This window comes from Lepidochelys olivacea, assembly GCF_965140295.1.
Source record: "Lepidochelys olivacea isolate rLepOli2 genome assembly, chromosome: 5".
NCBI classification, from domain to species: domain Eukaryota; kingdom Metazoa; phylum Chordata; order Testudines; family Cheloniidae; genus Lepidochelys; species Lepidochelys olivacea.
The window spans coordinates 29,267,094-29,379,402 of record NC_140415.1 but is presented as its reverse complement, the minus strand read 5'-3'; the positions used below and the strand labels follow the sequence as shown (position 1 = coordinate 29,379,402).

At 43.2% G+C, this 112,309-nt stretch overlaps 3 protein-coding genes and 2 long non-coding RNA genes across 8 annotated transcripts; 3 read left to right on the top strand and 2 right to left on the bottom strand.

Annotated features, from left to right (window-relative positions):
• The first annotated feature begins 4,924 nt into the window (after window positions 1-4,924).
• LOC311521322 lies at window positions 4,925-23,338 on the top strand. 4 transcript variants are annotated; one of them, XR_014711857.1, is made up of 9 exons: window positions 4,925-5,042; window positions 6,500-6,560; window positions 12,155-12,293; window positions 13,401-13,558; window positions 14,354-14,399; window positions 14,514-14,629; window positions 14,705-14,864; window positions 18,599-20,269; window positions 21,643-23,336. It is a non-coding gene; the product is annotated as an uncharacterized lncRNA (long non-coding RNA). The 4 variants fall into 4 exon arrangements; XR_014711855.1 differs by lacking the exon at window positions 4,925-5,042 and adding an exon at window positions 5,076-5,181 and having other exon boundaries at window positions 21,643-23,337; XR_014711854.1 differs by lacking the exon at window positions 13,401-13,558 and having other exon boundaries at window positions 21,643-23,338.
• Window positions 23,339-29,740: 6,402 nt separating this feature from the next.
• On the bottom strand, window positions 29,741-66,558 carry C7 (complement C7). The gene is made up of 18 exons (XM_084627679.1): window positions 66,360-66,558; window positions 65,987-66,042; window positions 65,221-65,296; window positions 64,087-64,228; window positions 61,292-61,433; window positions 59,025-59,163; window positions 57,325-57,459; window positions 50,599-50,842; window positions 49,730-49,843; window positions 46,434-46,600; window positions 45,360-45,588; window positions 43,661-43,832; window positions 43,143-43,230; window positions 41,928-42,060; window positions 39,628-39,819; window positions 38,479-38,575; window positions 32,964-33,148; window positions 29,741-31,267 (listed from the first exon to the last, which is right to left on the bottom strand). Exons 1-18 carry the CDS (start codon window positions 66,363-66,365, stop codon window positions 31,080-31,082), a joined length of 2,505 nt encoding a protein of 834 aa, XP_084483805.1. The 5' UTR covers window positions 66,366-66,558; the 3' UTR covers window positions 29,741-31,079.
• LOC311520315 lies at window positions 40,191-41,278 on the top strand. Its single transcript, XR_014711552.1, has 3 exons — window positions 40,191-40,722; window positions 41,055-41,101; window positions 41,227-41,278. It is a non-coding gene; the product is annotated as an uncharacterized lncRNA (long non-coding RNA).
• An 18,843-nt stretch (window positions 66,559-85,401) lies between the features above and the next one.
• On the bottom strand, window positions 85,402-87,110 carry LOC311520377 (uncharacterized protein). Its single transcript, XM_084627776.1, has 2 exons — window positions 86,460-87,110; window positions 85,402-85,871 (listed from the first exon to the last, which is right to left on the bottom strand). Exons 1-2 carry the CDS (start codon window positions 87,040-87,042, stop codon window positions 85,690-85,692), a joined length of 765 nt encoding a protein of 254 aa, XP_084483902.1. The 5' UTR covers window positions 87,043-87,110; the 3' UTR covers window positions 85,402-85,689.
• Window positions 87,111-99,716: 12,606 nt separating this feature from the next.
• Window positions 99,717-103,932, top strand: RPL37 (ribosomal protein L37). Its single transcript, XM_084628688.1, has 4 exons — window positions 99,717-99,843; window positions 100,872-101,007; window positions 101,480-101,564; window positions 103,817-103,932. Exons 1-4 carry the CDS (start codon window positions 99,841-99,843, stop codon window positions 103,884-103,886), a joined length of 294 nt encoding a protein of 97 aa, XP_084484814.1. The 5' UTR covers window positions 99,717-99,840; the 3' UTR covers window positions 103,887-103,932.
• The last annotated feature ends 8,377 nt before the right edge of the window (window positions 103,933-112,309 follow it).

The following is a 112,309-nucleotide window of genomic DNA, read 5'->3' as shown; positions in this document are numbered from 1 at the left end:
TAACAATGGATTCTAAGACCTAGAGATTGGCAAAAGGGTAGCTGTCCCGGTACAGAAGTTTCACTGTTGCACAGAGAAAACCTACCTGAGCATCACTAATGTAGGAAAGAAGGGTAAAGTATTTTCCAAACGAAGTGTAAGAGCCTACAGTGAATGCAGTAGCTTCACCAGAACATCTTTTTGTTTGTTCCTAAATTTGTATTATGAAAATACAGGTATAACACATGGAATACAGTTAGTATCACAACTTGATTGCTTAAAACAAGAGGAATTCACTGGGAAATTTGTCACGGTCCGTCACATTTTTGAGTTCTACATAAATGATAGATTCCTCTAGTAGGACATAGGAAAGAACTGAATAATGTTTATTTTTTTCCAGGAAGCGGTCCCCCAAATAAGTTACAATCTTGTATGGAATGAGGATGCAATGGTCATGTTAGTGGTTAGTGATTTTTCCCTGTGCCTAGAATAGCAAACTAAGGTATCTCAGATTGTGTAGTAACCTTGTGAATGCTGACTTTTTAATCTCAACCACTGCATATGGGACAATGAAGGTGGGTGTTTTCAATGTAAGAATATCAGAGAGAACAGGAATTGTGACCAATGGTTGTATGGCTACAATATATGTGCAGACGTGCAAGGTTATCTTTTGCAGCAGGTGCAGTAGACCCATTCTGTGGCTGTAATGGAGGGCTGATTTTTACCGGCGTGTGATAAATCTGTTGCTGTAGTAGACATTAGTCCTAACTTGATTCCCTTTGAGCCTACTCAGTTTCTAATGTAAAGCTACAAGCTGCACTCAAGAATCTCCGTCATTATTTTTTTCCATACGAGGTCTATGGCATTTAAACTTGCGGCAGTGCCGGACAAGCTAAAGATTTACATATTCAGTTGACTTGAATGGTTCCTTAAATGCTCCAGTTCAGCAAGAATGGTTTTTATATCCTTCCATAGATTTCTGTCCAGCAACTTCTGCTCGTGGCCTGAATAATAATATGGGCTTAAAACTCATCTCACTTAGTGCTGACCGTTGACATTGCTTATGGAGTTAAATTGACGAAGAAAGTTACAAAATGATATTTTGTGTTCCGTTAAAACTTAACTAAAACAAACCCTCTGATATGAGGGGTCAGTTATAGTTCTTGATTTGAAGGGCTGTTTTCAAACTGCTCCCAAAGCTGTGTAGGGTTATGTATGCCTGTGAAACTGCATTCCAGTTACTTGGCAGGCAGCCATCGCCTTTTGTAAATTGTAAGCAGACTTGCTGTTCCATGACTTCCCACAATCTCTGTGTCAAACACCAGAGGAAATCTGCATCTTTTAAATGGGATCATTCATACGCATTGTGCATGTGGTGGACAATGGAGCCCAAGGGAGTTAGGTGCCCAAATTCCATCCCTTAGTCCAGCATAGAATCATAGAATATCAGGGTTGGAAGGGACCTCAGGAGGTCATCTAGTCCAACCCCCTGCTCAAAGCAGGACCAATCCCCAATTAAATCATCCCAGCCAGGGCTTTGTCAAGCCTGACCTTAAAAACTTCTAAGGAAGGAGATTCTACCACCTCCCTAAGTAACGCATTCCAGTGTTTCACCACCCTCCTAGTGAAAAAGTTTCTCCTAATATCCAACCTAAACCTCCCCACTATAAACCTTACCCCCACCCTATAAACCTCCACCGCACACAGGACTCGAAGGGGTTAAAATGGCCAATCAGGCCAATTAACTCCACCGGCTGCATGTGGAGGAGAAGTCAGGGAGCAGGGAATTGATTGGAAGCAGACTCAGCTGGAGGGGCCTAAATAAGCCAGGAAGTTGCCACAGAAGGGGCTGGAGGGAAGGAATCTCCAGTCACTACCTGGGAGAAGGGAAGTGTGTCGGGGGCAGGAGGCACAAAGCCTACAGTTACTCCCTGGGAGGGGAGGGATTGTGGCTGGGAGAGCCAGAGAAGTAGACAAGACTGAGGGGAAAAGCAGCAAGGTATGGGGTAGGTCAAACCTTGGCTGCCAATGGGAGGGCCCCTGAACCTGGGCCTGGGTCTCCCTACCAGCCACTGACGAAGTGGCACCGGCAGGGCAGTGAGTAGGAAGACTGCCTCAGCCTGTTTGTGAAGAGAGACTTTCCCACCCCGGAAGGGGGAACTCTGGAGAGACCTGGCCAGAGGGCTAAGTCACAAAGAGGAAGCTGCAGTTCCTAGAGCAAGAGGGGGTCAGCAGAAAGAGAGGACGATAGAAGAAACACCAGAAGGGGAGAGTGCAACACGTGGCCAGAGCTAATCCCAAGGATTGCCAGGAGAAGGTGCCACAAGCAGTGAATGAACCCGAGACAGGCACTTTGCAGCTTCTAGATGTTTGTTTACAGCCTCATCCAATGTAGGCTGGACTGACACTAATGATAGGGGCTGCATTTACAGATCTTACTCGTCCAAAATGCCCACTGATTTCAATGGGAGTTATGCATGAGTAAAGTCTTCAGGATGGGGCTCCTTTAAAGAAGTGGAAGAGGAACCCTTTAAAGAATAAGAGTGCAAGACCTGGGAGATCCACATTTCCTCCCAGGCTGATTTTTGAAGTTGGGTGAATAAAACCTGAATAGATTCATAGATCCATAGATCTGTGCATCACACAGATGAGCGTTTCACCCAGTAATTCCTGCAACAATTTTGATTGAGCTAGAACATATCCTTTGGAACATTGCCAATCTTGATTTACAGATCTCAAGCAATGGAGAATCTACTACTCATATCCCAAGGTCAGTTGTTCCAATGGTTACTTACCTTCTCTGTTTAAAAAAACTGTACTTGGTTTCTCGTCTGAATTCTTCTAGCTTTACCTTCAAGCCACTGGATCTTGTTTAGCCTCGTGTTTGCTAGACTGAAAAGTAAAGCTGGGCATAACATTTCTAGCAAAACAGGATTTAATCAGAAAATGCTGATGCATCAAACCCACCATGTTTTGCAGAAGCATGTATCAGCTTTGACAAGCTACAAGCAAAGTTCCCTTAGAAACCTGCCTGGTTTCCTGCTAGCTCACCTGCTGGGCTGCTGGTAAGCCCCAGGTTCCCAGGGTCTGCATCTCCAGAGCAGCCTCGCTATGTGGGCAGTCCCACGGTTGGGATTCCAGAGCTTAAATGCTCCCTGCCTCAGAGCTAGCAGCCTGGAAACCCTGGGGGTTCTCAGCGCTTCTAGGGTCCTTGGCACAGAGCTGGGAGCCCCAACTCCCAAGCTAAAAGGCTCCTGACTACCAGGGCTTCTAAGGTCCTGTCAACCCTAGTGGACTGACAGGGAGCTGGGAGCCATGGCTGAGCCAGAAGCCTCACAGCTTCAGCTCCCAGGGTCAATTTCATTTTGAAATGAAACCTTTTGATTAGTTCAAAATGAATTTATTATGGATTTTCCTTTCCACAAAAAAATCTACTTTTTGTTCTGAAATGGAACTAATTTTTTTCAGAATTTCAAATTTTCCTGCAGGATGGAAATTCTGACTTTCAGCCGGCTAAGAGCCATCTATTATAAGAAATCTTCCTCTGTTGGTACTGTTAGACGAAGACAGTAATACAGTTTAGAATGAAAACGCTGATTAAACTGTAACCTTCTCAACAAGCTGAAATATCCACGGTTCCATTTATGACAATTCACTATTTCTCTCCTGAAGAGGACCTGACAGACCCAACACAACCCCAACACTTTTGAATGTTTGTTCACTCACATGTGCATGAATGTGGCTCCTTTCCCAGCCAGTGTGAGCCCCTGAGGCAGGTATTTGGTGAGTGGGCCGACGGGCTGTGAGTGGAGGCCACTGCCACTAGACTTCCCTATTTATGGTGAGAAAGAGATAAAAGAAATGCCACTGGCATGGCCACTCAGACAAACATGGGGAGGAACAAGAAAGCTAGCTAGTTAGCTAGTGGTCCCCTCAATAGAGGATAAGTAGGCAAGAAAAAAGCAACTATCCTTGAAACAAGGAACTAAACCTGCTATGCTGCTTTCCGAAACTATTCCGTTAGTAGCAGGACTGGCAACCCGACCTCTCTCCAACCCCAACAAAGGGAAAAGGTTTATTGTCACTGCGTTCCAAGGAGCATAAAAGAACCACAGAGAACACCCACCTGTTGGGCAAGTGACCCATCCTATTGCACCTTGGAGACCAGATCTACAGTGAAAAGAACAAGCCTTCTCCAAGTCTGTTCTTGTTGGTGGTGGGGAGGGAGATCACAGAGCCTACTTTAGGAATACTACTGTATTACTACTCCCGTATTACTGTAATAATACTCCTTCTCCTACTGTCGAGGAGGAGAACAACAGAGGCTCTACCTGCAGAGATATTTGCTATGTATTTGTATCTCAAACATGTGTTTGTTCTTGGGTGACGACCACAAGATAGTTTTGCATCCAGTCTAGCCAGCCCAGTTGTGATGAACCATTCAGTTGTTCATGGACTATTGAAGCTTGATGGGCCATTAAGAAAAATCAGCTATCCAGATGTCTCTTCCTGGAGATGCTTCAGACAGCAAGGAGCCACTCTTGTGAATCAGCAACACATGTAAGGGCATGTGATATGGAGATGTGACCTAGGATTCCATCTTTGTCAGTAACTTTCCATCACACAGGGGCTGAGGGCTTTGTTTGGGACAGTAAATTTCTATGCACATGGCAGAAGATGTAAAAGACACCTGAGACAGCTCCATGTTGCTTCATTCCTGCTCCAGTCAGGGCTGGCTCTACAGTTTTTGCCACCACAAACAGTGAAAAAAACTGCCTCTGCGGATGGCAAAAGGAAGAAGCTGTTGCCGATTTGCCACCTCGGCAGGCAGAGGAACTGTCGCCCCTTTCGAACTGCAGCCCAAGCACCTGCTTGGAACGCTAGTGCCTGGAGCCGGCCCTGGCTCCAATTCTCTGGACTGTGGATTTACAACTAAAAGGAGTATTTTGAACTATGGACTGAGGACTTTGCAATCTTTTGGAAGTTAGCAGAGAGACTTTTGCAAGCCAGCAGTCTATTCCATCACTGCTCTGATCCTGACCTATGAACACTGAAAATCACTTGTATGTATATGATTCTTTAACCATTCAATAAATCTCTTCTTTTCTTTTATTAGTAAAGTCTTTAGTTAACTACAATGAACTAAGAACTGGCTGCCAGCATGCTATTTGGGTAAGATCTGAAATACATATTGACCTGGGGGTAAGTGTCTGATCTTTTGGAATTAATAGAACCTCATATATGGTGAATTGAGTTTTCAGTAACCTCTCACTCTATTAGACCAGTTTGTCTGGATGGGAGCCAAGGGCTGGAATGCCTTAAGGGGACAGTTTGGGTTCTTGTTAACCAGTGTGGTGCTACAGAAGCTCTTTTGATACTGGCTTGGTGAATCTAACTATAGAATAAACCGCCAGTTTGCGGGGGATTGTCTACCCTGTTTCTTGTAATCTGCCCTGAGTGTGGCATTTTCAGTATGGTCCATCCCAGGCACCCGCTCACACTACTCACCACAGATAAGGACCACAAAATTGGGCCAAGAGACCATAGGAAATGGTGGACTTGTAGTAATAATTTTATTCGCACTGTCATAATTCCCATATCAAATAAATGTTCTTATGTCTCTGAATAGATAAAAGCATTCCAGTTCTATCAGGCACCAGGCACTCTTCCCTTAGGAAAGAGTGCACATCCCCTTCCAGAGGAGTTCAGGGCATAATGAGAGAAGCAAATCTCTCAATTTGCCCTCTTTGTCCATATAATAATTTTTAGCAGTTGCAGCATTGGATAAAGAGAAAGGAATATGGCAACATTTCATTTTCAGCTGTTGTTAACAAGCAAAAATGAAGTTAAAAAGCCTGTTTGTGTTTTTAACTTGACTGTGTCTCAAGTGATTTGGGGGGACATTTGACATGTTTAACAGCTTCTGAATATCAGAATACAGTGAATAACATATATTCATATTCTGTAGTTGGATACCTTCAAACCTTTGGACAAGGTTATGTTAGTATACTTCATCCTGCTGAGGGGTCCTACTGTGACATTACCCATGGAGTTCATGGGTCAAGCTGTTCAAAACCCTGCAGTAATGGAGCTGAGAGCAGAGAGAGATGGGTGTGCGCTGCTTCATTGCTTTTATGTATTCAGACATAATGGGCCTCTAGAAAAATGAAGTTAACAGTCAGGGAAGTAATTGTTCTGGCATAGGAAAGCCTAAAAGAACCAGAGGTCTGTGCTAAAAATCTCATTTTCCCTTTGGCAATTGTTGCTTCCATAACCTTCCTGATAAAACAGAACTGTTCATTTATCAGAATACTTAGATGGCAAATAAATTTCAGACCCGTCCCAAAGCATATAAGACATTTACAAATTCTCATGAGAAAGAATTAAGAGTTAGAGTGGGACATAATTAGTAATTGTGTTGGCAAATGCAGACTTGTTAATGATTGATTAAATATTAATCTGTGCATTGACCTAAATGTGATCACCAAGAACTCCTTATATTTCTCTTTCTCTCCCTTAGAAGCTGCTGAACAATGAAGCTGGTTTACAAGACATAGCTCTTTTTAATCTTGGATCCCACTGTGAGCAAAGCACATATATTGTACTTGATGATAATGCCATAACTAACTACCCTTTTGCTTTTCAGACAAATAAGAAATGATACCTACTACATACAAAAGTCTTGTGGCCAACTGTGTGCAATGTGGGACTCTCAGGCATGCAACTATCAGGCTTGTCTTATCAATTACCAGCTTGGAGACATTGGTCTTTGGTCAGAATGTGACCCGTGTGTCAAAAAACAATTAGGTAGAGAATAAAATGGGTGGGTGGTTGTAGAGAAATGGTGACTATTAATGGTCACCTTTATGTCAAGCAAGTATTTTGATACTGGACAACATGTAGTTTATTTGCTTGGTAAGGCATATGTATAAGTTAGAACATAAGAACGGCCATACTTGATCAAACCAAAGGTCCATTTAGTCCAGTATCCTGTCTTCCAACAGTGAACAATGCCAGGTGTTTCAGAGGAAATGAACAGCACAGGTAATCAAGTGATCCATCTCCTGTTGCCCATTCTCAGCTTCTGGCAAACTGAGGCTAGGGACACCATCCCTACCCATCCTGGCTAATGGCCATTGATGGACCTATCCTCCATGAATTTATCTAGTTCTTTTTTTAACCCTGTTGTAGTCTTGGCCTTTGCAATATCCTCTGGCAAAGAGTTCCACAGGTTGACTCTATGTTGTGTGAAGAAATACTTCCTTTTGTTTGTTTTAAACCTGCTGCCTATTGATTTCATTTGGTGACCCCTAGTTCTTGTGTTATGAGAAGGAGTAAATAATACTTCCTTCTTTGCTTTCTCCACATCAGTCATGATTTTATAGACCTCTATCATATCCCCCCTCAGTCATCTCTTTTCCAAGCTAAAAGTCCCAGTCTTATTAATCTCTCCTCATATGGAAGCTGTTCCATAACCCTAAACATTTTGGTTGCCCTTTTCTGAACCTTTTCCATTTCTAATATAGCTTTTTTTGAGATGGGGTGACCACATCAGCACCCAATATTCAAGATGTGGGTGTACCATGTATTTATAGAGAGGCAATATGATATTTTCTATTTTGTTATCTATCCCTTTTTAAATGATTCCCAACATTCTGTTTGCTTTTTTGACTGCCACTGAGTTTTTGACTGCTGCTGCACATTAAGTGGATGATCCACAATGACTCCAATATCTTTCTTGAGTGGTAACAGCTAATATAGACCCCATCATTTTATATGTATAGTTGGGATTGTTTTCCAATGTGCATTACTTTGCATTTAAGACCATAACGTAATAAGCCTACAAGCCTCAAGACCTTGAAAACAATAACTTAGCTAAACTAATTGAGGCATAAGGCCTCAAAAGCCTTAGCATAAGCAGCTAACCAGGAGTAACCTTGGATCATAAGATATCACAAGATATCCGCTGCCAGGACCCCCAGGCCCTTTAAATCGCCGGCCTGGGAAAGTCGGTCTGGTACAGCACACTGGCTTTTGCCAGTACGCCGTACTGATCCATACCGGCTTACTTTCACCTCTGGACTAAATACACAGATAAAGTTTCCACACTATCTGGATTCTCTTATGGGGAAAGACTCAAGACAAATTTGAGAGGCAACAAGCTTCTTTGTGTTGCCATGAAAAAGCTGATATTTGTCAAAACACCAGAAAGTTAGTTGGTGACATGCTAAGATTTCAGTATTCTCAGAAGAAAGAAGAGAAGAGGAAGATCCTAATGAAAAGAGTAAGTAGCATGTGAAAATACTAAATAGAATGTGCTATCTTACGAAAGACTTGCCATTATACTGAACAAGTTGAAAATATGCCCTTCAATGGAGAATTTGACTGTAACTTTATTCAACCGCTCTGTTTTGAAGGCAGAATATGATCCTGATATTCCAAAATGGCTGAAAAGAGTCAAGACAAATTCACTAGTCCAGTTATTCAAAAATGAGATACTAGAAATCACAGCTCTTAGAAATGTGAGGGATGTTTGAGGAAATTTCTGGAAGATGAAATACAATGGTGGTAAATGAAACAACAGACTTCTCCAACAGAGAGCAAATGGTTTTATGCCTGTGATATGTAGATGATGACATGAATATTCATGAAGAATTAATTGGATTGTATAATATAGCCTATATATCAGCGGAGGAAATAGTATCAGTAATTAAAGATAAATTATTGTCCAAATCTGAGGATCAACAACTGTGGCAGACAAAGCTATCTTGGTGTCACTAACATGGCAGCCTTAGTATCAGGTGTTAGCAGATTGCCACAGGAGAACCAATGAGCTGCTTATTTTCATTGCTGTGAGCATGTTTTGAATTTGGCATGCTCAGAACATTATTAAAAATATTATCCTAAGAGATCATTTTGAAATGGCTTATGAAATTAAAGAAATCACCCAAATGAGCTGCTATATTTCAGAACATAAAATATGAAGTGTTAAGTGCGTCTCCAGGCATCCGTGTCCTCTGCCCAATGAGATGGACTCTCCATGCAAAAGCATTGGCTTCCATTTCAGAGAAGGACCTGGCACTGTGTACAACTTTGGGAGGATGCAAAGGATACAATGAGAGATTGTGAAATGGGAGCTTGAATTGGTGGCACAGCAGCTCAAATGGAAAAGTTTTAACTTCCTCTTTGGTGTTGACCTAGGTTGACTGCCATGTTTAGGACTTTTCATTCTGTCCAAAACTCTGAAAGGACTGGACATCTCAGCAACAAAAGGCCAATCTCTTATTAAAACAACACTTAATTCACTTCACTCCATCCAATCAGATGAAAGCTACATATTTTAAAGTTGGAGATAGTTGGAATGCTTGAGCTTACAAAGAGGAGATAAGTTTCCAAGAAAATGCAAATAGGAACAGGTGACCCATCTACCCAAATTCAGCAAAAGAATTTTACAAGTGCATCTACCGTGAAGTAATTGACTTTACAATGTCCAGTATTCAATCAAAATTAGGACAGAAAGGCTACAAAATTATTCAAAATGTTGAAACTCCTACAATTCAAACACAAGTTGAAATGTGCTTCGGGTGTACGGTTCCAATTTCAACCATGATCAACTGATTACCCAGCTTCATCTGTTGCAAGCCGACAGTCAGAAAGATTATTGAAGTCAGGTCAGAAATATCTCAGTTCATTTGGTCAAGTCAAATGTCAGCTGTTTACCAGAGTCACGAAGTTGATGAAAATAATTTTGGTGTAAATGCTATAAGTGAATGCTTTGAATTTCAGTGCTCAGCATTGTATTAAAAGATTACTTTGATCCACAATGGAATAATCACGGCTGAACTGGTGCATGACTTTGCATGTGTATGAGGACAAAACTGATAGCTTACAGTTTACAGAAAAATGTTGCAGAATAATTCATTTAAAAAACACAGGGTGAAGATAACTGTTTGGAACCTTTTTAGCTGTGCCATTCTCTTTACTCATGTTTGAAAAAGTAATGCTTTTAATAAGTAGTTCTGCACCATGACTAAATCTGTCCATTTTTAATAAGGTGAGATAATTGAGCGTCTGTTCCAAATTCAGTGTTTTGTTTATTTATTAATTGTTAGCCGACGGCCAAGGATGTTTGGTGAGGTGCCAGCTATGCCCGTTTATACCATCCGTGACTTTAACTGCTAGGACGCACTGTCCCTTCACGGCAGGCAGCCCGGGCTAGGCTGACGGATGCCCCAAGGTCCTAACCACCCATGACTTTAACTGCTAGAGCTCAGAGCTCCTTCGCAGTGGGCAGCCAGGATTGACTGACAGGTGCCCCAAGAGTTTGCCCCGTGGAGGCGGCACAGCTCAATGCTAGGCTCTTAGTACTCTCACCTAATGACCAGGTTTTAGAGCCAAAACGGCTGAGGTTCTTTAATTGTGTTGGCTGCTTTACAGTAAACCAGAGAAAACAAGTCAGGCTTATGCATAAATGGTTACCAAAATTTATTAAGCTAGATTCTAATCATGTGGTTACAAAATTGCTAGTGCCTACTTATTTAAATGTAGAGATGTTACACACACAAACAAGTTACAAAACTGAAGCCACAATCCCAAAGAAAGAAAACAAAGTATAGAGCTCTATTTCAAAATATGTGTACACTAAAGATAGGCAATCAGGTGTGGGTGCTTCTTACCCTCCTTGCATCTCTCGATTCCAGCGGTGCCAAGCCAGGATCGGTCACTCAATTCCGCGGAAAGACGAATAAGGGACAAGGCTTAGGGACCCTCTTAGCTGCAGAAGTCTTGGGAGGCTGTCACTTATCTGACCAGCAGATAGATAGTGAAAAGCACTCAAAAATCATGGTGCTGTAGGTCCCCTACTTATACCTCTGTACTCCTTTATTCTCTTTCTCCTTTCTTATGCCAAATTGAGGCTGGTCTGTCTGGGTGACACCAGCTTTCGCAAGAGTAGTTTACACTTGCAAGGGAGAGAAACAATAAGTTTCGACTACTGGACATTTCTTTTATCAGGGTAAATATTTTCCCACCTAGGATGTTGGTGTGTGTGCATCACGCTATTTAGTAGGGGCTAAGAGCCATGTCTGTCACAGGGCCTCTGCCTGCTGTGAGCTTAATCGTTGTATCTGTTCCCAGAGGCACATTGTAGCAGCACACCTGTGCTTTTCACAGCTTCAAAGGCTGTGCTGGAATATATGTTAAGTGCCCTGTTCCGGCTTCCTCCTGTGTTTCCAGCAATGCTGGTCTGAGGGGTCGGGGGTGGGGGTTCTGGCTGTCTGGCTACATTAATGCAATCCCTAATTTTTGAAATAGACTAAAGATCCCCCAAATCCCAAATTGTCTACATCCATGAACTAAAAACACTGTATAGATATGTAGAGGGATGGTTACCCTGCTCCTGAAATAAGAGGAGTGTGAACAGCTGAGGGAACAGCTGGGAGAACACAGGTGTGGCCAGCACAGTCAGGGCCCAGCTGGCCCTGATAAGAGGGCTGAAAGGCAAGAGGAGATGGGGAGCTCCAGTCTGGCAAACTCCCAGGCTGCAGGTCTTGTTAAAGGCCAAAGCAGGTACTGGGGTTGCAGAGGTACAGCCTGGGGTTAGGCTGAGGCAGCTGGTTCAACCCCTTTGCTGATGTTGAGTGGCCATTACAGACTGCAGTCTGCCCCAGTGAAAGGGGGCTAGATGATGACTGGCAGTAGCCACTGAGGCAAGGTGGACTTAGAAGCTTGGGGGTTCCCCTGGGAGGGGAGACCTAGAGCATGGAGACTGCTGTAGGGCAGAACCTCTAGGGTAAAGGGGCACTGGGGTCCAGGAGGGACATGGGGTCTGGGGCAAGCGAGACTTTGGCCAGCAGAGGGCACTCCAGAGCTGGAGCTGAGCTAATTCACAGGATGACCAGCAGGAGGCACCGTGCCGGTGAGTGTCGGCTTTGCGACAAGGTACAATCTGCCTCTCCAGAACTGTGAATGTCTTCTACTTATGTGTATGTACAGCTACTAGCAAAATGGGGCTTTGGTCACAGCTGGGACCTGTATGCGTTACAGCAATAAAAATGAGTACATTCCTGGTATTTGAGCTTTGTGAGTTGGAAATTCTTATCAGTAGTTCTTTCACAGTGCTGTAAAATTTTTTTACTCTTCTGTATCTAATTCCAGTAAATTACTTTCCCTCTAGATTTAAACTTCTGGTGGGAGAAAGCTGTGGTGAAATCCTTTATAATGTGTTCAATGGAGGAAAATGCACAACAATAAAAAACAATGACACAAGGAAAACATGTCATGTTCCTGCAAATCTTGAGACCGTCAGCTTTCAGGTATTGTATGAGGATTTTAAAATATCCAACAACACTTACCTGAAGGACTCTTATAATAATCTTATGGCTCACAATGTACATGACTATATTAATCAGTGATTTACGTTACCTTTTAGATACACTTTTGATTATGACTCATATAGAAAACTCTTCTTAAATACTTGTGCACTCTGGTCATGTTGCACATCAATTTAGTGCAATATGTTTTGGTTTTTAAGCATTCAGGTATGATTTTACCTACTGTAGACCACATCTAAAGGTCCTGTTTGAATAGATTCACTGGATGTGCACTGTACATATCATATACTGTAGGTCCAGCGATTGCACCAATGGCTAATGCAGGAATATATATATATATATAATTTCTTAATGGAGGAAATAAATTTAAGTTTGCTCAGTTGCCCTGATAATAGAAACATTTTTCCATGATGACTTGGTCACCCATAAAAAGTATCAGTAATGGGTGCACTTCAGAAAGTTTGGCAGAGTTTAAGCAAATAAACATCAACACTTTTTGGAATTTTTAATCAAGCCTCTTTGATCTAGAAACCTTGCTGGAAATTTCACAAGAACAGGCTTTCTTTAGAGAGTTTGGGTTCCAGATGGATTGACAATGCTGTGAGAATTGCCTTTCACTAAGAGAGAGTCTGCTGAAAATGAAGTATATAAAATATTCAGAGAAGTCATGATAGCCTCTGCATATCATAGAAATGTCGGGCTGGAAGGGACCTCAAGAGGTCATCCAGCCCAGCTCCCCCTATGCTGATGCAGGACCAAGTATACCTAGACCATTTATGCCAGGTATTAAAAACCTCTGATGATGGGGATTCCAGAACCTCTCTTGAAAGCCTACTGCAGTGATTAACTATCCTTATACAGTAGAACCAGAGTTACAAACACCTCAGAAATGGAGGTTGTTTGTAACTCTGAAATGTTCGTAACTCTGAATAAAAGTTATGGGTGTTCTTTCAAAAGTTTACAACTGAACATGGACTTAATATAGGTTTGAATCTTTACCATGAGGAAGAAAAATGCTGCTTTCCCTGTATTTTTTTAGTAGTCTACGTTTAACACAGTACTGTACTGTATTTTTTTTGTTGTTCATAGAATCATAGAACATCAGGGTTGGAAGGGACCTCAGGAGGTCATCTAGTCCAACCCCCTGCTCAAAGCAGGACCGATCCCCAATTAAATCATCCCAGCCAGTGCTTTGTCAAGCCTGACCTTGAAAACTTCTAAGGAAGGAGATTCCACCACCTCCCTAGGTAACGCATTCAAGTGTTTCACCACCCTCCTAGTGAAAAAGTTTTTCCTAATATCCAACCTAAATCTCCCGCACTGCAACTTGAGACCATTACTCCTTGTTCTGTTGTTGTTTTTGTCTCTGCTGCTGCCTGATTGTGTACTTCAGGTTCCAAATGAGGTGTATAGTTGACTGGTCCGTTCGTGATTCTGGTGTTTGTAACTCTGAGGTTCTCCTGTAGATAAAATGTTTTTCCTAATATCTAACCTAAATCTCCCTTGCTGCAAATTAGGCATATTGCTTCTTCCCCTACCTTCAGTGGACATGGGAAAACAATGACAACAACCTTTAAAATATTTGAAGATTGTTATCAGGTCCTCTATCAGTCTTCTTTTCTCAAAATTAAACATGTCCAATTTTTTAAACCTTTCCTCATAGGTCAGGTTTTCTAAACTTTTTATCATTTCTATTGCTCTCCTCTGACTCTCTCCAATTTATGCACATCTTTCTTAAAGTGTGGCACCCAGAACTGGACACAGTACTCCAGCTGAGGCCTAACCTGTGCCAAGTAAAGTAGAAGATTTACTTCTGGTATCCTGTATCTGACATGTACATGATGGTCCTATGCAATGGTTTTCTTTCTTCTAAGAGGAAATAAGGATATCATGAAGATTACTGATATAGAGTAGTTTTATTAATGGCTGTGGTTTTGCTCCTTTCCAGTGAACATGAAACTGTATTGACTGTATAATTTGAAAAATAGATATAGATTAAAAGAATAGCTTTTCTTGTGGTATATCTTCACTTTTGTTTCCAGTCCTCCTGACTGAAACCAGGAAGCACAGAAGTGTGCAAACTTCAAGGTAAGACTGTTTTCTCAAATGCTAAGGTTTCAGTTCAAGTTTTGGATGATGGAGGAGGCTATTTTTATATCCGTGTACCTTAATCTGTGTATCCATTGTTACTCTGTATGGAAGCGGCACGACTGCGGATGGTGGGAAACACAAACAACTTGGCCCTGATCCTGCAAACTGATCTACATGAGCGGACTCCCACACATCCCCATTGAGATTATTGGGGCGTGACATCTAAGGTATTTATAATGCCCCTTATTACCAGGGTAACCGATTGCCTCACAGCCTTTGTATTTATTATCTGTATTTTACAGGGAAGGAAATGAGGCACAGAGAGGCTAAGTGATTTGCCCAGGGAACCACAGCAAATCTCTTGCGGAGTACAGCATGAAGCCAGCTTTCCCAAGTCCCAGACTAGTGATCTAATCATTGGACAGACACACATGCCCCTTCCTCTCATACACGAGAACAAAGGTTTGCTTGCCTAGATCAACTTTTAAAGTTGTGGCCTTAAGAGACTAGTTTTGTGGTTCTGTTTCTTTGGGTGGAAAATCAAGAGGGTGATTTTCAAACATTTTTATAGAAATACAATTTCAAATTCAAAATCATAATAATTCCTGGGAAAGTCCGCCCTCTCTAGTGATGGTTCTTCTGGGATCTCATATCTGTGGTCTACAGGTACAAGCATAAGAGTCTAATCATCCTCCACCATAAGGGAAGCCACTGATTCCTCTCCTATAAAGGTAAAATAATACAGCCCTCACTTTGTTACTTTTCTAATATCAATCTGCTTTCATCACAGTATGACAGATTGACTGAAGGAAATTTTTCTTCCTGAATATGGCCATCAAGTTGTCTCTCTGCTAAATGAAAATGGGCAGGTTGAGTTGGGTTGACTTTTATTTTTCTCTGGGGGTGCTCCACCCCCACTCCACGCCAAGACCTTGCCCTCGCTCCACCTCTTCCTGCTCTGCCTCCTCCCCCAAAGCCCCGCCCCCACTCCACCTCTTCCCATGCCCACTCTGCCTCCTTCTCCGAGGTCCCCACCCACCGCTCCCTGCTCTGCGCCCTCTCCAAGTGTCTCCCCCAGCTGCCGAACAGCGAACAGCTGTGGCTGGTGGGTGCTGAGAACTCACTATTTTTTTCCATGGGTGCTTGAGCCCCAGAGCACCCACGGAGTCGGTGCCTATGTGTTAAATCCATGTTTGTTTGCTAGGTACAGTGCACACAGAATTAGGTTGTTTTGTCTTCAAAATTCCTAAGAGTTAGTATGTCAACATTCATCGTGCAACTCTGCTATTTACCGTGTAACAGGGTGATAACAGCAGTGAATTTTCCTGTAAACTTGCAAAATTTTCTTGGCTGACACCGTGCAAAAAGTAGTTCTGCCAGGAAAAAGGGTAGCTGGCAAACACTTCCTTCACATGTGGCGGGCAGGGAAGGGGGGGAATGTTTGCACTCACAGATGAGAGAGACACTTCATCAAAAGGTGCCCCTCAGAGTGTGCAAAAATTCAGAGACATTGCTTAACTGACATTGCATCCTCATAACATATGCCCCATATTTCCAGAAAATAAGGGGATATGTGAAAATCAAGAATCCTGTATGTAATCCAACAATGCAAGTGTGCAGAGCAAGTTCCTACATCTCCTTGCAAGATTCAGTTCCAAATCCCCCTCCCTCTCTTTTCTACTTTGTTTCATCAGTGCTGACACCTGCTTCCTTTCTTCTAAGTACATCTCTAAGCATACCCAAATCATTATACCTTTTTGAGTAACATAGAATCATAGAATATCAGGGTTGGAAGGGACCCCAGAAGGTCATCTAGTCCAACCCCCTGCTCGAAGCAGGACCAATTCCCAGTTAAATCATCCCAGCCAGGGCTTTGTCAAGCCTGACCTTAAAAACCACTAAGGAAGGAGATTCTACCACCTCCCTAGGTAACGCATTCCAGTGTTTCACCACCCTCTTAGTGAAAAAGTTTTTCCTAATATCCAATCTAAACCTCCCCCACTGCAACTTGAGACCATTACTCCTCGTTCTGTCATCTGCTACCATTGAGAACAGTCTAGAGCCATCCTCTTTGGAACCCCCCTTTCAGGTAGTTGAAAGCAGCTATCTAATCCCCCCTCATTCTTCTCTTCTGCAGGCTAAACAATCCCAGCTCCCTCATAAGTCATGTGTTCCAGACCCCTAATAATTTTTGTTGCCCTTCGCTGGACTCTCTCCAATTTATCCACATCCTTCTTGTAGTGTGGGGCCCAAAACTGGACACAGTACTCCAGATGAGGCCTCACCATGTCGAATAGAGGGGAACGATCACGTCCCTCGATCTGCTCGCTATGCCCCTACTTATACATCCCAAAATGCCATTGGCCTTCTTGGCAACAAGGGCACACTGCTGACTCATATCCAGCTTCTTGTCCACTGTCACCCCTAGGTCCTTTTCTGCAGAACTGCTGCCTAGCCATTCGGTCCCTAGTCTGTAGCGGTGCATTGGATTCTTCCATCCTAAGTGCAGGACCCTGCACTTATCCTTATTGAACCTCATCAGATTTCTTTTGGCCCAATCCTCCAATTGGTCTAGGTCCTTCTGTATCCTATCCCTCCCCTCCAGCGTATCTACCACTCCTCCCAGTTTAGTATCATCCGCAAATTTGCTGAGAGTGCAATCCACACTATCCTCCAGATCATTTATGAAGATATTGAACAAAACCGGCCCCAAGACCGACCCTTGGGGCACTCCACTTGATACCGGCTGCCAACTAGACATGGAGCCATTGATCACTACCCGTTGAGCCCGACAATCTAGCCAGCTTTCTACCCACCTTGTAGTGCATTCATCCAGCCCATACTTCCTTCACTTGCTGACAAGAATACTGTGGGAGACCGTGTCAAAAGCTTTGCTAAAGTCAAGAAACAATACATCCACTGCTTTCCCTTCATCCACAGAACCAGTAATCTCATCATAAAAGGCAATTAGATTAGTCAGGCATGACCTTCCCTTGGTGAATCCATGCTGGCTGTTCCTGATCACTTTCCTCTCATGCAAGTGCTTCAGGATTGATTCTTTGAGGACCTGCTCCATGATTTTTCCAGGGACTGAGGTGAGGCTGACTGGCCTGTAGTTCCCAGGATCCTCCTTCTTCCCTTTTTTAAAGATTGGCACTACATTAGCCTTTTTCCAGTCATCCGGGACTTCCCCGGTTCGCCACGAGTTTTCAAAGATAATGGCCAATGGCTCTGCAATCACAGCCGCCAATTCCTTAAGCACTCTCGGATACAACTCATCCAGCCCCATGGACTTGTGCACGTCCAGCTTTTCTAAATAGTCCCTAACCACCTCTATCTCCACAGAGGGCTGGCCATGTCTTCCCCATTTTGTGATGCCCAGCGCAGCAGTCTGGGAGCTGACCTTGTTAGTGAAAACAGAGGCAAAAAAAGCATTGAGTACATTAGCTTTTTCCACATCCTCTGTCACTAGGTTGCCTCCCTCATTCAGTAAGGGGCCCACACTTTCCTTGGCTTTCTTCTTGTTGCCAACATACCTGAAGAAACCCTTCTTGTTACTCTTGACATCTCTTGCTAGCTGCAGCTCCAGGTGCGATTTGGCCCTCCTGATATCATTCCTACATGCCCGAGCAATATTTTTATACTCTTCCCTGGTCATATGTCCAACCTTCCACTTCTTGTAAGCTTCTTTTTTATGTTTAAGATCCGCTAGGATTTCACCATTAAGCCAAGCTGGTCGCCTGCCATATTTACTATTCTTTCGACACATCGGGATGGTTTGTCCCTGTAACCTCAACAGGGATTCCTTGAAATACAGCCAGCTCTCCTGGACTCCTTTCCCCTTCAAGTTAGTCCCCCAGGGGATCCTGGCCATCCGTTCCAGGTGCATCTGAGTAGGTGCATCTGAAAAACATTGAAAGGGTTGCTGTGCACATCATGGGCATTTACAGGGTTGAACTTAAATACCTAGGCCCTTTTACAACCACTTCTCCATATGTTAGTGCTCACGCATGTATTTTCTCAATTTACACAGAGAATGCCACTAACAGTAGTGACAGCTTTTGTATCTTATCTTTTTGCTCTTGCCTTAATGCCAGCCCCAGGGATTAATTGCTGTATAACCCAGCAAAGAAAGCTGAGACAAACCCTTTTGCAAAACTGGTTTGCATATAACCCCCAAACTCTTCCATTCACAGAGTCAAAGTGCCTCTGCCTCATGCATTACCGGCGTCCAACGGATGAGAACCAGCCTATCAGAATGGGATTTGCGTGCAGAAAGAAGAAATCCAACCTGTGTGCAGTGGGAGCAAGGAAACGTGCTAAAATGAAATCTGAAACATTGCATCCTGGGAAATGTTTGACTTAACACGTCATGCAAGATAATAAAGAATAAGTCATCCTCATTGAAGAAATTCTGGCCTTCACTTATAAGGATGTTACTTTACTTAGAAATATTGTCTTCAGAAATATCAATGAATGCTTGTAGAGGGCCTAATCCTGGAACCTTCACTGAAGTGACTAAGTAGGTGTTACCCATGTGCCAGTGGGACTTCTTGCATGAGTAAAGACTACTCTATCTGTTTCTCCATTTAGGTACTTATATGGCCCTCATCAACTTAATACTTGAGCATATAAGTAAGGTTGCAATATAAAGCCCTAAAAATGTAGGAATATTGCATGTTAGCCTGCATGGAGTTTATGTATACACAAATAAAGGCCAATGGTAGAAGCATATTGAGACATAGGAGTATTTATAACTTGTGTGTAGTTATTCAAGATCATAATATTAGAAAGAGCTCTAGTATAACCTCTACCTACAGCATACTGCAGAAATGTTATTTTATCACAGAAGCTGGCCACGTAGTCATGGAAATTATCTCCATGCTCCCAGGCTGCTTGCCTCTTGCTAAAATTAATTCTGTACATTTAATTGTAACTAATTTTTTTCAAACCAGTGAATAGAACAAAAATAATTTTAAGCAAACATTACCAGTGCTAAAATGAGTGAGTCAACAGTTCTGTCTGCTCCTGTCAGGGCAGAATTCGGCCCCATGACTTTACAAAACCTAAACAATAAATGGGGAAAAAAATCCCTAAGGAATACACAGAGAACGAGTTCCTGAAATAGAAATCTGAACCCTAAATGAGCTAATACTTCTCAAGAATTCTGTCAGAAAAGAACCCCATATGCCTCATCCCTCCATAGGGCCAGAATCCATCCTTTCTGGTGTTAAGCCAAATCAATCCCATCTCTAATAGTACAGAGAGAAAAAAAATCAATAACATTTTATTTTACTTGGCCAATAGCCATGGGCAGTAATTACTCCATAATTAATTGCGAGAGTGGAGCATCAAATTGCATGGAGAAGTAAATGCACAGTCTGAGAGAAGTGGAGCTGATATATAATGTTATGAATAGTGAGATGTAACAATTTTAGGAGCACGGTATGTGCCCGGGTCAGTGAGGGGGAGTAGTGTATTCGATTATAAGGACTTCCTTCCTAACTGCATTAATTTAATTTAGATTGGGGGCTGTGAGGAGAATGAACAGGGAGGCAACACAATGGCTACCCAGTTAAGAATACCCAGTCTCACACTTGAAAGACAATGTGTAAAAGTATCCTCTTCAAGGACTTGCACCTGTCTTGAAGGAAAATGCAAGTTTCTTTTGCCAGGCTGGGAACTTGGAGCTCAAAAGAATGCTAAATAGTTAAAAGCCCTCTGAGAAGAGATGGGCAGTCACTTGTCAGAAGCTGACTAGAGAGACAAGCTAACAGAGTGTGAGAGAGAGAGAGACTCTGCGGAGGGCATCTAAGCAGAAGGGCCTTTCCAGATCCAGAGAGTGATACACCTTAGGGATAAACTAGGTATGTGTACGGTCCATTATATTGGTTTTGATATGTTGTCTCTGAAATGTGTTTGTTCTAAATGTAACCCCTCAGGAATTATTTGTCCCTGACATATTATGCTAAGATTCAAGGGTTTGTCCCTGACATATTATGCTAAGATTCCATTGCCCCTGGACAATGGAGGCTCAGAACTCCAGTTCCCGGATTGCCTGAAGTCCTGGATGCAGATAGAACAAGCTTGTTGGGGACACTGGGCACTACACTAGGTAACTCAGGAGGGTGGAAGACCACGAGTTTTGAGGAAGCCCTCTTGCTCTAGGCCCAGATAAACCAAGGCCCCTTTGTTCCTTGAATCCTCTGTGATCCTGCATAACTCTGAGGAAGCTAGCACACAAACAGAGAGGTTTGCACACGGCTTGCCAGCCAAGGCCAGCTTCGGCTTGGGAAACCGATAGATAAGGCAGAAATGTTTAGCAAAAACCAGTAACAAATAGGACCAAATAAGGCAAGGCTCGGGCAAGGCTACTGAGGAAAAACACAACTGGCTGCTTTAGCTGATTGGCTACGGTATTGTACGGGGCAACAGGTAATTGGTTGCATAAGCTTGTGTAGTGAAGTAGGAAAAGGTATAAAATGTATACTGGACTCTGCTGCACTGCTGCAGGATTTGAGACAGCTCAGTCCCCCTGCGCCCTATTTGGAGCTCCAAATAAATCTCTCTGCTTCTCCACCCCGTTGTGGTAATTGGCGCGATGCATACTGGGCAACGAACCCAGCTGTTGCTTGCCTCGGGCACTCTGTGCCAGCAACAAGCTGGAAGCTACTACCAGATCCAATCACAATCCAGAATTCAGGGACAAAGGGGTTGGTTTTACTTTTATTTTTGGCTGTTGCTGGAGAGTGGGGAGAGAAACATCACAACCTGGGGGCTGGGAAGGTGTCCCCATTAAACTGCCCAAAGAATAACTTTGAACGCTGTCAGTGGTTGGTGGGTCATTGAAGGGTTATTATACTCAGATGCACCCCAAAACTGTAATCCCAAACTACCAAAAAAATGAAGCAAGACACACAGGTAGGTCGTCAGTCCAAACATGTAATAACCATGAACCAGGTACATCATCAACAGTCTGAACAAAACAAAACAGTCCAAAAGGCTGGTGTGTAGCAGCAGACCCTGAGTAGCTGCACACGTTTTTTGTTGAGCTGTCTGTGATGATGACTCCTGGGTCTCTGTCCTCAGAGTATCCTGTGAACTCAGAGCCCATCAACATATTCAAGAAGTTTATTTTGTCTTTGTCAGCATTAAATTTGATCTACCACAGTATTGCCGAATTCCCCAATGAGATTAAGTTTTGCTGCAATATCTCATAGTCGTCTTGTTTTTTTTACAGTTTGAACAGCTTAATGTCCTCTGCAAACTTCCCCACCATTCTGTGAACCTCCCCTTCACAATGACTGCTTAATATATGAAAATGTACATCCCCAAACCAATCCCTGAAGATCCTCGCCAGCAAAACGAAAACTTTTTCTTCTGTGGATGTCACAAGTCATTATCTAGATTATTCAGCCATCTAGCTGCTGCATCTTCAGGGGTAGCAAACAGTTGCAGATGACCCTCCAGTTATGTTTCACCATCTGTATTGCTGCCCTGCAGTCACATTGTGAAGATTGAACTAAGCCAAAATTCTGCATTTTGGAAGCTATTCTGACCATTCCAGTCAGTAGTCTGTTGAGCCAATTCAGGATCAGCATCCCAGATTGAAAACAGGTGGCTGTAAATTGGGGCTTCTATCCCACAGTTGCTGCTACTCTGTGAGGACATAGCTATTGGCCCTGGTATGCCATTGTTCACCCCACATTAGCACTGGACTGGCAGCACTGGATGGGCAGTTCTGGGCATGAATGCATGACAAGCTGATGAAAAAGGATGTTGCAAAGTCAGTCATGACAAGTCAGCAGGAACTGCAGTGGTAGATGTTTTCTTCTGGAGATGGGCAGATCTTCTTGTGAGATATGTGTGTTGCTTATTGGAACCATTGTCAGCCTTGTGTGCAGCAGCTTTTTTTCATAGTCCTCCGTGCAGTTTTAAGGGTGATGGCCTCTTGTTGATGCTCTGGAGGAGCTATCTGAGCCAGCACATATAAATTAGGTCTGACTGTGTGACTAAGGCAACCACTAATGAGATGGGTGGCTGTATTCAGTTCTGAATCAACGAGATGAGTACACCAGCATCTGCCCCAAACTGCTGTACAATATTCCCCTGGAGCAAATAACAGCACCAAGACTGAGAACAGGCTTGACTCCCCAGAAGGTTCCTGATAGCTTCTGCCCTGATGTGTGGCCAGCAGAGACACATTGTGAAGGGATGAATGAACTGACCCGATCAGTCCAATCCCCAGTAAAAAAATCTCAAATGAACCCAACATTTTTGTTGTTGCTGTTAACAGGTTGAACTGATTTTGGATAAACTTCCCACCTCCTTGCTCACTTCTTAACTTTGCTGATTCTTTATTGTGGTCTCAGCTGGTCTAACAATTTTTAAATGGAAGTTGATTCCTTCAAATCTCATGGGTTCCATGGGTTCCCCAGAGTTTCGATCAGGAGGAACAGCATTCAGTACATTCTGAGCACTTCTGAGCTGGAGACACGCAGAGTATGTGAGATTTGAAAAGAACATGTGACCAGAGTCCCGTGGAAAAATTTCTGAACTGACATTGCACTAAACGGAATATCATCAAAGACAGGGAACTCCTGGAGTCAGGTAGAGGGAACAGAAATATGAAACCAGAGGAAGCATCTGGTTGGGGTGAGAGGAAAGGAGGGGAGACAGAGAGGATGGGGTATGGGGTGGAGAGACGGGAAGAGAAAGGAAGGACAAGAGCACTCTCAGAAGGTTCAGATGAGGCAGATAAGTATCCAGACTTAAAGGGATTAGCCAGAGTGAACTGTTTGAAGTTCACCCAGCCACAATATTTTGTCTGTCTTATCTCAGTCAGGCAGTAGTTTATTTTGTAAATGTGGAGATCTCTGTGTGCTGGAATATAATTATAAAGCACCATAATTTGGTTTCTTTGAACTGTTTCTTAAGCAAGTATTTCCAAGCTTTCTTAAGGTACCATGCTATTTTCTATGGACATTTTCCTATTTTTAAGGCATAGATCACTGGGTTTCTATCATCTGTGTGCTATTTATCAGAAATTTTCCACTAAATATGGTTTTCTTTTTGCCTCCAGCAGTGTAAGGAGGCTGCTTCTACCCAGAGCAATAAAATCTTTGTCAATTCACATTTCATGCTCATAGGAAAAGGGTAGTGACTGCAGCTCTGTAACCTAGGAATAACACTCTGTGCACTGAGGGGCTAATATTCTGCAGCCCTCCAAAAACGTTAGAGCAGATCAAATATTTCAGCAAATAATCTATTGGATTCACTGTACCTGGGTGTGGGGCTGTTTCTCCTCTCTGGGAGAAGATTATTCAGGTTATGCTGATTGGTTTTCAAAGAACATATGTGTTGCATGTTCCTTACTCGAAGTATTTGAATCAAGTTTCAGTGCAAATACTCATGTTTATAAGTTCAAAATTAATCTCTCTTAATATTTTATTGCTTAAAATTCACTATGTCCATGAACAATCCTGTCAATTAGGGGAAGGTGATGGGAGGTGGGGGTGGGTCTCTTGTGTTTTAAGGCATTGATGGGGAGTCAGGAATGTAATGGAATGCTAAGCTGTGTGTAAAATACTTTATTAAAGCTAACCTCAGCGCATTACCTGGTGGAGCATTAAAAGATCTTGAACACATTTGGTGTGCATAAGCAAGCTCTATAGCCAGTCCAAATCTGGTACAGAAACATGAGATGGAAGCCTGGGTTTAATTCCCAATTTTGCTCCAGACTGCTGTGGGACACTGGGCATTAATCATGCAATGATTTGGAAGTATAAAAGGCAGGCCCTGTAGCCCAGCTGGGGGGAAGCCACTGAGGGAGGCAGATGCTTGGACCCTGCTGCTGGAGCCCGAGGCTGCTGAGGACTTCTTCTGCCTAGGGTTGCCAACTTTCTACTGGCACAAAACTGAACACCCTTGCCCTGCCTCCTGCCCCACCCCTCCTCTGGGGCCCTGTCCCTTCTCTGAGGCCCCACCCCTGCTCACTCCAGCCCCCTCTCCCTCTGTCGCTCACTCTCCCCAACCTCACTCGCACATTTTCACTGGGCTGACTCAGAGGGTTGGGATGTGGGAGGGGGTGAGGGCTCTGGCTGGGGGTGTGGGCACTGGGGTGGGGCCAGAGATGAGGGATTTGGGGTGCAGGAGGTGGTGAAGGCTGAGGGGTTTGGAGGGTAGGAGGGGGATCAGGGCTGGGGCAGGGGGTTGGGGCACAGATGCAGGTGAGGGCTCCAGCTGGGGGTGTGGGCTCTGGGGTAGGGCTGGGGATGAGGGGTTTAGGGTGCAGGAGGGTGCTCTGAGCTGGGACCAAGGGGTTCAGAAGGCAGGAGGGGGATCAGGGAAGGGGTAGGAGGTTGGGGCACAGGAGGAGGGCAGGGGGGCAGGCTCCAGGAGGCACTTAGCTTAAGCAGCTCCCGGCAGCAGTGGCATGTTCCCCCTTCAGTTCCTATGTGGAGGCACGGCCAGACATCTCTGCGCCCTGCCCTCTCCACAGATGCCACCCCTACAGGTCCCATTGGCCACGATTCCCAGCCAATGGGAGCTGCAGAACCAGCGCCTGAGGTAGGGGCAATGTGCAGAGCCTCTTGGCTGCCCCTATGTGTGGCAGCCATTCCACCTTCAGCCAGGAGGCTTGTGGGAGTCTACTGTCTTCTTGGGCCCCCAGACTGCATTGGGTGCATGCCCCTTGCCTGCCCCCAGACTGTGTTGGGTGCTTGCCTCTGCCTGGGGGCTGGAGCCCTAGGCTGCTGGTACCCCACCCTGCTTGAGGTTCGGGGTCCAGATTATTCAATGCTCTGTCCTGCCTGAGGGCTGGAGCCCTAGACAGCTGGTATCCCACCCTGCGTGCTGGTTGAAGTCCCTGGATTATTCACTGGTCTGCCCTGCCAGAGAGTTGCGGCCCTAGACAGCTGGTACCGTGCCCTGCATGCAGGCCGGGGGTCCTTGGATTATTCACTGGTCTGCCCTGCCAGAGGGTTGGGGCCCTAGACTGTGCTTGGTTCCCCACCCTGCCTGAGGGTTGGGCTTAAGACTGTTGGTGCCCTGTCCTGTCTGAGGGCTTGTGCCCCTGAACCACTTGCTGCTTGACCCCACCGAAATGATTGAGCCCCAAGACTGATAACTTCCCCCTTGTCTAAAACTGGTATTCCAGGGGAGTGACAACCAAGAGGCGTGGCCTCCCTCGGAGATAGACAGCGAGGGAGGGCCACACACACCTACACGTTTACAATCTGCATACATAACAGTTTGTGTTGTGACTCCCTAGATATAATAATCTAAACTGCAATAGACCACATCATGGAGGATTGGTCCATCAATGGCTTTAGCCTAGATGGTCAGGGCTGTAAACTCATACTCTGAATGTTGCTAGCCTCTGTTTGCCAGAATCTGGGAGAAGACTACAGGGGATGGATTGCTCAATGATTGTCTGTTCTGTTCATTCCCTCTAAAGCATCTGGCATTGACCACTGTAGGAAGACAGGACATGGGGCTTGCTGGACCATTGGTCTGACTCACGATGGATGTTCTTACGTACATCAGTACTTGGATTGGAGACCACAAGGAAATTATTACTCTTTAATAAGTGGATTGCATCGAGATGTCCCACCCAGATTGCAGTCCCCTTGAGCTAAGTGCAAACACATGGTAACAGACAAGGAAGGATGGGTTAACAGTATGACAAGCTGTGGTTTGGTAATTCAGTAAATGAACTCTTCTTTCTGATTTGGTACTGAATCATTGCCACGGTATGATGTTAGGGGCACAATGCCGGTGGAGGGGGCCTGATTCTAAAGCAGGTAACAACATTCTGCAAACCCAAAATCCCCCCTGCAATTTCTGTTGAATATGAAATTCACTCCCTGCCCTACAATGCTGTGCAATGTAGCTGTGAGCTGTTAAACAGCTTTCTTGTTCCATCACAGTTTCTGCTCCATTTCAGTGGTGCCAGCAGGTAAAGTGATCCTTTCACATAGGGACATTGTGAATGGAGAGTGGCTCAAGATGTAAATTTTGAACATTACTAAGTTTGTGGTTTTTCTAATCTGGAGGTTTAGGTTGGCGCCTGGTAGAAATAGGGGCCAGCTGCAAAACTTGGATCCAGTTCTAAATTTTATTTCCAAATACACACATCCAGTTTGGGAGTGTTCAGATCCAGGGTTTGCATTCAGGCAGTGAGGTTTAATTGACCGGTGTTTGTACATTGTTTTAAGATCTTGGATAAAAAGGCAATACAGAGGTGCAACATATTGCTATTATTATTATCTGCTGGCCTCATTGGCAATCAAAAATAAAATTATTTGGAAATGGAAATGGAAAATTTTTTGTACATAAATGATCATTACAGGGCAGTGGAATCTTTCTAGTATCCATATTTCCCTTAATACCAGAACTCCTGTACCAGCCTTGAGCAGTTTGCTTGCCCTTGTATGACAGACTGAAATCTAGTTATGCAGTAAAGCTTGGAGCTGTTATACCCCAAAGAATGTTCTGTCTGGAGAAATCCAGTGACACTTTCCATCGCATTAGTTCTGCTCTGATGGCGCTTTCTTCCCTCATCAAGGGAAAGGCAAAATTTAGGGATTTATCATTTTTACCAGTCCTCCTGTGGAAAGCTCCCCGATAGCAAAACTTGGTAAACAGGATTTCTAACTAGGAAAACTGGCAAAGCAATCAATGAGACTGATTAAAGTCTTTTATTATGGATAACAGGAAAGCCAAAACCCAACAACTGAGATTCATATCCTACCTTATCCTGACAGAGCATCCCAAAGCCTTTTACTAAACAGAACAGCTGAGACATTCTGCAACCAAATTAAACTTCCAGACAAAATAATAAAATCTGCTTTGAAGCTTGGACCTAATATATTCGGGAGGAGCAGTACTCGAGCTGATTTGGTTTTAGTTAGAGAGAAGCCTTAGTTGCAAAGTCCAGAGAGCTGCTCCTGCACCACTCCAGTCCATGAGAGATTATTCATTGATTTCAATGGCATCAGGAAGAAGCCATAGATCTGGATGCAAATTTTCCAAAGTCCGCAGCTGCGGATTGATTTGGACCTAACCCAGGTTTGGTTTGCAAAACCTAAACAAGGACTGGTTCAAATGTGGGTCCCATTTTACCTAAGCAGGTGCAGCTAGTCAGTAGTTGCTTATGGGGTTTCAGAGCTGAAGACGTTGTTCAGGGTACGTCCTACCAGCGTATCTGACCTCACCTCAGTTCAGGAGTGCAGATCAGCAAAATGGTACTGGTGTCAGGCCAGAAATTCAAACAGAAAAACTAACTCAGGACTAAAAATGAGCAAATAATTTAACAAATCATTTAGTTTTGCCTCTTTTTCTCTTGGTGATAAGACTGTGAGCAAATCATGATTTTCTCATGGTTTGTCATTGTTCAGTACATTTCAGTGAATTTAATGGAATAAGTTTGTTTAGCATCTGACTTGCTGCGTTGAATTTCCAAATCTGAAACTGAAGTTGTGCTGCTTCCTTGTGCTTGGATACTGACTGACTGAGCATAACTCTTCCAATCAGATTTCTGGTGCAACTGATTGCAGCAAATGAATACAGAGTTTGTTTCCTGACCCCATCTGAGCGTCTGAGCTCAGAAGTCTCATTCAGAGAGCATTTGTTTTGATAAAACTCTTTTATTTTATAGTTTGAAGAGAGTAAACACAAAAGTCACTCACACATGGTCTGGAAAATTTGTTTAAAAATTGAGACAATGATTTGCTGAATTGGTTTATATTAGTTTCCCTGTTCTACTCAGCACCCACACAAGAGAAACCAAATGTTCTGGTTTATTCTGAATATCTGTGAGCTGGAAAGACATGGTGAGTGTAGCTATGCAAATGAGCATGCACAGAATCCTGCTTTGTCTCTAGAATTCAGGAGAGCCACAATCCATAGATCTTTAGGTCTCCTCTAGCCTGGTCTTTAAACTCATGTTTAAAAATTGAGTTTAAGCATGGTTCCATCTAAATCAGTTCCTAATACAGTTTGGCTAAGCAATGCTGGTGGGGAAAATCTGTGTAATAACCATGCTTTAAAAACATGTTCTAGCTTCTTTCCTATGGTCTGACCACACGGTTTTGGTGATATACAGCCAATCCATGTGATAATCTATTCAAACAACAAACAAACAGGCATCATAGTTCAGTAACATGGCTATAGCATGGATAGTTCCTGTCTAAAACTGGTCAGGGGACCTTAATACACCTTAATAGACCTTGACAAGGACTTAAATTCTCATAGACTATTTCCCAGAGCCCACCAGGCTCCCCCGACCCCGGGGGAATGCGGGGGCTCAGGGCTTCAGCTCTGCGGAGAGGGGGGGCTCTCAGGGCTTCAGCACCTGGGGGGGGCATTGACGCTGTGAAACCGACTCACAGCCCCCTAGTGGGCTGCAGACTCCCCGGTTCAGAACCATAACAGCATCAGGCTGGAGACAATGTTTGAAAATATTTACCAGAGCTCTGCTCCAGAGAGCTCTAGCTGAATTTAAGCCCTGCCCTTGGCTTAGTAAAATGTTCTGTGTAGACATGCCTTTTAATTGTTCCAGGGATTCTCTTTGGGCCTGTTTACGCTACAAAAGGTACCATGCTATGATACCTTATTATGACACAGTTGTGCTTTAGAGCCTGTGTGGAAGGAAAAAAACTTGTCATAACACTGTGCTCTGACACAGGACATTTGCAAGTTGGTCAGGTCCTTATTGTTGCACACTGGCCAGCACAGGTTGGAGCATCAGATTCATAGATTTTACGGCCAGAAGGGACTATGAGACTGATCTCCTGCAATACACAGGCCATAGAATTTGATCCAGTTAAAGGCTAGAACATGGTTGTTAAATGTGGTTCAAACTCAAACAGATCAAATAACTAATTTAAAGAGAGGGCTCATGTGAGTAAGCAATACTCAGCTTGAGTGAGGACTGCCGAATCTGGCTCTTTATGCTTGGGATGCGGAAACGTGACAACACTTTGCTAGCCAACAAAATAAGTTATTGTGTAAGAGCAGCTTTAGTGGTGAGCCAGGATGTCCAAGGGTCAAATGATAAATGTAGGAGAATCGTTCCAGGGGAAAGAAACCTCACTGCACAAATAAGCATGTCCAGAGCTTTAAGTTTGCTTCTGAAGCTAGGGCACTTCTGTGAAAATATGTGAGCTGGCCAAGTATTGAGAGGCCTAATATGCAAATAAGTGCCAGAGGAAGATTTCAGAATTCTCATTTCCAGTACTACCACAGAATGGACCTTTTCAGGCTGAGTTAGGGTTTATGCAGGTCAATCATACAAATAAGTCAATAGTCATTATATGGAGAAATGACGGGACCTGTTATCTTTGATAGGCATTTAATGATACATATAAATCCATTGCTTTAAAAATGTACAAGTTTCACAGTTTTATCCCACTCATTTTATCATCCATTCTGCTACTCGGCCCCCTGCCCATGTCCTTGTTTTGATCTAAGAGTAACCACGAGGGAAGAAAAGAGGGGGATTTTCAAACACAGGTACCTAAATTGCACTTGCAGCATATGTGTGTATACCTGCAAACATGCCATTGCATGCATAAAACAGGTAGGTGCGTGTTGCCTGTTTGCAGAGTTTAGGTTCACAAGCTGTGGTGTGCAAGACACCACCTTTATTGGACAGCCTCCTTCCTTAAGAAGTTGCCCCAAAGTACCTCCAAGGAGACTGAGTGCAGTTTTTCTCCATTTCTATTAGAAGACACCTCCCCAAAGCAAACTACCTTGAGAAAATTTTCCTTTGAAAACAGATTTTGCTAGATACTTTTCCATACGTAAATTCATATTTTGCAAATATACAAATGCATTTTGGCAAGTTCCATTTAGCTGCCTATGTTTGAAAGTTTAGCTCTCAATGAAAGTTAGGATAATGTGCAATATATGGTTATATTTCTATTAAGCAGAATTGAGTACAAGAAGCTACAGTATATTAATTCTTTTCATTATTTTAAGCTGTCTTCATTATTAGTGCACATTGCTTTGACTTATAAATGCTTCAGGCTCAGTGATAGGTACAGTACTGTGCATGCAGTGTGCTTAATTGAATAAGGCAAAATGGTAATAAAGTTACTTCATTAAAAGGGAATAATCATATCTCTTATTGCATTAATAGGACATTCTTTCCCCTGGTTTCTACACAGGGAAGCTATCCAGTCCAATCAGTGTATGTGTGCACTTGTGGGTTGTTGGGTTTTTTTTCAAATTAATTTACATGCTTTAGATACTTAAATCAATCACTCTTTATAAATAGCATCTTGGTATTTGCAGATTTAGACTGAGTCTACAATTGTTCCATGCGCCTGCAGGATGTAGGATCAAGGCCGATTCTGGAACATTTTTAACCCAGAGGGAAATGTAAAGCAGACTTGCCAATTCCATGTAGACCTATAGCCCTTATTTTAGCTTCAATGGAACTGTTCAAGCTGAGTAAGGACTGTGGGCCCTGATTCAAAGCCCAATGAGGCTAATGAAAAGACCCTCATGGATTTCAGTGGGCTTCATGTCAGGCCCTACATTGGGTAGAATAAGGTTTTATGTACATAGAAAAGAAAAAACAAACTCAAAGGCTCTTTTAAGCATGACCTGCCCAACTATTGACATTTTGACATATCCCATGGCAATAAGCAAAATGAACCATAAAATATCTTATTTACTCTGTACATCACAGGGTCTTATGCTGACAGGAGTGACAATCTCCCCCCGGCACTTCAGGAGACCAGCCTCACATTCAGTCATTGTCCTACTGGTGACTTTCCCGTTCACTTCAATGCAAATGCTTATTCCTCCCTCGTCGCATTGCCCAGCTTCTCGGCACACACATCTGTTGGTTTGAGCTTAAAAAAACACACATACCCCAATATTAGTATCTCATCCACTGAAAGAAAAACAGACTCATACCTGCCTCGCTGTCAGAAATTGTCCCATTAACTGAGCAATTTGTAGGAGCTCCTGCTCCTGGTCAGATGTTAATCAATATTCAGGGTCGGTGGAGAAACTACAAACACATTCAAACAGCAATTCTATTGCAACAGAAATCATAAGTGTGTATTGGGGCTGCTGCTAGTCTGAGCAGTACTTGCTGAGGATGACTGAGAGTACAGCACTCTCCTACTCATTTGAAATTACTGCTTGAAAAAAATCTTAGCATGATTTATTATTTATCTGATGGACAAGAGGCTTAAAAAACATATAAGATGACAGGTCCCTGCGCCAGAGAGTAACAAGCTAAGGCACTGATCCTGCAAACTCTATATATGTGTATAATTTTACTAATAAGTAATCTCACTGATGTCAATGGATCGGCTCACATAAGTAAATGTATGCATATTTATATGCAAATGTATGCATAAGCGTTCACAGAATCAGGGCCTAAATAGCAACATACAAACAATAAGGGATATGAGATTTCTTTTCCATTTGTGTGTTGTTTTTTTAGGTTTAACCTTAGTCCACAGTTGTCCTTATTTAAGGCTTAGTTATTTTGACTATTTGTTTAATCTTTGCCTGATTTCTTCCCTTTCTATTTTAATGCTTTTTACCTATTTTCTGTTCTTCAAAACAGTGTTTGCTAAGGATCACTGCTTGAACCCACTAGACAAGAGATAAAAATATGTTTTTGATAGTTTTATTATAAGAAATATAATAACAACTAGTATGTATGTCGGGATCTCAAAGCACTTAACAAACACTAATTCTGGTCACCCTAGGTCAAAAGAGATGTAACAGAAACAGGGGACATTCAGAGACCAGTGATAAGAATAATAGGGGCCTGGAAGAACTTCTAACTGATGACAGATTGAAAAGATTGGGACTGTTTACTTTAGAAAAGAGAGTATAATGTATGAGAGCATAGACCAGGCACTTCTCTTCACCTTTTCTCAGAATGAAGGAACAAGGGGATGTTCAATGAAACTGAAAGGCAACAATTTTTGAACCAAGGAAAGGAAGTATTTTTTCCACATAATATGTAATTAGCCACTGAATTTATTGCCACAAGATAACATTGAGGGCAAGCGCTCAGCGGGATGCAGAAAAGGATTGGACATTGCCATGGATAGTGACAACATCCAGAGTTAAGATGAGCAAGGATTTAATAACAAACACCAGGGTGAAATCGTGGCCCCATTGAAGTCAATGGGAGTTTTGCCCTTTACTTCAGTGCAGTCAAGATTTCACCCCAAAGGTTCTAGAAGGGATATCAAATTTCATGCTCCAACCTCTAATTAATGGGAGTTAGCAAGAAACTTTCCCTATTATTCCACAATTACTCCCTACAGGCTTTTTTCCAGCATAGAAGCATATGGTCGCTGTCAGAGCACGGCACAGGACTAGATGGGCCTCAGCTCTGATTCAGGAGGGCAATTCCTATGTTCCTAACACCTTTGGAAGGTAGGTAGGAATTATTATATCTATTTTACAAATGGGTAAATGGAGGCACATCAAGCCAGGAGCAAAGTCATGGCTAGTGTGCCTTTTATTCACAGGCAGCTTCTCCTAATTTACCCACATTAACTGTGGGGACTCTCTTACCATCACATGTTTCCCACAAATGACATAAGCCACAAGGTTTTGCAGCTGCAGCAGGCATTTTGCAGTTTTCTTCACTGGTCAAAGAGTATTTTCTGCCCATACACTCAAGAACGTACATCTTACACACAGTTAAGGCCATGTTTCTCTTGCTTCTCTCATCTGTGGCACAGACATCCAGAGACGGTCTGAAAAGAAAAGCAGAAATCACATCATTTACTTCTGCTTTATTTTGGTACCTCTTAAAAAGGGGGGAGAAAGTGTCATATTCTGATCTCACATACATTGGTGCATCCCCAATGACTTCAGTGAAGGTTTCAGAGTAACAGCCGTGTTAGTCTGTATTCGCAAAAAGAAAAGGAGTACTTGTGGCACCTTAGAGACTAACCAATTTATTTGAGCATAAGCTTTCGTGAGCTACAGCTCACTTCATCGGATGCATACCGTGGAAACTGCAGCAGACTTTATATATACACAGAGAATATGAAACAATACCTCCTCCCACCCCACTGTCCTGCTGGTAATAGCTTATCTAAAGTGATCATCAGGTGGGCCATTTCCAGCACAAATCCAGGTTTTCTCACCCTCCACCCCCCCACACAAATTCACTCTCCTGCTGGTGATAGCTTACTCATGGCTTACACCCAGGTAAGTGAGATCAGAATTAGGCTCTCTCTCTCTCTTCATCACAGGTATGCTGTGCCTAACTTAAGACCTTTATCTGCCCTTTGAAGTCTCTGTGAATTTTTCCACTGATTTCAATTGGAGCATGCTTTAGTCTTTAGGCCCAGATCCACCAATGTATTTAGGCATCTAAACCCCAGATTTAAATGCCTAAATATCAGTTGTAGGCATCACTGCTATCCACACCCTCTTGACAGCTAAACTCAGTTGCTTCTACCATTTGCTATTTTAAAAACACATAGTAGACTTAGTGTATTGCCTTATTTGTCTGAAAATAACAAATTTCAACACCTGATTTTTACAATATTTACAAAAATGTGTATACAAGGCTGTTTAATTTAGCTGAAAAGAAAAGACTAAGGGGAAGATCCTAACTCACTGATCTGCCTGCTTTGTAATGCTTCAGCAATCCAAAGCAAGTGAAAAGCTGATTGAACCAGCTGGTAAGGGATTTCCCCAGGGCAAGGATATACCAGGGGAAGGGATGTGGCTGAAACATGCTGCACACCGGCAATCCCCTTGTTGCAAAATAGCCCTTTGGGAACGGCTGCAGCCAGGCATAATTTAGGGCCTCCTTGGAGACAGAATATTAGGATGCATATGGAATGGGATGAATGATAATATGGAGAATAATATATTGCCATTATATAAATCAATGGTACACCTTCAACTAGAACACAATGCACAGTGCTGGTCACCCCTTTTCAAAAAGGAGTTTGCAGAGTTTGGAGGGGGTTCAGAAAAGGGTGACAAGTATGAGTAGGGATAAGGAAAAAACTCTCATAGGAAGAGTGATTGAAAAGACTGGGATTGTTCACTGTAGAAAGGAGATGAATAAGAGGTGACATGATAAATGTCTATAAAATAAAGAATGGTCTAGGGAAGGTAGATTGGGAACTTCTGTGCTTCCTGTTCTCTAACAGAAGAACAAGGGGACATTAAATGAAACTGAAAGGTGAGAAAATCAAAACTTATAAAAGGAAATAGAATCATAGAAATATACCACTGGAAAGGACCTCGATAGGTCATCTAATCCAGTCCCCTGCACTGAGGCAGGAATAAGTATCATCTCAACTATCCCTGACAGTTGTTTGTTTAACTTGTTCTTAAAAACCTCCAATGATGGCGATTCCACAACCTACCTAGGTAATTTGATCCAGGGCTTAACTACCCTGACAGTTAGGAAGTTTTTCCTAATGTCTAACCTGAATATCCCACCCATGTAGCATCCAGACCCACCCAAATCTGAGCAGGGGTGTCGTGCTGCCACAGCAGCCCGGAGCATGACTCGGGCACTTGAAATCCAGGATGGAGCGCAGGCGGGGCCAGACCCCCGAATTCACAAGCTGGGAGTGGGTGAGACGTCCCAGACAGGGAGTGGGCCTCCTGGAGGCAGATCTGTGTGGGGCTAGCACTGGGGCCGGAGCGGAGTGAAGCCAGGCCAGACGCCAAGATGCATGACTGGGCTGGGCGCTGGAGACCGGAGCAGCAGCATGCAGTGCAGGAAGCACGGGCACACAGATGCACCGGCAGGACAGAGGGACATGGCCGGCTGGGCGGCCAGACAGACACCAAGCTGGGGTCAGCGGGGTGGGTGGAGCTTGAGCCCTGGTGAGACCCGCCCCTCCACCCCATGGGCGTGCCCCGCACCCTGTGTGCCCCGGGCAGCCTTGTCTTCTGATGCCTGCTGAGCGGTAAGGGCTGGCTGGAGGGGGTAGGGGAAGGTGGGCCCCCAGATTCCTCCTGCCCCCACCCCGCAACTCCGATCCCTCCTGCACCCCAGTCTCATCATCCCTGTGCCCCCAGCTCCAGGCTCTGCTATGCCCCCAAGTTCTGCCACCTCACCCCTGTCCTGTACCCCCCGGGTCCTGCCCTGTCCCTTTCCCCCAACTACGGCCCTTGGCCTCTGCCCTCCCCTGTCCAGCCCCTCCCTTGCCCCACTTTTCCCTCCCCGCTCTGGATAAACTTTCTCTCTTCCCAAGATGGTCAGGCTCAGGGAATCTGTTTCCCTGCCTGGGTACCCTGCGGGGCTGGGCTGGGGGTAGCCTTCGGACTCTGCTCAACTGAAGTGGGGGGGTCAGTTCCTATTATCCTCCCTCTGCCCTAAGGAATGTGAAGAATTTCAGCCTGAAGGGGGGAACCTCTTTTACCCCAGCAGCTACCCACACTGGAGCATGGGGGTGGGGTTGTGGGCCCATGCACATGCCCAGCTCGGCAGGTGAAGCCCTGTGTTTGGGGGCACCAGGGCTAGGAAGAGGATATGGCATCGGGGGAGAAGCTGAGCTAGCACAGTCTGTCATTGCCCGCCCACTGGAAGGTCAGGGCTCACCCAAATTTCCACTCCTAGCTACACCACTGTGGTCTACTCTAGAGTAATTAATTAGATTCACAGTGACTAGAGTGGTGGCTGAGCGGCCGTTGCCCAGTATTCTGCTGTATTTCTCTTTTCTAGTCTTCTGGGATCTCTCCCACCCTCCACAATTTCTCCATTAATGGCTCAGAGATCTTTTCTTATATTTTTAATTAGACTGTGGAATTCAGTGTCACGTGATGTCAAAGAGGGATTAGACATTTGTATGGATAACAAGATTATAGTTTTGGAAGGATATTAAACCTTCTGCTTCAGGGTTGAAACCAATGTCTAGCTATTGGGGATTAGGATAAAACTCTCATGTGGAGCAGATTATCTCACATCTGCCTCCTGTGGGGTTTTTCACTTTCCTACCTCTGATGCTGACCACTGTCAGAGACAGGGCAATGGACTAGATAGACCATGGGGTCTGACCCACTGGAGCAATTCCTATGTAATCTGTCATTGCTCCCACATTTCCTCAGCTGGGCTGAGTGGAGGCTGAGTTGTCTCCGGAGCAAACTAAGGTACTACCAGGCTCAGAGTAAGAGAACAAACTCAAGTTATATCCTTTAATCCCTACATGGCAGTACACTAAATCTCAACTGACTAGATGCCTATTCCATCTAATCTTCTTTAATAATTGATTTATTCTCTCTGCTAAAATGTTGGGGTGGGCTGGGTTTTCTTTCTTTCTTTCTTTCTTTCTTTCTTTCTTTCTTTCTTTCTTTCTTTCTTTCTTTCTTTCTTTCTTTCTTTTTAGAAATAGTGAACTGTTTACTTACTTTTCTGCCACTTTGAACAAAATGTGTTAAAGGCTAAAAAGAACTATAAACCATGAGCCAAATCCAGACCTTTGCATAAGTGGCTGCAACACTACTGACTTCCAAGACTACATTGCTTACACGGGGCACAGTTTAACAGAGCGTTACACGTTGTTTATCTTAGGCACTGAGAAGGCCCCCATCACCATAGTATCTGAGCACCTCCTAATCTGTAATGTATTTATCCTCAATATTCCCCTGTGAGGTAGAGCAGCACTATTATCCCCCTTTTACAGATGGGGAATTGGGCACAGAGACTAAGGGTCAGACTAAAGGTATTTAAGCATCTCAAGATAGAGTTAGGTGCCTAATGGGATTCTCAAAAGCAAGGTGCCTATCTATATCTTTAGGTGCCTAAACGTCTTTAAAAATCAATCCCTAAGTGACTTACTGAGGGTCACACTGGAAGTTTGGATTTAAAGCCATGTCCTAGGCTGCTGCCCTAACCACATGGCCATCCTGCCTCATAGCACAGTGATGAATCAGACCTACTAAAACTGAATGAGGCCCATTAACTTTAATTAATTTTCAGACATTCAAAATGTGCTAGTTAGAGCTTGTGTTGGCTAGGTGGCATTTGCAAAAATGCCTGAGTGACTTCGGAGCACAACTTCCATTGACAAGTCCCAGTGATGTTAAGTCACTTAGAACACTGAAAATCCTCTCCTTGATCCCATTGAATAGAATCTTTTTCCCTGAGCCACTCCACCACAGTCATGAGGACTATTCATGTCATTAGTAATTGCTCACCAATAAGGAGCATACAGTCTAGCCCTGGGGCCAGATTCTCAAGAGTTCAGCTCCCATTTAGGCATCTAAACAAGGGCCCGATTCTCAAAAGTGCTCAGCCCCCAGTGGCTCCCACTGTGATGAACATGGCCAGATTTCAAGAGCTCACAACCAAAGTGCTCAGCTATTATGAAAATCTCACCCCGACTGTGGGTGCAGATCAATTTTGAAAATCCAACTTTTACTGCCTGGTGGGGTCCCGGACACTCTTCTGTTTTCTCAAATTAAAAAAATAAATAAATCCGTGGTTGAGCCATTTGATTTCAAGCACAATAAAGGCCAATCCAAACCACAGCACCATTTGTCCCATTGGTAAAGTGACCCAGAGACTCAAAGCACCAAATAAATGAACAATAAACTCAAGCCAGACTTCACATTATGAGGTGCAAAAAGGTGAGTTTAAGCACTCTGCTGGTGTCACAGACTGCCTCTTCAAATTGCTGTGTAAATGGGAGCTCAGATTATTGCACCTCTCCTAGTTCTCCGGTCTCTCAGAAGAACCACCTGCTTTATTGCACATGTTTATTACTTGGAGAATTTATGTCCCAGGAGGACTTGGCTCTTACTCTTCCTTGATCTTATAAATATCCAGAATAGCATTTTATCTTTCCTTCCCTCCCCCATTTCACAGATCAAGTGGAGCTGAAATTATCCCTTTACCTTCAGCCGTTTACCTAAGTTCCATCACTGCTAATGCCCACTGACAGGTAAGTGAAGAACAGGGATTGATTGAACGGTAATGTAAACAAAGCACAATGACTTTCCCTGGTATAAGTAAAGCTGTCTAATTTGTCATGGACTGAAATCCTGAGAAATTTAATTTGTCTTGAATGAAGTGAGAAAGTTATTGTCAATGTCAGGCTGGACTTACCCACACTCATAGGGCATTTTACATACACATTTTGACTGTTGCACTTTCTCCCATGGCTGACATTTAGGTTCTGTCAGTTCTGGTTTCACGCTGGGTACTAAAGTGAAAGAACACAGACAAAACCATTACAGATCAGAAAAATGAAGGCTATTAAATGGCAACCGTGGAATTATCCCCCTGGTTGCATTAAAAAGGTACTGGATTATTATACAATGCCATAAAATTACAGCCTGCTTGTAATTAAAATTATGTACTGTGTAGATGGAATTAACAGAATTTAAAAATGTAATACACTCTGTAGCTAGTGCAATTGCTGAATGATGCTTTAGCTCTGGGCCCAGAGTCAGCCAGGGTAGGGGGGGAGGACAGATGTGAGTACTGTATGTGATTGTGGGATACTGAGACCACAGCCTATCATGCTGATCAATATTGTCTCGTTGTTTCCTTTTCCTCCCCCATCAGTCTGTCTGTATTGATCTTTTGTCTCTTGCCTTCTACTTAATGCATGCTCTTCTGGGCAGGGACTGTCTTTTTGTCCTTTGTTTGTGCAGTGCCTAGCACAATGATTATCCTGGTGATAATACAAATAAATAATAATAATTAATATGCAAGTGCTGTCTACAATCTAAAATTCCACTTCCCACTTTACAGTAACTATTTCTACTGTACTGATCAGCACTGAATAATAGTTAGCAATGTTGACATCTACTTTACTGGGTTTCATCTACACTAGGTTTCAGAGTAAAAGCTCATCTGATGTGAATGGTGGAAGTTCAATATAGTCTTCGGACACCTGAGGTGAACATCACAGCAGCAGCAACTCCATCAGCATGGGCAAGGGTGCAGCACATTTTATGGCATGAGTAACTGTGGCACACTTAGGGAACAATACATATATAATACCTAGCTCTTCGATATCACTTCCCATCAGTAGATCTCAAAGTGCCTCACAAAGGAGCTAACCCATTTTACAGATGAGGAAACTGAGGCACAGAAAGGGAAGGGACTTGACCAAAGTCACCCAGGAGGCCAGGGGCAGAGCCATGAATTGAGCTCAGATCTCCTGCAGCTAGTTCCATCCATTAGGAAGCACTGCCTCTGTAATCACTGCTAGGATTTCATTCAGACCCAATTACTGCAGTGGCTTACCTCTTCTCTTGCACTGGATATCCTTCATATCAGGAGACCACTTGAGGCTGGGCTCACACAGAATGAGAGATGACCCTTCCAAGTGCATGCCATCTGGACAGGACAGAGTCACCTTCTCTCCAATCTCATATGAAGGTTTCCATGGCTCTCCTCTCATATCCTCCACCAGGACAGGTAAGACACAAGCTATTTCTAAGGAATGAAGATAGCAAAAGGGAGAATGGTCACTTTGGATGAGCTATTACCAGCAGGATACTGAGTTTGTGTGTGTGGTTTTTGGGAGGGGGGTGAGGGGGTGAGAGAACCTGGATTTGTGCAGGAGGTGGCCCAACTTTATTATCATGCACATTGTGTAAAGAGTTGTCACTTTGGATCGGCTATCACCAGCAGGAGGGTGAATTTGTGTGGGAGGGTGGAGGGTGAGAAAACCTGGATTTGTGCTGGAAATGGCCCACCTGATGATCACTTTAGATAAGCTATTACCAGCTGGACAATGGGGTGGGAGGAGGTATTTTTTCATATTCTCTGTGTATATATAAAGTCTGCTGCAGTTTCCACGGCATACATGTGATGAAGTGAGCTGTAGCTCACGAAAGCTCATGCTCAAATAAATTGGTTAGTCTCTAAGGTGCCACAAATACTCCTTTTCTTTTAGCAAAAGGAATGGTGACTGTAATTTGTTCAGAAAGTTGTCACACATTTCTTGTCCTGTCTTAAATTCTTTGAGTCTACTGTCCATGTTTAGAGCAAAACTCAGCTCTTATTCCTCTAGGAAGACACCAATTGTGTTAGTACAGAATATTAACCTATTTGTTAAACATTTGCTATGTGCTTGGGGCTGTTCCAGAGACCAAGACAATCCCAGCCCCCAGGGCTTACAATCTAGTCTGCACTGGGATCTCCCAGGAGAAACTGCCCTGGTATAAACCTCTACTAAGGGCTTGCACTGATGCAATTACACCAGTGTCCTACGCCCCAGTATAGACAAGGCCCAATTAAGACACCCTGAGAGACCCAGAAGAAGATGTTAAAGCTTTTTTTTGTAGAGAGAGCAACTGACTGCCTGGGCTAATGTTTGTGGACAATACAAAAGAAGTGAGTCTTTAGAGTGATTGAAATGAGGAAAGGGTAGAAGCCTGACCCTGCAACTGGGAGGATAACTCCATGCATGTCATAGAAGAAGGCAAAAAGACAGGAATGGGAGGCCATGAAGTGGACATTAAGGCTGGCATGGGTGGTAGAAGGAAGATGGGATCTGGATCTAGACCAAGCTGCTTTCCATCTAGAAAGATACCAATCTATCTGATACACCATTTTAATAGGTGACTCACAAATGAAAAATAAAAAAGATCTAATCACTCTGGGCAGCGGGGCAGGAAGTGAGAAGAGAATGTTGAAGACATAAACTAACAAACATTTCTTTATAGGTCCCACAGAGTTCACTGGCTGAGTTTTGGATTCACTATGTTGTCAGGTTTCAGAGTAGCAGCCGTGTTAGTCTGTATTCGCAAAAAGAAAAGGAGGACTTGTGGCACCTTAGAGACTAAATTGGTTAGTCTCTAAGGTGCCACAAGTCCTCCTTTTCTTTTATGTTGTCAGAACAGCTACTGGAGAACTTTGCTGTAGCCAGGAGCTTCCCATAGGACCCCAAGTAAGTTGTGGCATTATTATTATACACAGAGATATTTTTTTATCAGCAAATAATGGTAATGCTTGGTCATAGGCTCAGGGCTAAGTTGATCACCAAATGTGAGGCTCTCAGAAATGAATTCGCCATCCACTCCAAGTTCTATTAGCTAGGACCCTGGAGAGTTTTCATTTCCTAAAGAGAATTAAGCAGGGATTATTCAATATATTACGAGGGTATATTTCAGTCAACTTTCTGCTGCAGCAGGACAAGAGTATGGAGCGCCTCAATCCTATATACATTGAATAGCATTGCAATTATTTTACCTAAGATTAAAATCATCAGGGCTAGCAATCCTCTGACTTCAGGGGGGTCAGGAAGAAATTTACCCCTGCAGTATACCTTTGGCCTGGTTTTCTGGTTCAATTTTTGCCTTCCTTACAACTAGACCAAATGGACCAGTTGTCCATTCTATTATAGCAATTTCTATATTCAAAGAAAGAAAAAGCAATTTAAGTCTGATTCTAGTTTGAGAATTGGAAGACTACAGCTGTCTACATCCCCCCTCTGCCCTTTCCTCTATTTTTGAAAAATAGATGTGGGGAAAAGTTTCACTGGGATTCAAAAGTCAACTTTCAATTGTACTTTGCAGTGAAAATCAATTTAAACATACTCTTGCATTGGGGATATGCAATGAGCCACTTTAAACCTTCCCCACATTTAGCCACAGGATCACCAACAAGAGAATAACCGTCTCTGCAGGCGTAAACAACACTTTTCCCGACAGGATATGAGGAATCGGCATTCTGAAAGGAAATAAATAGGGGAAGCTTTGAATTTGAAACAATGAATGTGTAATTACCACTAAAAATATCAAACTCTTTTTTGGTTTCTAAGAAATCTGACTGAATTAACCGAGCAAATACAATTCCATGGTTTGCAGGATTTTACCTTTATCTTCTGAGATAAACTAATACATGCAGGGTGATAACCAGTGACTGGAAAAATAAATGGCAAAATACATGTTAGGGTACAATCCCTCAAGCCTTATTCATTTAGGTAGACCCAGTGGAGTAAGGGTTTTCAGGGTCAGGCCATTAGATTTTAGATTTTTTTAACTGATTCCTAGTTAATTTGAGGGAAGGATGTTTCTTGCACATTTCTCCAAAACATACAGTATTGCTATAGTGTTAGTTATTTCTCAAAGCAACCAAAAGGGTGCTAGGCACCTCACAGTGTGGTTAAGACATAATCTCTGGTCCAAGGAATTTACAAGATCTCTTGTTACTCCTTATTAAATCATGTCTGATATTAGGCCCAATCCTACCGCTGCAGGCAGTTGGATCCCTGAGCATGTGCGGAGTCCTAGTGGGGACAAAAAGAGTGTGTTCCAGTAGTTAGGGCACTTGACTTGGAGTCAGGAGACCTGGATTCTATTCCTAGTTCTACCACCAATTTGCTGTGTAACATTGGGCAGCTCACTTCACCTCTCTGTGCCTCTTTCCCATCCTGCCCTTTGTCTATCTTGTCTATTTTAAATGTTCAGCTCTTTGAGGCATGGACTCTCTTACTATGTGTTTGTACATTGCCTAGCACAACAGGGGCCCTGATCTCTGTTGGAGACTCTGGGCATTGCGGGTAATAAAAAGGGGAGTAAAGGTGGTGTGGGGGGAGAGTTACAAATAAGTAAAATAAGTCTTGGCTAACTTCTTGTAAACTTAATCCAGGAGGAACATGCTAAAGAGATTTTCATACATCATCATATTAATTGATCAAGACTAATACATGGTTGTAGGGAATTACTATGAGTATATTAACTGCAGCTCTAGTACTGCAGCTCGAAACTGAGCATAGATTACGTAATAAAGAGAACTTTTTTATAACCTACTTGAACAAATCCATTTTCCAAGAGTGGGGGAGGTGAGCAGAATTCTGTGGGGATTATGGACACATCAAAGCAGTGTGGTTCAATCAAACTGTAAAGCAAAAATTTTAAGATTGTGATTATTTTTACTAAGTTAAAGAGGGTTTTTTAGTCATTCTTTCTTCTAAAATACTGCCCTTCTCACAGAAGCCCCTTTTCAGGGCCAGTCTGTGTTCCTTTAAGCCATGATCAAACTAAACTCATATATCATGTGTTTTTGAGAAAGCATGTGAAGACTAGAGTAAAGTTAAGCTCATAGGCTTCACCCTTTTTTCCAGATCCACTTCACATCTAGATCACAGCTCCTGAATTTCATTTTGTTTCATGCTTGAACAAACACAAAAACTTGATCCTTTGGTTTAGCCAAAGCCACTGAATTTCTGTGACAGTCCAACAAATTACAAGTCGCTTTGAGTCAAAATCATAAATCGCCCCAGATCTCCCACTTGCATTCGTGCTCAAGGTGTTTCCAATCCACTTACCGAAAATGTTGCAACTCCTCATCCTCACACTGTCTGCTTTCAAACTGTTCTCCAATGCAGGATATCCCACCGCCACTAGGTGGTGGATTATTGCAGGTTCGACTCCTTGACTTCCTTTCTCCTGAGCAAGGGCTCCAGGAGGACCAGCAACTCCACCTTCCATCAATGACTCCTGTGTAATGTTAGAGTGAGACTTTACATTATAGGAATATGTAGGAAATTCTATTGTCCTCTTAGTAGCTGCTAGTATCTTAAAAGCAGGAAACAACAGTCAGAGCTAATGATGATAATGAGCTGAATCCAAGATCTCACTATTATGGACCTGAGACTTTTCTTGCTTATATTGCTTTTATACTGGTGTAATTCTGTGGAGTCATTGCTGATTTATACCAGAATGAGTAAATAGAAATATAGGGCCATACTACAACTGGACAAAAAAACTGAATGTGTTCCTGTTTCACAGAATGTGAAATGGACCCATTGTTCATTTTTGTTAATTTATTCCAAAAATGTTATTGAAATGGTTATTGAACTCTTTCATTTACCTGCATAGCAAAAAGAATAATTATGAAACTCAGTTTGTCAGGAGAAGACCAGCATAATATTAGTCACTGGTGCTCTTTGAATCCAAATTTTTATTCAGGTTTAGATTAGTTAAAATAAGCCCATGCAATCCAATACTGATCTCTATGCTCTTATTCCCTCCCTGCACACATACTCCTCTCACAGATCTGATCCCTCCTTGCATCACCACTAGAACAGTTGTTCCCTTTTCTCTACTCATCAGTGGCATTTCATGCATCACGGACACAAGTAATGTAGAAGCCTAGGTTATTGGCAAATTTGAAAAAAAGCAGTTTGATCTAGTGGATTGAGTACTATACTTTGAGCCATGAATTCATAAATGCTAATCCTGGCTTTGTACGTAACCTTGGACAAGTCAACTTTCAAGCTAGATGCCTAAAGTAAGGTACTTAAATAATCAGAGAGGCACATGACACAAACTCTATTTTTTTCAATAGTACTTATGGGTGCTCGATATCTCTGAAAACTGGGCAATAGTTTAGATGCTTAAATGTGCACTTAAGTGTCTAAGTTTGGTTACCTTCCCCAGACCTGAAGAAGAACTCTGTGAAGCTCAAAAGCTTGTCTCTCACCAACAGAAGTTAGTCCAATAAAAGATATCACCTCACCTACCTTGTCTCTCTCATATTCTCGGACCAACACTGTTACGACAACATGGTAAACAATGTGTTTAGGCACCCAAGTTTGAAAATTCTGGCCTTGATCTTTTTGCATCTCAGTTTTTCTATTTGTAAAATGGGGATAATAGAATCAGAGAAGCCAGAGATGGAAAAGATCTATTAATTCATCTAGTCCATTTGCTTGCCAATGCAGGACTGCTCTCACTGTTACTAGTATTATCCACAATACTTAAAGAAAATACTTGGAAAATGTAAAGTGCTGTATACAAATGTTAAGCAGAGACCCAGAGTCTAACAGAGAGGAATAGTCCCCATACTCATTTAACCTCTGTCCCCTGGCAGCCTGATGCCCTCAAAAATCCACTTGACTTCTACAAGTTGCTGGTGCCCAATATCAGCTGCACATTCAACCTGCACAATAGCACTGATGATATCATTGCAAGCAGAAAAGTATGCTTTAAACTTTTGAAATCTCAAAACAAATGCAAACTTACCTGGTTGATCTTGTACAAGAGTTCCGAGTTCACAAGCTGCTCCAAACGTATAAGGTTTGCAGAAACACAGACACTGAGTTCCTACTATGGCAGGTTCGCCACCATTTTGACATGGCCGACATTTGCAGGGATCGTTCTCACTCAGATACTCTTCAATGGCTAGTTTCAGGTAATGCCTTTTAACTGAGGCACAGGTCACTTCTTTTACCAGCTCGTACAACGGTGTTAGCTAAATGCAATAAACAGATACTTAAATTTAAAAACTACATATTTTAAGGGCTCACAGTTTAATAACACATTGGTCCTGTACGATACTTGGAGATGTATATGGTGTGGACAATTTTGCAAAGAAGGAAAACTCTTCATCTGTCATTAGTAGGAAAGATCAAGTAAGGACTTATCTACGCTCAAAACCAACTTTGTGAGACATTTGTTAAAGTCACTTGCAGCTCAGATGTATTCAACACAGTTCAGCCATGGCTGTGTGGATTGGGGCTAAATAATGCCATGCCGTGCCATGCTCAAAAACTAGGCACTAGCAAAGTCTCTATGTGAGCTTCCCAGTCCAAGAAGTTGTATATTTTAAACAACTGTAAGGTCAGTTTCATTCTATAATGATTAAGAAGATAAAAAATAATTCTTTGTGCTTCAATTCCACAAAATCTACACTTCCAGAGCTCACATTAAATCCCAAACTCATTGACAGAATTCATCCTTTTCATTTGACACTGTGCTCCAATATTTGGGCCCTGAGATCTAAGCAGATGGACCCCTGTGCTTATGCAAAGCCGTAGTGAAATTACTGGGGCTCTGCACAGGGGCAGTGTCTACTTGTACAAAATTCAATGCAGGATCAGAACCTTGATTTTGTAAAACTGCCAGTCATTACCGTACATTTCTCAGTCTGCTTTGCCTGTGCACATTTTTCTGATTTTAATTTTTTAAAAACAATCTGGATACAAAACTATTGCCATTTACAACTGGTGCTGATTAACCCCTATAGCTTAGTCATGTCCCCACTTCAGATAAACCCACCTCTCAGGGCTGTTTTAGGAAAATAGTACCAAGTCTTACCTTTTGTTTAATTACTCTGGGATAGTATTTCACTGATCGAGCCCAGAAGGAATATCTTTCACTATTTCCAGCAGGATTATTCAAATCTAGATAAGCAAGGCCAGCAACAGCCGCTGGATTTCCTCCCTCTACATAGGGATCACCTCTAATCTGATTCTGACTGGTTCCTACACATTCAGGAATGAGAAATACAGAACAGCAGATTGGTATGTTTTCATGTAGCAATAGAAATTCCACAATATAACGCAAATACTTGTGCGAGCAATTAAAGGGACATCAGTAGAGAATTTAAGTAATATAGCACATGTATTCTAGAATGGAAATGGCAGGCCAAATCTTGAAATGGTGTTTCCCAACCGTGGGAGGACCTGACTAGGGCAGAAGTACAGATAGGGAAAGCAGCATGGCTCTGGAATCATTCCAACTCCTTACAACAGAAATGCTGTTGTGAGTAAAGAAGGTGTGCATCTTTTAGAAACCCACCTTTATTCCCTGCTCCTGCAGTGGATCTTAATGCAGATGACCACTGGAGCAGCTCAGGAAGCAGCTTACCAGCCCAAGCTTTGTGTGTCTGCTCTTGTAACACACAGTTCAGCTCTGCAAGCGTGTGTCTATTGCCCCATAGAACCAACAATGGAGGTTCCTCACCCTGAGCTTCAGGTGGTCTCCTGGTGAGGAGAGGAGTTTTCACATAACAAGTGAAAAACAAAAATGAATACAAATAGAAAGCAGACAAGAGTGAACAGGAGGAGTATGATGAGGAACTGGAGAGGGGAGAAGGGACAGAAAAAAATAATTATTTTAGGCCTGGATCCACCAAGGGACTTAGCCATTGCAGTGCTGAAGACCGCAACACCTAACTTTTAGGCACCTAGAAAATCACAGGAACAACATTGCAATTCACAAAGCCTGAGTTAGGTGCCCTGAACAATGCATGAGGAGAGACAGGCACCTAAGAATGCAATCCACAATGCCAGCATGCTAAGCAGGGAGCCTCCTAAGCCAGCCAATGGGAGATGCTGACAAGAGGGATGTGTGCTAAGCCCTGCCCCTGTCACGGAGGTAGGCATCTAAGTCCAGGCTGCAGGGAGGCTCCTAGCTAGCAGTTCATGAATAGGAGTTCCTCTCCTGGAGTCAGGTGATTTAGATACCTAAGTCATTGCTTGTAAGAAACACTCCACACAAAATGGGAGGAGGTGGAAGTGGTGCTGATGGTGCCCAATGGGCTAGAAGTTATAAGGTTGGCACCCCCTCACCATTCCTCTTATTCCCCACCAGATTTTGAGTGGAACCCACTCTGGTGGGCAGCCAGGATCATGCCTACCAGATTGGATCCCATGGTGAGATAGGCACTTCTCTGCCTACCTTCCCCCACTTTGTAAATCACTCTGGGGCAACAGGTAGATTTCCAGATGCCTAGAGTAAGGCAGTAGTGCACCCAGAGGCACCTATGGAACTGGTAGAGTAGAAGTTTAGTGCCAAGTGAGATAAGCACCTGCAGGACTAGGTGGCAGCCAAACAGAAGGTTTGTTGATCACATTGGTGCATACAACTGGGACTTAGTCTTCTAAGTACCTTTGTGGATCTGGGTCATGCAACTGTGCATGAGTACGGCTTAAGGGATGTGGAAGAGAGGCTATCCACCAATCTACCACAAGATGGGCTCTAATCAAGTCAGGCTGGGAACAGCTGTCATAAAATCATAGATACGTAGGGCTGGAAGGGACCTTGAGAAAACATCTAGTCCAGCCCCCTGCGCTGAAACAAGACCATGTAAACCTAGGCCATCCCAAAGAGGTGTTTGTCCAACCTGCTCTTAAACACTTCCCGTGACAAGACTTCCACACCCTCCTTTGGAAACCTATTCCAGAGCTTAACTGCTCTTATAGTTAGAATTTTTGTCCTAATATCTAACCTAAATCCTCCTTGCTGGAGATAAAGCCAATTACTTCTTGTCCTAGCTTCAGTCCTCTTTATAACAGACCTTAACATATTTGAAGACTGTTATCAGGTGCCCCCCTCTCTCTGTCTTCTTTTCTCAAGACTAAATAAGCCCAGGGGTTTTTAACCTGTCCTCACAGGTCTGGTTTTCTAAACCTTTATCATTTTTGTTGCTCTCCTCTGGACTTTCTCCAATTTGTCCACATCTTTCCTGAAGTGTGGCACCCAAAACTGGACACAGTTCTCCAGATGAGGACTCATCATTGCCAAGTAGAGAGGGTAAATTACCCCCCATGTCTTACATAAAAAACTCCTGTTAATACACCCCAGAATATTAGCCTTTTTCACAACTGCATCACACTGTTGGCTCATTTTCAATTTGTGATCCACTAGAACCCCCAGATCCTTTTCACCGAACCAATTATTCCCCATTTTGCATTTTTGCATTTGATTTTTCCTTCCAAATGCAGTAGTTGGCACTGGGCTTTATTGAATTTCATCTTGTTGATTTTAGACCAATTCTCCAATTTGTCAAGATCATGTTGAATTCTCATCCTGTCCTTCAAAGTGCTTGTGAACCCTCTTAGCTTGGTTTTTATAAGCATACTTTCACAAGACATTAATGAAAATATTAACTGGACAGGACCCAGGACTACCCCTGCATGATCCCAGTAGATGGGTCTCCCACCTTTTATATGAACCATTGATATCTCCACTTTGAGTATGGGCTTTCAACCAGTTTTGCACCCACCTTGTAGTAAGGTAATCTAGACCATATGTGAACATCTTGTGGGACTGTGTCAAAAGCCTTATTAAAATCAAGGTATATCATATCTACTGCTTCTCCCCTATCCAATAGGCCAGTAAACCTGTCAAAGAAGGAAATTAGGTTGGGGGGGTATGATTTGTTCTTGACAAATCCATGTTGGCTATTACCCTATTATCCTGTCCTGAGAGATGCTGAGCACTTGCCATTCCTACTGGAACTCAGCAACTGCCAGCTTTGGCCTAGTGACCAAAGGGATGAGAGGGACTGGTCTGCATTTGTTTTTTCTGATCATTCCACCAACTTGCACAATATTTTGACAATTTTGATACCTTTTCCAAGTTCCTCAAATGTTAACCCTTTAATATCTGAAATCTCGATTATGTCACCAGACATGCATCATTTACAATGAAAACTCAGTACTCCTTATCTGAAACCTGTTTGTGCAAATATGTTCCCTGTAATTCCATTCAGATAGTCAGGGTTCTACTATATCCAAAAAGCCCTTCTGTTTTATTGATCTCCCACACGTAACCAGTTCTGACATATCCCACAATGCAAGAAATCTCTGTGCCATGGAATCATTTACCTGAAGAGGATTTTAACAGCTCATCCAGTTTTGAGCAAGTAGTCTTTTTCTTTTTTACGATAAGTAAGTTCCAACCTGATGATGTACATTTGTACATGTCTGTAATACTCAAACCTGGAAAGAAATAGATCCAGTTACCTTCACAGTAGGCTGAAAATTAATTTCTGCTTTTGGATTCATGTGTGAGGCTCCCATTGACTGAGGGCCCACGTTAGGTATAGAACAACTGCAACATTTTCTTGAAGGAGGGGACAACTACAAAGCAGATCCCATGCTAAGGGTTACCAGTAACCAGTAGCTATCCAAAGGCAACGCCTAAGGATACTGGCAGAAAGCTGAATGATGTATTTGCCTGATATTTTATTTCCTTTTTTCTTATTTATCCTTTTTCTCACCCCCACCTCTGCCCTTCCAGCAGTGGTTGTGTCTTTGAGAATCACCATATGTGCAGTTTTGCCCTTTGCTTTATTTTTATTTTGTTTTGCCTTCGCTAGAGACGGACTTTAATCACACCTTGTATCCAAACACCTCTGAACTTTGAGGCTGTTCAAAAGCCAAACCAGGACTGGGATCCAAATTTTTCAAATAGCCCTTTCGATTTATAATGTGTGGAACCAAATGTATAACAGGCTGAACCCCAAATCCAAATCTCTCTGAATGTTGAGTATTCAACACCCAGATCAGGATCTAAAGATAGTGGCTTCAGCCCACCTCTAGTTTATTATAGATAAGGAGAGTCTATGGCGACTGACTGGTGAGAAAGCAGTCTCTTTATTTTTGTTTTATTTGTTAGCTGAGAGGATCTACGGAGGAGTTTCTTCACTTGTTCATTCTTTTGGTTCATTATAACAAATGCTCCAGTACTCTACCTTCTGCTTTGATTTTTTCAGTATCCATATAAAAGAGAACTTTGTAATGTCCTCCCAGAGATCCAGAGTGCAGGAAGTGAGTACCAAAATGTTCAATTAATCTTCGGTATGCACTATATTCATAGACAGCAGGAAGGTTGGCAAGCTCTTTCCAGAATGGCTCCGTAAGAGTGAGAAATTCTGGGTTGTTATTAATGAATTGAGCAACTTCCACATCATTCTCAACAACCATGAAGTGATTACTCTAAGAGGATGAAAATAAATTAGTCATACAGCTATTTAAAAATGGAATGGATTCTGCCAATCAGCTCATCAGGATCCTGTACTTGCTAGTGGACAATAGTTTCTACAACTGTTCAGTATGTTACCTCTGCATTCTGATTCACTCCTGTCCTCAGTACTTATCATTTATGTATGGCTCTTGTGATAAGGTGGTCTGTTTCTTTAAGAGACTGGATTTTTGTTTTGTTTTGTTTTTCCCTTTAAAGTTCTCTTCTTCCTCCTGTAGTGGGGTTGCCTGTTTTGTGTGATAGGACCGTTTGAGTGAACGTGATATGAATAGTGTGGGAGGTAGACAAAATCACTATTTTTTTTTCTTTTTAATGACTGCAGCATTCTTTCTGCACTCTCTACCTCCCAAAAAAGCTTCAAAAGGACAAATAGGCAAATACATAGTCCTGTGTAAAAGTTAATGGTGGTTGCCAGGCATTAGGTGCCTGGAAGAGCCTGATTAACGAGCCCTGCTGGAGACAGAGGTACTGCAGTTTAGTAAAAGGGAAACTGAGACACCAGAAAATTCTCTTTTCTTAGAATCTTGACTGGTCTGGAGCACCCTTTTCTTTATAAGTACCCCACTCACTCTTGTCTTTGTGACAGCTTCTCAGACACATGCCCACAATAAATATGGTCTTCTCAGGTTTTCTTCCAGTTAAAAAATAAGCATTATTTTGAACTTATTTACTGTTAGTCTTAACATATAGATTCATAGATATTTAGGTCAGAAGGGACCATTATGATCATCTAGTCTGACCTCCTGCACAACGCAGGCCACAGAATTTCACCCACCACTCCTGCAAAAAACCTCACACCTATATCTGACCCGTGCCCCATGCTACAGAGGAAGGTGAAAAACCTCCAGGGCCTCTTCCAATCTGCCCTAGAGGAAAATTTCTTCCCGACCCCAAATATGGCGATCAGCTAAACCGTGAGCATATGGGCAAGATTCATCAGCCAGATACTACGGAAAATTCTTTCCTGGGTAACTCGGATCCCACCCCATCTAATATCCCATCACAGGCCATTGGGCCTATATACCATGAATATTTAATTACCAAAACCATGTTATCCCATCATACCATCTCCTCCATAAACTTATCGAGTTTAATCTTAAAGCCAGATAGATCTTTTGCCCCCACTGCTTCCCTTGGAAGGCTATTCCAAAACTTCACTCCTCTGATGGTTAGAAACCTTCGTCTAATTTCAAGTCTAAACTTCCTGGTGGCCAGTTTATATTCATTTGTTCTTGTGTCCGCATTGGTACTGAGCTTAAATAATTCCTCTCCCTCTCCAGTATTTATCCTTCTGATATATTTATAGAGAGCAATCATATCTCCCCTCAACCTTCTTTTAGTTAGGCTAAACAAGCCAAGCTCCTTGAGTCAAAATGAGACAAAATGGGGAAGAGATGGCCAGCCCTCTGTGGAGATAGAGGTGGTTAGGGACTATTTAGAAAAGCTGGATGTGCACAAGTCCATGGGGCCGGACGAGTTGCATCCGAGAGTGCTGAAGGAATTGGCGGCTGTGATTGCAGAGCCATTGGCCATTATCTTTGAAAACTCGAGGCGAACCGGGGAAGTCCCGGATGACTGGAAAAAGGCTAATGTAATCTTTAAAAAAGGGAAGAAGGAGGATCCTGGTAACTACAGGCCAGTCAGCCTCACCTCAGTCCCTGGAAAAATCATGGAGCAGGTCCTCAAAGAATCAATTCTGAAGCACTTGCATGAGAGGAAAGTGATCAGGAACAGCCAGCATGGATTCACCAAGGGAAGGTCATGCCTGACTAATCTAATCGCCTTTTATGATGAGATTACTGGTTCTGTGGATGAAGGCAAAGCAGTGGATGTATTGTTTCTTGACTTTAGCAAAGCTTTTGACACAGTCTCCCACAGTATTCTTGTCAGCAAGTTAAGGAAGTATGGCATGGATGAATGCACTATAAGGTGGGTAGAAAGCTGGCTAGATTGTCGGGCTCAACGAGTAGTGATCAATGGCTCCATGTCTAGTTGGCAGCCGGTATCAAGTGGAGTGCCCCAAGGGTCGGTCCTGGGACCAGTTTTGTTCAATATCTTCATAAATGATCTGGAGGATGGTGTGGATTGCACTCTCAGCAAATTTGCGGATGATACTAAACTGGGAGGAGTGGTAGATACGCTGGAGGGCAGGGATAGGATACAGAAGGACCTAGACAAATTGGAGGATTGGGCCAAAAGAAATCTGACGAGGTTCAATAAGGATAAGTGCAGGGTCCTGCACTTAGGACGGAAGAACCCAATGCACAGCTACAGACTAGGGACCGAATGGCTAGGCAGCAGTTCTGCGGAAAAGGACCTAGGGGTGACAGTGGACGAGAAGCTGGATATGAGTCAGCAGTGTGCCCTTGTTGCCAAGAAGGCCAATGGCATTTTGGGATGTATAAGTAGGGGCATAGCGAGCAGATCGAGGGACGTGATCGTTCCCCTCTATTCGACATTGGTGAGGCCTCATCTGGAGTACTGTGTCCAGTTTTGGGCCCCACACTACAAGAAGGATGTGGAGAAATTGGAGAGAGTCCAGCGAAGGGCAACAAAAATGATTAGGGGTCTGGAACACATGACTTATGAGGAGAGGCTGAGGGAGCTGGGATTGTTTAGCCTGCAGAAGAGAAGAATGAGGGGGGATTTGATAGCTGCTTTCAACTACCTGAAAGGGGGTTCCAAAGAGGATGGCTCTAGACTGTTCTCAATGGTAGCAGATGACAGAACAAGGAGTAATGGTCTCAAGTTGCAGTGGGGGAGGTTTAGATTGGATATGAGGAAAAACTTTTTCACTAAGAGGGTGGTGAAACTCTGGAATGCGTTACCTAGGGAGGTGGTAGAATCTCCTTCCTTAGAGGTTTTTAAGGTCAGGCTTGACAAAGCCCTGGCTGGGATGATTTAACTGGGAATTGGTCCTGCTTCGAGCAGGGGGTTGGACTAGATGACCTTCTGGGGTCCCTTCCAACCCTGATATTCTATGATTCTATGAGTCTCCTTTCATAGGACAAGTTTTCCATTCCTTGGCTCATCCTAGTAGCCCTTCTCTGTACCTGTTCCAGTTTGAATTCATCCTTCTTAAACATGGGCGACCAGAACTGCACACAGTATTCCAGGTGAGGTCTCACCAGTGCCTTGTATAACGGTACTAAAACCTCCTTATCCCTACTGGAAATACCTCTCCTGATGCATCCCAAGACCGCATTAGCTTTTTTCACGGCCACATCACATTGGCAGCTCATAGTCATCCTATGATCAACCAATACTCCAAGGTCCTTTTCCTCCTCCGTTACTTCTAATTGATGTGTCCCTAGCTTATAACTAAAATTCTTGTTATTAATCCCTAAATGCATGACCTTACACTTCTCACTATTAAATTTCATCCTATTACTATTACTCCAGTTTACAAGGTCATCCAGATCCTCCTGCAGGATATCCCTGTCCTTCTCTAAATTGACAATACCTCCCAGCTTTGTATCATCCGCAAACTTTATTAGCACACTTCCACTTTTTGTGCCAAGGTCAGTAATAAAAAGATTAAATAAGATTGGTGCCAAAACCGATCCTTGAGGAACTCCACTGGTAACCTCCCTCCAGCCTGACAGTTCTCCTCTCAGTATGACCCGTTATAGTCTCCCCTTTAACCAATTCCTTATCCACCTTTCAATTTTCCTATTGACCCCCATCTTATCCAATTTAACTAATAATTCCCCATGTGGCACGGTATCAAACGCCTTACTAAAATCTAGGTAAATTAGATCCACTACATTTCCTTTGTCTAAAAAATCTGTTACTTTCTCAAAGAAGGTTTCAGAGTAACAGACGTGTTAACCTGTATTCGCAAAAAGAAAAGGAGTACTTGTGGCACCTTAGAGACTAACCAATTTATATGAGCATAAGCTTTCGTGAGCTACAGCTCACTTCATCGGATGCATACTGTGGAAAGCACAGAAGATCTTTTTATACACACAAACCATGAAAAAATGGGTGTTTACCACCACAAAAGGTTTTCTTTCCCCCCATACCTCCCCCTCCCCCACACCCCACACCAGTAGGAGAGTGGGGTGTGGAGGGAAAGAAAACCTTTTGTAGTGGTAAACACCCATTTTTTCATGGTTTTTGTGTATAAAAAGATCTTCTGTACTTTCCACAGTATGCATCCGATGAAGTGAGCTGTAGCTCACGAAAGCTTATGCTCAAATAAATTGGTTAGTCTCTAAGTGCCACAAGTACTCCTTTTCTTTTCTCAAAGAAGGAGATCAGGTTGGTTTGGCACGATCTACCTTTTGTAAAACCATGTTGTATTTTGTCCCATTTACAATTGACTTCAATGTCCTTAACTAGCTTCTCCTTCAAAATTTTTTCCAAGACCTTGCATACTACAGATGTCAAACTAACAGGCCTATAATTACCCGGATCACTTTTTTTCCCTTTCTTAAAAATAGGAACTATGTTAGCAATTCTCCAACCATACGGTACAACCCCTGAGTTTACAGATTCATTAAAAATTCTTGCTAATGGGCTTGCAATTTCATGTGCCAATTCCTTTAATATTCTTGGGTGAAGATTATCTGGGCCCCCTGATTTAGTCCCATTAAGCTGTTTGAGTTTCGCTTCTACCTCAAATATGGTAATGTCTACCTCCATATCCTCATTCCCATTTGTCATGCTACCATTATCCCTAAGATCCTCTTTAGTCTTATTAAAGACTGAGGCAAAGTATTTGTTTAGATATTGGGCCATGCCTAGATTATCCTTGACCTCCACTCCATACTCAGTGTTTAGCGGTCCCACTTCTTCTTTCTTTGTTTTCTTCTTACTTATATGACTATAGAACCTTTTACTGTTGGTTTTAATTCCCTTTGCAAGGTCCAACTCTACTTGACTTTTAGCCTGTCTCACTTTATCCCTACATGTTCTGACCTCAATAAGGTAGCTTTCCTTGCTGATCCCTCCCTTCTTCCACTCCCTGTATGCTTTCTGCTTTTTCTTAATCACCTCTCTGAGATGCTTGCTCATCCAGCTTGGTCTACAACTCCTGCCTATGAATTTTTTCCCCTTTCTTGGGATGCAGGTTTCCGATAGCTTCTGCAGCTTTGATTTAAAATAATCCCAGGCCTCCTCTACCTTTAGATCTATAAATTCTTCAGTCCAATCCACTTCCCTAACTAATTTCCTTAATTTTTGAAAGTCAGCCCTTTTGAAATCAAAAACCCTAGTTGCAGATTTATTTTTGTTAATCCTTCCATTCAGTTTGAACTGAATTAGCTCATGATCACTTGATCCAAGACTATCCCCTACAACCATTTCTTCTATGAGGTCCTCACTACTTACCAAACCCAAATCTAAAATGGCATCCCCTCTAGTCGGTTCAGCAACTACTTGCTGAAGGAATCCATCAGCAATCGCATCTAGGAAAATCTGAGCCCTATTATTATTACGAGCACTAGTCCTCTAGTCTATATCTGGGAAGTTAAAGTCTCCCATGATCACACAGTTTCCATTAGTATTTACTTTATTAAAAACATTAAAAAGGGCTCTATCCATATCCAAATTAGATCCCGGCGGTCTATAGCACACCCCAAGCACTATCCCAGGGGAGGCTCTAGTAGTTTTCTTCCCCAGTGTAATTTTTGCCCAGACGGACTCAGTCATATCCATTTCATTGCTTCTTATTTCTTTACATTCTACCTCATCATTGATATACAATGCTATGTAATCAGTGTGTACATTTCAGTGTACTAACAACAAAAGGGTAGTTTCTGTCAACTTGGTGGTAATCATATTATGAGCTAAAAACATATTAGCCTTCAGCCTCTGAGTTTATTTAACCCAAGATACTAATATTACCTCATAAACGGAAAGCACTCAAATTATTGGATTACTACTTGTTTTTAGTTAACTCAAAATTATAGGCACAGTGGAGACAAAGGTACTTTATAAAGGAGTAGGTAAAGTTCTCAGTAGAGTTCAATTCTGAAATACAATTTTTCTTGTGGGTAGGCAAAACAAATTTTAAGCCCTCATTGTAGAATTTTTTTTAAAGTTGCCTCGAAACACTGAGGAATGTAATAAAAAAGGCAAAGAGAAAACAACATTTAAATGAACTGTTCAGAAGAAAATTATCAGCATGGAGAATATTATTCAGTTATTAGCCAGTGTCTTTCTTTCCTTATAGCAAAAGCAGTCAATAAATCAAATGAATAGATAATAAGCAATTACAATGGCAAAAAATAAACTAACATAACCTAGACCAGTGACCTCTTTGTACAGATCTTTGAGGGATTATGTTTGTTTTGTCTAAGTTGCACCAAAAGTACCAGGATAAAACAAAAAAATTGTCATGGAGATGTTCAAATTATAAAACAGCATTGAAGGAAGTAAGACTTTAATCATTCATGGGAAATTCTAAGTCAAAAAGTCAGTTTGTACATACCTTTTTGCTACCTTTCTCCTGTGTATTTTGTGAATAGTAATGGTCTCTGTTTGATTGTACATTGTGAACTGTGTGTTTCATATAAGACCAGCTACTGTTGTAAAACTCATAGCTAAAATCATTCTGAATTTTCACCTAGAAAAAAGGAAAATGCAGTCCTTTATGAATGGCTGTTAGAAGCACATGCACTTCCTGGCACAGAGAGACGAGGAAAATTTCTTTGGGTTGAATACATTCTAGATGGTGTATGAATACAGGATAAAGCAAACATCTTTATACAAACATAGCAGTAGTATGCAAAAAGAAAAGGAGTACTAGTGGCACCTTAGAGACTAACCAATTTATTTGAGCATAAGCTTTCATGAGCTACAGCCCACTTCATCGGATGCATATGTGTGTGCATCCGATGAAGTGAGCTGTAGCTCACGAAAGCTTATGCTCAAATAAATTGGTTAGTCTCTAAGGTGCCACTAGTACTCCTTTTCTTTTTGCGAATACAGACTAATACGGCTGTTACTCTGAAACATAGCAGTAGTATGGCAGTGGATTTCAGGACTGACCCTGTTCCTACTGATGTCAATGGGAGCAGGATCAAGCCCATTAAGGATATGACAGTGAACAAAGTATCCCTCCGAAAGGGATGTAATATGTCTCTGCAAATGTCCTAAGAAGCATATGTATGCTATACTTCTAAAGAATGAGCAGGTGCATTAGCTGCTCATGCTCAGAGAAAACCAAGTGAGGAGAGACCCCTGCACTCAGTAAAGATCTGACCCTGAGAGATGAAGACTACGTCTACCACACTTTGGCCCTCATCTTGCAAACATTTATGCACATGCTTGACTTTAAGGCATTATTTGGTTATAGTCTTCTCTCTGAAGCCCTCAATGAGTTGAACACATTCCATGGGCACGCAATGCTTCTATTGAAATAAAGGGTGCACAGGATCAAAACCTTGATCTAAGCAATAACATTCAGGGTTCTGTTCCTTTCTTCTAGTGATAAATCCTCCACTTAACATCATTAAAACTTCTAAACATATATACAATTTTCTGGGAAGAGATAAACTTAACTCTAAGTAGATGCATGAGCTAGATTCTCACCGGGTGTAACTTGGCATAACTCCATTGACTGACAGAGCCATGCTGACTTTCACTAGCTGAGGATCTGGCATGTGGTCTCCAACACTGCTTTTTTGCTGTTGGCAATCCTGTTCCTTAAATTCATGGGCTGCTCAGGAGACAGTTACCCAGCTCAGTTCAGTTCAGTGGTGTTGACTGCTCCTCTCTCTGGATTTAATCTTGTGAGAGGTGCTGATTATTGACTTCCCCAGGGCCAGATTTCCAATTAGGCACAGTAGGCATGTGCCTAGGGGTGCCAGCATTCTAGGGGCACCCTACCTCTCTAAAACTGTGTGCAACATGAAGGTCAGCTGTAGGCAGGGGAGCATGGAAGAAGTTGTGCCTAGGGGCGCATAAAGTGAAAATCCAGCCCTGGATTTCCCCCGGAGGCTGGCCAGGTGGAGGAGCCACCATCTAACTGAACCAGCGAACCAGACAGCTGGGGCTGGCTGAGTGCATGTTTGCCGCAAGGAACTCTTTCCTGGAAGCTTGCCACCCTCATGAAACCTTTCATGTTTCGCATTATTCTCCCTGGTCTAAATATGACTCTAAAAACAAGGCTATGGTAAACAAACATACTTGGAATGTGTAGGCAAGAAGGCTTTCACTCAGTCTGTAGTATTCTCTCTGATCGCCACTAAACACCTTTCTGCACTGTCCACCAAAACTCTTAGTATGAATCACTCTTCCCTTAGTCTCACCAGAAATGGCATCAAAGCTGCAAGAGAGAAAATACAAAAGATAGCTTAAAGCAGCAGAGTCGCTGAGAAGAATGCATGGTTGACAGGATCTTAAAACTACAAAAAGCTGTTGTAATTGAATAGCATTAAATCTGCATATAACAATCAGAAATGGACTTAGGACCTGTGTAGTCAGCAAGTTAGTGCACAGCAAGCCAGGGAAGGAATCTACAGTGCACTAGCCGCCTGTGCAAACACTGCTCCCGTGCACTAAAAGTTCCATAGTGAGCACTGACTGGTTTCAGAGTAACAGCCGTGTTAGTCTGTATTCGCAAAAATACAGTACTCCTAAAAAAAAGTACTCCTTTTCTTGTAGTGAGCACTGATGCACTAATGTTTGAAATGGGAGTATGCCAAAGTATACAATGGAATTTTTAGTGTGCTGCAACAGGGTCCATATGGTGAGTTAGTGTGCAGCAAGATAATGCCCTGTTGATTTACACCCTGATTTGCCAGGTGCTAACTCACCATGTAGACAAGCCATTACATAAGAAAATAGGACACTATATTATGGACTCCTAGGTGGGCATATGAGTGCCGCACATACATACTAGAGTATGGAAAGTAAAATGCCATGCTTAATTGTGTCAGCAATGAGTACATATTTCACACCTGCTAACTCCAATACATTTGTATCTATGGCAACTGCTTATGTTTAGCTATATCCGCAAAATGCCCAATCCATTACCAAAACTCCTCTTTATTACATCTGACCTAAGATCATTCTCAAGGTAATAGGGCTACATTAAACAAGTTTAAGATAATCATTTTGTTATGCTAATACTTCTGTATGTGTATCTGAGGTCATTAAAGGCCAGATTCATAGTTATACTCTGGCTGCTTTAAGATGCCTCTGTGATGCAGGACAGCTATAAACCCAGTTAAAACAGGTTCCTAGCTATTTTGTAATAGTGGAGATAGATCGGGGTAGGCAACCTATGGCACGCGTGCCAAAGGCAGCACGCGAATTGATTGTCAGTGGCACTCACACTACCCGGGTCCTGGCCACTGGTCCGGTCAGCTCTGCATTTTAATTTAATTTTAAATGAAGCTTCTTAAACATTTTAAAAACCTTGTTTACTTTACATACAACAAAAGTTTAGTTATGTATTATAGACTTATAGAAAGAGACCTTCTAAAAACATTAAAATGTATTACTGACATGCAAAACCTTCAATTAGAGTGAATAAATGGAGACTCGGCACACCACTTCTGAAAGTTTGCCGACCCCTGAGCTAGATCATAACAGCCAGAACACAGCAGCCAGATCATAGCAGTGAATCTTGTCCAAAAATTATACCTATATTGCAATCTCAGGCCTGATTCTCTACCACCATGCACCTTGTTTAATCATCACACTTGTACAAAGTCATTGTAAAATGCTACCATTTTGATTTGGGTGCATTTTATATACGCAGTACACAGGTGTCAATGACTACTCAAAGTGTAAGTCAGGGAAGAACTAGGCTCTTTTAGTATAAAGTTTCAGCTCATAGGGACAAATTCTGAAATCATATCTCTGTTTGCAACTCTCTTTGAAGTCAATGGAAGTTATATGTGTGTATTTGAGGAGAAAATTTCACACCCATAATGAAAACATATGGCAGAGCTAGGAAGTCCTTCAATCATCTGTTTAATCTATCTACATTGGCAGACTAGAGTGAGAAAGAGGTTGTCATGTGCTATACACTGTACATGTGCATTGCTGCCTTCTGTTAGGTGGAATGCCTGATCATAAACAATTGTTAAAGATTGTGTTGCACTTTAATGAATGCTCTCTAGAGAGACTAGAAGCCCTAATTCTACTCTTGCTAAAGGAGACTTTTCTTTAATGCAGCTGTTTGTACAACACCTAGCACAATGGGGTCCTGGTCCATGACTGTGTCTCCTAGGCACTACGGTTAACACAAATAATAAAATAGTAAAAATAATAGTCTTGAGATCTGGAGCTGAAGGTCCCTCTGCTGCATGTGAGCAGGTTAACTGGAGGCCAAGATGTTTATCTCTATTTAGTCACAGATTTGTTGTGAAATGCTACAAAAATACAACGTAAACTAGCACAGATATTGATGTAACTCGTAAGATGGAATCTGCAGAGAAGCTTACCCAGCTCCTGTAAGTTCTGCATTAGGAGGCATTTTATCAATGTCACAAGCTGGTCTGCTCTCCTCACACTGATCCTCATCAGCACCGTCTTCCTCACAGTCGTGGTCTCCATTGCACACCAGAGATTTGCTAATGCATTGACCTAAAACCAAACCAAACAAACAAAAAATCTCAGGGAAAGGAGGAAACACGTTTGTTCACCTGGATACACAAAATATAAAATTCAAGCATGTTAATTAGCCGATTCTCATCACACATTCTCATTTTGCGTAGTTCTAATTAAAAACAAGCTTTAATAAAAATTACGTAAACTCAAGAAAAAACTTGGACTCGGGGGCCTGCCTCTGTGACCTATATATCCCTGGAAGATCAGGGTTCAAATTCTGGTTTTGACCACCCTACAATAGCGAACATTGTGTCTCTAAAAAGTGACACTTGAATTGAACTGAGGGCATTGCAGTGCATGTTTTAAACATATAGCGAGGGTTTCTGGAGCTTATACACTAGAATTCAGCCTTTAATTACATGATCATATATTGGGCCTGATTCTTCTCTGGTTTAGACCAGTTTTATTCCATTGTAACTCCCCTGATGGCAGTTGAGTTACTCCTGATTTACACTGGTCTAAGGGAGGGGAGAATTTGGCACCTCATTTCCACACAACCCCTAACTCATTCAGTGTGCTGATCAGCCAGTGGGCAGTGGTTGTGACCTATGCAAATATAACACAGAAAATCCATCATTCAATTTATTCTGGTGTAACTAAGAGCAAAAGTGGGCCCTCGTGCATAGGCTGAACAGTGTACAGCGGGCATATAGGAGTGCTGGTGTCATAATAATATGTGATCATGTAAAATAATATAGCGGGGCAGGGGAGACGTGTGGTGGGGGGGCCCGAAGGGTCACATGCCCCTCCCCAATCGCCTGGGGTGGGGCAAGGACCCAGGAGTCAGAGCTGGAGTGTGGAATGTGATGAGTACTGTGCTACTAACGCCTTCTGCCCTTGGTGCCTTGTTTATAAACAGAGGCAGGGTGATTAAGATAACAAAAGGCTCGTCATTAAATTAAATTAAGGAGCATTAGATGATCCTGAAACCATTCCCAGGCACTCCAGTTAAAAGACAGGAAACAAAGGGTAGGAATAAATGGCCCATTTTCAGAGAGAAGTAAATAGAGCTGTCCCCAGGGGTCTGTACTGGTCTGGGATCAGTGTTGTTCAACATATTCATAAATGATCAGCAAAAGGGAGTAAACAGTGAGGTAGCCAAAGTTTGCAGATGATACAAAATTACTCAAGATAGTTAAGTCAAAAACAGACTGCAAAGAGTTACAAAGGGATCTCACAAAATTGGTTGACTTGGCAATAGGGTTGCCAACTTTTTAATCACACAAAACCTGAACACTCTAGCCCCGCCCCTTCCCCGAGGCCCTGCCCCTCCCTTGGTGGTTCTCTCTCCCCCATCCTCACTCACTTTGACTGGGCTGGGGCAGGGGACTGGGGTGTGTGAGGGCTCTAACTGGGGATATGGGCTCTGAGGTGGGGCCAGAAATGAGGGGTTTGGGGTGAGGGAAGGGGCTCTGGGCTGGGGCAGGGGGTTGGAGTGTTTGGGGGTGAGGGCTCTGTCTGGGGGTGCAGGCTCTGGCATGGGACCGGGGATGAGGGGTTTGGCGTGCATAAGGGGGCTCCAGATTTGGGGGGGCTGAGGGCTGGGGCAGGGGGTTAGGGCTCAGGGTTGGGGTGCGGGCTTACCTCCGACGGCTCCCGGTCAGTGGCATAGTAGGGGGGCTAAGGCAGGCTTCCTGCATGTCCTGACTCCATGCTACACCACAGGAGCAGCCAGCAGGTCCAGGTCCTAGGCAGAGGCGTAGGGCAGGTGTCTCTGCATGCTGCTCTTGCTCACAGGCACTGCCTCTGCCACTCCCATTGGCCACAGTTCCTGGCCAGTGGGAGTGCGGAGCCGGTGCTCGGGGCAAGGATAGCACGCGGAGCCCTGTGGCTCCCCCGCGTAGGAATCGGACCTGCTGGCCACTTCCGGGGTGCAGAGAGGAGCCAGGACAGGTAGGGACTAGCCTGCCTTAGCTCCGCAGCACTTTTAATGGCCCGGTTGGTGGTGCTGAACAGAGCCACCAGGGTCCCTTTTCGACCGAGTGTTCCGGTCAAAAACCGGACACTTGGTCACCCTACTTGGCAAGAAAATGGCAGATGAAATTCAGTGTTAAATACAAAGTAATGCACATGGCAAAATATAATCCCAACTATACATACAAAATGATGGTGCCTAAATTAGCTGTTACTCATCAAGAAAGAGATCCTGGACTCATTTTCAGTACTCTGGAAGCACTATGTTTCTGGAGTACTGCAAATGTATAAGAATCCTTCCCACTGTGCCTGTATTATCCTGAACTCATTCTCCAGCTTCAGAAGACTTAAAAATTATCTCCAGCCATCAATGGGACAGACGCAACTGAATAATGCAGCTGTCCTTAACGTGCAGGTCACGTGTGGGGGGGCATGTGCCTTTAGCTGGTGCTCCCCTTTGTGTCCCTCCAACGTGTCAGTGGGGTAAGGCATATATGCACAGAGGGACCACAGCAAGGCTATATAGTGGGTTAATAAGACTGTGTCTGATCTTTGGCCTTTGAATTTCTTTCCAGTAAACACTGGACCTTTCATCCTTTGATTTTATTTAACTCATGATACTGTGATTGTCTGATAAACAGGAAGTACCTTTACATAATCATCTTCATAACTTTAAGTATTAGAAAGTTATGAAAAATAAAGTAAAATAAAGTACCTGAAAAGCACCTGAACCTGTCACCACAGCCCTCCTCTGTTGGGCATCCTCTCGTAGGAACACATTGTCGTGTTTCAAAGGCACTCCCAACACATGGGTTTCCCCCATACTGGCCGTAAACTGCTATTGTCCGTCTGCGAATCTGAATGCAAATCAATAGAAACCTTTAGAAAGTGTAAACCTAAAGCAGAAATATTAGACTGTTTTCATGACAGCACAACAAATCCTTTGCTGTAATTAATTGAAATGTTTATTTTCATTTCCTGAAAACAAACACACTGCTCCTCATGTTACTACAAAATAACAACATATAATACAAAATGGTTTAACAGAAAGGACTCTACTCTTTTTAGCCCTAGTAGACTAAAAAACCCAATTGCTCTGTTCTAAAATCTAGGTGCCAACTGCAACTAGTACAAGCCAGTTGAAAATACTGTACTCTTTTTTCATTTTATGAACATTTTGAATGATGTCACTCACTCTTGGACCTGACCCGCCAGAAGTAAAATAAAACAGCCATCAAGTAGTGCACAGGAACGTGACAAAAACTAAAGTTAGATAAACTGGGGATTTTTTGCATCTCAAAAGAAATTCAAGTTCATGTCAAGTCTTGAGAGAAAGTGCACACTGGCCCTTTTTTAATCTGAACCCATCCATCCACCTATCCCTAATTAATGACTTATCAAAGGAAGCAATAAGGAATCTAAAAATCAAAAATATCTCTCACCTGAGTGAAAGTGCCAACATAGAAAACTTTCAGTTTGTTTCTACTGATTCCTGTTAGGAATGGAATGGAGCAATTGGATCATCCAATAAAAACTGACAGACAATAGGAATCAATAGATATCAAAGCTGAAGAATTATAAGATTTTACTGGAATTTCCACGAGGACATTTTTTGTAACTATCACCAAAATAAAAACGACTGGGACAGTTATGCTTATGATGATTATCCTCCTTCCTAACATCAATGTCCTTTCCTTCTGCATGGTCAGCTCTTAGAATATTGCATCCTTGCAGACACAAACCATATGCTTTAGGCTTTTGATCCTCTTACAGATATAATGTTACCATAATTATTATAAAAATGCATGTTAAGGAAAGCAAAAGGAAAAAGGCATTAATAGCATTATACCTGAGTTTTAGTGCAGCCATCACATTCAGACCAAGGGCCATAAGGATTCCAGTGGCAACTGACTGGAGAGGAAGGACTGTCTCAATATGATTTTTTGCATTATTAAAAAAACAGAAAAAAGTTATAAGGAATTGCAATGTCTCCATTCATAAGTATTAGAGCAAAGTTTTCAGACACAGCTAAATGAATGTTGATTAAAAAATGGGGCCTGATTGTGCTCCTACTGAAACCAATGGGATTCACTCATCCTGCCACAGAAGAATAAAACTGACTCCCAATCCTTCTGTCTAACCACTAGACAGACATGAGAAACTATCCCACACGCTCAGTCCTGAATGCTCGCATAGGCCATATCAAAACTATACACTGGGATCCAGATTGTGTCATAACAGCACAGCCCTGTGTGTCCTGTGGGAAGTGCAGAGGCCAGATTGAAGTGGGAGCTCCCTGTGGAATTCTCCGGCTCAGCCAGAATTCCCAGGAAGTGCTCCCAGTGGAGCTTCCCAGCTCTTCCAGTGTGTTCAGAAGGGAGGGAGGCAGTGGCCTGCTTCCCATCACACTTTCCCCCCTGCCACTGGAGAGGTTGGTGGCACTGACAGTGCTGATGGGAAAGTGGCTCCACTCTCACAGGGGCACAAGCTGAGATTCCTTTAACCCTCTCCCCATGTTGTGGACCAGCCATGTCTATGTAAGCACATTTATATATACATATATTAAACAATTCATAGTCAGTCTTTAGCATACCCAATTCCAAATAAATACTCACCTGGAAAAAACTGGAAAGAAACCTGTAACTTCTACCAGAAGGAAAAACTCAAACACCTGAACAAGGAGGGAAAACATTCGTTAATTTTCTGTTTAGTCTGCTTTTTCTTTTGCATGCGTTTTGCCAACTTTGGTACCTGGTCAGCAGCCCTTACTCCACCCAAACTCCAATGCAAATAAATAATAATGGCACTACTAACAATGATGTGAAATCTGAACACTCAGCAGATTAGCCACCCAAACCACATTTTCTTGTTTGTCTACTTTATTGCAGTTTTATCCCATTACGTTTCTCAGCCATGCATCTTCCTTTTGAAATTAATATTTCATCTTATTCATTTCACTGGTAGAAGTTAGCTAAGTGATTGTCTTACCTTCATGTTAGGAGAAACGCTGAGATATCCAGCAACTACCAGGGAAGAAATGTACCTCCTCAGGGACTAGAGGGCAAGTCAGCAGCAGGAGGAGTCAGTCTGTCTGTCTGTCTGTCTCTTCTGGAGTCTGACTCTGCCTTGCTGTTTTGCTTTTCTTTTACAGAAAGACTGAGTAATACAGAGGAATGTTAATCTTAACCCATTTAATCATCTCCTGGGACACAAACAGCCTGTTCTTGTAGCTGCTCAATGTCTTAAAGACAGAATAATATACATATAAATCAAGGCTTGGCTATGCTAACTAACTAGGGCTGGCACAAAACTATGGGAAGGACGCCCTGAAAGAAAACTTAATTTCTCTCCCTTTTTTCTGTGATGCAATGTCTTTCACTTTTCAGAGACCACGAGCCAGCTCTGACCTCAGTTACACAAACTCAGAGTCACTTCATCCTCTTCAGTGGATGGAGTTACTCTGGTTTACACTTGTACGACTGAGATTAGATTCTGGCCACAAATCCTTAGTACACACATCTGCAGTTGTGATGTACAGTAGCAAGTCTAATCTCCACACATCAGTTTCTATCATGAAAAATCAGGACAGGGGCCAAGTATTCAAAGCCTGGATGCAAGTTTTGGTCTTAATCTTTCAATTGCCCCTGTAGCCACACAGAGCCTCATTGATTTCAATGGAGCTCCATGCAGGGGTTTGTCTGTGTGGAGGCTGTTGCAGGATTGGGGCCTTTGTCTATGGGATACTCTCACTTTCTCAGAATTTTACTCCTTCCCCTACATTCCTTCTCGCTTTCTCCCTAAATTCTTCTCTTCCACGATGCTCTATCCCTTCTTCAAGAATTGCCCCCCAATCCAGAAACACCATTAAGATGTTGCAGCCAGGGAAATTTCCATTAATTTGCGCCAAAAATAGGGAAAGTCCTTATGATAGGGTGAAGATATTCTTCCTCCCAGGAAATTCTTTGGATGATACACACCATTCTGTACAATCTGGTGTAATCCAAAGGTAAAAAAAAAAAACTCTTCAGAAGTATTATTCTGAAGCAGGAAGGTAATAAACACTCTATGCCGGAGTGAGAATCCTTGCTGTGATGTAGTAACTTCTGCATTGCACTAGGTGGAGGCTGTGTGCAGATTCATAGGTTCAGAGAGTTTGTCAGAAGGAACCTTAGATATCTACCCTGACATTCTGTATAACACAGACCATTAATTTTCACCCACTTACCCCTGCATGGAGCTCAACAACTTGTGTTCGACTAAAACATAACTTGTGTTTAGCTGAAGCATATCTTCTAAGAAGGCATCTAGTCTTGATGTAAAGATATCAAGAAGAGCTGGAGAATCCACTACTTCCCATGGTAGAATCCACTACTTCCCATGTTCCAATGGTTAATCACTGTCAGTGTTAAAAATGTGTGCCTTATTTCTAATTTGAATTTGTCTGGTTTCAGTGACCAGCCATTGGTTCTTGTTATGCCTTTCTCCTCAGATTCACAAGCCCTTTACTACCCAGTATCTTCTCCCTATGAAGGTTCTTATACACTATAATCAAATCACCTCTCAGCCTTCTTTACAATAAACTAAACAGACTGAACTCGGATTGACAAACTAAACAGATTGAGCTCTCTTATTATGAGGCATTTTCTCCAGCTCTTTTCTGCGGTCTCTATTTTTTCAGCACCATTTTTGAAATGAGGACACCAGAACTATACACAGTATTTCAGTATCAGCCTAACTAATGCCACATATGAAGGTAAAATCACCTCCCTACTTCTACTCATCTGTTTATGACAGGTTTCAGAGTAGCAGCAATGTTAGTCTGTATCTGCAAAAAGAAAAGGAGTACTTGTGGCACCTTAGAGACTAACAAATTTATTTGAGTATAAGCTTTATTCATCTCAGGAGTTCATTAGCCCTTTTTGCCACATCATTGCACAGAACTGAATGTCAGCTATGACCCCTAAATCCTTTTCACTGTCACTGCTTTCCAGGATACAGTCCCCCATTCTGTCAGTATGGCCTGCATTCCTTTTGCCTAGATGTGGATTCCTAGATTAATTATTCCTTGCTCCTAGATCTGGGGTCATGTTTCTCTGTTTAACTCAGGGATGATGATGACCAGTTTGCTAAAAGAAAGCCATTCCAGAGTCAATTTAGCTGTACCATGAGCCTGCTAGAGACTCTTCAGGCTCTGTAATGGTGAACCCTTTTGATAACATACTCTATACTGTTTGAAGATATCTTGTACTTGTTTTTTTATTATTTTATTTGTCTTAGCCCATATCCAGGACCTGGGGTCCTTATTCAATCTGTACTCATTGCTTACATAAGCAACGCCCTCCCCCCACCCCATCTCCTTCCTCCCCACACCATCTCACAGTGAAGTCAGTGTTCTCTGTAGTCTAGACACTTTCTTTCCTTGAAACTAATTGATAGGATGGAAGAATATTGCAAAGTCATAGTTTGTCCCACCAACATTGTGATGTTGTGTTCCATATGCTTATGAAAATATGCTTGGAATGTGAATATAATGTAACTAGAATATGTTTTATGCAAAAGATTTCTTGTGAGGTATCATTACATAGCTTATAATTTACTGAGTCTGTTCATTCTATTTGTAGGTATGTATTATGCTTGTATTTAAAATTAGAAATATGAAGTTAACTCTGAAGTTCTATTGTAACTATGCAAAGTGTGGGCCATTAATGGTGGTTTAGAATTTTGATGGCACCCATTGACTAGGACAATTGGCTGTAGATGGTTTATTTACCTGCAAGCCTTCTTCTATGATGAGATTACTGGTTCTGTGGATGAAGGGAAAGCAGTGGATGTATTGTTTCTTGACTTTAGCAAAGCTTTTGACACGGTCTCCCACAGTATTCTTGTCAGCAAGTTAAAGAAGTATGGGCTAGATGAATGCACTATAAGGTGGGTAGAAAGTTGGCTAGATTGTCGGGCTCAACGGGTAGTGATCAATGGCTCCATGTCTAGTTGGCAGCCGGTGTCAAGTGGAGTGCCCCAGGGGTCGGTCCTGGGGCCGGTTTTGTTCAATATCTTCATAAATGATCTGGAGGATGGTGTGGATTGCACTCTCAGCAAATCTGCGGATGATACTAAACTGGGAGGAGTGGTAGATACACTGGAGGGCAGGGATAGGATACAGAGGGACCTAGACAAATTGGAGGATTGGGCCAAAAGAAATCTGATGAGGTTCAATAAAGATAAGTGCAGAGTCCTGCACTTAGGACGGAAGGACCCAATGCACAGCTACAGACTAGGGACCGAATGGCTAGGCAGCAGTTCTGCGGAAAAGGACCTAGGGGTGACAGTGGACGAGAAGCTGGATATGAGTCAGCAGTGTGCCCTTGTTGCCAAGAAGGCCAATGGCATTTTGGGATGTATAAGTAGGGGCATAGCGAGCAGATCGAGGGACATGATCATCCCCCTCTATTTGACATTGGTGAGGCCTCATCTGGAGTACTGTGTCCAGTTTTGGGCCCCACACTTCAAGAAGGATGTGGATAAATTGGAGAGAGTCCAGCGAAGGGCAACAAAAATGATTAGGGGTCTGGAATACATGACTTATGAGGAGAGGCTGAGGGAACTGGGATTGTTTAGTCTGCAGAAGAGAAGAATGAGGGGGGATTTGATAGCTGCTTTCAGCTACCTGAGAGGTGGTTCCAGAGAGGATGGTTCTAGACTATTCTCAGTGGTGGAAGAGGACAGGACAAGGAGTAATGGTCTCAAGTTGCAGTGGGGGAGGTTTAGGTTGGATATTAGGAAAAACTTTTTCACTAGGAGGGTGGTGAAACACTGGAATGTGTTACCTAGGGAGGTGGTAGAATCTCCTTCCTTAGAGGTTTTTAAGGTCAGGCTTGACAAAGCCCTGGCTGGGATGATTTAATTGAGGATTGGTCCTGCTTTGAGCAGGAGGTTGGACTAGATGACCTCCTGAGGTCCCTTCCAACCCTGATATTCTATGATTCTATGATTCTTGTGAATATGGTGGCCAGCCTGTGGGTAATGAAGAATGAGGTTTTACAGGACATGTGACCATGTCACCTGGTACTGGAATCCATCTTAAACTTGGGGCTCTTCCATTTACCAGGAGGGGTGGGGATCCAGAGAGACAAAAGATTCCCACCTTCTGCCAAAGCTATATAAGGGGGTGGAAAACGAACAAAGGAGGTTTCAGTCATGAGAAATCCCCTAGTTACCACCTGAGCTGGAGCTAACAAGAACTGTACCAGGGGAAAGGATTGGACCCAGACTAGGAAGGAGTCCAGTCTGTGAAAGAAGCTTATTGGAACATCTCTGAGGGTGAGATTTTATCTGTAATCAGTTTCTTAATGTATTAGGCTTAAACTTGCGTGTTTTGTTTTATTTTGCTTGGTAACTTACTTTGTTCTGTCTGTTATTACTTGGAGCCAACTAAATCCTACTTTTTATCCTTAATAAAATCACTTTTGCTTATTAATTAACCCAGAGTAAGTAATTAATACCTGGGAGAGCAAACAGCTGTGCATCTCTCTCTCTCTCAGTGTTATAGAGGGCGGACAATTTATAAGTTTACCCTGTATAAGCTTTATACAGAGTGAAACGGATTTATTTGGGGTTTTGATCCCTTTGGGAGCTGGGTGTCCAGGTGCTAGAGACAGGAGCACTTGCTAAGCCATTTTCAGTTAAGTCTGCAGCTTTGGGGGTGTGAGTCAGACCCTGGGTCTGTGTTGCAGCAGATTAGCGTATCTGGTGCAACAAGGCAGAGTTCTGAAGGCCCAAACTGTCCGAGAAAACGGGCTCAGAGGTAGTCTCAGCACATCAGGTGACAGTAACAAGGGGGTTTCTGTGGTCAAATCCATCACAAACATATCCTTTTTTTCTGTCACTAAGGCCATGTCTACAATACAGAGTTAAGTTGACTTAAGTTACATCAACAATCATAAACCACTGTAATTACATTGCTTGTGCATGTTCATGCAATGCTCCTTATGTTGGCCGAGCACATCCGCAGTTGGTGCTCTAGCACAAACAGAGAGAGCAGTGCACTGTGGGAAGCTATCTCACTGTTAAAATCACCATCTTCCCCTGCTAGGAGTTCTGGAAATGGATTGCAGTGCATCATGCAGTGCATCAGAAAAAGAAATAGATAAATTCATGGAGGATAGGTCCATCGATGACTATTAGCCAGGATGGGCAGAGATGGTGTCCTTAGCCTCTGTTTGCCAGAAGCTGGGAATGGGTGACAGGGGATGGGTCACTTGTTCTGTTCATTCCCTCAGAAGCACCTGGCATTGGCCACTGTCAGAAGACAGGATACTGGGCTAGATGGACCTTTGGTCTGACCCTGTATGGCCGTTCTTATGTTCTTATGGGAGCGGGATCACTGCCGCATAAAGGAGTTTTCTCCATCCCATGCTTCTAAGGGCTTCTGACTGCATTGCGTGCTGTTTTTCATCTGCCCCTGTAAACTTTGTGCCCACCATCTCTGCCTGAAAGCACAGATCCTGCACTGCTCACCAGTCTTGTGATGAGCGTTATGAACACCACGTGACTGATCCTGCAGTATTTCATGAGCTACGAATCTGAACAGGAATCTGTGCTGCCTGCCCTGCTGCATGCCATGGAAAGAAACAATTCAGGATTGATGTTGGCATTCACAGAGCAGCTGCACACGGTGGACTGTCACTACTGGGCTCAGGAAATAAGCACCAAGTGGTGGGATCGGATTGTGATGCAGGTATGGGACAATGAGCAACAGCTGCAGAACTCTGCGGAGCTCGCTCCTGCCCTGCCATGCAAGGATACCAAAATGAGAGCTGCCCTAATCGCAGAAAAGTGTGTGGTGATCGCTGTGTGGAAGCTGACAATTCCAGACTGCTACCAGTCAGTCATGAATCAGTTTGGAGTTGGGAAGTCCACTGTGGAGGTTGCGGTGATGCAATTGTGCAGGGCCATTAACCTCCTCCCACTACAAAGGATTGTGGCTCTGGGTAATGTGCAGGAAATATTGGATGGCTTTGCGGCAATGAGATTCCCTAACTGCGGGGGGGCGATAGCTGGCATGTATATCCTAATTTTGGCTCCAGATCATCTTGTGACAGAGTACATCAACAGAAAGGGCCACTTCTGTATGGTATTGCAGGCCCCCATGGCTCATCAGGGTCGTTTCACTGACATCAACGCAGGGTGGTCGGGGAAGGTGGATGACACACGCCATCTTCAGGAACACTGGACAGTACAAAATGCTGCATGCAGGGACTTTCTTTCCAGACCGGAAGATTCCAATAGGGGATGTGGAAATGCCCATAGTGATCCTGGGAGACCCAGCCTACCCCTTACTCCCATGGTTCATGAAGCCTTACACCAGAAACCTTGACAGCAGCACAGAGGCTCAGCTGGTGCAGAATGACCGTAGAATTAGCGTTTGGCAGATTAAAGGGTCACTGGTGCTGCCTATTTGGCGTTTAGACCTCAATGAGGAAAATATTCCCATGGTCATAGCAGCCTGCTGTGCGCTGCATAATATTTGTGAAGCCAAGGGAGAAAAGTTTCCCCAGAGGTGGAGCACTGAAGTGGATTGCCTGGCAGCTGATTTTGAGAAACCAGACACTAGGGCTATTAGAGGTGCTCAGTGGGGGTGGGGAGGAGGTATACAAATCAAGGAGGTTTTGAAGGAGCATTTTGACAATGAGCTCTGGTAATGTATCTTTCTGTAATGAATTGAGCCAAGCATTGTTTACTTGCCACATTGAATGACCCCTGTAATGATTCCTGCCTGAGTGTTAATTGGAGTCTGAAAATGTGCCAGTTGACACCGTGTATGAATTTCTGTTGCAACCACCCTGTGTAGGTCACAAACAAAGAATCACTGTCTTTGTAAGACTAAATTTTTATTAAACAGCAATACACAGATTAACATTTCTTACAAGGGACATGACAGTGAGCAGCACCCTCTGATGTGAGGATCTCACAGTTAAGTGTAAGTCCAGCTGTCATTATGGGATATATCCCTAAGGGTGGAGTACAAGAGGTACTGCAATGGGCCAGGAACATAAGAGGAATGTGTGTGGGAGTTTGGGGAGAGCAAAGAAGGCAGTTCTGTATGGGATGCAGGGGGAGTTGAGCATGCATGTGTTCCACCTTCAGTGCAATCAGGGACCTTAGCATCTCTGTTTGGTCTTCCATGAGCTTTATTATCTATTCCTGACCCTGTATTATCCACTTCTGGCTCTGTCTCCTCTCCTAGCTATCCATTTCTAATTTTTCATTTATTGTCTCTCGCCATGCTTTGTGCTCACTCTAGGCCTGATCTGATGATTGCAGCACCTTGCAAAACTCCTCCTCATTTGCTTCCTTATCTGACAGAGGTGCTACACCAGTGTGTAGGAGCTGGCCCTCAAGAAACAATAAACGGAGTCAGTATTGTGTGTCTTGGATCACTCACAGTCTTGGATCAGAAAAGTTACACACACTTCTTTCTCACTTTCCTTTGCAAGCATGCAGCATGGCCAGAGCACCAAACATGGTGAATTTGGCCGTGGGGGGATGGTGGTGCAAGACAGAACAAAGGGTCTAGGTGGGTTCAGAAGGGGATCAGTTCGAGCACATAGGGACACTATTCTGAATACTGGAACCATTTTCCAGAAGTGGGGCGACTGAAGCTGAAATCACACTATTGAGGGTAACCAAAGATGCAAGGGTGCATCTTCAAACCAGGTCCGTATGCTGCTCGCCTGTGTGCTGCTTTGGTTCCTGCAGAATTGCCGTTGGCATGGAAAAGTTTCCTACAATGGAGGAAGAAACAAAGCGGCTCTGCCAAGGAACCTTTGGCAGAGGATTGCAGAGTATCTGCAGAAAAGTTTCCTAGAGATCTCTATGGAAGATTTTTGGGAGATCTCAGTGAGCATTAACAAACTTTTCTGCATGGGCCCCCGCTGCATAGGGGAATGTGAAGCAGATGCAGACAATACCTTGTGTTGTTCATTTCAATTCCTTCTCTCACGTGCATCATGTAACAAAATAAAGAACACCTCTACCTCATGCCACCGGGCACTATCAAAGCAAAATGAGCTCTTCTCTGCTGCTTCAGGAACACCACAGCCAGACTGCTGGGACTGGGTAGACCCCTCTGGAGTCAAAAAGAGGTCCTGACACCAGACGAGCCTGTCGCCTCTCCTCCTCCAACTCAACCTCCTCATCCACCACTTCATCCTTGCAGCTGACTCTGTTTGCCGCTGCCTCCAGTCCCCACAAAGTATCCACAGGGGTCTTGGCAGTGCAGGTGGGGTTGCCACTGAGGATGAGATACAGCTCCTTGTAGACGCCGCATGTTTAAGGAACTGCACCAGAGTAACATTTGGCCTCATTTGCTTTCTGGTACGCCTGCCTCAGCTCCTTGATCTTAGCACGACACTGCTGTGTGTCCCTTTTGTGCCCCTTCTCATCCATGCCACGAGCAATCTGCTCTTAGGTGTCAGAGTTCCTGTGGCTGGATCGGAGCTGCAACTGCACAGCCTCCTTTCCCCCCTGTCCCAACAGGTCCAGCAACTCCAGTGTACTCCAGGCCAGAGCACATTTGCTGTGGAAAGCCATCATGGTCAGCTGGGAAGATGTGATGTGAGCTGTCCATGCGCAGCAAACAGGAAGTGGGATTTCAAAAATTCCCAAGGCTTTAAAGGGGGAGGAGTGCATGCCTGTGTACCTGGCTACAGGGCAGTAGAGTAGAAACTGCTTACCAGAGCAGTCATGATGGGCATTGTGGGACACCTCTTGGAGGCCACTTAGGGTGACATAAGCAGGCGCAGTATCTGCACCGACACTGCGTCACTCTACATTTGTTGCAAAAAGCTCTATGTTGCTCATTGAGGTGTTTTTATTATGTCGGTGTAGCAAGAGAGTTTAAATCGGGGGGAGGAGCATTGTTGTGTGGACGCCTCCATTGTTTTGTTGACGAAACCTGACTTTTGTCGACAAAACTATGTAGTTTAGATGAGGCCTAAGGCTACTTTCTGCTGGAAAATAATAACATGATGGGGTTGGCCTTGATCCCAGTAAAATCAATGAGAATTATTTTGCAAACACCTACACAGGCCAAATAGTGTTTAATTTATCTGACTCTTCACAAGAGGTGAGATTCATCCCTGTGTTGAAGCGAAGTGGAACTTAAGTGATGGAGATGGCTGATTTTTACCTGATTCATTTTTGTCCAGGTTCATTATCCATTATATTCCCAAACAAAATCTGGGGAACTAGTTTTTGTTCTAGCAACTATTTTGCAGTAGTTTTTCATTACAGCAACTAAGGGTCATTGCTGATTATTTTTATTATACATTGAGAAGTGCACCCTATGTTGCACCCTTTTCTATTACTGTAGTGTTGTGTGAAAACATCTGGAAAAAGAAGCAAAAGGCCAACCATAAGGCAGAAATTGTCTTGTCCAAAATGGGAATTCCACCACAAGAATTATTAGTGTAATGCTTCATTCACTGGACTACTGATATTCCGCCAAGTCTGGAAATGGCATGAAATGCTACTGCCTGTATTTTAATTCAAACTAAGGTCAGCCAGTACATAATTACATCCGTGATATTTCCCTGTAGTCTTTTGATACTTTTACAGGACTGATATGAAGGTTTCTCTATAGTTTACAAGGCTTTAAATGGCCTTGCATCTTCATTTTTGTCTGAGTTCATTATCCGTTATGTTCCCAAGTATAATCTGTGCTCTGTGATTGCTGCGGATGCCAAGGAGCAAATCACAGTTGGGTGGAGAAAGAACATGTTGGCATTATGGTTTTTAATTGTGACATTCACTCTTTCTCTGAATGTTTCTGGATTTGAATGGGTGTGTTAATGTCACCTGGCTTTTTCTAATTAGCTGCAATTATCTGCTTTGCTTTCAAGCTATTTATTACATTTCAGGGATTAATGTAAAGTACCTTCGGATGCATCTCCGTAAAATGTGTCAAATGACATTAATGTTGTACTAACTACAACTCAAATGATTTTCTCCCAAGGGACCTTTCAGAATGTTTCCTTATATACTATAATATGTGTGCTGGAGTATCTAGGTAAAACAAAGAAAAGTGAAATGCTGAGAGAATTTCCTAGCTTGCATGAATTCATGTTAGATTAAACTCGAAGGCACATTTTCATCATTCAATGCCTACACTGAATTTTGAGGGATTAAGTGTGACTTGAGTGGTGCAGCCTTGTGTTGGTCTGGTGCTCAGGGCAGAAATTCATACAATATTGCTGCATGTGCCAGCAGCTTTTTATGTTATTGATTAATTATTTAGAGCTAAATCATGACACCTAGTCCTGTGTAAGGAGTGGCATGTAGCTGGCACAAGCAGTTAAATGGTCTATGGTAGGGCTTTATGTAGGGGAAGATATATATACTTCATATGGCAGGGAATAGGACTCCATTGGTCCCAAATAGGTAGCAAAGAAGGGACTAATAGGAGTAGGTGGAGGAGGGGCCATTGCCTCTGTGCTTTATATGGATCCAGTGACATAAAATCACACATAGTACACAGATGGGCTAACATACACTAACATTAAAGTTGTTTTGGGGTAGGGTATCTGTCCCTCATAAGCCCTAAAGACAAAGAGGGTAAAGTTTTTCAACATGTCTAAGTGATTTAGGAGCCAAAGTGCCATTGATTATTTTTTTAGTGGGACTTAGGTTTCTAAGTCACTTAGGTGCTTTTCAATATAGTATCCACAGTCTAACTACTCGGGCTTTGTACAGAGTTGAATGCCAACTATGAGGCTTTGATACTTCCAGTTCTTCCGGTATACCTGCATTATTATTATTGGAAATATTGTTATTAATTGATCAGAAAACAAAACTCTTCATGTGAGAATTTTTGAATGAAAAATCTTTGCTTAAAATGTTTCAGACAAAATCTTTTGATTTTCCTTCAGGAAGTTTCAAAACAATTTGGAACAAAAATGTAATAAATGCCTCTCTATAAAGAAAACAAAAAGTCCTTTATTTTGAAGGAGAGCTAGAAAAAAAGCTAACAGGCAAAACTTGACATAAACAGAAAGGCTTTCAGAGTTATGTTTTTCAAAGTACAATGACATTCTTAGGGCCATCTGAAATTCATCAAGATTTTGTCAGGTTGCACAAGAGGTTTGTAATTAGTTCTGTGTGCAGCTTCAATGCTTCTCATAATGTGCTTTCTTCTCATAGAGACACTGTCAGCTCTAACTGGATCCAAAATTTAAGTTTTGTGAAAATAAGCTTTTGCAAAATTTAAGACAGTGAGCTAGATTCTTTGCTGTGGTCAATAACACAGTCCAATGTGGGGGTGTGTATAGTAGTGTTTAATGTACGCAAAGCTGACATATAGCTCACTTTTGCACTCCCTGATTCTGGGCTGGCTATATGTTGGTTCAGACCTCCCAACATTAAATAAAGCAGCCTGGAGACTGAGCTACGTCAAACCAGATACCAACAACCTCAAAAGGCCAATTTGGCAGGTGGGTTCAGCTGTGTTTAAAGGAACCTTGGCCTTGCCTCTTGGCAATGGCCACACCAAAGCTATGCTGGATCCATGTCAATGGAAGACCCCCCAGTACTGGTGTAATTTTCCCATTGCTGGTTACACTGCCTTTAGAGCCCATTTGCACCAGAAGTTTTAACTCAAGGCAGCTGTACTGTAGCAAAGACTCTGGGCCACTATGCTCCTATGATATTTTAAAATAATGAAATAATACAAATATTTCTGTTTGTATACCTGCATTAATGGTGATTTATTTGTACTTTTTTATTTGCAAATAATAAACATTCATGCAGTATTTACACCCCAAACAATGCAGCTAAAAAATGTATAGAACCTGACAGGGAACTTGACTAGAAACTGTCTATAAATAAAACTGAAAGTGACTTGTTCATTGTACAGCTATGTTGAGACTTCAAGCTAGCAAATGGCTTGGAGAAGTTTTGGATGATAATGAAAGAAGAAAATACACAACAATTCCAAGAACAGAAAGCTCAAATCTAGGCACTAATGTAATAATAAATCTAGAGGCCCCAAATGAGACTGGGGTCCCATTGTGCCTGACACTGTACAGGCACATAGTAAGAGACAGATATACTCCTCAGCATATTTACTAAGGACTGTATTGTGCCTTTAAGGCACAGTTGGCACTGGAGGAATCACTAAAGCAAGAGTGCCAAGAAGCCCTGGGCCTGAAAAAGACATACTGGTTGTTACCCTGCTACAATAGAAGTCAATGACAAAACTCCCTGTAAACTGATGGAATGACTCAGCAGAAAAAAGTCAGTCAGCAACCCTTCATCAAGGGTTAGCATTTATAATATGATAGTAAAATAAGTTAACAGAGTGAATAGAAAATTCCCATTTAGGATTCATCCCAGTCCTGTGATCTTTTTATTGTGTAGACCAACCTTCCCAAAAGTATTTTTTCCCTCTCCCAAGCATACACTCTTAGGGTATGCCAACACTTAACGTGTTAAACCATACCTAAAAAATTAACACCATTGTAAATTCTAATGTAGACACTGTCATGCTGTCTGGAGTGGCTCATAACGGTGAGTGCCTATCTCAGGGCAGACTGTCAGAGAAAAGTTTGTTCTAGGACACAAACTTTTGTTGCTACTTGGGTTAAACACAACTAATGACAAACATTTGTGCCCCGTTTAGGCTAAAATTTGCAATAATTGGTTAATATGTTAAAATATGAGTAAAAATTCCAGTGTAGACATAGGCTTATAGACCTTCTCCTCTCATCTGCGCAAGGGGAAGGGGAAGCTGAGCTGAAGTTAAAATGGCCCTTTTTCTCAGGACTCCGAGGGCCAGATTTTCAAAGGTATTTAGGCACCTAAAGATGTAGACAGGTGCCTAGCGAAATGGGAGTTAGGTGCCTCGTCGCTTTTGAAAATCCCACTAGGTGCTTATCTGCATCTTTAGATGCCCAAATAGCTTTGAAAATCTGGTCCCCAGTGACTTCACTGGAAGCAGGATTCATGTTCAATACCACAGTTCCAAAGAGCTCAGCGGCTGTGCCACCCTTGAAGAGGGTGCAGCAAAAGCAAGCCTTTGTGCCCAGCTTGCTCCACAGCCACTCTGGAGAGGTTAGCACTGCTACACATACTAGACTTGCACTTAGTAAAGCACGTGGTCCACCTTGGCCCTTATGCAGGTATGGGATAGTTCAGGAAGCTCCATGTACTTTCTGTGTTCCCTTTGCACATGCTTGCAGGGCTCGGCACAATCTAGTCCTAACAGTTCTTATTAAGAGAAAGAAAATGAGAAACTGCAGGCACTGCAGATGTTATGTTGTAGTGGAATTCCCAGATGCAACATGTGTGCTTTGTTTCCAGTAAATGGAAAATTGCCTGGAGCCAGACAAATACGTTCCAGAATAAACAGAGGAAAAGATTTGTAATTATAGACTAGCACTGATCTACTTTATTGGTCCTTAAACACTTAGGCCCAGATCCTCAGCTGATGTAAATTGCAGTAAACTTATTGACTTCAATGGAACTCTGCCAATTTACGCCAGCTGAGGAATTGGCTTTCACTGTTTACAAAGTTAGAATTGACAATCAGCTACTTCATTTTTGTCTCAACAGATTTTTTGATAATTTGTGCATATATCAGAGCATTCAAATAAATACACAAAAGAAAGCCAAACAATTCTGTAACACTGAGCAGAAGAGCTTGTGCAAATGGCAGGTTTTCCTACTTTAAAATGAGTTAACATATTTAAAGTAGGGCAGCAAATTTCTAAAACAACTTTACTCTTTCCAGACAGGCTACAACGTGATGATCTATTTAAAAAATGATCATTTGGATCAGTTGTACATCAAGCTCAATGTTTGTAAAGTGCTTTGGGAGGAAAGGTAAATTATTATAAGTACATATAAGTAAACAAAAATTATTTTAGGATTATTTTTATTATTTTCCATATCAAGCCTAAGTGACACAGTTTGCTGTATTTCAACTTCTTTGACTTTCTAATTAATAATATTCACTGTGACAAAGATCTTTTTCTTTGCTTTTGCACAATATTGTAAGCATGTGTTATATTTTTCAGAACTCAGGACCTAAATTACTCCTTGGAATATGTGAGGAAGTGGGCCTTAAGGATCTGTGTGTGGCAAACATGCATTTGTGAACTCAAAACAGATTCCCAACACTTAGCTCATGTATGTTTTATACAGTTTGCATTGGCTCATATTCTTAGGTGCAGAGTTTTGAAAATGTGGTCCTTAACCGCCATATTTGGCACTAACTGGCACCAATGTTAGCAGCCTCAGCAAAGAGGCCAAAGACTGACTGGGTCATGGAAACTGAATTACCCTCTTACCTTTGGGAATGAATGCTTCTATCAAGCATTCATGCCTATTGCACAAGATGTACAGCAGCTTCCTGGGAAAAGGGGATCAAGACATCATGCTCTTAGGTCAGACTGTTTAAGGCAAGGTTGGTGTCTAGTAAAATTATCAGCCTCCATAATTTAAATAAAGGTGAGACACTTGACAATAAATGTATAACTGGTTGGATGACAAAATGAAGGTGCTGTGCTGGCATAGTTGCATCTGGCAGGGTATGCAATTCTGCATGAAGCATGAAAGAATTAATAGTGTGATGTAACCATCTTGTTTAAATCTGGCCTTAAATTTAGGTCTCCCAAACTGCATATAAATGAGTGTCCTGGGAATGGGGTTAAGATGGGACCAAGATTAGTTTATTCCTAATTGTCCTAGGATGCCATAGAGCCATAGAGCCCCTTTTGAGCTAGCCAAGTTCCCCTCTGCAGTTGTACTGGAGTCGCTAAAGCTGATGGTTCTTGAATATGGCAAGTCTTCTGGTACAGCTCTGGTTTTGTGGATAGAATGACAACCATAGGGCTGATAGTGGTTTCTGGATCAATTCAATGCAGCTTGGGTTTAGATTGGGATGAACTGAAGGTTACACCCTTCTCGGTGACTCTCCTTAGCTTTAGGAAGGAACATGTCTTTCCTGTCAGGGAGATGGTTGTTTCAGTTGTTTGCCCTATTAGGTAAATGGAGCCAAGGCACTTCTAAGGAGTTCTAGGTGAAAATACTGTTCTGCTGACTGTTCTATTCTATTGATGGCTTGGTAGGACTTTATAATGATCTTTTGTCCTTGTCTATCAGTATAGTGACCTTGAATGCACAGGTCACTCTGGTGTCCAGATGAGACGGATGTAGTGTGAGAGAGGGCAGCTAGCAGAAATAGCAGAAATCATACACTGTCACTTAGGGTATGTCTACACTACGGAATAAGGTCGAATTTATAGAAGTCGGTTTTTTAGAAATCGGTTTTATATATTCGAGTGTGTGTGTCCCCACAGAAAATGCTCTAAGTGCATTAAGTGCATTAACTCGGTGGAGCGCTTCCACAGTACCGAGGCTAGAGTCGACTTCCGGAGCATTGCACTGTGGGTAGCTATCCCACAGTTCCCGCAGTCTCCGCTGCCCATTGGAATTCTGGGTTGAGATCCCAATGCCTGATGGGGCTAAAACATTGTCGCGGGTGGTTCTGGGTACATATCGTCAGGCCCCCGTTCCCTCCCTCCCTCCGTGAAAGCAAGGGCAGACAATCGTTTCGCGCCTTTTTTCCTGAGTTACCTGTGCAGACGCCATACCACGGCAAGCATGGAGCCCGCTCAGGTAACCGTCACCCTGTGTCTCCTGGGTGCTGGCAGACGCGGTACGGCATTGCTACACAGTAGCAGCAACCCCTTGCCTTGTGGCAGCAGACGGTACAGTACGACTGGTAGCCGTCATCGTCATGTCCGAGGTGCGCCTGGCCACGTCGGCTGGGAGCGCCTGGGCAGACATGGGCGCAGGGACTAAATTTGGAGTGACTTGAGCAGGTCATTCTCTTTAGTCCTGCAGTCAGTCCTATTGAACCGTCTTATGGTGAGCGGGCACGCGATACGGACTGCTAGCAGTCGTACTGTACCATCTTCTGCCGAGCAGCCATGAGATGTGGATGGCATGCAGTCCTTCTGCACCATCTGCTGCCAGCCAAAGATGTAAAAGATAGATGGAGTGGGTCAAAACAAGAAATAGACCAGATTTGTTTTGTACTCATTTGCTTCCCCCCTTCCCCTGTCTAGGGGACTCATTCTTCTAGGTCACACTGCAGTCACTCAAAGAGAAGGTGCAGTGAGGTAAATCTAGCCATGTATCAATCAGAGGCCAGGCTAACCTTCTTGTTCCAATAAGGACAATAACTTAGGTGCACCATTTCTTATTGGAACCCTCCGTGAAGTCCTGCCTGAAATACTCCTTGATGTAAAGCCACCCCCTTTGTTGATTTTAGCTCCCTGAAGCCAACCCTGTAAGCCGTGTCCTCAGTCGCCCCTCCCGGCGTCAGAGCAACGGCAAACAATCGGGCATCTGAGAGTGCTGTCCAGAGCAGTCACAATGGAGCACTCTGATGGGGCTAAAACATTGTCGCGGGTGGTTCTGGGTATGTATCGTCAGGCCCCCGTTCCCTCCCTCCCTCCGTGAAAGCAAGGGCAGACAATCATTTCGCGCCTTTTTTCCTGAGTTACCTGTGCAGACGTCATACCACGGCAAGCATACCCACTCAGGTAACCGTCACCCTATGTCTCCTGGGTGCTGGCAGACGCGGTACGGCTTTGCTGCACAGTAGCAGCAACCCATTGCCTTCTGGCAGCAGACGGTGCAATACGACTGGTAGTCGTCCTCGTCGTGTCCGAGGTGCTCCTGGCCACGTCGGCTGGGAGCGCCTGGGCAGACATGGGCGCAGGGACTAAATTTGGAGTGACTTGACCAGGTCATTCTCTTTAGTCCTGCAGTCAGTCCTATTGAACCATCTTATGGTGAGTGGGCAGGCGATACGGACTGCTAGCAGTCGTACTGTACCATCTTCTGCCAGGCAGGCAAGAGATGAGGATGGCTAGCAGTCGTACTGTACCATCTTCTGCCGAGCAGCCATGAGATGTGGATGGCATGCAGTCCTTCTGCACCGTCTGCTGCCAGCCAAAGATGTAAAAGATAGATGGAGTGGGTCAAAACAAGAAATAGACCAGATTTGTTTTGTACTCATTTGCCTCCTCCCCTGTCTAGGGGACTCATTCCTCTAGGTCACACTGCAGTCACTCACAGAGAAGGTGCAGCAAGGTAAATCTAGCCATGTATCAATCAGAGGCCAGGCTAACCTCCTTGTTCCAATAAGAACGATAACTTAGGTGCACCATTTCTTATTGGAACCCTCCGTGAAGTCCTGCCTGAAATACTCCTTGATGTAAAGACACCCCCTTTGTTGATTTTAGCTCCCTGAAGCCAACCCTGTAAGCCGTGTCGTCAGTCGCCCCTCCCTCCGTCAGAGCAACGGCAGACAATTGTTCCGCGCCTTTTTTCTGTGCGTACGCCATACCAAGGCAAGCATGGAGGCCGCTCAGCTCACTTTGGCAATTAGGAGCACATTAAACACCACACGCATTATCCAGCAGTATATGCAGCACCAGAACCTGGCAAAGCGATACCAGGCGAGGAGGCGACGTCAGCGCGGTCACGTGAGTGATCAGGACATGGACACAGATTTCTCTGAAAGCATGGGCCCTGCCAATGCATGCATCATGGTGCTAATGGGGCAGGTTCATGCTGTGGAACGCCGATTCTGGGCTCGGGAAACAAGCACAGACTGGTGGGACCGCATAGTGTTGCAGGTCTGGGACGATTCCCAGTGGCTGCGAAACTTTCGCATGCGTAAGGGCACTTTCATGGAACTTTGTGACTTGCTTTCCCCTGCCCTGAGGCGCATGAATACCAAGATGAGAACAGCCCTCACAGTTGAGAAGCGAGTGGCGATAGCCCTGTGGAAGCTTGCAATGCCAGACAGCTACCGGTCAGTTGGGAATCAATTTGGAGTGGGCAAATCTACTGTGGGGGCTGCTGTGATGCAAGTAGCCCACGCAATCAAAGATCTGCTGATATCAAGGGTAGTGACCCTGGGAAATGTGCAGGTCATAGTGGATGGCTTTGCTGCAATGGGATTCCCTAACTGTGATGGGGCTATAGACGGAACCCATATCCCTATCTTGGCACCAGAGCACCAAGCCGGCGAGTACATAAACCATAAGGGGTAATTTTCGATAGTGCTGCAAGCTCTGGTGGATCACAAGGGACGTTTCACCAACATCAACGTGGGATGGCCGGGAAAGGTGCATGATGCTCGCATCTTCAGGAACTCTGGTCTGTTTCAAAAGCTGCAGGAAGGGACTTTATTCCCAGACCAGAAAATAACTGTTGGGGATGTTGAAATGCCTATATGTATCCTTGGGGACCCAGCCTACCCCTTAATGCCATGGCTCATGAAGCCGTACACAGGCAGCCTGGACAGTAGTCAGGAGCTGTTCAACTACAGGCTGAGCAAGTGCAGAATGGTGGTAGAATGTGCATTTGGACGTTTAAAGGCGCGCTGGCGCAGTTTACTGACTTGGTTAGACCTCAGTGAAACCAATATTCCCACTGTTATTACTGCTTGCTGTGTGCTCCACAATATCTGTGAGAGTAAAGGGGAGACGTTTATGGCGGGGTGGGAGGTTGAGGCAAATCGCCTGGCTGCTGGTTACGCGCAGCCAGACACCAGGGCGGTTAGAAGAGCACAGGAGGGCGCGGTACGCATCAGAGAAGCTTTGAAAACCAGTTTCATGACTGGCCAGGGTACGGTGTGAAAGTTCTGTTTGTTTCTCCTTGATGAAACCCCCCGCCCCTTGGTTCACTCTACTTCCCTGTAAGCTAACCACCCGCCCCTCCTCCCTTCAATCACCACTTGCAGAGACAATAAAGTCATTGTTGCTTCACATTCATGCATTCTTTATTCATTCATCACACAAATAGGGAGATGACTACCAAGGTAGCCCAGGAGGGGTGGTGGAGGAGGGAAGGAAAATGCCACACAGCACTTTAAGCACAGCACTTTAAAAGTTTACAACTTTAAAATTTATTGAATGACAGCCTTCTTTTTTTTGGGCAATCCTCTGTGGTGGAGTGGCTGGTTGGCCGGAGGCCCCCCCACCGCGTTCTTGGGCGTCTGGGTGTGGAGGCTATGGAACTTGGGGAGGAGGGCGGTTGGTTACAGAGGGGCTGCAGTGGCAGTCTGTGCTCCAGCTGCCTTTGCTGCAGCTCAACCATACACTGGAGCATACTGGTTTGGTCCTGCAGCAGCCTCAGCATTGAATCCTGCCTCCTCTCATCACGCTGCCACCACATTTGAGCTTCAGCCCTGTCTTTAGCCCGCCACTTACTCTCTTCAGCCCGCCACCTCTCCTCCCGGTCATTTTGTGCTTTCCTGCACTCTGACATTATTTGCCTCCACGCATTCGTCTGTGCTCTGCCAGTGTGGGAGGACAGCATGAGCTCGGAGAACATTTAATCGCGAGTGCGTTTTTTTTTTCTTTCTAAGCTTCACTAGCCTCTGGGAAGGAGAAGATCCTGTGATCATTGAAACACATGCAGCTGGTGGAGAAAAAAAAAGGGACAGCGGTATTTAAAAAGACACATTTTATAAAACAGTGGCTACACTCTTTCAGGGTAAACTTTGCTGTTAACATTACATACATAGCACAAGTGATTTTGTTACAAGGTCGCATTTTGCCTCCTCCCACCGCGTGACTACCCCCTCAACCTTCCCCCCTCCCTGTGGCTAACAGCGGGGAACATTTCTGTTTAGCCACAGGCAAACAGCCCAGCAGGAATGGGCTCCTCTGAGTGTCCCCTGAAGAAAAGCACTCTATTTCAACCAGGTGACCATGAATTATATCTCACTCTCCTGAGGATAACACAGAGAGATAAAGAACGGATGTTGTTTGAATGCCAGCAAACATACACTGCAATGCTTTGTTCTACAATGATTCCCGAGTACGTGTTACTGGCCTGGAGTGGTAAAGTGTCCTACCATGAAGGACGCAATAAGGCTGCCCTCCCCAGAAACCTTTTGCAAAGGCTTTAGGACTACATCTAGGAGAACCGCAAATGCCAGGGCAAAGTAATCCTTTCACATGCTTGCTTTTAAACCATGTATAGTATTTTAAAAGGTACACTCACCAGAGGTCCCTTCTCCGCCTGCTGGGTCCAGGAGGCAGCCTTGGGTGGGTTCGGGGGGTACTGGCTCCAGGTCTAGGGTGAGAAACAGTTCCTGGCTGTCGGGAAAACCGGTTTCTCCGCTTGCTTGCTGTGAGCTATCTACAACCTCCTCCTCATCATCATCTTCTTCGTCCCCAAAACCTGCTTCCATATTGCCTCCATCTCCATTGAAGGAGTCAAACAACACGGCTGGGGTAGTGGTGGCTGAACCCCCTAAAATGGCATGCAGCTCATCATAGAAGCGGCATGTTTGGGGCTCTGACCCAGAGCGGCTGTTCGCCTCTCTGGTTTTCTGGTAGGCTTGCCTCAGCTCCTTCAGTTTCACGCGGCACTGCTTCGGGTCCCTGTTATGGCCTCTGTCCTTCATGCCCTGGGAGATTTTCACAAAGGTTTTGGCATTTCGAAAACTGGAACGGAGTTCTGATAGCACGGATTCCTCTCCCCAAACAGCGATCAGATCCCGTACCTCCCGTTCGGTCCATGCTGGAGCTCTTTTGCGATTCTGGGACTCCATCATGGTCACCTGTGCTGATGAGCTCTGCATGGTCACCTGCAGCTTGCCACGCTGGCCAAACAGGAAATGAGATTCAAAAGTTCGCGGTTCTTTTCCTGTCTACCTGGCCAGTGCATCTGAGTTGAGAGTGCTGTCCAGAGCGGTCACAATGGAGCACTCTGGGATAGCTCCCGGAGGCCAATACCATCGAATTGTGTCCACAGTACCCCAAATTCGAGCCGGCAACGTCGATTTAAGCGCTAATCCACTTGTCAGGGGTGGAGTAAGGAAATCAATTTTAAGAGCCCTTTAAGTCGAAATAAAGGGCTTCATTGTGTGGACGGGTGCAGGTTTACATCGATTTAACGCTGCTAAATTCGACCTAAAGTCCTAGTGTAGACCAGGGCTCTAAGACCTTTTGAAATCATATTCTCTGGCTCTGCAGGAAGTAAGAAAGCATTTCATTATCTCCACTATAACATCCTCAACATACAGAAATGTGGAACTGTTCAATGTGGCAGACAGTTATGGAGCATGATGTTTTAATGACAAGTCTGTGGTTTCTAATGGGGTAGATAGAGTCTCTCCTAGGTTGCTTCATCCCTTTCTTTCTGAGAGGTCTGAGAGAGAGCTCCTGGGTGATTCCTCATCTGCCCGAAAGGCTCTCTCATGGGGAACCAAAACATTTCTCTCTGTCACTCTTCCTGTTCAATGTGAACATCAAGGTTAGGGCCTCATCCAACTCACAGTACAGTCAAAGGAAAGAGTCTTGTTGGTTCAACTTCACCTGAATTGGTTGCTGCAAGACTCATCTATCTCCCCCGGCTTTTGCTACGGAACAGATTGAATGACAGTGGATAGTCTGATGTGGGGGATTGTTATTAAAGTATATTTTGTGACATGGGGTTGTTTTGAATCGGTGGGTTGTAATTATCCTTAATTTGTACATTTAAATATCTGTGCAAGCACCTAGAGACTTGGATTGACACTTCTTAAAGAAATATGATTAAATAAAGGAAGAAATGTTATGACAAAATGTCCACGGCCACAATCCGGACATCTCTGTACTTAGGGCTGCCTGATATTTCTCATTATAAGACCCTGTTTTCAGTTGACCATAACTTTGCCAAACTTTAACCATTCAGGCTGAATTTTTTCATGCCAGGTGTCTGCTTCAGGCTGAATATTTTTTTAAAGTTTGGTAAAAATGGTTAGTCATTTCTGAGAATGCAATTAGGAAAAAATACATTGCTTTATCCATGTTAAAAAAATTCTTACAGTCATTTCACTGAGAAGCCCTAGCATCTCCATGCTGTGGAGCAGGAACCTAACATTTGGGAGAGAGGTGGTTTTTATATCATGAATATGCCTTTTGCTGTTCCTGTGAAAAAATACCGCTTGAATGCAGAGAGCACAAGAACCAGATCTGGAGTGGGAGTGGGGTGACAGAGGGAGTAAATTAGGACAAGGAACCAGGGGTGGGGTAAATGCTCCAGTGGCATAGCTTTGCCAGAGACAGAAGGGAGTTCTTCCATCACTGTACTAAAGCCATCTCTCCGAGAGACGGTAGCTAGGTGAACGGAAGAATTCTGTAGACCTAGCAGTGTCTACACTGGGGCTTAGGTTTCCTTAATTGCATCGCACAGGGCGTGATATTTTTCACAGTCCTGAGCAGTGAAGTTAAGCTGACCTTACTTTGTAGCGTAGACCAGCCCTCGGACTGACCAAGCAGACACTGTGACACGGAGCTAAGGGGGGAAGGAAATAGGGATGGTGGACTTCAGCAAAGCTTTTGACCAGGCCGGCCCACAACATTTTGGAACCTGAGGCGGGGAGTTCAAATGACGCCCCCATACCCCCTCGCTTGGGCCAAAACTTTGAAAGGTCTCAATTCTGCCTTCTTTCTGTTCTATTCCTCTCATGCTACTGCTCTGTTACCTACCCCAATAAAGGAAAACTAACAACTTAAAATGCCTTCTTCAAAAATTTTAAGTAACACTTAACTTTCAAACGCCTGAACAGCAAATGTAACTTTTCTTGTCTGCATAGTAAACACTGGCATTTGTATCTGTTTGAATAATTAAAGTGGTGCTTTCCATGCCTTCTTGGTTGCAAAGATTTGAACTGCTTCCTGAAGGTCCACAGTCTGGGCCAGCTCATGCTCTATTGAGATGGTTGCAAGGCCAACTAGCCTCTCCTGTGTCATTGTGGAGCATAGATGTGTTTTTATTAACTTAAGCTTGGAGAAGCTATGTTCTCCACTGGCAACTGTTACAGGAAGTGTTAGAAGTATGCGCAGAGCAACAAAAGCATTTGGAAAGAGGGTGGTCATCTTACCTGTGCACATATATTCCTTTGGAGTTGATCCTGCTGAAATGTATCTTGAAAGGGTTTTCAGTTCATCACCTAAATCACTCACATCAATATTGCACATGTCATCATGTGTCAACACTGTCTCTAGTGCCCTGCATTGCTGGTGTAGGTCTTCTTCAGCTATAGTGAGGAGTTTTGGAATATCATACAACATCGCAGATATACTGCTGTGTTCCTTGAGCTGCATGAAACATTCTTCAACTGACTGTATTGCACAATCTAGTTAAAGAATTCAACTTTGAATTGTTGTTTGGTGTCTCTTATGGGATTATCCTGTGCCTCATAATCAAAATGTCTTCTTCGGTGACTATTGTATTCTTGAATGGATGGGAAAATAGCTTCAGTGTGAAGTTCCTCTGCCAATTTCTGTGCACTCTTCAGAATGTTTTGAAATCCCTCATCAGACTGGTAAGACTGTAGGTATGACTTTGCTTTGTCCAGTTGTTCCATTGCTCCAGATATATCAAGGTCAACACCTTGGAGTCTCTTGCTTACAACATTTATTTCAAATAGTATGTCATGCCACAACACTAAGCCACAAAAAAAATTTGAAGTTATGTATGTTTCTGGTGATTCCATTTCCCTCTGCCACTGTTCTCCCACAAACAGTTCCTGTCATAGCATTATCCTCCATAATGGCAACTGTGGCATCATCTGTCTTCCCAATTTGGTGTTTGATAGGCTTTGTCGCCTCCACTTGACTTTCCCATCATGTGGCATTCAGTGGTTTCAGTGTTAGAGAGGATGTTCCCAGATATTGCTTCAAAATTTGCCATCGATGAGTTGATGCAGAGAAAAATATATAGATGCTTTGAATTACATTCAAAAAATTCAGCAGCCTCACTAGAAGCTAATGCTGCATCACTCACCACCAAGTTCAATGAATGAGAACTGCATAGGGCACAAAAAGCTCGAGGGTTTAACTCTCAGATCCATGTCTGCACTCTGTTCTTTCCTGTCATGTTGGCACCATTATCGTAGCCCCTCATTTCTCATTTCAGCCTATTGTAATTCCCGTATCTTCCAGCTTTTTAAGAAGCACATTTGTCATACCAGCTCCTGTTGTATCATCAATGTCAATAAATTCTAGAAAATGCCCTCTGACAGTCACCATTGCAGGGACATTTTCACTAGGTTCTGTTGTTGTTACAAAACGCACCATTCAAGTCATTTGTTCCATATGGCTGATGTCAGGTGTGCAGTCCAGAATAACAGAGCAATATCTTGCTGACTTCAGATCTGCCACAATCTTCTGTTTGACTTTTGTTGCCAGTAACTGTATGATCTCGTTTTGAATTGTTTTTCCAAGGTAGTGGTGTGTGTACATTTCTTGGGTGGTGACTCTTCTTAGATGCTCCTGGAGTACAGCATCAAACTCAGCCATCAGCTACACAATTTTAAGGAAGTTTCCATTGTTTGGCACATACAGCTGATCTGAAGTGCCACGCAGTGCTAGGTTTTGGGTAGCAAGCATTCTCACAATGGCAATGAGCCTTTGTTCCTGTAGAACCCAATGTGGCTGGAACATTAGATTGGAAGAGTTTGCAACAAAAACAGTACGCAGCATTCTGTGTTTTTGAGTACATAAGCCATGGCCTCTCCACTTTGTCACCCTTGGGGATTTCACGGCAGTAATGTGTTGGATGGAAACTTCTATTTTTATTGTCTTTGGGGAACATGAAGTTTTTCACTTGCTGTGGCCCATGCAGTACAAGGAAGTCCCTCAGGCTACTGCTCAAGTGGGTCCACAGTCCTGGATCATCTAGACTTAAGGAACTAAACTCAGCAGCAGCTGTTTCTTGCGCCTCCACCACACTCTTCTCTGATCTACACTTTTCTTCAGGAATGTGCATGGTTACATCCATTTGAGATGGAGATATGGATGCTGCAGTAGCTGCCAGGTCACCTGCACTCTGACTAACTGGAAAATCAGGCATTTCCTCACCACTCACATCCACACTGGGGCCGGAAGGCTCACCATGAACATTTGTGTCTGTGTATCTCAGGAGAGCTCCTTCCTGTTTAGATAGAAAAGCTTCCTTTGCTTTCTTTCTTTTTCTGAATGCTGCCCCAGAGGGGAGTTTTCTTCTTTCACTCATTACTGCAGTTCTGTGCCAGCTATAGTGGCTCTCAACACTCAATTGAAGGGGGCAAATAAGCAGGCTGGTAGCAGGGCCTGAGTGAGGGAAGATATCAGCATCTTAAGGGCCTAACTGGCTCCTACTACTTCAGTTGGCTGCCTGTTCTCCTCAAGTGGGTTCAGGGAAGCAGCAGGAAACAGGAAGCTCCCTGAGAAGCTGGTGTTAATCAGTCCAGGCTTCTGGGGGTGCTAGAGAGGTACGTAAGAGGCTCCTCCTCCTCTCTCTCCCTGCAGTTCCTGCTGCTTTCTGTTATTCCCTCTCACCTTTTCTCCTGCCTGCCTGTTATGACTCTTGTGCCCTCCTTCCTCCAGCACAGCACTCCACCATCTCTGTGCATCTAAAGCAGAGAGAATACATATGCACCAGCAGCAGACACAATTTTCTACACTCTGGGTCCTAGTGGCACCCCACTCCCCCCACAGTTTGGCACCTGAGCTGGCCACCTCAGTTCGCCTCATGGTAAGGCCAGCCCTGCTTTTGACACAGTCCCATATAACATTCTGATAGGTAAGCTGGAGAAATGTGGGCTTGGCAGAATACATAACTGGTTAAACAACTGCAAACAATGAGTAACTTTTAGTGAAATGATGTCAGATTGGAGGAAAGTCTCAAGTGGGGTTCCACAGGGATGTGTACTGGGTTGGTGTTATTTAACATCTTTATTAATGACCTTGATGTAGGAATAGAGAGCACACTGATCAAATTTGCAGATGACACAAAGCTGGGGTGGGGGTGGGGGAGGGAGGGGTTGCCAACACTCTGGAGGATAGAGCTAAAATTCAAAGGTTTCTTGATAAATTGGAGACCTGGGTTATAGATGACAAAATGAAATTCAACAAAGACAAATGTAAGGTGCTGCACTTAGGGAAGAAAAAACAAATGCACAAATACAGAATGGGGGATAACTGGTTTGGCAGCAACATTGCTGAGAAGGATCTGGGAGTGGTGGTGGATCACAACCTCAACTTGAGTCAACAATGCGATGCTATTGCAAAAAAAGCAAATGCAATTTTAGGTTGCATTAACAGAGGCCAAGCATGCAAATCACGGGAGATGATAGTACCGCTCTACTCAGCACTGGTTAGGCCTCTGCTAGAATACTGTGTCCAATTTTGGTCACCAATGTATAGAAAGGATGTAGAGAAACTGGAAAGGATCCAGAAGTGAGTGACAAAGATGATCAAAGGGATGGAATGCAAGCCAGATAAATAAAGATTGAAGGAGCTGGGTATGTTTAGTCTGGAAAAGAGGAGATTAAGGGGGGATATGATAGCAGCCTTTAAATACTTGACAGGCTGCCATAAAAAAAGATAGGAAAAAATTGTTCTCTCTTGACACAGAGGGCAGGACAAACGGCAATGGGTTCAAACTACATCATAGCAGATTTAGATTAAATCTCAGGAAAAGCTTCCTAACTGTAAGAACAGTAGGACAAGGGAACAGACTGCCTAGGAAGGTCATGGAAGCTCCTTCACTGGAGGTTTTCAAAAGGAGGCTGGATGGTTTAGACACAACAAATCCTGTATCTTGGCAGAGGATTAGACTAGATGACCCTTGCCGTCCCTTCTAACCCAATGGTTCTATGATTCTATGACTGGGAGCCAGTGCGATGGGGGGAAGACTGAGATCAGATGAGGAGCTGGGCTAGAGACTGAGACTGGCTAGCAAGGATACTGGAAACCTGTGAAGGGGAGGGCTGAATGGGAGAGGGAATATAAGCCAGTAAGAAGGGGAAGACTTGGACAGGGAGGCAAGGGGGGAACTGGGCCTGGCTGAGAAAGGAATCCGGGGAAATGGAGTTGCGGGTGCTCAAAAGCTGTGAAAATCAGGCCTGTTACATTTAGATATCTAAATATGGATTTAGGAGTCTAACTCTGGGCATCCAAGTAGGAAAATTTTAACCATAATGACCAAAGACTGTCTGTGCAGGATGGTAGAATTAAAAAAACAACCCATAGTCCACAGCCAGGATGGTTGGGGGGCGGGGGTGTATCTGTATGAACAGGTGTGCATGGTGCTGTTTCTTTTTTCTTTTGCAGAATCGCAAATCTTTTCAGTTTGGTGTTTCCTGCAGTAATCCTGAGCTATGCAAATCTGAGACAGAAAGTACATTGTGGAAAAAGGAACATTTACAAGGCATGTTCCTTAAAGGAGAGTTTATTTCTGGGAAAAAGTAAATACTTCTATGAAATCAGTTACACATTAAATTATATATCCAAGTGGGTGTGTCTTCACAGCACAGTTAGGTTGAGTTACAACTTAACTCCCACCCATACACAAAAATCTCTAGTTTGAGATTTAAACTTGAGCTAGCTATTAGATGGCTAATCAAATCATGTTGATCCTCTGTGGGGATGCAACAACTCATTAGCAGCTAATTCAATCACTCTGCTAATCTAATCACACTCTGCTGCTAATCAAATCACTATGTATAACTCCAGTGTTGTTCTGAATTGTGGTTGCTTTAAGGCTGTACCTACAAAGTAGACTCTTGCTAGGGCTATGGGAGGAGCTCTCCCATCTGCATAGTTAATCCACTTCCCCAAGAGGTGGCAGTTAGGTCAATGAAAGAATTCTTCTGTCTATATAGCACTGTCTGCACCAGGGGTTAGGTCGGCTTCACTGTTGCTTAGGGGTGTGGATTTTTCACACCCCTGAGCAACATAGCTGGGTCAACCTGAATTTTTAGTGTACACCTGCCCTAACTTGAGCTAGGTTAGCATGAGTATAGTAACTTGAGTGTACTCACTGAAGTTGTGTCTACATTACCACTTATATCAGCAAAACTCATGTCGCTCAGGGGTGTGAAAAAACCGCCGCTCATTGAAGTGGTTTTATTATGTCGATGGGAGAGCTCTCTCCCATCAGTATAGCATGGCTACATGACTGATCTTACAATGGTGCAGCTGCATTGGTACAGCTGTAAGCTCGCTAGTGTAGACACGGCCTAACTCAAGGTAACTGTTGCAGTGAAGATGAGGCCACAAAGAAGTGATGAATTATTTATTGATTGTTGAAAAGTACTTGATTTGTTGTAGGTTAATTGATTTTTTTTAATGCAAATGCATGGCCAATGAAAAAGGAAATACTGTGATGTTCCTAGGTGTCTTCTTTGTACTTAGGAGCCTCTTCCAATGTGTAGAAAATGGAGTGTTTTATACCCGAATATGATGCAAACCATGACACCACACCTGTAGTGCTTTGAGAAATGTAGTTCAGTAGCTGAGTAGTAATTTTGTTGCAGGCATATTTATTTGTGACTGGGGACATTAAACAGAGGTTCTTAACTGCGATATATGGACCACTGGCGGTCCACATAGTTTTTGCTTGTGGTCTGAAGAGAACTAGCTGGTTATGGGTCGTGACTTTCCTCATTTCCAGCTGCTAAGATGCATTAAAAGAAGCTAAAAGTATATTAAATACTCTCATAATATTATTTATCCATGTGAGCAATTGCTAGAGTTCTAACAAGAATGGGAGGTGAAGTGGGGTCCAAGCAATCAGGAATGGAAGGAGAGATGTCCATAAGACATTCTCTCTACTCAGATGTCATCCACACTATAAAAACCTTTAAAGAACCCCTGCATTAAAAATATGAGTTCTATGAAACCTTATTTTCACTAAATTGTGGTAGATTTGGTTTCATTATATGTGAGTTAATTTTTTGTGCTGTTTTTGTGGAAGAGGAATATTTTAATGTTTGGGAGTGAAGGGATTATGGGTATCTTTTGTTACATATAGAAGAGAACTGAACATCCAGAACTGAACTGGGTCTCTCCCAATAAGATGTAGGAATGGCTGGAGGCAGAAATGTTTCCAATAGTCAGTTTTGCTGAAAGATTTTTTGCTTGTTTATTATGCATTTTATCAAGCAATCTCTTAAACTAAATACTTTTTCTTCTACCAATTTTCTTTTTTAATCATTTTAATCAAATAGAAGCTTTTTATACATTCACTGGTTTATGAATGAATGCCCCAGCTTCTCACATATGTATCATCTTTGTTTATGTTTTATTATAGTAATAGAGATTTAAGAATTAAGCACAACTAAAACTTCATAATATGAATTTCAATCAATTGACACAATTCACAGTTATTTAGTAGAGAGTCATCAAAGGGTTTCTTAGTAAATTGTAGGATAGGAAGGACTCAGCTAAATTACACTGTCCTCTAGTGGCAATCAATGTTGCTGTGCTCTACATTCTTACTAGAAATAATAAACTGTCTTGTGGTTAAAGGAGAGCAAATATATGGGATCAAATTTTCAGTACTGTGTCCACTAACCTTAGGTGCCTCATAATTTGAGTGCCATCTTGATACATTTTGGACCAGATTTTCAGAGGTGCCGTGAACCTGCATCTCCCAATGACTTCAGAGAGAGGCAGATGCCCACAACTCTGAAAATCAAGCTGGCACCCAGAAATTAAGGCACCCCAAATTAGTAAACATTGTTGAAAATTTTGCCTTGGGTTCTATTCCCAGCACTGCTACAGACTTCTTGTGTGATTGTAGGCAGCCACCTAGGTCACAATGTTCAAACTTCAATGGGAGCTGCAAGCACTTATGGCTTGAGGCATCTCAGTTTGGAAAAAAGCTTTTAGGTTCCTTGGCCTTGTAAAGAAACTTGGTACTACAAGCACCTGCTATGCTTGTAGGACATCTCAGGCCGGAAACTTTACTTGTGTAATCATCTTCTCCTGTGCAAAGTATTTTACATCCACTTTGTAACTCACTGTGCACAGGTATAAATGACTACACAGGGTGAAAGACAGTGGAATATCAGGTCCTTCAGATCCTCACCACAAAAGTTCTTGCAATAGTGCACCAATTTTTCTAGCACCAATGCAGTGGTAGTGTGGACTGGAAGTGCTGTAGCTGCAATGGTATAATTACTTCTTGAGTCTCTGGGCACGCCTACAAGGCTCCTTCCCATGCTGCTGTGACAACTCTGAACACTGAGCTGCTTGTCAAAACTCTCACTCGCTGTCTGCATGCAGGACTGAGAACAGCTGAGATAGTACTTGGTCAGTCTTAGATTTACCCATTCCCCACCTCCAATATTCCAACCTCCCATAGCACTAATTAAAGGCTCAAAGAGATACTGCAAAATACACCTTTATTAACATTTCTAAGCATGTTTCCAAACTGGGTATTTTTTGTTCTACAAGGGACTAAAATATGTTTTAAACATGTACATAGGCACACATTCCAATGTGCTTACTTTAGTGGCTAGTCTGTCCACTGCCACTGCAGCATCTCCTAAGCTCCTGAGATCAAAATAGAAAACAGGAAAGGGACATTAGTTAAAATATACATAGCAAGGTTTACATAAGGAAGATTGCCCAGATCCAGTTTGTATGCTGTAACATATATTCATGCTGTCTGAGTTGTTTGGATTTCCCATGGTCTCCTGGGTTCCTGGACTGTCTTCATCCCGATCCTGAAAGATGTCCTTACCAGACCAGGCCACAGAGAGAAAGCCACATGACTTTGTTATCTCCATTGGCACTGGCTAAATCCCAAACACTACCTGGATATCAACCTCTCTCTTCCCCTCCCCCCACCCCACATGTCCTTTTCCTTCCCTACCTTATTTCTTCTCTTTCCTATCCCTCTTCTTTTGCCTTTTGTCTAATAAGAGTCCAGCCTAGCTGGTCAACACTGAATATTTTACAACACTGCTGTAAGCTTGTGATCAGAAAAATGCAGCAAAAGCATTGCCCTAAACAGCCTGATGCTAGTAGCGTACAAGTTTACCAGCACTCAGAAGGTATGTCTACACTAGTGCAATTAAAAACCCATGCCTAGTCCAGGCCAGCTGACTCGGGTTTGCGCTAAGGGGCTGTTTAATTGCAGTGTAGATATTCAGGCTCAGGCTGGAGCCCAGATTCTTAAGACCCTGAGTAGTGGGAGGATCCCAAGCTCAGGCTGCAGCCTGAGCTGGAATGTCTACACACAATTAAACATCCCCTTACGCATGAGCCCGAGTGAGTTGGTATAGGACAGCTGCAGGTGTCTATTTGCACAGTAGATACCCAAAGTGTCTAATATGACAATGTGCTGTGCCTGTATTTTTCCAGCAGTGAGACTGCAAGACTCAACACCAGAGACATTTTTTCTATCTTTGCTGTCCCTTTCTTTACCCTTTTTTATGTGTTTATGCTTGTTTTGTCCTTTAGGAAAGGGGATCAGACTTTATCAACAACAGCTCCAGCCCATCTCACCTAACTTCTTCTCTTTTCCCCAAAAAGACAATTACCATCTAAGAGACTCTCATATAAGGATCCTCCCTCCCCCTTTAAAGACTCTCTTAAGGCTAAAGGAAAAAAAGGATGTTAAAATAAAAGCGTTACATAATTCTTTACATTTCAAACACTTTGTTTTTCCTTCTTTTTTGTATTTTTAATACATGGTTAAAAATCCTTTTAACCATGTGTTTGCCATAGTATTAAGCAGCCTGAGATCTCTGTATACGAAACCCCAAACCCTGTTTAAAACTGTGTAATGCTGGACAGTTTCAGGGTCAAATGATCATCTCTGTGTCATATAGTCCATCTAAATAAATACAACACCTCCCACCTCCATAATCCAAGGAAGTGTTCAGGCGGCTGGTGGTTTACAGATTCTATACCAGCACTCTGTTTACCTCACCAGAGGGGATACTCCAATTGACCATTCAAGCAGCTTTAGTCCCTTTGCAGTACTGGAACAATGAAAAAGATTACTTCACTTGTAATTATGAAGTCTATTATGCCTATTATGATGCCTTACATTGTCAGACTCTTCCTGACCATAATCAAAGCACAGATGCCTTTGCTAGACTTATAAATAGGATTAAGAGTAGGGACATCCCTGACTTGTTCCATGGATTAAAATGAGTGTGGAAGAAATTATACTTGTGAATAACACTGCATATAATAATTAACTTTGTTAAATGTGTAAATCCAAGTCCATTTTATGTACTAGAAGGTTTAAGACTGTTTTGTGGAGTTGGGAGACTTTTCTTTATCAATTATAAGCAACTATTATCCCATATTTTCAGGATCTGTAGCACACTGCATTACTTTCTGAAAGAGAATGAGAGGTGGCCTTGTTGAGCATCAGTCCCAAATCTTGAGATGAATGAGATTATCACACATGTTATTCTGATGTCCAGCAATTCAGGAAGCTTTGTAGGTCAGAGTTGAGCAACAGTATAGGTCAGTAAGAAGACAGGTAAGTGGTGCTTACAAGGTTTGCAAAGTAGTGACATCTGAAGCTGTCTATAAATGGTAGATTACTTAAAAATAACCTAATGATTTTTGAGCGTTTGGGATTGGTGACACTGCATATTATTCTCCTGCATATGGTGACACTGCATATTATCCTCCCTTTCCCCTGTCCCCGCCCCCCACCAGGCCGGTGCCCCTGTGCTAAAGTTGCCAGTTCTGGTTGGATCTATTCTGGGAGGTTTCATCACATGACATAACAGTTTTAAGGCCTGAACTACTGGGAAAATCATTTACAATTACTACCCAGCAGTTTGCCCCAGTGGAAAATAAGGACCTGTGGATGCAGCAGATTCTTCCTAGGCAAGCAAAGAAGTTCAAGCCAGTCCCCTAGTCACTGTGAGAATTCCCCAGGGTTTTCCCCCTAGTTGCTCACACCACTACCTGGGGAATTAATCTGTAATTCCTGATGCTTCAAGACAACACTGGAGGGTTGGCAAACAACACCCCCCCTCCCGCCCCCGCAACGCAGCTGCTGTGGGCAACCGGACCTCCTCCCCCTGCCCCGTATTTCCCCTCTGCTCGGGCCCAGGCTCCCCATCTGTGTCACCCCATCTCCCTGGCCCTGGCTCCCCCGGTGTCACACCCTCTACCCTCCCCGAGGCTCTCCTGTCGTGTCATCCCTTCAGGCCCCGAGTCAGGTCACCCCAACTCCCGTCCCCGCTCCCCTCGAGCCCGGGCTCCCCCCGCGTCACTCCGTCTTCCATCCCGGCCCCGCCTCGGCCCAAGTTCCCGCCCTGTGTCAGCCGCTCACCGCGTCTCCCGTCCCCTTCCCTTCGGGCCCAGGCTCCCTTCGTGTCACTCCGCCTCCCGTCCCCCGCTGCCTTCGGGCCCAGGCTCTCCCCCCGTGTCACCCCTTGGCCCTTCCCCCAGGCGCCCGCCCCGTGACACCCCGTCTCCCTCTCCCCAGGCTCCCCCCGAGCACTCGGCCCTCCGGTCCAGGCTCCCCGCCATGTCTCCCCGGGCCGGGCGGAGCGGTTTGGCCGCAGCACCCGGAAGTGGCGGGCGGGATATAGCGGAAGCGGTGGGCGGGCCCGGGTCTCTTTGGGGCTGGCGGCCGGAGGAAGATGGTGAGTGCCGGCACGGGGACGGGGAAAATCCGCTGCCATCCAGCGGGATTCGGGGCCTTGCGGGGCGCGGAGAGGCTGCCCGGGGGCCGGCGTGTCCGTACGCCACGGTGGAGCTGCGCGCCGGGGCTCTAGGCTGCCTCTGCGGTAAGGCCACGGCGGGCCCGCGCGGAGGCGCCGCTGCCGCCCCGGGAGCTGCCGCCGCCGGCCCCTGCTCCCTCTTGCCGCGCTCGGAGGCTGGAGGAGCTGGACACGCTCCCCCTGAGAGAGCTGGGGCCGCGGGGTCTTCCGTCTCCGGGTCCTCTCCGCGAGCATCTTCCCTCGCTGTCCCCCGCCGGGCTAGAACTCACGGGGCTCTGCGTGGAGCGAGGCCTTGTGCTGGCGAGGCGGCGTTACTGGAGCTCGGTATTGAAGGGTAAACCCCCTACCTGCCCCGTAAAGATCCGGTAAAAGCCTCCTGCGCGTTGGGGCTCAGTGGTGCAAGAAGGGGTTGTGGTAGCGCTTTAATAAGGGGAGCCAGGCAAACATTGGGGGACATGAGGTAGGGAGGGCAGCCGAGATCTGTGACTTGTCAAAACGATCCTGCCGAGTTGTCTTTTTGATGAAGACTATAAAAATGTATCATTGGCTTGTGCAGAACGAGCCTGCCTTGTTGGTGAATTGATGCTGTTCCCCTAGTTTACTCGCAATGAGAGATCACTTGAGGGGTTGAGAACAGAATTAGGAATCTGTAAAAATTTCTAAGCGGTTGTGTTATCTCATTTTTCTGTCATAAAGGTGGGATATACAGAAATGTAAGTAATTCCTGTTTAAGAAAGTGAGATGTGAGCTGTAAAACTTAGATATGTATGTTAGATGTGTTTCCACTTCTGCATTTGTGTGTACTTTTGGTTGTTTCATTAAAATGTCTGAGTGTGAGAGTTTCAGATGACTTTACTTGGTTTTGAGGTATGTAGTTAAGTGCTAGCCAAAACTGTATATTTTTATTTAATACAGCTTTCTGACATGCAAATTTCTGAATTGTATTTCAGACTAAGGGAACATCATCATTCGGTAAGCGCCGCAATAAGACCCACACTTTGTGCCGTCGCTGCGGATCCAAGGCATACCATCTCCAGAAATCCACCTGTGGGAAATGTGGGTATCCTGCTAAGCGCAAGAGAAAGTGTAAGTATGGAACCTTCAAAAATTATCTGTGTAAACTTGTTCTTTGAATTAGTTTTTCATGAAGAAACTGTGTATACAATATCAGGATAGTCACTTGTGAAAGTGATGGTTCTGTCTAAGTGAATACAACCAAACCAGTGTGGTTTTTTTGTGATTTAATAGAAAAAATATAAGGAGTTCTGTGGTATTTTGCAATGCACCTTCTGTTTTCTTTATTTACATAGAGAAACTTCTGTGAGAAAATACACGTACAATGGGATGCTCTGCATATAGCTACACTTCTCCAATATACAGTGTATCCTGTAGAAACAACCATTGTTCGATGTATGCATATTTTAAAATAATATTTTAGTGGTATTACTGTTGCTCTGGTTTATTCCCACTGTAAAACAGGGATAGTGCTTGCCTATCTCATTTTATACACTTAATTGTGTAGGTGAAACAAAATAAATCTGTGTAAATTGCATTCTAGATAACTGGAGTGCCAAGGCTAAAAGGCGCAACACCACTGGTACTGGTCGTATGAGGCACCTGAAAAATGTCTACCGTCGATTCAGGTACAAGTTACACTATAACATGAGATCTTACACATACTTCAAATACCTTTTAAAAACCCATTATCTAAATGAATACTTATTGCCATTTTCTTTTGTAATTTATGCAGTACGTATGTAGTCTTAAATTTTTCAGTTTGTTGTAAACATCTTGTGATGGAAAAGGTATTTGATAATTCATATATTTAACCCAACATACCTTGGTAGCATTCTCCATTTGTTTAGACTTGTAGTTCTGAGTCCTAATGTAGGATCTGCAACTAACATGCCAAGTGAACTTACCTAAGTCACCAAATGTTTAATGAATGTTTATAAATGCTTTGGAAAGCTCAGTTAATGGGGGCTACATAGGGCATAAAGTAACTATACCAGTGTTTTGTTGTTGTGGAGTGAAGAACCCAAGAGGAAAGGAGTTAGAGGGGTTTTACACAAGGATAATACAGTCTCTTTGGGATAATTCGGTGGTTTTTTTGGTTTGTTTGTTTGTTTTTGCACTTTTGTTTGCACTTTTTGAACTACTACATGTTTGGACTACATTTGTTCTAGCAGACTTTAAAGGAGTTTCACTTCATTACTAAAATGATCTCTTTTTAGAAGGTATGTCTTGTCCAGCACTTGTTTTTGAGCAGATTACTTCATGGTATTACTAGATCTGCTGATTCTGCCAGGCACTGATAAAGTGAGTTGAAGGCATTCTGCATGTCACAGAATTGGGCCAGTTGTCCACTTGAAAGAATACTTATTTTTTTATCTTCTGGGTGGTGGTAGTTGCATAGTAACTACCTGTAACTCAACAAATTCCTGAAGCAGAACTTCTTGTAACAGGTCCTTGAAAGATTTCAGAGTTTTTTACCCACATGTGGCATTACCAGCAGAATCCCAGGGTATGATTATGATCGTAGTGTTTTGTTTTAAATTGTGGAGGAAATCACATCATATAAAAGAGAAACAGAAATGTTTGATTTTGATTTCCATAACAGCAGCCCATGAATAGCTAACATATTTTTGTTAGCCTGTTCCTTTTGCAAGAAATGCCATGATTGCCAGTTGATGAGTTAGCAATTTGGTATAGACACTACAGTAATACTAATTCAGGAACATGAAACTTATACAACTGAGAGAGTTATGTTTGATAAGTTGAAATTGCATTCAAAATGAGAATTAATCATTTTAAAGTTGTGCCTTTCATGTTTCAACATAGAGTTCATATGTAGTCTAAAGCATCACTGCTCCATGAAGGTATAAAATAAAACTGAAACTTCCTTTAAAATGAACACTGATTTTGGTAGTGACATCTAGTGTTGCTCTTGAAAGTCCAAAAAAGATTTATAGCTAGAGTCAGTGTTAGCTCTTATTCTTTTGGCCAGCATAGTCCTTTCCTAACAGCAGCTGTCAGAAAAAAGTTGTAATAAATCACATAATGTCCTGCTTCCTACAACCTGCTACTGGATACATCTAAGGCCATGTCTGTGCTACCACTTAAGTTGCTCAGGGTGTGAAAAAACACCCGCTGAGAGACATAAGTTACACTGACAGAGCGCTGTCTATACCGGTGTTTATGTCAGCAGGAGAGCTTCTCCTGCTGACACAGCTAACATTGCTTGTGGAGGTGGTTTTATTATGTTGATAGGAGAGCTCTCTCCTGTCGGCATAGAGCAGCTACACAGTGATGTGCGGCTGTAAGATCACTTATGTAGACATGGCCCCAAGGCATTGGTTAGCTGTATTTAATTGCCTTATCTTGGTGAACTTTGCAGTGACTGTTCCCTTGTTTGTTCCCTAGCTGCTCTCACTTTGCTTCAGTTTTACTTCATTAGTAATTGGAGACTGAGGGATTTGTGTTTGGAGTAGCCTTACATCTAATCATACAGTACTTACTAAAGTGAAACTCCCCTTGGCTTCAAAAATCACTTGCTGGGAAAAGAAAAATAGAATTATTTCTACTGGAGTTTTACCTGAGTAAGCACTGCAGGATTGCATCCATTATGTTGAGACCTGTACTTCTGGGTAATATAACTTTTACTAGGAGTGAAATTTTAAATAGACGCACTGAAATGTTCATGAGCAGCTTGTCAATGATGTTTCTTTTTAAAAATGTCTGAACATATGAGTTCCATAGTGATTTTGACTTCTAACTGAGATAAGCTGAACCAAAAACATTCTCTGAAACTTTCTAATAAATACCACTTTATGGAGCCTGGAATATAAAATGCTTTCAAAAAATACTAACTCTGTTATTGTTTTTGTACGTACAGGAATGGATTCCGTGAAGGAACAACACCTAAGCCCAAGAGAGCTGCCGTTGCAGCATCCAGCTCATCTTAAGGACTCATCTGTTTGTTAAAATAAATGGTCTAATCCAGAAAAAAAATTGTCAGGTTTTTTTTACACATATTTTACTTTAGTGAAATGGTAAGGTATCTATATATGTGCGTGCGAGTGTGTGTAATAGATTCTGACAGAGTGTTGTGTTGAAGTTCATTAAACACATTCCTTTAAGTGATTTCTCATCTGATCATATTTCTATCTTTAAGAGCGTTCATCTAAATACTGTAATTGCTGAAGTTTTTTATGGGCAAAGTATATAAGTATTCTTTATACCAACACAACTTTTACGCTGAATAATTTCAAAACTCCCTTCTGCATAACAAGACTTCTACATATACATCGCTTATGGTTGATATAATTACTAATTTGTACACAATTCTAGATATGACTATAAATGCACATTTTTTTCCTTATTCTGCCTAAAAGAAAGCATTTCACTTACTAAGGAACTATAAATATTCTCATCCTAATAGAGTTGCTATATGCACTGGAGTGTACTTTAAGAATAACTTACGGCTTTATTTAGCTGATCGCTGTCATTTAATGTTAGTATGTAAAGTTTTTATTGACTTATATTCTGAAAATAGGCAGTTCTAAGGGAAAACTTTTTTTAAAAAAGGGGTTGTCTGGTCTTATTTATCTTCTATTTTAGTGTACTAATGTTCTGTTCACTGTTTCTCACAGTTTAAAAAAGACAGGTCTGCAAAAAGTGTCTAACCCATTTGTTCAGAGAGTAATCATTTGGGTTGAGTGAAGTTTCCAACTATGGAAAGAATAGTGTTTAAGTCACTAATGAACATGTGGCCTTAGCCTAGTCCTTATTACTAATAAGACCTAATCTGCAATTGAGGGTCGGGCATCTGGATAGACACCTCCCCTGCTCCTCCAAAAAGAAAACAACAAAAAAAGCAGGACAGCAGTAACATTCTATTGCTAGGATCAAGATACCATGTGTGAGGGGGTTCCCCGCTCTCTTCTCCTCCCCACCCCCGGGGATTAGTGCTCTGGGGTTTAGGGATGTGCTGTATGTGTGAGTTACTTGAGTAGGTTAAATGAGCAGATGTTTTGTGCATTAGTCTGTATGTTGTGGGAGAGGGCTGGTTAGGAATCTCTCGGAATGGGTGTTGATGGTTCTGATACTCCATAGCCTGCCCTGGAAGACTTGGTTGGTCACCCACAACTGGTTCTTTATCTCTCTCAGGATGATGCCATTGGAAAAACTGCTGTATGGTGGGTGTAGGCTGGGTGCAGTGACTTGAGGCCCCTTAAGTGAGGGAGGGCAGAACAGGCAAGACAGCAAGGGTGAGTATTTCCTGCAACAGTAGGTCTAAAACCAGGCTGAGATGTTTATGGTTCCTTTTGTTTCACCTTGTAACAGGTCAGGAGTGCAGGGTGTCAACAAGCAACTGTTACTTCACCTTATTACACTATTGAAAGAAGGGTCAGTCACAAGTTTATATTCTACTAAAGTTTATACTCTGATATCTTGAAAGGATGTTAGTCATGTCTTTGCTTCCATGCCTGGCCTGGCCTGGTATTGTAGAATGATTACTTTCGTGGTAAAGGTCTACCATATACCTATTTCCAGCCTGATAGATGGGTATATGGTAGAGCACGAGCAAATAAAGATTGGGGAGGGAGTGCAGCAGATCTATCCAAATTATGTAATTGTATATCTACTTGGGCCATTTCTAAACTAGGAAAAATTACTACTGCCCCACTCTCCCTCAGCTGATCCTGTTATGATAGCAGAAACCCACTCTATCCATCAATTGTTTTGATATTACCACTTTTGTTAAAGGAGACCTTTTAAGACTCCTTTTAATTTCAAAAGCATTTTTAATTCTACAACTATGTAATTTGCTGTGGTGATGGTTTCTCATGTTAGTCTTGTTAAGTATGTATAGTTTGGCTAAAAAATGCCACACCTAACAATAGTAGATGTGACCTGCTAGGTCTTTCCTTCAACAGTATGTAAATTCTTTTTCTATGTGGCAAAAAAAAGTTCTCTGATTTTTTTTCAAGGACACAACTGACCTAGGAATTTTTATTTTGTGAGCAATCAGATCTACTGACTAAAAAATCCAATATGCTGTTGTAAAGAAAAATGCCTAGCTCTTTGCTACTACTGCCTGTCAGTTTCCCTGATGTGAAATATATTGGGCTGTCAGAAAAAGGTCAACTTATGTCATGATCAAATAGAAGTGCTGGAGCAGAAAATCAATAATATGTGTAAACACTGAAAGAGGAATGAAAGGGGATTTTTATTTAGTACTGCAGTATAATAAGCTGTTGATTACTTGAACACCAAGTGGAAAAATGTGCAAATGTTCAATTACACTTTTATATTGTATTCATGGGAATTTCATAAATGATAGAAGTCTTATATAGGTACAGTTGTTGGAACTGTTGGTCAATATCAATTGAACATTATTGAATTTGTGGACTGAAGACTGAATATCATTGATTTTTCCAGGTTCTTGCTTTGCTGTAATCTGCTAAACTACTAATGTTTATTATTGTAAGAAACACCATAAAATATTTAATGTGATAATTACTGGTGAATTATTTAATGTTAAAATCACACTTTGTATTTGAGAACCATTTTTCTTGAAGGGTAGGAGTGAAGCACTTATAAGAACTAAAGTTTATAGTTTTTTAAACGTTCCGAAGCTTTCCAATACACTTAAGCATGTCCATATTCTAAAAACAACAGAATCTTTTAAATAAATACCCCTTTATTGATAACTATCCTATCAATAACAACAGGACCATTCAGACCCGATTGTAATCAGTTTTAGTCTTTTCGCCATCTCTTTTTCAGAGCTTGGATCAGGCCCTTGTTTATAAGAATCCTCTCTGGTTCTGTAGAGAGCTATAGCTTGGAGGATTTGGCAAAGGCAACTGGTAGCTTTCTCCTCTAACATCTTCCAGGTTGGTTAGTTAGGTCACATTTCTCAAGTTTTGTTGAAACTTAATAGACCAAAGTAGGTAGAAGCTGTTTTGTTTTCTAGTTCGGTGCAGGTAAACCTTTTGTCCAAAGTCTCTGAGAGAATTTCACTGCATTTAAAGTAAGATGGGGGATGGTGGTGACCTAACATGATGTCTCAGGAGATGTGCTGCCTGCCAGGAGCCCACATCTTAGAAGCTATGGAAAGGGTGCTGAGGATCATCTGTCCCTCTGACAGTTACTCCATGCTGCTTATCCATGGAGGCACTAATGATACTGCCAGGTCTGACCATCAGCAGTGACTACAATGGCTCTGGGAGTGTGAGGGTAAAGGTGTCGGGGCGCAGGTTGTGTTCTTGTCTATGCTCCCAGTCTCAGGGTAAGGGCTCAGGCAGGGACACGCACATCCTGAGGATGAATGCATGGCTGCACGGATGTTGTTGATGGGAGGATTTCTGATTCCTCCACCATGGGATACTGTTTCAGAAAGAAGGTCTGTTGGGACAAGATGGGGAAGAGCATCTTTGCACACTGACTCACCAACCTAGGGAGGAGGGCTGTAAAATAGGTTGAAAGGGGGCAGGTGACAAAATCCCACAAGCAAGCATAGAAGTGGCCTTACTGGGCGGGGGAAATAAGAAAAGTTACAATAGGGTCATAGGAGCAACAAGAGGGAAGTCATTTCAGATGTCCATACACAATATGAGGAAAAACAGGAAGAACTGGAAATATTAGTACATAGCCAAATTATGACTTAATTGGTATCATGGAGACTTGGTGAGGTAAATCTTGACTGGAACGTTGGTATAGGGCAGTGGTTTTGCAACCTGTGGCACAATCCGCACACAGCTGCGGCTCATGTGACATCCTCAGGGCCATTCAAGTAGTATTGGATGCGGCCCACGTAAGACGTGGGCTGCATATGTGGCCCACAATGGTAAATAGGTTAAGAACTACCGGTATAGAGGTATAGTTTGTTCAAGAAGGACAGGCGAGAAAAAAAGGTGGTGTAGTTCTGAGGTCCAGAAGAAAGTGAAAAGCAGACCAGCTGAAAGTCTCTTGGTAAAGATAAAAGGGGAAAAAATAGGGGTGATGTCATGGTAGGGGTCTACTAACAGACCTCAACATCAGGGAGAGGAAGTGGATGAAGCATTTATAAAACAATATCCAAAACACAACCCCTGGTAATAATGGGGGACTTCAGCTACTCCGACATCTGCTGGAAAAGTAATATGGCAAAAAACAACTGTGATGTTTCACTCCATATTCTTTATGAAAATATGCTTATGATATAAATATGACATAACTGAGATGTACTTTATGCAAGATGGGTCTCATAAGATATTGGAAAGGTTATAATTTCTTGAATATGATTATCCAATTTGTATGCCTGTATCATTTCTGTATCTGAAGTTATTGACTATATATCTGTATTTAAACTATGCTACTTTGGGTGACGCCCACTGCTAACACTTCAGGTACAACACTGGAAAAGCCAGACAGGGCAGATGGCTCATCAGCGAGGACAATGGAGTGTGAAAAGGCTTGGCCTTCCTGTGGACCCTCCATACTGCCACTAACTCATGGATACTGTAATACTACAGAGTCAGGTGGTCTTGTCACCTGATACTAAACATTACCTGGGACTGCTTTCAGAGTGGTAGCCGTGTTAGTCTGTATCAGCAAAAACAACGAGGAGTCCTTGTGTCACCTTGGAGACTAACAAATGTATTTGGGCATATGCATGGAGTGGAAAATATGGTAAGCAGTATATAGATGGGAATTACCTTTCCAAGTGTGGGGGGGGTCAGTGCTAATGGGGCCAATTAAATTCAAGTGGAAGTGGCCTATTCTCAAGTTGATTACTTTTGTAATGCTAATGAGGACAATGCAGTCAAGGTGGAGGTCACCCATTTCCAACAGTTGACAAGAAGGTGTGAGTATCAGCAGAGGGAAAATTACTATTTGTAGTGACCCATCCACTCCCAGTCTTTTTTCAGGCCTAATGTGATGGTGTCCAGGTTGCAAATTAATTCCAGTTCTGCAGTTTCTCGTTGAAGTCTGTTTTTGAAGGTTTTTTGTTGAAGAATTGCCACTTTTAAGTCTGTTATTGAGTATCCAGGGAGACTGAAGTGCTCTCCTACTGATTTTTAAATGTTACAGTTCCTGATGTCTGATTTGTGTCCATTTATTCTTTTGCGTAGAGACTCTCTGATTTGGCCAATGTACATGGCAGAGGGGCATTGCTGGCACATGATGGTATATATCACATTGGTAGATGTGCAGGTGAACAAGCCCCTGATGGTGTGGCTGATGTGATTAGGTTCTATGATGGTGTCCCTTGAATAGATATGCGGACAGAGTTGGCAATGGGGTTTGTTGCAGGGATTGGTTTCTGTGTTACTGTTTTTATTGTGTGGTGTGTAGTTGCTGGTGAGTATTTGCTTCAGGTTGGGGAGCTGTCTGTAAGCAAGGACTGGCCTGTCTCCCAAAATCTGTGAGAGTGAGGGATCGTACAACCTATCCACCTTGATTACTTTTGTAGTGCTAACAAGGCCAATGCAATCAATTGTTGAGAATTGGACTTCTTGTAACTTTCCACTAAAAGGGAAGGGGGGGGGGGTCAAGTTTGGGAAACAAAGGATTCCCACCTTACGTAAATCCTATTTAAGGCTGGGGAGGAAGGCAAACGAGACTCTTCGTCTCCATGGCCTGTCTGCCCAAGAAGAAAGACATGCTAACGCCACTTGAAGGGAAGGCAAGGGGGGAGTCCAGACTGAGACGGGGTCCAGTTAGAAAAAGAATATAACTGGAACTCTGAACTACGGAAACTTTGCAACCTGTCTAAAATAACATTTAGGGTGAGAATTTACATTTTGTAAGCTGTTTCTTAAGTATAGTGAGTTTAGCTTGCATATTTTTGTTTTATTTGGTTAGTAATCTGCTTTGTTCTGTTATCTCTTATATTCACTTAAATTCACCTTTTGTAGTTAATAAACATATTTATTTAGAATATAACCCCCGTTTATGTAATTTCTAGCTGGGGGCAAGGACGGGCAAGAAGTTGTGCATAACTCTTCACATTGAGGAAGAGGGTGGATTTTTATGAGCCTGCGCTGTGCAGATTTTTCTGTACAGCGCAAAACGGTATTATTTTGGGTTTTATCTCCCAAAACGGGGTGTGGCCCTACCTCTGTGTGTGTGTGTGTGTGTGTGTGTGTGTACGTGCTGCAAGAGGCCAGAGAGCCTAATATGCCAAAGCAGGGAGAGGGAGCCCAGGCTGATTGAGCAGGGGAGGTTCAGTGAAATCCCAGTACATCAGGTGGCATCCCAGAAGGGATTTCAACCCATCACAGTCCGTTACAACAACATTTACAATAAGTTCTTGGAATGTATTGCGGAAACCTTTTTGTTTCAGAAAATGGAGGAAGTAACCAGCAGGATGGCCATTTAGACTTGATTCTGACCAACAGGGAGGAATTAGTTATGTATCTGAAGGTGGAATGCAATTTGGGTGAAAGTGATCATGAAAGGAATGAGGGAGTGCATCAGAATAAGGATAATGGAGCTAAAACAAAAAAAGACTTTAACCAGCTCAGAAAACTGCTAGGTAAGGCCTCTTGCAAAAACAATCTAAGAGATGAAGTTCAGGAGAGCTGGCAGTTTCTCAAGGAACGTATTAATGGAACAAGTACCAACTATCCTGATATGACGGAAAGAGAGGAAATTACCCTAACTCATCCCTAGGGCTCCGTGACTTCTGCAGCAGCCAGTGTGGCTGATCCCAAGGGCTGCCCAAGCAGCTGGCTGCCCAAGCTGCCCAAGCAGCTGCCCAAGCAGCTGGCTCTGGGACCAGGTGCTCAGGTGACGCCAGGGACAGCCACACCGCCCACTGCTGGAGTGGCTCTGCAGCCAGTCTCTCGGGTGGCACCACAGCCAGCCACACCAGGTGCTGCTCGGGCAGCTCCGAGCAGCAGCTGGTGCGGCTGTCCCCTGGGAATCGCCTGAGCAGCAGTCCTGGGGGCAGCTGGAGCAACTGCTGTTGGTGGCCCCTGGCAGCTGGTGCTGCTGGCCCGCGCTAAGCAGCAGCCCCCTGAGACCGCTCCCAGCAGCAGCTCCCTTCCTGCCAAGGTTTAGTCATGGGTATTTTTGGTAAAAGTCATGGACAGGTTGCAGGCTGTACATTTTTGTTTATTGCCCATGACCTGTCCATGACTTACAAAAAAAACTCATGACTAAATTGTAGCTTTACTCATCCCTCAACTCAAGTTAATTTCAGTGGTTTTGTAGGCTTCTAGTTATCATTGCAGCTTGTGCAAAGTTTCTCCCAAAAGACCATTCTTCAGGCATCTAAGACAAAGGAGAATGGGCGAGATAAATGTTAGTGTGCTGCATGAGGTTTTGTACGACTCTCCAGTAACCGTGTAACAGGATGTGTGGCTTAAGATAGTAAACCAATGACACTGGAACACACCTTTTAGGGGGGAAGAGGGTATCTTCCTCCTTTTGCTTTCCCCCCCCTCTTCCAAATCCCTGTCGCAGCACCTTTTCTTCATAATGAGATGTTTGATTGCATGGGAGAAGCTTGCCTTTCCTTCACCATAATAAGATGTCATACAAACAGACGAACAACTTTTTCTGCAATAACAGCAAGAAAGCATAAATGTCTTGAAGCACATACTATAAATTTATGTCTCAGAAAGCTGAGAGTTATGATAGCCTTAGCCTGCTCTTCAATTTATGTACCCTTGCTTGACCTGAACTAAGGGATACACTATATCAGATCACCCCCTCCCATAGCAGAGTATGAAGGGAAGAAATGTCCAGGAGGATTTTCTTCTTAATCATTGCTCTCTGCAAAGTGAGTGGCAGGGCCTGTTTACAAAGCCCCTGGAATGGGTCCAGGAGATACTATGGGATTCACATTCCATGGCTTTGTTCTCCTGGCTACTCAGTGCTTAATTTTTGCCACAGCTGAGCCCGAGCACCTCTGGGTTTGGCATTCATAGCCCTGGCACCTCTGGGCTCACCACGTCCGTTATCAAAGTAAAAAAATTGCTTGAGCCCTGGCACCTTTTTCATTACAAATTAAGCACTGTACCCACTCCCTTGCAATTGCTATTCATAGGACTGACTCCTACCCCAGCAAGTGTCTTAAGAAAGGCAATTCATCCCTAAAATGTATTATCTTTTTGGAAAATGTCAGTGGACAATGTGCATCCCATCAAACACTGAGTTGCTCACTTCCCACAATCTTCGCAAATGACTGCCATTAAAATAGCCTATCCCTCCCACAACACTTCAGGTGTGGATTTTATAGGTGCATGATCTGGCCCACTTAGATTTTTCTTCAAAGCAAATTAGGAATTCCCATATGTTCTGTTCTATGCCTGGGAGGCCTGGCAGGGGTGCTCCGAAAAACGCGGCAAAGCAATGAATTATTGGCTTTATTGAAGGTAAGTGACACACC

Coding starts and splice junctions, on each gene's coding strand:
- C7 (XM_084627679.1), bottom strand. Junction 39,820..41,927: donor TGCATATCCCCAATGCAAGA/GTATGTTTAAAT, acceptor TTCATTCCTTAG/AAATAGCTTGTGTCTTACCT. Junction 33,149..38,478: donor AAAATGCCCTATGAGTGTGG/GTAAGTCCAGCC, acceptor TTTTCTTTTCAG/ACCGTCTCTGGATGTCTGTG.
- LOC311520377 (XM_084627776.1), bottom strand. CDS start 87,042: ATGCAGAGCTCATCAGCACAGGTGACCATGATGGAGTCCCAGAATCGC. Junction 85,872..86,459: donor AGGCGGAGAAGGGACCTCTG/GTGAGTGTACCT, acceptor TTTCTCCACCAG/CTGCATGTGTTTCAATGATC.
- RPL37 (XM_084628688.1), top strand. Junction 101,008..101,479: donor TGCTAAGCGCAAGAGAAAGT/GTAAGTATGGAA, acceptor ATTGCATTCTAG/ATAACTGGAGTGCCAAGGCT. Junction 101,565..103,816: donor AATGTCTACCGTCGATTCAG/GTACAAGTTACA, acceptor TTGTACGTACAG/GAATGGATTCCGTGAAGGAA.